This window comes from Leucopleurus acutus (genome assembly GCF_964270905.1).
Source record: "Leucopleurus acutus genome assembly, chromosome: 17".
NCBI lineage: Eukaryota > Metazoa > Chordata > Mammalia > Artiodactyla > Delphinidae > Leucopleurus > Leucopleurus acutus.
The window spans coordinates 68638548-68765487 of NC_139159.1; the positions used below are offsets into that span (position 1 = coordinate 68638548).

At 45.4% G+C, this 126940-nt stretch overlaps 2 protein-coding genes across 4 annotated transcripts; both read right to left on the reverse strand.

The window, feature by feature from the left end:
* Nucleotides 1-30157: 30157 nt before the first annotated feature.
* On the reverse strand, nucleotides 30158-38901 carry KLHL38 (kelch like family member 38; the record flags this gene model as incomplete). The annotated part of the gene is made up of 4 exons (XM_082858396.1): nucleotides 38870-38901; nucleotides 36805-38158; nucleotides 31783-31888; nucleotides 30158-30447 (listed from the first exon to the last, which is right to left on the reverse strand). The coding sequence occupies exons 2-4, from the start codon at nucleotides 38155-38157 to the stop codon at nucleotides 30158-30160; spliced, it is 1749 nt and encodes a 582-aa protein (XP_082714522.1). The 5' UTR covers nucleotide 38158; nucleotides 38870-38901.
* A 26292-nt stretch (nucleotides 38902-65193) lies between these two features.
* ANXA13 (annexin A13) lies at nucleotides 65194-120941 on the reverse strand (the record flags this gene model as incomplete). 3 transcript variants are annotated; one of them, XM_082858492.1, is made up of 12 exons in its annotated part: nucleotides 65194-65667; nucleotides 68592-68704; nucleotides 72633-72708; nucleotides 77099-77200; nucleotides 77610-77678; nucleotides 79295-79374; nucleotides 79473-79506; nucleotides 82435-82605; nucleotides 85682-85776; nucleotides 98144-98219; nucleotides 119411-119533; nucleotides 120891-120941. In XM_082858492.1, the coding sequence occupies 12 exons, from the start codon at nucleotides 120939-120941 to the stop codon at nucleotides 65548-65550; spliced, it is 1110 nt and encodes a 369-aa protein (XP_082714618.1). In that variant the 3' UTR covers nucleotides 65194-65547. The 3 variants fall into 3 exon arrangements, with proteins under 3 accessions (XP_082714618.1, XP_082714619.1, XP_082714620.1); XM_082858493.1 differs by having other exon boundaries at nucleotides 77099-77196; nucleotides 77606-77678; nucleotides 120891-120926; XM_082858494.1 differs by lacking the exon at nucleotides 119411-119533.
* Nucleotides 120942-126940: the final 5999 nt, after the last annotated feature.

A 126940-nucleotide genomic window follows, 5' to 3' on the forward strand; every position in this document is an offset into this window, starting at 1 on the left:
GGTCTGAGGTTCTCTGTTAGTCCAGGGTTTTGGACTCAGAGGTCCCACCACAGGAGCTCGGGCCCAATCTCCAGCCTGGGGACCAAGATCTTGCAAGGTTCGTGGCATGTGAAAAAAAAAAAAAGAAAGGAAAAAAGGAGCAGTAAAATATCAAAGAATAAAAAATAAAAGCTAAAAAATATATTAGGAAGAATAAAGTTATGATTGAAACAACTGCAACAAGGTAAAATAAAACCACAACAGAATAAAAGAAAAAAAAAGGGGGGGTGGGGAACAAGCCAAAAGGAGAGAACAATAACAAAGTATAAAGAATAAAATAAAATTAGAAAAATAAATGATTTATTAGGAAAAATAAAAATATAAAAGCATCAACAACAATGAACCAACAAGGTAAACAGAATCCCAATCTAAAAGAGGAAAAAAAAGGAAAAAAAAAAAGTCAGCTATGGGGGCGGGGTTTAGGCGGGGGTGGAACTTAGGCAGGGGCGGGACCTAGATGTCTGGGGGTGTGACGTTCAAACGTGGGGCAAGGCCTCTGCCTAGGACCTGCGCTGAAGGGGAGTGGCCCACGTGGAAAGGAAGTCCTGGAGTGTGGAGTTCCGGAGTTTGGAGGTAGGGCCCTGAGTGAGGGTGTGTGGGCAGGGTTTAGGCCCAGCACGTTGGGGGGTGCCTCGAAGGGGGTCTCCGAGTGTAGAGGTGGGGCCCTGGGTGGGGATGTAGGGGCGGGGCTTGGGCTCTGTGCGGCAGGAGGGGGGCTCCGAGGGCAGAGGATTAGCCCGCCAGCCCAACAGGCTCCCCGGTGCCTAAGTGGACAGGGAAAGTGCTGGGTTCCCTTCCGTTCCTTCGCGCCCCTCCCCCACCGTCTCCCCCGTCTCCGCTGGACCCCTAACCGTGGGTGGATCCCGCTGGGTGTAGAAACTCCTCCCCTCCCCCAGCCGCCCCTCAGGGGTGCCGTCGCGGAGGTCCGGCCTTTACCTTTGCTCCCCCTTCCCTCCCTCCCACTCCCTCAGGACCCGCACGGCTGGAGGGCACCTCGGTGGGCAGAGGATCAGGCCGGGGATCTTAGCAGGCTCCCGGGGGCCCATGTGGGCAGGGGAGACCTGGCCACGCTCCCTTTTGATCCTCTGCCCTCCCAGCGGTTCCCCAATTTCCCCTTTCCGGCGTGGGATCCCATGCCCTCCCTCAGCCGCCCCTCAGGGGCGTGGTAGGTGCCCTAGTTGTGAGGAGACGCGAGTTCCGCGTCCTCCTCGTACCTAGGAGCTTTCTTGTGTGTTTTATGGTGCGTGTGTGCTAGAGTTCCTGCATGGTAGGTACGAGAAATAGAATTGCTGGGTTACGTGAGTCTACAATTTGCTAGTAATGCAGATTTTTTCCACTTTTTCTGACTTGAAACTGCTCCAATATTTTAAGAGTATATTTGATCTTAAAACACTCTCTTCAAGGTCACCAGCTGCCTCCATGTTGCCAAAATCCTTGGTCTTCATCTTGCCCTATGAGCAGCTTTTGACACAGCTGTTCCCTCTCTGTTCAAGACACATCCTTCACCTGGATTCTGGCTGATATTTTTGTCTGTTTGCTGGACTGGCTTCCTCTTCCCATCCTATAAATTCCCATGTTGGAATGCCAGGCATTTGACCCTCATAATAATCCTGTGAGATGGGTATTATTACTCTTATTTTACAAATGAGGAAACTAAGACTCACAGATTAGGTAACTGATTCAAACTTATAATGAATATGTCTGACATCAGAAGCCACATTCCTTCCCGACCCCCTTAGTGATTTCTGTCTTGATAACCGTACAAGATCAACCTTTCTTCAGGAGTGGTCTGAACGACCTGCCCCAGAATCACCTGGACTGCTGTTTGCAAGAATCACAGAGTCCAGACCCGTGGAAGCAGAGTTTCTGGCAGTGGAGCCCACCCCTTGTCTATGCAGCAAGTGATTCTGACGTCATTCGTGCTTCAGATCCTCTCCCACAGCCCCGCTCCCCACGGCTGGTGGGCATCTCTGAGACTGGTCCGATTTCCAGGGGAAGAATGAAACAGACGAGGCATGGATTGACACTTTCTGGGTGGCTCTTTTAAACTGAGAACAGTCCGAACAGGAGCTGCACGGTCACCCAGACAGGACATTGGCACATCAGTAGGGTGATGGGCACTGTACCATCTGGAGACCACTTTTGCTAACCATTGTCACTGCTTAGAGAAGATATTACACAGTTCAGGTTGGGCTTTGAGGATCATTTTAGAGCAAACTTTGGTCCGTAGATGTGGCTATTGAAATCATTCACTGAAACATTCACTGAGAGTTTTCTATCTGCCAGACACTATGTAGTTGCAAAGTGCTTTGCGTGTAGTATCATCTAACAACGCTATGAGGTGGGTAGTAATATTATCTTCATTTGGTTGCTACAGAAGCTGAGGCCGTTGCTCAAGGTCACAGAGTTCCTAAGTGTTGGAGCCAAAACTCAAATCCAGGCCATGGTATGGAATATTCAGTAGCTGTCTGACGGAGCTTCACGATGCCAAGTCTTGGGCTCAGTGAGGTGAATTGCCTTCTGATAGTTCTGGCTGAATGGATCAATGGACCCTTCAGCCATTCAGCACTTACACGTTATTGAGACCCATCTAGCGGAATCCCAGGGTGAGACGAGATAGTTGCTTCCAGAAACTTACAGCATAATTAGGGAAGCAACTCACATGCAAGAAACTGTAATAACACACAGAATTGCTGGGCATTTCACTCTGTGGGTTCGTGTGTGAGAGTATGTGTTAGTGTGAGTGTTCATGGGTGTGTGTGTGTGTATAACAGGAGCAGGGGTGTGGGAAGAGAAGGCAGTGCTTAAGGGGGTGGGGGTAGGAGAAGGGATGTGGCTCCAGAACCCGGTTCAGGGGGCCTGGGACTCGGGGTCCTCCCTGACTGGTGAGACAAGAGGATTCTGCGTGGAGGTGACACTCAAAGTCGTGACAGCACCTTAGACTATCTGGGGAGCCTTTAAAAATACCAGTGCCTGGGCCCTACCCACAAAAATTCATTTCATTGGGCCAAGCAGGAGATAGGAGAGAGAGACGAGTCATTTTTAGAAGCCCCCTTCATAAGTCTGAATATCTGGACTGAAAACTGCACAAGGGCATGCCTTCCCAGCCTCTTCCAGGCCCCCCTGTTTGGAAGCCAAGCCACAGACCTTTCAACAGACTGCTTGGTGCAGGACCTTCTTGTTCTCTCTTTCCTGTGACTGAGAGGTTGGATGACCATGTACACGCCTGCTAGGGCAGGCCACCACCTGTTGCTGTAAATCTGGTGCAGTTTCATCATCGCTCTGCCCGATGTATTCTCGGTATCTTATATCTACATCTGGATGGATGGTCTGTTGTTTTCTGCCTTGTAGACCTTGTGCAGTCACAAGGGGATGTGTGCTGTGTGCTGTGATGCCGCTGGGGTTTTTGCCCTGTAAATACAGGCTGGGTGAGTTTATTTATAGGAAATGAGGATGGTTACCTTCGATTGTTATTAACTGGAGCAGGTTTTCGCGTGTCTCATCTTCTTTTAATTCATTGCTGGGGAAGGATTTTCAAATAAATCACTCTTGTGAAGTGAATTCTAAGCACTTCAGGGAAATTCCCCCTATGTGGGAGCTTCGTTGAGGTTTGAGCAAATGATCGGAAATCTCCCCAGAGTAATTAGAAACATGGGAAACCTGGGAGAGAAGAGCTTTGTAGATGTACTTGACAGTGCCTTAGACAGTGGTTGTTCTCAATTTTGGCTGCAACGTTAGAATCTTCCAGGGAACTTAAAAATCAAAACAAACACAACAAAACTCCCCAATCCCAGGCTGCACCTTGGAACAATTGAATAAGAGTCTCCTGGACATGGGACCCAGCATCAGTACTTTTTAAAGCTCCTTAGATGAATCCATTGTGTAGCCAAGGTTAGGAACCATTGGGTGAAGGGATAAGAGAGTCTTAATAAAGAAGAGGGAGCCCCAATAATTTGCAAGAAAGAAAAGGAAGGAGGCAAGATTAGGGAACAGTCATATACAGCAGCTTTGGAATGTAATAGTTAAGTCCTGCCAGTTCCAAGAACTCAGCTTAGCCTTAAGAAACTGATGGCCAATCTCCAAACATCCTTGCAATCTTCAGTTCACAAGCCATTTGCATCACGAGGCCCAGGGTACATGTGAGGGCTGATAATGAGAGGAGCATCCTGTGCCCCTTCTGTGCCCCTTGGCCCAGGGAAGAAGGGAGAAGGGACTTCAAGATCACTCTGATTCTCTACGCAGCCAGGGATCCGAAAAGATCACTGCCAAAGAGGGTTAGGAAAGTGTGAATGTGGGGAATGTGTGATCGCTCTTCAGGGGTCGGGGTCAAGAGAGCCCTGGCTTCTGCCTTTGTGGTTCTGCAAGGGGAGCAGGTGGATAAAGTGACACAGACAAGACACGAGTCCATCTTCTGAGACCTTAGCTGAATAGGTGTGGTCTGTCTGGTCAGGATGTAAGCAGTCAGCTGGGGACACTTTATTTTTTTATTTTATTTTTTGGGGGGACACTTTAAAAAAACGTTTCATTTGGAGATAATTTCAAACTTACAAAAGAGTTGCAAGACGAGTACAAAGAACTTCCTCACCATTCGCCCAGATTCATTAATTGTTAACTTGTAACCACATTTGCTTTATCTCTCCCTCTCTGTCTCCCGATGTATATATATATTTCTGAACCACTGAGGTTCAGAAAACCCTTTACTTCTAAACACTTCAGCGTATATTTCCCATGAATAAGAACAGTCTCTCACATAACCGCAAAACTGTGGAAATAAACAAAGACCCACCAAATGAAAAAAGCAAAGGTTATTTATTCTGAGCTTACTATAGCAAGGGAGTCGGCCACCATCCCTTGAATTTTGAAAGAGATGCAAAGAAAGGCAGAGGAGTTGAGAAAGCTGTATAGTGGAGAAAAGGGAAAGCTTAAGGTATGCACTGATTGGAGGCTGTTGGCGTGGGGATGCTGGAGGCAGGCTAACTAGAAGCGCGGGATCCACATGGTTGGTAAGGGGTGCATGATTGACTTTCTCTGGTTGGTCCTAAGTTGGAAACAGGAACAAAATTTTGGGAAGTTGTCAGTTATTAATCAAGTCCTGGCCATTTGGGGCCAGTTGTCACAGAACTATTGTTTAGCTTCTCGCATTGTCACTAGAGAGAGCAATCTGACTTCCTGCAAATCTGACTTATAGCAGGCCGGGTACCTGGGCTGTTTATTGTAGGTAAGGGGTTGGTTTCCTGGGCAGGTGGCTACAGGTCGTGGGTCAAAGTTTTTTTAATATATGGTCTGACCATTGTCTATTTGCATTTTGCAGTATAACCGTCAAGTTCAGATTTAACTTTAGGGTAAAACACTGTTAGCTAACTCCATATTCAAATTTTGCCAGTTGTCCCAATTATATCCCTTATGGCAATATCCACCCCCAGTCCAAGATGCAGTGGAGGATCGTTCATTGCATTTAGTCATCAAGCCTCTTTAATCTCCTCTAATCTGGAACAGTTCCTCAGCTTTTTTTTTTTTTTTTTTTTTTGTCTTTCATGACACCGACTTTTCTGAAGCATACAGGTTAGTTGTTTGTGGTGGGAAAACTCTTGAAGACACACGTATCTCAGCTGACCGTGAACGTGTGTCAACAGCCAGTGCCCCTCCAGGCCTTGCTCCTTGACTCCTGTCCTAGAGACTCCGGGAATTGTTGGGTTTAGGCAGCTCAGGTAAGGAGATAATTAGCCCTTCAGCGAGGACACAGAAAGTCACATCTCCATGCAGCATGGAGGAGAAGCTTGTAAACAGAGAGTGGTACCCACGGTCATGTCCTTTAGCAGCTAATCCTTTGTAAGGCCGAGAGAGTTTGTGAGACATGTTTTGGTTCCATTTGTGGAAATATGTTCTTTCATTAGCTCAGCTTCCCTCTGCCTTTTACGTACGTGGACACTGGTTTTTGTTTTGCTTTCTCCACACTTTACCTCTCCTCCCTGTCTCCTCCTCACTCCGGTTTCCCATCTTTGCAAAGATGCCAGAACCATTTTCCAGGAGAGGGTCAGGGTGCTGTTCTGCAGGCTGTGGTACGGCGGCAGCCATTTGTCCGGGATTGTTGAAATTGGCCTGTGTTCTTTAAGAACATCAGGGACACAGAGAAGGTTTTGTTTGGGGCCTGAATAGCTTTGGGGGCAGGGCTGTCACTCTGAAAACATCCACCCCTCAGTCACTCCAAGCTGCTGTCAAAGAGCGATTTCTGGATCTGTCAACAGCCTGGATCGTAGTTAAAATCCCCTCTATCTTTATCCCTCTTAATACACTGAGCAGTAACACGTTTTTATTTATGGGGGGATTGGACTAAAATAAGTTTGCTCTGTGCAGTGGTTAAGATTATGGTCTTCGGTGTCCAATTGTCTGGCTTCAATCTTTGCTATCTAATCATGTGTCCTTGGGCAAATTGCTTAACCTCGGCTTCCACAGCAGTGAAATGGGCAAATATTCGCTGTTTTATCGGGTCAGAGTGAGGATTAAATGTCATGATAAATGATGGCATTTAGCACAGTGGTTGGCAAATAATGGGCCCTCACTGGATGTTAATCATTAGTACTACTTTGCTTATCACTTAAGTGGAAAGTTAAAACTCACTTGCTAAAACTCATTGTCCGTGGTCATTGTAGAAAGAGTAGAGGTTTTGGTGTCACCCAGGTGTGGGTTTAACTCCTGGCTGTGCCCATCACAGCTGGATGATGTTGGGCAAGGGGACCTCTTCTGAGCCTCCGTGGCCCCCATGTGTAGAATGGGGATGATAAATCTCGTCTTGGCAGATTTGTCACGTCCAGCGAGAGACCCTAGCACGGCGCCTAGTGCAGAGTGGATGCTTGATAAAGGCAACTGCTGATTATTTTCTTCTTTTCTCCCCCTCCTAACGCCTGCTGACCTCACATCAGCTGAGTCTCATTTCTCGAAAAGGAGAGAAAGCACTTATTTTGACTTGGGTCAGGGCAGTGATGGGACTAGCGTTCCTGGGGATCATTATTTATGGAGTTATTTACCATTTAATAAGCATCCACAAGGGTCTAAAAAACTCTCACTGTGATGGACTTTTTGCAGTTTTTCTTTAGCCCCAGCCAAGGGAAAAAATGTGAAATGGAAAAAATTCGTTTTTCTGTGCCTTGTCCGTGGCCTCCCTTTCCCTTCGGTGCCTCCACAGTGGGGGTCCAGAGCCTTATGCTTTCCCCTGCTCCAGCAGGGTCTCCCACCACATTCCTTTCCTCCCTTGAGAAGCCTCCATATTCTAGAACTTTCCCTTCTCATCATCCTATTTAAATTGCTCATCTTCTGTGGCTTCCTTTAGGACCTGTGAGAAGAAGATGAATAAGCTAAGCTGGGAAGTTCGTTCGAGCTTAGGGGCAGTGGGTAGTAGATGATTAATATATCACTCTTTTCAGGGAATTAATGTGTATTTTAAACAAAGACCTTCAATCTTGGAATCCTAGATTTTTTAGGGTGAAGAGAATTTCCCAGGTTTGTACTCTTCATTTTTCTCTTAAGTTCAAGACCCCATATTTAGCAGCAGAACCTGGGTTACAAGACAGGTCTTCTGATTTCTAGTTTGGATTTTTTTTCATGTGAAAATAGAGTTATGTTGGAAATCTTGGGATCCAAGGTAGACAAGCTGGGAAATTAGCTTTGGTCAGACAGACTGATCAGTGCCCCCTTCTCCATGCTGAGCCAGGGCCAAGGGCAGTGACGTGCCTTGAATGTAAACTGCCCACAAAAATGTGCCACAGAGTCAGCCAGTAGAACCTTGGGAGGGTGAGTTTCAGATTTCCATTTTTTCTTTAATTTAATTTTTGAGTTGGTTTTATTTTCCAGATTTTAAAAATAAGCTTTGTTAATTTGCACAGGGAAGAATAAATAGATTCTAAGTTACAGGAGAGGTCATTTTCATTCCAAAAATCCAAATGTATTCAGTTAAACCCTCATTTAAGAATGAACTCTTCTTTCCTCATTGCCCAGGACCCTACAACTCCCCTGAGCCTCTAAGTTTGCCTGGTACAAACAAGGAGCCATGCATTGCTTTTTTTTTCTCCTTCAGTGCTTTTTTAAAAGAATTCACATATACACTGCTCATTATGTCTGAGATTCACTGACATTGTAGCCTGGAGCAGTTGTTTGTTTCTTCCTTAATGTGGCTAGAACTTCATGATATATGTATATTGTGCTTTATCCATTCTGTTGATGAACATTTGGGTTATTTGTAGTTTTAGGCAACGATGAATAAAGCTGCTATAAACATTTTAAAAAATGATAATATAGTTGCTGTAAAATATTATGTAAGTATTTATATACTAGATATAATATAATGATTTACAGTTTTAAAAGTTATACCCCATTTATAGTTATTATAAAATATTGGTCCTCTTCCCAGTGTTGTACAATGTATCCTTGTAGCTTATTTTATACCTAGTAGTTTGTACCTTTTATTCCCCTACCCCTATCTTGCCCCTTCCCCCTCCCCTTTCCCCACTTGTAACTACTGGTCTGTTCTCTGTATCTGTGGGTCTGCTTCTTTTTTGTCATATTCACTAGTTGTCTTTTTTAGATTCCACAGATAAGTGATATCATACAGTATTTGTCTTTCTCTGTTTGATTTATTTCACTTAGCGTAACGCCCTCCAAGTCTATCCATGTTGCTGCAAATGGCAAAATTTCGTTCTTTTTAATGACTGAGTAGTATTCCAGTGTGTGTGTGCGCACGCGCGCGCACGCACATATCGTATGTTCTTTAGCCATGCATTGCTTTAAACCCTGTCATCTCACTGCTATGAGCCTGAAGCTTTAACTACTAGTTACCCCAAGGGATTGCTTCTTCCAGTTTCCTATAAATTGCAAAGCTGAAACATGAAGGATAATAATAAAAATTCTCCCCTATTTAGTGCTGCCAGAAGGATGAATCATGATGAGATGTGAGGAGGGTCCAGAGGACATGGATATTGGGAAGGGTGTGTTTTGATGGAGGGCTGGGCAGATTGAAGAAAGAGGAGGAAAACACTTCTGGAGCTTAAGGTACTTCCTAAAGAAGCTACTTCTCGGTGGGGAACCTTAGTGTGGGGAAGACTGAGGAACAGAAGGGCAGTATGAAGACAGAGGGTAAAGCAAGGAGAGGTCTTATGAAGCACAGAGTTGGGAGAAGTTTGCTGAAGTAAATGTCACCTGCTTTCCAAGTTTGCTAGCATTGACCCCATATTTGAAAACTCCAGGCTTGTCACTCTGAGTCCTATCAAATACTCATTTATATAGTGTTTGCCTCTTTGGACTGGCTGTGGGAAAAAGTGAAGAGTCCACCAACTTAACTTACAGAGATTTTTTTTTCTCTCTTTTTCTTGTTCCCAATAAACCTTCAAGCAGGAAAGAACGCACAGACCTTGACCCGATTCATGTCTAACTAGAGCAGGTCTGTGGGAGTCCAGTGCATGTAAATCAGCTTTCCTATCTGAACTCCTCAAAGGAAATCTTCCCCCCGAAGCAGTCGCCTCACTAGAGTTCACACATACTGACCAGCCCTTTGAAATTCCGTCTGCAGACATTGGCAGTCACAGCCAGCTTGTCTTACTGAGAGAATCCTGTTGTCTGTGATATAATCCAGAAGAATCCCCAAGGTGGCTGATGAGATTTGCCTTTTGGAGAAAAAAATATAGCAAGGACCAGAACACATTTCACATTGCAGTTTAAAGAGGTCTTTAATCTCGCAATCCTAGATATTTCAGGATTCTAAAGTTAGGGAGATGATTAAGTCTTCAATTTAGAGAGAACTGTGGGTTCATGAGGATTCAAGCACCACCATTCCTCTACTGAGTTTTTTAATGATGTGGGCTTTTCTTCACCTTGAGATCCAGCCAGTTTTTAGGCTACAAATAGCTAACACTGGATTGTCAGGGGCTCAAGTCAAGGCCAGTTTGGCAACACAAGGGGAGGGAAAATCTAAGTGGATGTGTGTGTGTTGTTTCTCTAGGTTGTGTATCCAAATCATGGTTTTAGTCCATGATATCAGAAGCACCTGGGATGCTTGCTTACAATGTTTGCTTAAAATATCCCTAAGCTCTACCCAGTCTGACTGGATCAGAACTTTAGGGGAAGGGTTGTAGCCCAGAACTTTACATTTGACACAGTTTCTCCATGTGATTCTAATGCACACCAAGGGTTGCTTTTTTTTTTTTTTTTTTCTTTGCGATAATGCGGGCCTCTCACTGTTGTGGCCTCTCCCGCCGCGGAGCACGGGCTCCAGACGCGCAGGCTCAGCGGCCACAGCTCACGGTCCGAGCCGCTCCGCCGGCATGTGGGACCTTCCGGACCGGGGCACGAACCCGCGTCCCCTGCATCGGCAGGCGGACCCTCAACCACTGCGCCACCAGGGAAGCCCCCAAGGGTTGCTTTTAATGAGACTCAGCTCCTAAAATTTCCAATATTTTGTTTATCTCCAACCGAAATTTCAAATTGTTGGGAGAGAAAGACTGTGGTTGGCTCATGTTCCAATGATCTGTTGCTGAATAACAAAGTACCTCAAAGCTTAGTGACTTCAAACAATGATTTTTTTTTTTTCTTTCGGTACGCGGGCCTCTCACTGCCGTGGCCTCTCCCGTTGCGGAGCACAGGCTCCGGACGCGCAGGCTCAGCGGCCATGGCTCACGGGCCCAGCCGCTTGGCGGCACGTGGGATCTTCCCGGACCGGGGCACGAACCCGTGTCCCCTGCATCGGCGGGTGGACTCTCAACCACTGCGCCACCAGGGAAGCCCCCAAGCAATGATTTTATTTCATCTCATGATTTACGAGTCAGGAATTTGGGCAGGGCTCAGCGACGTAGCTCATGCAGCATCAGCTGGTGCTGCTGAAAGATCCACTTCCAAGATGGCATATTCACATGATTAGTAGGTGGTTCCTGGTTGTCAGCTGGGATCTCAGCCAGACCATCAATGGGGAGACCTCAGTTTCTCGCCATGTGAGCCTCTTCATCGGCTGCTTGACTTCCTCACAGCACAGCAGCTGAGTTCCAAGGGCAGATGTTACAAAGGACTAAGGACTAGGTCTTCTGACGTAGCCTTTGATGTCAGACAACATCACTTTTGCCATTACCTTTGGTCAAAAAATTCACTCAGATCAACCCAGATTCAAGCATAGGCGAAATAGACTTCCCTTCTGGGTGTGAGGAGTAGCATGTGCACAGAGCGAGGAAAGGAGTCAATGGTGGCCATCTTTGGAGACTTTCTACTGTACCCTACTTGGGTCAGTTGTCAACCCCTGGATCAATCAATCATGAACACAGGCATCAGAACATAGTATAGATTCAGCTGCTGGGAGCTCAACATGACATATGGAGGAGGACACCCACTGAAGGGGGAATTCTTATAAATCTTGCGGGCACTCCAAGGGATATCTGGTGATTGTAGAATCTTACAGAGCTATACAGTCTGAGATTTACCCAGATTAGGAATTGGCCTTGGGCATTGGTTATCCCGAAAAGCTGGAGTTCTTCCGACCTGTCCATGAGGCACCCTGTTCCATTTTCAGACAGTTAGAGCTCTTCAAACCTGATTCCAGTTCTCTGTAACACCCATCCATTATCCACTAGAGTAGCACTCAGCAACTATGGATTATTTTTCTAGACTGTAATTTTCTCCAGAAGGCTTAAACTCTTTAAGGCTTGGGCCTGTATATTTTGTGTATCTAGCCTCAGTCCCCGGCACATAATATGTGCTGAGTAAATGCATGTTGAATGTTCTTGAATGAATAAACACATCTGCTTGTCCCCATCTACATGGATAGCGAAGTTGATTTTGAGGTGGATATTGAGTCCCTACCAAATAGTTCATTATTGCTCTCATGTTTTCTCCAAGCCAAAATCACCTGAAGTAATTTATAGTTAAAATGCAGGTGATAAACCAAGTGAACACTGTCCTAAATATTGGCATCTGAAGGTAAATTCCTTAAAACCACAGGAGAAATGTTACACTTTTGGAGCCAGGATTAAAATAACCACAAACAGAAGCATTTATACATTTTGTTGTTGTTTGGTTTAAAGACAAGGTCAGGAAAGTATCCCCCCCCTCCCCAAGACTAAATCCTGCTTGCCACCTGTTTTTGTCAGTAAAGTTTTGTTGGAATACAACCAGGTCCATTTGTTTCCTTATTGTCTCTGAGTACGTTTGTGCTACAAGAGCAGAATTGGGTAGTTGTAGAGAATGTTATCCCCTCAAACCTTAAAATATTTACTGTCTGGTTCTTCACAGAAAACGTTTGCCAACCCCTGGTAAAGGGCTTATCTCAGTCTAACAAAATACCATAAACTGGGTGACTAATAAACAATTGAAATTTACTTCTCACAGCTCTGGAGGCTGGAAGTCCAAGATTAGGGTGCCAGCATGGTCAGGTGACGGCCCTCTTCTACATTGCAGACTTCTCGTCGCATCAGTTTTCATGTGATGGAAATTGGGCTGGGAAGCAATCTGGGGTCTCTTCTATAAAACCATTAATCCCATTCATGAGGGCTCCACCCTCAGTATTTAATCACCTCCCAAAGGCCCCACCTTCTAATACCATCACATAGGGCATTAAGATTTCAACATATGAATTTGGGCAGGATCGGGGTGGGGGTGGGGGTGGGGGTCACAAACATTCAGACCAGAGCCGGTCTAATCCCTTTGTTCTTGATTATTTTACTTGGCAAAGTTGAAGGCGTCGTATCTCCACATTTCTACATTTTTAGACTTTTCTCCCAACCAAAGAGAACTCTTCCCTGGCTTGTCCATGGTGGGGACTCCAATGATGCTGAACTTCTTAGGTTAAAAACAAAGTAAAGTTATTTTACTTGACCAGTGAATAAAAATAGACGATGAGCCAGCATAAGGAGCAGAGAATTTTTAACTTAACAGCATGGGTTTGGGATCCATCAAATTGAACCCTGTAGTAGACATTTATTGCTCTTCAGCTGTAAAGGATCCATCTCTTCTTTTGGTAACAGCAATTTACCTACTTCTGGGTAATTACCTCTCCCCCACTAAGTGCTGTCTTGGTTGAATCAAGGCAACTTGCCCTGCCCTACCTAAGGTGAGATACATGATTCAGGCTTGGGCTCTTTGACCCAAGGATGGATAGAATGTTGAAACCGACTCATTCCAGTGATTGTGGCCTTTAAGGCCATCCATGCCTTCCTGTTGCCTAGAGCCCTCGGCATGCTCTGGTCTCCTTTTCTTTACAAGCCATATTTTCCAACCTTCCCTTTAATTCCCTGAGCCACCTGTATTCTTTGGATACAAAAAACTTTAAATTAGTCAAATTCTATTGCTTACAACCAAAACTCCTAAATGTGCAGATAAATAATAATAACTATATGAAGAAATGCAAATCAATATAAGTATTTATAGCCTATAAAATTAACATATTTAAACAATAATGATATTCATTTGTATCAAGGACGTAGCGAGACAGGCATTCACAGGAACATTCACTGAGTTTGTTAATTGGTGTTTCCTTTCTGGAGATTATTTTTTGTAATATATGTCAAGAGGATTAAAAAAGTTCATACCTTTTGACTTGGCAATTTTGCCTCTAGGCATTTGTCCTAACAAAAGAACAGGAGCTGGAGATATAGATTTATGTGGAAAGTGTTCAGTATGATTTATAGTAACAAGAAACTAGAATTTACTTAAATGTCCACTATATTAGAGGACAGTCAAGTAAATTGAAGGAGGTATTATCATGTCGCAGTTAAAAGTATGGACTCTGGAACTGGTCAGCCTGGCTTCAAGTCCTATTCTGCATCTGACGAGCTATGCAACCTTGGACCAGTTGCTTAGACTTCATCTGTAAAACATAAACAAAATATTATATAATTGCGGTGGCATTTATGTCCTTATGTAGTTCTTCCTCATATTTGAAAGGCTGACCTTTGTAACCAGTCGAATATTATGAAAATGATGGAATGTGACTTGTGAGTCTAGGTCATAAGAGACATTGTGGCTTCCATCCTGCTCTGTTTTGGGTTACTTGCTCTGGCGGAATCTGGTTGCCATATTGGGAGGGTACTGAAGCAGACCTAGGGAAAGATTCATGTGACAAGAAACCAAAGCCTCCTGCCAACAGCCATGTGAGTGAGCCATCTTGGAAGTGGATCCTTCAGCCTCAGTCAAACCTGCAGATAAAACACGCTGGATAACTGGTCAACATCTTGACTACAATTTCATGCGAGGCCTGTAACCAGAACCACTCAACTAAGCCACTCTCAAATCCCTGATCCACGGAAACTGTGTGAAGCGATAAATGTTTATTTTTGTCTTAAACCATTAAGTGTTGGAGTAATTTGTTATGCAGTGATAGATAGCAGGTCATATAACTTCTCTGAGCCTCAGTTTATTCATTTGTTAAATGAGGACAATACTGTCTGCCCTAGTTTTTTGTGCAGAACAAATAAGGTAAGTGAAAAATTACAGGTCTGCCATGCTTACCTAAAATCTTAGGAGCAAGATGTGTTTTGGTATTAAGAATTCTTCAGTTTTCATTAAAGTAATAAGATGTACAATATACTGTATATTCTGATCACTCCATTGGGGTCTGACTCAGCACCTCAAAATCAAACGGTAATATTTCTACATCAAAATGTATGAGTATGCACCCGAAGTAGGATAAATAAAGGCTAAAAATAGTCTCATGTCAGTTTTCGCTCTCAGGATTTGCTGCCAGATGAATTTGCCACAAATATACAAAACAATCAAGCAAAAACCCCAATTTTCAGGGACTTCCCTGGTGGCGCAGTGGTTAGGAATCCGCCTGTCAATGCAGGGGACACAGGTTTGAGCCCTGGTCCGGGAAGATCCCACATGCCGCGGAGCAACTAAGCCTGTGCACCACAACTACTGAGCCTGCGCTCTGGAGCCCGCGAGCCACAACTACTGAAGCCCGCATGCCTAGAGCCTGTGCTCTGCAACAAGAGAAGCCACCGCAATGAGAAGCCAGCGCACCGCAACAAAGAGTAGCCACAACTAGAGAAAGCCCGCGTGCAGCAACGAAGACCCAATGCAGCCAAAAATAAATAAATTTGTAAAAAAAAGAAAAAAAAACAGTTTTCAGTGGTTTTTGGATTTTAGAATTATGATAAGAGGTTGTGGTTTTGTAAGTTTTTGTTTTTTAATCATTCCTGGTTGATTTCTTCCCAAATGGTAGCTCCCTATCTTATCTAGTTGGTCTCTGGTTATCTTCCGTTTATTTGGATTGATAAGGAAGAGACCAACATGACCTCCATCACTGCTTGGAAACCCAAGGAGCAGTAGGTTGAAGCACTGGAAAAACCAGAGTTCCAACTAGTGGATCTTTCCCCTTATGAATTTAGTTGTAATTCCTGGGTCAGCACCTGATAGTCATGACCCCAGAGGAGACCAGTGAATCATCCAGTCATGGGGTTTGGAGTTGATTCAGCAAGATCGAAGTGGTGTCAGGAGTGTTTTTGGCTGAAGTTCTTGAAGGTACTGATTACATATCCAATTATGCAACTGACCGTGAGGCTCGTGTTGTGGTACAACCTGATTCTCACCCAAACTAAGCATGTGAGACAGGGCCCTCTCCCGGTAGGCCATGATCTCCTGGTAGATCTCAGGCCCTTGGAGCCCAGGGAAATTATTCCTGCCAAGATGGTTCACTTTCCTTTCTTGAGAGAATGGGAGGTAGACTCAGAGCCACCCTCGTCCATATTTACCCTCTCAGTGTCATCCTCTTCCTCTGAACCAAGGTCAGAGATGATTTGGGGGGAAACCAGAAGTGATTCCTGTGTCATATTCTCTTGATGTGTTGTCTACCTTCATGGTATGAGAGGGGACTTCTCCAGGTTGAATCAGTTCCTAATGTCCAATATTCAGTAATTAGAGACTCATTCAAATGGGATTAGACTTTGTCCCCTGTTCTTGTAGGCAGAATAGTATACTAGAACTAGAAATCATGAGCTTGGATTCAAACTCCATTTCTGCTGCTGGCTTGACCAATTCACTTTATCTTTCTGAGCTTCATTTTTATCAGTCAAGTGGGATGGGGGTGGGGAGTAAGATAGAAAAACATAGAAGGGGCTCCATTAGCTTTAATATTCTATGGTTAACTTTGAGAAGGCTATGTGAATTCCTTCCCTTTCATTCTCTGTTCATCCCATAAATATTTATTGTATACTTACTGTGTGCACTGTTCTAGTTGAAGACACACTGACTGTCTCTGCTCTTAGTTTATATCCTAATGTGATAAGGCAGAAATCTTAAAAGAGGAAATGGGAGGTAGTGATAATTACTAAACAGGAAAATAAAGCAAGATAAGGGGCTAGAGAGTGAACGTGTGGTGGTGGTAGTGGTAATGGAGTAATCTTGACTACATTTGATGGTAATCAGGGAAAGATCCTTGGAGGGAGGTGACATTTGAGAAGGAACCTGATAATCACTCAGTAATATTTTTTGAATGTATGAGTGAGCCAGAAGTAGTTATTCATGGGATGATCTGGAGGAAAACTTCCTAGACAGAGGAAACAGCAAATATAAGGAACCTGAGTTGGGAATGACCTTGGCATATCTGAAGATTGGAAAGGTGGTGGAGTGGAGGAATAGTGAGTAGAGTGAGTGGTCAGAGAGAAGGTCAGAGGTAACCAAGGCCTTATAGGTCAGGTTGAAGAGTTGGGTTTTATTCTGCTTGCAGAAAGAAACCATTGTCAGAGAAACATAATCTGGTTTACACTTTAAAAATATCATTCTGCAATGTGATGCCACTTCCAACCCACCAGAATGGCTAAAATGAAAAAGACAGACAGTATCAAGTGTTGTTGAGATGTGGAGCAACTGGAACTCTCATACACTGCTGGTGGGAGTAGAGGTTGGTACAACAAGTTTGGGAAACTGATTGGCTGTATCAGTTTTTTATAAAGCTGAACTTATGCACACCCCGTGACCCAGCGATTTCACTAGTAGATATACACTCAACAGATAAGCACACAAATGTTCACCAAATGATATGCACATGAATGTTCATAACAGCCCCAAATGGGAAGCTACACAAATGCTCATCAAGAGTAAAACAGATACGTGAATTGTGATATTGTCATGTAGTTACATACTATAGGCAACAAGTATGAACAAGTTATAATTACACATAACAATGTGAATGAATTTCACAAACTTAATGTTGAGCAGAAGTCATGTAGACGAGTTCAACCTATCTAGTTCCATTTACATGAAATTCATAAATAGGTACAACTAATATGAGGTTTGGAAGTCAGGATAGTGGTTCCCCCTGGAAAGTCTAATGACTGGAACAAGGTGTGAAGGGGCCTTCTAGGGTGCTATAATATCCTGTTTCTTGATCCAGATGCTGGTTACGCATGTGTGTTCCATGGCTTTCTCTAATTATCCCTTTACTCTTGTTTCCCCAGGCCAAATGGGCCTTGAGTCCAGAGAGGTAGAGTGAAGAGTGTGGGAGAATATTTATCCCTGGTCACTATAGAGCACTTTCAGCTTTTCCATTTACTATCACAATTTTCTCAAGCATGCTGGGCAGATGAGATTCATCTGTTTTACAGGCCAGGACTTGGTTGTTTAGTGACCTGCCCAAGGTCCTGTGCCTAGTGCAGGGAGGACTGAACCTCAAATCCAGGTCCTTGGATGCTTCTCATGGGACCCAGCGTTGTTTCCATTTCTCCATGTTGCCTCTCTGGATTGGACCAGCTGGTCTGTCAGGTCTACTTCTGGGTCCATGACTTGGAAATGTTACATTTGCATTTGAGAATTTGAATCTTGAAACTAATCTAAGAAAATACAGTGCTTTGACCATTGTCTTTATTTATAGAACCTTATATCTAGTTATGATTTTTTAAAAGCAATGTTTTTAAGGGAATAAAGTATTATAAGAAAAAAAAAAGAGGCTGGAGGCCTTTAAACTCTAGGGGAAGAAACGGTGGTTTTCACTGTCAGATTTTCTCAGCCCCACTGCATGGACATATGGAATCATGTGTGACGTTTTTGCTCTAACCACAAAATTTCATGAATTTTCAGTCACTGAATAACAAAATAAATCATCATTCTAGATAAAAAGAAGGAGGCAATTTTGAGGGCAAAAATATTTCCTTGAAAACTTCTTGAGACTCTAAGGCTTTGACCACATTCACTGGGACTGAGCCCTTGTAGGAAGCATGTCCTGTGCCTTTGGCATGAAAGAGCAGGTCATTGTGTCCCTATAGGATGGGGAGCCAGTGGCCAAGAATCTGAGATCTATTTAGTCTCTGTTTCTATGTATCTGCAGCTACAGCTAACAGCTAAGCATTGTTTGTTAATAGGAAATAAGAGAGTTCTCTTTCTGGCCAGTTGAAGAGAGCAGGGAGTGGAGGCAGCAAGGAAATTAGCATTCACTGAGTACCTTTTGGGTGGGACCTCCGCTACCATGTTACATGTTACCTAATCAAGCGGAGGCTGTTTATTCTTTTTCTTTTCTTTAATTAATTTATTTTATTTTATTTATTTTTGGCTGTGTTGGGTCTTTGTTGCTGCATGTGGGCTTTCTCTAGTTGCGATGAGCTGGGGCCACTCTTCGTTGTGGCGCGCGTGCTTCTCATTGCGGTGGCTTCTCTTGTTGCGGAGCACGGGCTCTAGGCGCGTGGGCTTCAGTAGTTGTGGCTCATGGCTCTAGAGCGCAGGCTCAGTAGTTGTGGCGCATGGGCTTAGTTGCTCCACGGCATGTGGGATCTTCCTGGACCAGGGCTCGAGCCCATGTGCCCTGCATTGACAGGCGGATTCCTAACCACTGCGCCACCAGGGAAGCCCCGAGGCTGTTTATTCTTATACATACAAAGGACTTCATGGGTATGGAAGTGGAGTTTGAATTCCTCGAAGGGACTTAAGAAAGGGAGGGATCTGGCCAGATTTATTCTTTAGAAAGATAAATGGATCTATTGCTCCCGCCCTTCTGCTAGGAGTGTCCCTCCAGTCCTGACTGAGTGGCAGGGCAAGAGTGAGAAGAGGAGAGAATGGAGCCAGGGAGAGTAGTTAAAAGGCCTCTTTGCATAGTCTGGTGAGAGGTCCCCGTCCAGTACACCCATGAAGCATCGCCATCTCCTTCCTCCCATCCTTTCTGCTGTCGTTGTCATTTACAAGGTCATTGTAAATTTTAAACGTCACTGACATTCTTACTGTCATTGCACATTTTACTTTTATGTCTGTTAGCACTTCCACCATTCGTGGTTGCTGTTTTTGCTTTAGACATTGATGTGGTCGTTTGAAGTGCTTCCTTCTCATCAAGCCCTGAGAAGGGGGAGAATATTATCATTCCTAAAATATACTCTGGGCAGTCATGTCCTAGTGGGGTTGAGTGACGTGCCCAGGATCTTCTTTCATGTTGGAAGATTTGGAGGGTGACTGCTCAGGATTCTGTGGTCTCATCATCACGTCCAGTTTGAAGATGAGGATAAGTGCCCACCATCCTCCGTGATGGACACAGAGATGTAAAGACCCGTCATTTGGGGACATTGTCTGTCATGGACCCCTGGAATGAGAGACAGAAGGGAGACGAGAAATTAACATGGTCCCAACCTCCCTTGTGAGGGAGTTGAGGGGTGAAGGAGCCGGCACAAGGTAGCAAAAACTTGGACATTTTTATCCCATCTAAATTCTGACTTTACAGGTGGGGAGATGAAGGTCCAGAGAAAGGAGGTAAATTATAACAATAATTGTTGTGAATTGTTGATTGCCAGCTACGTTATGGATGTTACCTCTTTTAATTCTTGCAGCAATCCTGTGAGGGAGTGTATTAGTTTCCTCTGGCTGCTGAAACAACTTGATGGCCTAAAACAACAGAAGTGTATTCTCTCAAGTTCTGGAGGCCAGAAGTGCAAAATCAGATTGTTGCCAGGGCTGCCCTCCCTCCGGAGGCTCTGGCGAGGACGCTTCCTTGTCTCCTCCAGTTTCTGATGGCTTCAGGCATCCTTGGCTTGTGGGCTGCGTAGCTGCAGTCTCTTGCCTTCGTCTTCACGCAGCCTTCTCCTCTGTGTCTCAGATCTCCCTCAGCCTTTCTCGTATAAGGACACTTGGCCACTGGATTTATGATTCACCCAGTTAATCCAGGATTATCTCATCCTGAGATGCTTTATGTAACTACATTTGCAAAGACCCTTTTTCCAGATAAGGTTTTATCTTTTGGGGCCATGATTCAACCCACTACAGAGTGATAGCATCATCATCTCCATTTTGCCAAAGGGGATACTGATGCTCAGAGAGGTTGAGACCTCCCCAAGGCCACATAGTTACAGATAGCTCTTTGCAGTGCATTATATTTAAGGACAGAAACGGTAATAATGGCTAACCTACACACAGCACTTATGTATATTAATTCAGTTAATTCTCTCAAAAACTCTATGAGGAGGCAGGTGTATTATCATAATACCCAATTTAGAGATGAGGAAACTGAGAAACAGAGAGGTTGGTTAATTTTCTCAGGGCCACACAGCCAGGCACGTTGGCCCCATCTGTGCTCTCGTCCGCTCAGAAACTGCCTTATAGGCTCCTCTGCAGATGCGAAAGGTCACCACACAAGCCATTGTCAGAGGTGTTTTCAGTGGTGACTGGGTAGTTTCAAAAGGGGTTCTGAAAGATAGGCCCCTAAGATCTAGTGGGGGAGACATACTATAGGCAAGATTACAGATCCATGGAGCTTGTGCAAACCCCTGGGCACGGGACACTGCTCTGGACATGGGATGCCTCTGTGCCTGTCTCGGGGCTTTCACCCCCTGGCTGGCAGCCCCATGGCGTACTTCCCCTTCTCTGCTGATGGCACAGGCGTCCTGTGGGTCAGCCAGGCTGGCAACTGTGCGCTCTCTCTTCCTTGCTTCCCACCTCTTCCCCTTTCTGCATCCAATTAGTGTCCAGTTCCCCGTGGATTCTGCCATCTTGTTTCACATGTCCTCCCCTCCCTTTATTCCTCACTGTCATGTTAGTGGCCAGAACTCATCATCCCTCCCAGGGACTGGCAATAGCAGCCCATCTAAACTCTCTGGGAACTTCCCTGGTGGTGCAGTGGTTGAGAATCTGCCTGCCAGTTCAGGGGACACGGGTTTGAGCCCTGGTCCAGGAAGATGCCACATGCCACGGAGCAACTAAGCCCGTGCGCCACAACTACCGAGCCTGCGCTCTAGAGCCCACAAGCCACAGCTGCTGAGCCCGCGTGCCACAGCTACTGAAGCCCACATGCCTAGAGCCCGTGCTCCGCAACAAGAGAAGCCACCGCAGTGAGAAGCCCGCGCACCGCAAGGAAGAATAGCCCCCGCTCGCCGCAACTAGAGAAAGCCCACGTGCAGCAACAAAGACCTAACACAGCCAAAAATAAAATATATAAAATAAATCAATAAACTCTCTGGATTTCTCCATCCTTCCCCTGGCTGCCTGCAGAGTGACCTTCCTGTAGTCCTCACCTGGACAAGGAACACGCCTTCCCCAGGGCCAGTTCACTCCTTCCTCATACTGGGCCCCCCCCACCATGCTATTCTAAAAATTTACCTTCTCTCTCCTTTGCGCTGCATCCTAATGCCCAGCTGCCATTCGTCCATTCATTCATTCATTCAGCAAACCTGTTTTGATTGCTCTGTGTCGGGAACCAGGGAAACAGATGTGACCAAGGCAGCCCTGTTCTCCGTCCTCATGGAACCTCCATTTGGGTGAGGGCGTCAACTAAGTAAGCTCAGGAAAGCAAATAAAACAATAAATAATTATGATAAAAGGTATGAAGGGAAGATACAAGGGGTGAGCAAGAATAATGCAGTGGGTGGGCTGGAGGCTGTTTTGGATATAGGTTTCAGGAAGGGTGCTGAGGAGATGCCGGAAGATTCTTGTGATACCTGAGCCAGGTATTGTGGGTACGGTGCTTAGCAATTGGGCAATAAACATTAGTCATCATCACTCATGGCTTCCTTCACTCAGCAAACATTTCCTGAGGGCTAATCATTGCACCCATGGGCACAGACCCCGGTAGTCTCAGTCTCAAGTGGAGAATTATCTGGGCTCTTTCAAATCCATTAGCATTCTCAGTTTTGCCCTTCAGATAAGTCCAATAAACCTATAGCCAAAGTGGGGATTAATTCTGTTTTCTTCTCCAATACTCCACAAAAGAGAAGTGTCTCAGAGGCTCTGCTAATGAATTCTACCATTTTCTCCTCCGTCTTATCTTGAGTATAGATGTCTCCACATTGCCTCCCTTCCAGCCCCTTTCAGAGGGTTTTGATTTTGCAGTTGCCCTGACGTGGCCTCTTGTCTCTGAATGTGAGTAGAGCCAGTGGGTCCTTTGGGGAAACTGCAGAGATAGCCTCTTGATTTCGAATAGGGCCTACCTCTGTGCTTGTGTCTCTCAGACCCCTGGAATCCTTGCATCTCTGTCCTCAAAGCACCATTTTCTGGACCACCAGCTTCTTCTGGGAGCGTTACTGGAGATTTCTGGACCGCAGGGCCTGGAATCTTAATTAAACAAGTGAAATGAAGAGGAAAAGAGACTTGTGCCTATCTTTAGGGAAAACAAAACCCCAGTTCCCCACATGAAGAGAATGACGTGGTGTTTGAATGGGAGCCTAGAATTCCTATAAGACTGCACGAGAGCTGACATTTCAGAACCCAGACCCCCTCCCTCAGCACCCACAGCATTGGCTTCTGCTTTAAGGTGCAGCCTCTCACGACGTCACCGCAAAGGCTTATGTTGGCAAGACTGAGAATGAGACATTGTGGTAACATTATGCTAACAGATTAGTTCTCTTAGGTCATTTCTCATGCCTGCCCCTGGACTTCTCCTTATGGACCCTTAACTCCTTCTTGATTGGCATTTGGCAGACGTTGCTTACCTTGGACTTTGGGGAAGCTACTCGGAAGCTGTTTCTCATATACGTTGACCTTGGAATCCATTAAAGAGTTGCTAGTCCCTGTGATATGGTTTAGTTCAGCTCAGCACACATTTACTGAGTATCTTCTCAGACATGGTCCCTGCCACGAGATGCCCCTGATGAAATGGGGAGACGAGGAGGTGTCGGTGTCATGGTGGCCCAGCCTGGGACAGAGGGCGATGAGGGCTCATCAGGATGCCTTCTTGGGGGAGATGTCTATAGTGGGATGGATAGTGCCTCCTCCCCAAGTTCATGTCAACTCAGAACCTCAGAATGGGACCTTATTTGGAAACAGGGTCTTTGCAGATGTGATAAGGTCAGGATCCAGATGAGATCACACTAGATTAGGGTGGGCCCAAAGTCCAATAAGAGACAGAGAAGGACACACAGAGAAGAAGGTCCTGTGATGACAGAGGCAGAGATTGGAGTGATGCAGCCACCAGCCAAGGCATGGCAGCGTTTTCCAGGAGCCAGCCGATCTGTAAGAGATGAGGAAAGATACCTCCTTAGAGCCTTCAGAGGGAGCCCAGCCCTGCCGATACCTTGATTTTGAATTTCTAGCCTCCAGAACTGTGGGAGAACAAATTTCTGTTGTTTGAAGCCACCAGGTTTGTGGTAGTTTGTTATGGCAGGCTTGGGAACCAACACAGTGTCTGAGCTGAGTCCTAAAGGAAGTGTCGGAGTCTTGCCCTCATTCTCCCATCCTTTCCCTATTTGAACACATCTGGTTGGGAAAACTCCATCGGTCTGTGAGGTTGGTGACAGCAGGAGCCTCATTCACCCACTTGTTCACTCCATGACCCCCATATTTACCACTGTGCTTGGCATGTAGGGGTCTCTGGTCAGTATTTGTTGCATGCATAACAGTCTATGAGTGAATGAATGAAGAAGACAAGAGTGCTCTCAGAGGAGGACCAGTTAGCAAGATGCAGGAATCAGATCCTCAGGTGTGAGAAGCCATGGCAGCCAGAGGGGAGAGGCTGTTCAGGGTTGTCTGAGTCATTTGCTCTTCCTTGGTCAAAGTGGGCTCTTAGGGAAGTTTTTCATCGGGGTCGTGCAGACTAGCCAGTTATGAGGACAGGAGCAGGACCAAATAGGGAAGAAGAGAAAGGAACTTGGCCGTGTTCACTGCCCACTCAATGTCAGACACGGTACTGTTAACGGTCTTCATCTTTCTTGTCATTCTCCAAGTAATCCTTCAGGTAGGTAAAAATGCACCCATTTTCCAGATGTGGAAACTGAAGCTCAGAGAGTCGAAGTAACCTGTCAAAAGTTGCACTGCCAGTGAGGGGGCAGAACCCGAATCCAAGCCCAGGTCTCATTTGCTCCCACGTTTGTGTTCTCTGCAGCACAACATGCTGCTTCCACTAATAAACAATTGTTGGCAAGGGAAGGTCATCGGGGGTCCCTGAAGCTGGGAAAGGATTTAATGCTTTCCAAGTCCAGATGACTGGAGAGGGGGGATTCTCTGAAAAATGATCCAAGAGGAAAGAAGGCATGCAGAGAGTTCTGGGGACCTGGATCATCTGAAGGCCATCAGCTGTGCCCTTTTGAATAGTGTTCTTGGGTAAAAATCAGTGTCATTTTCTTCCCCACCATATTACATACTACTCTAGTCTATGTTTTTCATCCTGCAATAATAATGTTTAAAGCTTAGACACCATCGGGGGTCCTCCCTGACTTAAAGCTCAGTGCGTTTGATAATTAAGCCCTTGTTCTCACCCAGAGCAGCATGGACACCCCAGTGGTGTTTAGGACCCGTTCGTTTGTGCAGCCGCTCATTCATTCCACAACTATGTCAGCATTGTCTGTGTGCCAAGTGCTGATTGAATTTGGCCCGGGGTTTCTAGGGCACTGAGAGTCTGTCTTTGCCTCCATGAAGAGCTCCCCTTTCAGTTCCATTTGCCAGGTCTCTATGGTGCTGCAACGTGAAAGGAGCTGGAATAAAGGGGGGGAAGGGAGGAGGGTAGAAAGGTTGGAAAGGGCTCCATGGAGGAGATGGAGGCCAAGTAAGAGTTCAGTAGGTGGCGCTGGGGAAGGCATCATAGCAGGAGAAGTAGCATGTGCAAAGGCATGGGGCATGTTGGAGCTGGGTGGAGAGGGTGGTGTCAGACATCCTGAGAACGTGTTCGAATAAAGCTAGTTACAGCCCTTGCCTCTGGGACATTACAGATTTTTGTTGTAGGTGGCAAAGGTAAATTCAGTCTACCTCGGGACTTTGGTTTTAAGATGTGGATACTTGGGACTTGCTCTTGTTTACCAGACACAATGGATGCAGAAGAGGATGAAGCAGGATCTTAAGGAGACCTGGAGGGGAGACTGGAGGCTCCAGGTCGGCGTTCACCTTCGAAGCCACCACTGCTCCTGGGGCGAGAGTCAGGGAGGGTTTGCATGGGGCCAGGATGCCAGCAACTCTCTCCCGCTGGAGCCATGTAGCTCTGCCAGGGGACAGCCAGTGCAGCGTCTGCTGACCATGTCCTGGTCAGTGCATGGCTGGGTGCACTGTGGCCTCAGCACAGCAGACCTTCTTCCAAGATACCTGCTGGGAGTTGGGGCTGGGAGGGGCATGTTTCAGTGCTGAAGCTAGCAGCCCCTCCAGCGCTCCACTTACCACTCCCCTGCTGCAGTTCCTTTCCTCTGATGCTGTTTTCTCTGCTGGCCCCCCTCCTGCTCACTGGGTTGTGTTGGGACAGGGTGTTTGATATTTTTGTTAATGTTTTCTTGCTTAGCACTCAGCTCTGCTTCATTTTCCCCCCTTCCCTTGTTGCCTGTTGAGATGATCAGTCAGGCTAGTTGACATTTTTCTACTTAAAATGTTTCAATTTAACTGCTGCTGGCTAAATATATTTTGGCCTCAGCTCTGGACTGTGACTCTCCCCTCAGCCAGTGAGACCGAGGAAACTTTGTGCCAAACCCTTCTCTCTCTTTCGTTGGACTGAGATTATCCTCAGCAGATTGGAAAGGATCCCTCGTGTCCTGAGGGTCGTCGTGCAGCCCAGTTCAGATATGGGCTTTGGCCCTCAGGATGCCCAGGTGTGTGAATGCACCTGTCACAGATGCATCTGATTCGATGCACGAGCTGGCCTGCCGTGTGTGTCCGAATGTGTTTGGCTCTGGTGCCATCTTTCTTTCTAAATCCCAGCAGACAATTTACATAGCTCTTCTGCGCCCCAGGGAGACTTGGACAGGTTCTGAGTAGCCACAAACTCTGGCAGCTTACTGAGACGAAGGGAAAAGAAAGTCAAGGCATTAGCAAGTCTCTGTGACAGAAGGACTATTGGAGGCCACAGGAGGGGTTTATAGATGGCAAGACTCCCAGGCAAATAGTGCCCTCTGGACAAAGCCCTTTACCCTGCAGGCTTGACCGAGGTAGGCCGTGCCAACCAGACTCGCCAGACTCAGTTCAAGAGGGGAAAAGGGAGGGAAAGAGGGAAGGACGGACTGCCCTCCTTAGCAGAGGGCCTGAGGGGGCGTAAACTAGTGCCTACACGGACCTACCCCTGAGTTTGAGATGGAGGTCCCAGAGACAGCGTTGATTCAGCTTCCACGTTCATTTACTAATTCTTTCATCCACTCATCATATGTTTATTGAGGATCTGCGATCCACGTGGCTGACACTGAGCCCAGCTCCGACTCTGGGAATGCAGAGGAAAACAGGACAGATGTAAGACTCTAGAGGGGAAAACGATGATCAAGTCGTCACAAATAGGGTGAGGGTCTCAAAGGGGACATATAGGAGAGCTGACCCAGGCTGGGGTGGCAGGGGGCATGGAGGGCCTCCTTGATGCAGTGACTTTTAAAATCTGGAGTGTCAGGTATAAATTGAAATTACGTTAGGTGAAGAGGTGAGAGAGGTGTGTATCAGGCAGGGGCAAGAGCAAGTGCAAAGGCCCTGTGGCAAGAGAGAGGAGGGGGACTAATAAAGGATGACTGAAGCAGAGATGGCTGCGGGTGTGGGAGAGTGGGGAAGAGGAGTAGCAACAGGTAAGGGCAGAGAGATAGGCAGGTGCTGGGTCATGGAAGGCCCTAGAGGCTAGACGGAGGATTGGGGGCTTCGGGCAAATGTCTCTGGAAGACTCAACATTATTTTAAGCAGGAAAGTAACACGATCAGGTCTGTGTTTTAAAAAGAATACCTGTTATTTAAGGAAGGATCAGAGGGACAGGAGTGGAAGTGGCGAGTCTATTAGGAGGCTGGTAGGAGGCGAGGATGGCTGCCCTCAGAGAAGCAGCAATGAAGACAGAGGCACTGGAGGTGTTCGTGGTCTATTTCAGGGGTGTCGTGGACAGGACCTGTTGATGGATCAGATGAGGGCCATCAGCAGGCCTTGAGGGAGTGAGCCACGTGGTTTTGAACTGGAGCCAGCGTTTTCAGGTGGAGGGCACAGCAAGGGTGGAAACAGAAAGTGGAGACTTGCTGGGAATTGTGAGCTGGAGGCTAATGCTGAGGGAGGGGGGTACACGGTGGGAGATGAGGCCAGCAGCCGAGAGCGGAGAGGTGGCAGGGCCGGTGGGTGAGCGAGCTTGCAGTTCCCTGCAGGTGGTCTGAGGCAGCTGGGAAGGCTTTGGAGGGAACAGGGGAATGACCTATGCTGACTTACTTTTTATATGTGTGAAAGATCACACAGGCTGCCACGTTGAGAAGAGGTTCAGGGGCAAAGGTGGAAGCGGATGGACCAGCGAAGAAATGATGGTGATAAGTCCAGCTGAGTCAAGATGGCAGCTGGGACCAGAGACAGAGCTACGGGTGGTGAGACGCGGTCGGCCTCTGCATGTTCTTGGAACAAATGGACTGAGGTGTGAGAGAAAGAGCCAAGAGTAGTGTCCGAGGCTTTGGGCCTGAGGAGCTGGGAGAAGGTCTTGTTGTGTCCCAGAGTGGAGAAGCCTGTGGGAGGCGTTGTCTTGGAGAGGAAAGAGTGAACTTGAACATGTTTAGTTCGAGGTGTCTGCTTAACACTGACGTGGAGACGTAGGGCGAGCAGTGGAGTCCAGGCTTAGAGAAAGCTGGAAGGTCAGCAGCGTTGGGACAGTATGGAGAGCCGCGCACTGGGAGAGCTCACGCACCCCGGGAGTGAGAGTAGATACGAAAACGGTCTGAGGGCTGAGCACTGGGGTGAGTCAGCCACCACGTATTTGCCAAGGAAACAAGGAGAGAGAATGAACTGCAGGGAGGAGGAAGAGAAGCAAGAGCAAGTGGGTGTCCCAGAGGCCGAGAGGAGGGTATTTCAAGTTGGAGGGAGCGTCCGTGGGTCATATGCTGCTGACTGGTCAAGTCCGACAAGAAGTGAAAATGGGCTGCCGTGTAGGCACTGTCGGAGTCACTGGTCACTTTCACAAGTACAGTTTGAGGGAGAGGTGGGATCGAGAGCCTGAACAAAGAGGTTCGAAGAGAAGAGGCTGGGCTTCCCTGGTGGCGCAGTGGTTGGGAGTCCGCCTGCCGATGCAGGGGATGCGGGTTCGTGCCCCGGTCCGGGAAGATCCCATATGCCGCGGAGCGGCTGGGCCCGTGAGCCATGGCCACTGAGCCTGCGCGTCCGGAGCCTGTGCTCCGCAACAGGAGAGGCCCGCGTACCGCAAAAAAAAAAAAAAAAAAAAAAAAAAATTGAAAAAAAAAGAGAAGAGGCTGAAATAAGGCCAGCCAACAGCTCAGGTGACAGCGTCCAGGATGACCATCTGGGGAGGGTGTCTGGACCACAACCAAGTGGTCTGGGGAGCAGGGCAGAGCTTCAGACCCCAGCAGGAGAAAGAGCAAAAGAAATACAGACTAGGAAAAAAGGAAAAGTCCATGGAAAAGAACATGGACGTGGAGAGCTGGACGGGGAGGAAGGCGTCAGCTCGGGGGCACCGTGGTGCCAGGCTCAGGGCGGCAAGACTCATCCCGGGTGGGGAGAGGACTTCGCGTCCCTTGCTGGGCTGGTGCGGGGGGCAGGCCAGGATGGAGATGGGACCAGCAGGTGAAGGTCTTCTGTGCCTGCAGCTAAGCGGGCGGTGGTTCTCGACCTCACTGCACGCACATTACAATGATCTGGGCTGCTTTTCAAAAATACAGAGCTCTGGTCCCACCTGTGAGAATCCCTGTCTGTCCATCCCGAATGGGACGTGGCCCCATTTTCAAACATCTTCCCAGGTGATTGTAATGTGCTAGCAGCTTCAGCTAATTCCTGAGTTTGGGACTGAGCCAGTGTGGGAGGCTCTTTGAGGCAAAGAGGGCCATAGGGAAAGTCAGCCCTGGCATTGGAAGGGCCGTAATTGCGGTAATCTCTCAAGGAATTTGTTGGCTTTCCTCAGAACAGCAATTCTCATAACATTTACCAAATTGAAAATCCTGCTTAATTCTGTAGGTTTACAGCTCCACAGAGGCTAGAAGAAAAACATCATTTGGCACCAGAAACACACTTTATTCTGCTGGTGCAGATAATTTTGCAAACGCTGGGTACCGAGTTTCACATACTCTCCTGGAATTCCAATGTACTACGTCCTAGAATGCAGAGAGACACAGTCACGGCAATTGCTCTTGCTGCCACCTGGACCAGGTGCTTCCAGAGACCGTCTTGGGTGTCTTTGCCCTCTCATTGTGAACTTCTGTGATGTTCTGGGAAGATGTGTTTTTTAATCAGCTCAGCATTTATTTCTTGCTTTGGGGAACCATTTCTATCCCATTATGTGCAGTTCAAATAGTTTGTCAATGACAACCGTTAACCCCACCTCTGCCCGTAGAGACATGATCCAGGACAAGCCAACTCTAGTAGCACAACCTGGAAGCAGTGATTGGCTCAAGAGGGAGGCATGGAGTTCAAAAAGGGCCAATCAGCATCGTTTTGGGAGGCAGTTACTATATGGATAATGGTGAAGTTCTTCCCGAAGATGCCAAGCTAGAGAGTGTGGGTCTGGATTTATCAGTTGCCATTGTTCTCATACTGTGTGGATGAAGAAGCTTATTTGTAGAGTAGAGCCTAACAGAGATGAGGTAGAGAAGGAGGGAGGGAGAGAGGGAAAGGGAGAGAGGAAAGATAGAGGGGCAGAGACAGAGATAGAGACAGAGACAGAGAGACAGTGTTCTGTCAACAGTATGCTTGGTCCCAGGCCTCCAGGCTCTGGAACTTTCAGTTCTGTGAGCTCTCCCTACACCCTTCCAGGGTTAAGCTTTTTGGAGCTGTGTTCTGTCTCTTGCAACAAGAGCATCTTGACTAGGACAGATGACTTCTCAGTTTCTCGTGGGCCTCAGGGGGTGGTGGAGGGGTGAGGGATGCACCGGAGAGTGAGGCAGGCGTGGTCAAAGAGCTTATGAGGCAGCTGCCCCTGGGACGTCCAGGTGTCGGTCTCAGGGTCGTAGCAGTCGAAGGAGGCCGAGTCCTCGATGCTACAGTCCGTGGTCAGATGCCGCCCACCCGTCACGTAGAGCTTGTTCCCCATCACCGTGGCCCCGTGGTGCATCCTCCGGTCTTTCATGTCTGCGCATTTGACAAATTTGTTGGACTGAGGGTCATAAGCAAGGATCCTCCTTGTGTAACCTGAAAAACAAATGGCATATTGACAGAGTCAGCGATGCTTATTTGGGACTGGAGGTCAGCGGTCCAGGGACCTGTCTGATCTCTGTCATCGCCTAACCCTGAGGCTGGACTCTGAGCTAAAGCGTGGAATGTTTCCATAACCTGCCCAAGGTCTTGTGTGTGGCAGAGCTGGGATTTGGACCCAGATCCGTCTGACTTCAGTCTCTGCATCTTAACTCGAAGTGAGGGCAACACTTACGTCGTTTGTTCTTAGATTGAGAGCAGAGATTCCAGTGGCCTTCTCAGCCTCGTTAGCTTTTTCATCTTTCTCATATGCTCATCCAAGAGCTTTAACAATCCCAAGACGGAGCCTTTGGGAACTCAGAAGTGGGTCCCCACGACAGCCCTATCTGGTGGGTACTCTTCTGATCCCCATTTTACAGATCAGCACACAGAGGCACAAAGAGATGAATAACTTGCCTAAGAGTGTACAGCCAGTTAGTGGCAGAGTCGGGATTTGAACCCAGGTCTATCTGACCCCCAAACCAGCCCTCTTAACCATAGTATTATACTACAATTACAGAGAAATGATCCCTTAGCAGCTAATCTTATTTACAACAGCAAATGTTTTTCTGAGTATTTGCCCCAGGTCTGGGATAGTGCTAAGTGGTTTAGATAGATGAGCACATTTTATGATCACAACTCTGTGAAATAGGTTCATTATTTCATTCCTTGTTTGACAGGGAGAAACTTCTGGAAGATAAAAGAGCTTTGTCAAGTCATCCACACTCCCCTAGTTGGATGGGTGTACTTTTATTTTATTTTTTTTTAATTTTATATGGGGGAATTGTTGATTTACAATGTTGTGTTAGTTTCAGGTGTAGAGCAAAGTGGTTCAGTTATGTGCTTTAAAAAAGACTGTCTTGGGACATCCCTGGTGGCGCAGTGGTTAAGAATCCACCTGCCAATGCAGTGGACATGGGTTGAATCCCTGGTCCAAGAAGATCTCACATGCCACAGAGCAACTAAGCCCGTGCGCCACAACTACTGAGCCTGCGCTCCAGAGCCCGTGAGCCACAACTACCAAAGCCCGTGTGCCTAGAGCCCATGCTCCGCAACAAGAGAAGCCACCGCAATGAGAAGCCCGTGCACATCAACGAAGAGCAGCCCCCGCTCGCCACAACTAGAGAAAACCCACGTGCAGCAACGAAGACCCAACGCAGCCAAAAATAAATAAATAAATAAATAAATTTATAAGAAAAAGAAAGACTGTCTCGTAGAAAAACATCAGTGACCGTTTTCCCATGGGAGATGCCAAGTTCGTGTCCAGCCTCTCGATCTTCTGTTAAAACTCACCTCCCACGATGACAATCCGCTCCCCAAGTACCACGGCAGGGGCACACACATTCTTGATCATTCTCGTCTCCATTTTGAACCACGTGTTTCTGGAAATGTGATAAACCTGACAGAGAAATATAATCACGGCACTGCATTTTAAAGTGATAACGTTTTTAAAAGATAGAAATAGTAATTAAGAGGGTGAAGGAGCGGTGATTTCTCTTTCTTTTCCCTTTTTTCCCCAGTTCTTAAAATGTAGTTATCTTACTATCAGTAAACAAAGTATAATTAAATAACAGAAAGAGTTAAGTGTTTGTAGTATGTGTTTGCTTACCTTGCTTGGCTCATTTCTTTCCTTTCAATGAGAAATGGAGCAACTTGGACATGCGTAAAACCAGTGATTTTTCAATCATTTTTATTTCTGGCTCATGTTTAAATTTCTAAATGTTCCAGCGTATCCGAGAGCCTCTTAAGGCCAAGAATAAATTTAGGACTAAAAGAGGAAGGCTTTTGAACAACAGGTCATGCCTGAAAGTCATTAGAATCCTAGAAAAAAGTAAGCATGAGAAAAGGAAGAAAGAGCAAAGAGGTAGAGGCAGGAGTCCTTGGCCTTCGTCTGAAATGGAGTAGCAAATCATGATTCCCAGAACACGTGCTCCTGTTAGATCCCGCAGTTTAAAGTTTAAATGTCAAATGCCAATTAGTTCATTACTGGCAGAATTTAGCACAAGAGATACAGGCTGAAACGAAGGAACAAAATATTCCAATATTCTTGACTAGAAATTCTTTCTGTACAAAATATTTTTGCCACCATATTAAAGGCCTTATACTTTATCATTTTACCAAATTTGATCTTCACAACCATCCTATGATGTAGGTACCATTACTTCTCTCTATTTTCCAGATTAGACCATTGAGGCTGAGAGAGGTGAAATGACATGCTCAAGGTCACACAGCTAGAGTAGTAAAAGAGCTGGTCTGATTGAACCCAGAATCTGTGCCTTTATCCACCACACTCATGGCTCTGCTTGGGGCCATGGAGATGCGGCTTTTCTTCCTTTTTTTCTTTAAATTTAAAAAAAGCATTTACTATTTTAATTTGCCTTTATTTCAGTATTAGTAGTGTTTAAAGATATTTGGTGATGGTTTGTATTTTTCGCCGTGCCCCGCAGCATGTGGGATCTTAATTCCCTGACCAGGGAGCAAACCCGTGTCCCCTGCAGTGGAAGTGCAGAGTCTTAACCACTGGACCGCCAGGGAAGTCCCTTTTATAGATTTTTTAAATTGAAGTATAGTTGATTTACAATGTTGTGTTAGTTTCAGGTGAACAGCACAGTGATTCAGTTATATATATATATAACTGAATTCAGATTCTTTTCCCATATAGATTATTACAAAATATTGAGTATAGTTCCCTGTGCTATACAGTAGGTCCTGGTTGGTTACCTATTTTATATACGTGTGTGTATATGTTAATCCCAATCTCCTAATTTATCCCCCTGCCACCCCAGCTTTCCCCTTTGATAACTATAAGTTTGTTTTCTATATCTGTGGGTCTGTTTTTGTTTTGTAAGTCAGTTTATTTGTATCTTTTTTTTGGTTTTTTTTTTTTTAGATTCCACAGATAAGCAATGTCGTATGAGATTTGTCTTCCTCTGTCTGGCTTACTTAACTTAGTATGATAATCTCTATGTCCATCCATGTTGTGTGAATGACATTAGTTTATTCTTTTTTATGGCTGAATAATATTCCATTGTATATATATACCACATCTTCTTTATTCATTCATCTATTGATGGACATTTAGGTTGCTTCCGTGTCTTGGCTAGTGTTAAGTAGTGCTGCAATGAGCACTGGGGTCATGTATCTTTTTGAATTATGGTTTTCTCCAGATGTATGCCCAGGAGTGGGATTGCTGGATCATTTGGTAACTCTATTTTAAATTTTTTAAGGAACCTCCATACTGTTCTCCCTAGTGGCTGTACCAGTTTACATTCCCACCAACAGTGTAGGACGGTTCCTTTTTCTTCGGTGTGGCTTTCTTGATGGAGGCTTTCAAGACTGAAGCCCTCTTGAAGTCTCTGTCAGTCCTTAAAGTTGGTGAAGCATAGAGGAGGCCACAGCTAGAGACAGGGGCAACCACAATGGCTGTCAAGCCTCATGGTTTCGTCTGCAAATATGTAGGAAACACTCTTTGGAAACATGAGATCCTTGGAGGAAAAGCAAACACTGGTTGCATTTTACTTGAGTAAATGGCTCCTGGCTTTCTGTTCTCTATTAGCTTTGGGGATGGTTTCAAAAATAGATTAAACATTTGTTCACAATCCTCACCATACCACCAGAGAGGATGAGGCAAGGACAACAAAGGATGGTCTTTGACCCATGGAGGAAGTGATACTTTGTTATGGTAAAGGATTTGCTTAACGCCATCCAGCAATAGGGGTAGAAAGAAGGCCGGGTAGAAAGGTACGCGTACACACACAATTTGCACAGTAACGCCATGGCAGCCTCGTCCTTAAAAAGAATGCTTGCGTGCAGATAAACCATCCGATGAAGAAATCTTTGAACCTATACTTGAAAATCTAACCTACCCCATCAAGTAACCCCAAGCATTCATCTTGAACGATATCTGAATGAGTACAATTTCCATTACAAAGCTAATGCTAAGTAGATAAGAGCTTCCAAATTAATACTTTCCCCATTTTCCCCTTCTCATGACTGCGGTGTAAAAGGATCACTCACATGTTAGTGTTTTGGTTTTTGCTTTTTGGCTATTTAAGCTTCTTGTTTAATCGTCCTAAGCATTTCTTGATGAGGTAGCTTAAAAGCTTTTTTGAGCTTTGTATTTATTCTTAGGAATCGGTAACAATTTTGTAATGTGAAATCATCAACATAGTTGTTGACTTTATTTTGAAAAATAGTTTTAAAGAAATGTAGGAGGGGCTCTAGCTTTACACAGAAGCTCTTTATTACACCTGTGTTGTGTGGCCAGAGCTTGGAGGGGATCAGAACATGTCTCCCTTGGCTCAAGTAGATGAGTGGGATTTGGAACAGACTTAGAATCTGCCTAGATGGTCAGGGAAGAGTCGACAATATGGGCTGGCGAAGTGAAGGAGAGAGAAAAACAAGAAAAGGATTGCATTGAAATGATCACTTTTCTCTGTTTCCACTGGCACCAACTTAGTCTGAGCCGCCATCATCCCTTGCCTGGACCTCTAGAAGAATCTCCCAACCCTCCTTCCTTTGTTCACTCAGGCCTCTTGCAGTGCCTTCTCCACAAAGCGTCCAGAAGGAGATTCTAAAAATGCAAATTTGACAACTTCGCCGACCCTGCTGCTCTTAGGCGTGAACCCAATTCCTTGACAAGGCCTGGAAAGCCCTGCCAGATCAGCCTCATCTCCACCCTCATCCCCCCAGGAATGTTCTGGAATTTCTGTAGGGGGGTCTCAGGGGCAGCAGTCTGGTGGAGGGGGTTGCTTGCGTGGCTTGGGAAGGGGGCTGAGAGAGATTATGGGGGGACTGACCATCCCCAGCTCCGCCTTGGTGCACAGACTTGCTGCAACCTGGTCATGCTTTCGGCACCTCCAGGCGAAGGGCCGTGCCCCTTTCTGCTTCAGGGCCTTCTTGCCAGCTGTTCCCTTACCCGGGAATGCCACCCCTCCCTCAGCAGATGAGTGTGACTCCTGGTCCAGACGCAGGCTCATCTGCTCAGAGAAACTGCCTTCCCATCTCTGTCCACGTCAGAGCCCTCTGTCCACCCTGTGCGTCCTCCTCCTCCTTTTTTTTTTTTTTTTTTTTTGGTGGTACGTGGGCCTCTCACTGCTGTGGCCTCTCCCGCTGTGGAGCACAGGCTCCAGACGCGCAGGCTCAGCGGCCATGGCTCACGGGCCCAGCCGCTCCGCGGCATGTGGGATCTTCCCGGATCAGGGCACGAACCCATGTCCCCTGCATCGGCAGGTGGACTCTCAACCACTGCGCCACCAGGGAAGCCCTCTCCTCCTCTTTTACTCTTCATCCTCACCTATCTTCTCTCTTCCTCTGCCTCTCTGCTCAAGTCAGCTTAAACCAACCTCACAGAGTTCCCTCCAAAGTTCCCTGAACCCTCACACCCTCCCTGATTCCCTCGAGACACCCATAAGACACATAAGGGGCACCCCTTATGCTCTTAGAGCACCCCTCTATTCAGCATCTGAATTGCAGTTGTCTCATAAGCTCCTGGAGGGTAAGTGGGATTTACTGCTCATGTCCATGTCCCCAGGGCGTTGTCTGTGGTTGGCACCCAATGTAACTCCTAAATGAACACAGCAGATCTCAGGGGCCTCCTTGATTATCTTTATATATCACGTAGAGGCTTGAAGTTTTTCATATCTAGGTGAACTGCAGAGATTAGAACTTGTGTCAAGGTGGAAAACACCCAGTATTCTGACATTCTGATCTTTATTAATCACACTTCTCAGAGAGCTTGTTAGTGAAATTAGCATCTACCTATCATTTAAGGCAGGGGTTCCACAACCTGGCTGTGCCTTAGAATCTCCTGTGAACGTTTGTAAACAGTAAATGTCAAGACCCCATACATAGAGATTTTGATTCAGCAGATCTGAGGTCAGGTTCCTGGGGATTTGGTAACAGACTGTGGACCAGTGCTTGGGAGTCTTCTTTTAAGGCCTTACTGATTTTGGTTAGAAGCCTCTGCAATGTTCCTATAGGACTTCACTACCTGGCATTCGATGTGTTCTAGGTAGAACCTTTAGATGTATCTGATGTACCTTTGTATGTATTAATCTTATACAAAAAGAATTCATAAATGGATAAAATCTGGCTGAAATTAACCTAACTTCCTTCCTTCCTTCCTTCTCTCCCTCTCTCCTTTCTCCTTCCCCTGCAACTGACAAGCATGTATGTATATATATGTATGTGTTTGTGTATGCAGTGTACATGTACATATGTGTATATGTGTGTATATGCATGTATTTGTGTATGTGTGTGTGTGTGTGTGTGTGCATGTGTGTATGTGTAGCCATGGTGGGAGGGACCATTTACCTGGATAAGGCGCACAGGGTTCTGCATGATGTCCTCTCCCCCAAAAAGGTAGAGTCTTTGGTCTTTCACGGCGACTGCAGGGTGGAGGACCCCCAGTGGCATGCTGGCCATCCTCTCCCAGACGTTGCAGATGCTGTCATATCTCTCCATGGAGCCCATGACCCCGTGTCCTTCTCCAATCCCCCCGATGGAGAAGATGAAGTTCTTGTGGGCAGTGCTTCTGTGGGAGTAGCGGGCTGCCAGCATGGGCTGCCCCAACCTCCACTGATTGAATTTCAGGGAGAAGATGTAGACCTTGGGACTGGGCACACTGTTCCCTGCGTCCACTGCCATGCCTCCCAGCAGGTAGATGCTGTGGTGCAAGGTGACGGCCGAGGCCTTATACAGCCGGGCCGGGAGTTTGGCAAGGCTCTGCCATTGGCCGGTCTGTCTGTCGTACAGCAGGACGTCCCTGGTGGTCTGCTGGTTGTCCTTCCTTCCACCCAAGAGGATGAGGAAGTCTTGGTAAGAGTTTCTTGGGGGGACATGCCACAGAGGTTGGAGGCCCGGGGCACTGGTGGTGCTGTACGGAGAAAATATCTGCCTCTTGGCTGTCTCCAAGATGGTCTGGCAGGGGGGCGAGGACTGCAGGAGGGCGTCGTTGGCGATGAAGTGGTAGAAGAAGGCTGGGTGGACGTACTGCAGCCTGACCTGCTTGAACAGTTCCTGCATGTATTGCTTCCGGGTCTGGAGGTCATGCTTGATCCAAACCATGAGGGCCTCGAACACCTTCTCCTCCTCCGCACAGAGCCCGTCATCTCCCAGGTAGTCTATCAGTTCCAAGGCCCAGAGCTCCTTCAAATCAGCCGATGCGGCCACCTCTGGGAAGTACGTCAGGGCCACCTCCCTGGCTTTCTTCCTGAGGGTCTCACAGCTGAAGATTTCAGAGAGTCTGATCATGCCCAGGCAGTTGCTGGGGGCCAGCTGGCTCTGGAGGAAGGAGGAGCAGGCCTCAAGCAGCCTGGGGTACTGCAGCATGGAGGCGGCCTCCATCAGGGGCAGGACGCCTTCCACTGTGATGTGTGCCTCGCCCGTGTACACATACAGGATGATCCGCTCCAGAGTTGTGGAGTCGAGGCCTTTCAGCTGGACTTTGGGCTCGCTGCTCTCCCGGAAGTTGCTGCAGAACATGGCCCGGAAGTAGGGGCTGCTGGAGGCCAGCACGCTGCGGTGGCAGGGGATCTCCCAGGCCCCCGTGCAGATGCTCACGTCAGTCAGGATCCTGCTTTGCCTCAAGCCATTGAGCTGCCTCAACAAGTCAGAGGAGAAGTCATGGTCTTTGAAGAGCAGCCCATCTGGCGATTCCTCGTCCATCCTACAGAGATGGGGAGAAGTCCCGAGAGGGAGCACGTGCTGGAGGGTTTAGCTGCGGCGGTTCCAAGACTTAGAGCACCTATGTCCGTTCACCAAGACGCCTGTGGGTATTGCCAAGAATATGGCTCAGTGAAGACCAGAAAGGGAGACCACCTGTGGCGTGGGCCTCACAGCTGACACCTCTCTTTTAGGTTACGATTACTCTCAAAGGTAACAGGCAAATAGCATCTGCGGACAATCCGAGAAAAACAGAACAAAACAAAACAAGAAAAACCAAAAAAAAAAGAAAAGGTGGTTGGATAAGTTGGGCAAGTTGAAGGTGGCAAATGGTCACGTGGTCTGAAATGTTAACCTGAAGCAAGATGACAGTCTGTGCATTTGACCAGCAGAAGTCTGTGAACCTCTCTCCAGCTTCTCAGCATGTCTGTTATCTAGTAAACTCATCTAAACATCTTTCTGGGTGTTAGTCACTCCCCACAGATGTCATTCTGGGGGTGTGGCCTCTGTAACAAGACAGAAATGAGGGATGAAAGTGGACCTTTGAGATTTTTTTTTTCTCTTTTAAAGCATGACTTCACAGAGTCCTGTGGGTTTTGTTTTTAAAATGAGGTAAATAGAAAGCAGAGACCAAACAATACCCTGGACAGGGTTTATTGGATGACATCTGGCTGCCCGTCTACCTGCAGAAGAATTAAACATTCGAGCTATTTACCTTGTTTTGCTGCAGTGACATCCACTGATACCTGGTCCGGCTGGTCCCTCCGGAGAGTTTCCACCTCTCGCTCCAAATGAAACCATAAACCCAGGCCTTTCCTTCAGTTGGCAAATGATTTGTCCTGGGAGAATTCTGGATTTGTTTATGCCGAAGGCACTTTCACAGTTTTCTAGACCTTTGTGAAAGAACTGCTGGGCAGGGAGACAGTGTATACATTCCAGGGCTAAGAATAGTTGCATATGTACTTTCCACTGTTATGACATGTGACTTTCCAGTTGCCTTTTGCAGCAACCCGAGGGCCTGCAGCGCCGGTGCATGCCCACATGCCTTGTTTCTTTGGCAAGTGTTTACATCGGCAGAAATAGATCTGGAGGAACGGCTTCTCTTAGAGAAGACTTTGCTGCCCACTTGGACACATCCCGAGTCCCTTGTCCTAAAAGTGCCTGGGAATTCTAGATGTCTGTAAACAGGTTGCTGTGACCTGGGGAAAGTCGCTGAAGATAGTCCTGGGCAAGTTGAAGGTGGCAGATGGTCACAGGGAAGCCAGAACATGGGCCCAAGGGTGTTGTTTAGTGGGTCTCTATTTCCTACTGTCTGCGGGCAGGATCGTTGCAGAGGGCTGAGAGTTCCTCCTCCAGGCTCCAAGGTGATGGTGTCTGTGATGAAACTTGTTTTAAATATTTGTGGAGCATCCCAGAGTTTCTAGACGTGGGAAAGACCAAACCTTTATTGATCCTCCTTATGACGGGGGCTCCTGTTTTAAAGTGGCAAGGGCAGTAGTCTTGTGGGTCATACCTGCTTCTCACAAGACCCCTGCTGACTATTCTTCAGTTAGTTTGTTGTAGTTCAGATTTGCTTTTCTGTTTTATTTTTCCATTTTCTCCCTTCAGGGAGGCTTGTGCTAGAGGAAGGAGGCAAAATATGTTGCTCCAGGAGAGGGGGGTGGGTGGGAGAGAGAGAGAGAGAATGAAAGGAAGAAGGAGGAGGAGGAGGAGGGGGAGGGGGAGAAGGGGAGGAAGAAGAGGATGGGGAGGATGGGGAGGGGAGGGGAGGGGTGGGGGAGGGGAGGGGGAGGGGAGGGGGAGGACAGGAAGGAAGAGGAGGGGAGGAGGAGGGGGAGGAGGGGGAGGGGGAGAGGAGAGGGGGGAGGGGAGGGGGAGGGAAGGAGGGGGAGGAGGGGGAGGAGGAGAGGAGAGCAATGATGGTGACGGAGTAGGATGCAGCCTTCAAATGTAAGAGTTAGAACCATGATGGAGGGTTATAGAACAACCAGGATGAGTTAAAGGGACCCCAGGTCTGTTCTGCCCCTGCCTCCGGGGAGGTCCCGATTGAGGGTACCAGCAGTGAATGGCAGGGAAGCCCAGCTTTCTCTCCTGCTCAAGTCTTGCTTGGACTATTGCAACAGCCTCCTGCGCTGATTTTCCCCTTGCTCCTGTCTCTCCCTCTGGTACATCCACCCCGTCACCACCAGAGTCACCCTGAAGAAGACAAATCAGAATCTGCCAGTCTCCACGTTCCCCCCACCACTGCATCATGCCCTTCAGTGGCTCCCCTGTCTGTAGGATAAAGTCCATACTCTTTCGCAGGAACCATATTGGTCTCCTGCCACTTCCCTGTCCCACTTATATTTTTCACTCTAGCTCCTTCAGACAACTTGCAGATCCTTGTATGTGTCTGGTCCCTGTTGGGAAGGCTGGGCTGGGCTGGCCTTTAGGGCACCACAGAGCATGGTGGGAGGAGGGGGAGTGTCTCTCATAGTGGTAGATCACAGAGTAGATCACGCCCAGAAGAAAATCAAGGTCAGGAAAACATCCATCCCATGTCGTTGGGGCCAGGCGCCTGGAGGCCGGAATTAGGAGCAAAAGATCTGAGCCAAGTGGGTCAGAGACCCTTGGAGGTGCAAGCAAGGAGCGGGAGAGAGCAGCTGCTTTGTACAGCTATCAGAACTGGGACTGTTCTTGCACTTCTGAGCCGTGCTCGGGACATACGAGCAAGGAGCCAAACTCCTGAAAGGGCCTGAGGTCCCTCTGTTTGCGTTTCTGGGCCTTTGTATGTACTCTTCCCTTTGCTGTCCTTTCCATTTTCACTTCTGAACTACTATTCATCCTTCAAAACGTTGTTTGTATATCAGCATCTCTGAAAGTCTTCCTCGACCCTCTCAGTACTCAGTACTCCTCCGTACTGTTTCCACACCCTCTGCACACTTCCAATAGTACATGCCTCATACCCTCATTGCAATTATGTTTGCCTGTTTGCGTCCCTCTTGTTAGAATGGAAGTGTCTGGACAGCAAAAACTTTGTGTTAATTGTCTCTCTGTCCCCAGCACCTAGCACAGTGCCTGACACATAGTGGGTGAATTATATATAGTTCCTGAATTGAGCGTAACAGAATGGAGACTAGGGAAAGAGAGGGAGCTCTGCTGGGTGGCCTTCATGCCCCACCTGCTGTGTAAGTTTATCAGGGCTGCCGTGTACAGCTTGGTGCATGTCCCTTAGACTGCAGTGCAAACCGTGCTCTGGAGCAGCCCTGGATGTCCCTCATTTTGATCAAATCCAATAACATGATGAAGTGAAAAGTAAAATAATTGCTTTATACCACAGAGCAAGAGTTGAGTTCAAGGTTGGGAACTGAGCTGAGGTCTTCTCAACTCCAAAGCTAGTGCTTTAGCCCATGGCCTCAGAGTCAGCACAAGGAAAAAATAACTTCCTTATTGTTCTGAAATGACTATATTATTTCTCTTCCAGCCGGTGGGCAAGCCAAGAGTTTGTTGTGAGGGCAACTAACATGGCTCCACCCATTGGCAGGAATCTTGAAGTTTCCCCTACGTTTTCTAACTAATTAGACCTTCTGGAATCCAGCCCTGTCAAGTCTTCAGACGAGCCCTGGTGTGCAGCCTCAATGTCTGACCAACTTTAATAAATCCTTTGGATTCTAAAGTTTAAAAAAAACAGGCCCCATTCCATTGGCCTGGCCTACTAGGAGAATTCTGGCTCTATATTAAACGTAAGGAAAAGACACAAATAATCTTGGTGTTTACCTCCTATCAAACACACACATATAACACTAAGCCCAATCCAAAAAACGTATCTATCACCCACCACGTGTAACCCCAGCCAGCTACTTTCAATTCATGAATCTATTTGTCTCCCAAAGTTTTATGTTCTTTGTCTTAATTTTATGTCCTGACCTTCTCTGGGAGATGTCTTAGTTTAGGGTCTGAACATATGGGAACTTAAGATAAATGAGGACATTCAGCTCCTTACCTCTCCTTGTGATGAAAGTTGTTGTCATAAGGAGTCAAGAGTCAGGCTTCGAGGGCATGAAGACTTGGGAGAATCTTGACACTTCCCCTCAGCATCTGTGTGGTCTTGGGCAGGTAGCTTATTTTTTTTGTTGAAGTATAATTGGTTTACAATGTCATATTAGTTTACCGCATGGTGATTCAGTATTTTTACAGATTATACTCCGTTTAAAGTTATTACAAGATAATGGCTATAATTCCTTGTTCCATACAATATATCCTTGTTGCTTATCTATTTTATAATAGCAGTTTGTATCTCTTAATCCCATACCCCAAATCTGTCCCACTCCCCTTCCCCTTTGGTAACCACTTTTGCAGCCTCAGTTTCTCCATCTATTAAATGGGGATAACCTTGTCACAGGGAAATAATGTATGAGAAACATCTAGTAAAGTGCTGGCACAATGTAGGTTCACAGTAAATTTTGGTTAGTATTATACCATTACTCTGAAAATAATCTCATGAGATTCCAGTAGGTCCTGGTGCCCAGTTTTCAGCATCTAATTTAGTCTCCTACTCACTCTACCTGTTTCCTTTGCCCTGAGCAATTGCTATGTTCCTCATTACCTATTCAGCTTTTGGGAGTCCTGGATTCCAGTCCAGGCTCTGTCATGGACAGGCTGTGTGTCTTTAGACCAGTCACCTAACCTTTCTGTACTTTCTCACCTGGCCACGAAGATATGGGCAGGTGACTTCTGAGCTGTGCCTCTCTCAGCTCACCCTGTGGTTTGTGCCCTGAAAAGGCCAGAGAAGGGAATGCTAGGGGCTGAGCCTCAGCAAAGGGGCCTCCTCAGAGATTCTGCACATCTCTGGCCTGAAGCCAGCGGCTCTGGTCTGAACACCAGTCAAGCTGCCAGCTGGTATTCTTATTATTTTGCCCTTTTAAGTAAATTCAGAAAGACTTCAGTTTCCCCATAGAGTTTTGCATTGATATTACAGACTGCTTGGACTTGGGAGGCCTCGGTTTCTTTCCTGTCTGGGTGAGCTGGGCCTGGGTTCCCATGGAAGGGCAGTGCTGCTGGCTCAGGTCAGCCTCACGTCTGACAACTACAGACAAGGAAGCCACAAAATGTGCTATATTACACATGTCCAGTCCTCCTAAGACCCTTCAAGGCAAGGTGTTATTTCACACTAACCAGTGAACCATGGCTGGGACAGTTCCTAGGACCTGTGTTTCAAGAAGGGACATATGTACACTTAAAGGCTTTGGGACAGCTCCTTGAGACCTGGAAGACTGTCCTCTGATGGCATCAGAGTATCTCCACTTCCCACAGTCTGCAGGTGCAGGACAAAACTGAGGAGCAGACAAATACGGTTTCAGTGATCTGGGTCATCAAAAGCTGTAGGAAGGAACTTGCCCCTTGCTATGTGATTTTAAAACTTTTCTGTGTCTTTGAGTGCCTGTCTATCGGCGTCTGTACCTATCTGTCTGGGTATGTTTGTTTAACCAGCTTGTGGAAAGCTGAATAAGGACTTTGTGCTCCAGACAATGGCCAAAAGGCGTCCTGCTCCTTGATTCTGGGGTTGCCATGACGACTGTCCTCTGAGAGCTAAAAGCCTAGCTAATTTTACTAGGCCAGTCGTGCAAATGACTGCATTCCCAACTCTTCCTCCATGCTGTCCCACTGCCAGAAAATATCTTCATATTTTCTTTCCCCCAGGGAGGGCAAGGGGGAAAAAAGGCCGACAGAGATGATGTCAGGACTGCTAGGGGATGGTTGGTACATAACCCGGCTGTCTGGTCGCACTTCTCCCCACAAACTAAAGTCTGACTTCATACATCATTTATGCCACAAATCAGCTTTCTGAGCTCTAAATCAAATCAGGAATAAAGAAATAATATGATCAAGGATACATTCTTATTCTCCTGTTTTAGCACTGTGAGTCACAAAGAATAATACACTGCCTTGGCGTCTCTGCTCCCCCGGGCAGGCACTCCCTGATGGGGAGATAGGAATTTAGACAGGAACATGACTCTCCCTAGGTCACTGAGGCATAGTTTGGCAATTTGCTGCTGTGGTATAGAAAGTGGATGACCTACAGAGGAAGGTCTGTTGGGAGGATGAACTTTAATCCTTTAGAAGTAGGATTAATTAGAATCCCTAGGGGAAACGTGAATTGAGCAAGACCAATTGAATTGGTCTGATTAACTAAGGGTCCATCCATCTGTCTGTCCAACCATCCATTATCCATTTATCCATTCATCATCCATCCATCTATCCATTCATCCATTGAGTAAGACAAGGTCCCTGCTCTTCCGGTGCTCGCAGTCTGGTAGACAGACAAGTTAATAATTTAAGTGTTTTGAAGGGAAGCCTTCCTCAACCTTTCTCCTTCCCACCTCACTCCCCTCCCACCGTGAATTCTGGGTCACCCCCAAAGGGGAATTTTATACACACATCTTTGAAAAGCTCTCACATCAGGCTGAATTTTAGTAATGTGTTTTCACCTCTCTTCTGTATTGTAGCTCCTTGAGGGCAGGGATAAGTCTTATTCCCCTGCCCTTATCAGGAAAGGCAGAGAAGAAGAAGAATGGAATTTCCTGACAGAGGCTGACACTGGAGACTGTTTGCCTTTTCCAGACTGTTTATTTCATTTTATTTTTTTTTAACTGAGAAAAGAATGTTATCTTTTTTTTAATACAGCAGGTTCTTATTAGTCATCAATTTAATATACATCAGTGTATACATGTCAATCATAATCACCCAATTCATCCCACCACCATCACCACCCCCGCCACTTTCCCCCCTTGGTGTCCATACGTTTGTTCTCTACATCTGTGTCTCGATTTCTGCGCTGAAAACCAGTTCATGTGTACCATTTTTCTAGGTTCCACATACATGCGTTAATATACGATATTTGTTTTTCTCTTTCTGACTTACTTCACTCTGTATGACAGTCTCTAGATCCATCCACGTCTCAAAAAATGACCCAATTTCGTTCCTTTTTATGGCTGAGTAATATTCCATTGTATATATGTACCACATCTTCTTTATCCATTCGTCTGTTGATGGGCATTTAGGTTGCTTCCATGACCTGGCTATTGTAAGTAGTGCTGCAATGAACATTGGGGTGCATGTGTCTTTTTGAATTGTGGTTTTCTCTGGGTATATGCCCAGTAGTGGGATTGCTGGATCATATGGTAATTCTATTTTTAATTTTTTAAGGAAGCTCCATACTGTTCTCCATAGTGGCTGTATCAGTTTACATTCCCAGCAACAGTGCAAGAGGGTTCCCTTTTCTCCACACCCTCTCCAGCATTTGTTGTTTGTAGATTTTCTGATGAAGCCCATTCTAACTGGTGTGAGGTGATACCTCATTGTAGTTTTGATTTGCATTTCTGTAATAATGAGTGATGTTGAGCAGCATTTCATGTACTTCTTGGCCATCTGTATGTCTTCTTTGGAGAAATGTCTACTTAGGTCTTCTGCCCATTTTTGGATTGGGTTGTTTGTTTTTTTAATATTGAGCTGCATGAGCTGTTTATATATTTTGGAGATTAATCCTTTGTCCATTGATTTGTTTGCAAATATTTTCTCCCATTCTGAGGGTTGTCTTTTCGTCTTGTTTATGATTTCCTTTGCTGTGCAAAAGCTTTGAAGTTTCATTAGGTCCCATTTGTTTATTTTTGTTTTTATTTCTATTACGAGGTGGATCAAAAAAATCTTGCTGTGATTTATGTCAAAGTGTGTTCTTCCTGTGTTTTCCTCTAAGAGTTTTATAGTGTCCAGTCTTATATTTAGGTCTCTAATCCATTTTGAGCTTATTTTTGTGTATGATGTTAGGGAGTGTTCTAATTTCATTCTTTTACGTGTAGCTGTCCAGTTTTCCCAACACCACTTATTGGAGAGACTGTCTTTTCTCCATTGTATATCCTTGCCTCCTTTGTCATAGATTAGTTGACTATAGGTGCGTGGGTTTATCTCTGGGCTTTCTATCTTGTTCCATTGATCTATGTTTCTGTTTTTGTGCCAGTACCATATTGTCTTGATTACCGTAGCTTTGTAGTATAGTCTGAAGTCAGGGAGTCTGAATCCTCCAGCTCCGTTTTTTTCCCTCAAGACTGCTTTGGCTATTCGGGGTCTTTTGTGTCTCCATACAGATTTTAAGATTTTTTTGTTCTAGTTCCGTAAAAAATGCCATTGGTAATTTGATAGGGATTGCATTAAATCTGTAGATTGCTTTGGGTAGTATAGTCATTTTCACAATATTGATTCTTCCAATCCAAGAACGTGGTATATCTCTACATCTGTTGGTATCATCTTTAATTTCTTTCACCAGTGTCTTATAGTTTTCTGCATACAGGTCTTTTGTCTCCCTAGGTAGGTTTATTCCTAGGTATTTTATTCTTTTTGTTGCAACAGTAAATGGGAGTGTTTCCCTAATTTCTCATTCAGATATTTCATCATTAGTGTATAGGAATGCAAGAGATTTCTGTGCATTAATTTTGTATCCTGCAACTTTACCAGATGCATTGATCAGCTCTAGTTGTTTTCTGGTGGCATCTTTAGGATTTTCTATGTATAGTATCATACCATCTGCAAACAGTGACAGTTTTACTTCTTCTTTTCCGATTTGTATTCCTTTTATTTCTTTTTCTTCTCTGATTGCTGAGGCTAGGACTTCCAAAACTGTGTTGAATAATAGCAGTGAGAGTGGACATCCTTGTCTCATTCCTGATCTTAGACGAAATGCTTTCAGTTTTTCACCATTGAGAATGATGTTTGCTGTGGGTTTGTCATATATGGCCTTTATTATGTTGAGGTAGGTTCCCTCTATGCCCACTTTCTGGAGAGTTTTTATCATAAATGGGTGTTGAATTTTGTCAGAAGCTTTTTCTGCATCCATTGAGATCATCATATGGTTTTTATTCTTCAATTTGTTAATATGGTGTATCACATTAATTGACTTGCATATATTGAAGAATCCTTGCATCCCTGGGATAAATCCCACTTGATCACAGTGTATGATCCTTTTAATTGTGTTGTTGGATTCTGTTTGCTAGTATTTTGTTGAGGATTTTTGCATCTATATTCATCAGTGATATTGGTCTGTAATTTTCTTTTTTTGTAGTATCTTTGTCTGGTTTAGGTATCAGGGTGATGTGGCCTCATAGAATGAGTTTGGGAGTGTTCCTCTGCAATTTTTGGGAAGAGTTTGAGAAGGATGTGTGTTAGCTCTTCTCTAAATGTTTGATAGAATTTACCTGTGAAGCCATCTGGTCCTGGACTTTTGTTTGTTGGAAGATTTTTAATCACAGCTTCAATTTCATTACTTGTGATTGGTCTGTTCATATTTTCTATTTCTTCCTGGTTCAGTCTTGGAAGGTTATACCTTTCTAAGAATTTGTCCATTTCTTCCAGCTTGTCCATTTTATTGGCATAGAGTTGCTTGTAGTAGTCTCTTAGGATGCTTTGTATTTCTGCGGTGTCTGTTGTAACTTCTCCTTTTTCATTTCTAATTTTATTGATTTGAGTCCTCTCCCTCTTTTTCTTTATGAGTCTGGCTAATGGTTTATCAATTTTGTATATCTTCTCAAAGAACCAGCTTTTAGTTTTATTGATCTTTGCTATTGTTTTCTTTGTTTCTGTGTCATTTATTTCTGCTCTGATCTTTATGATTTCTTTCCTTCTACTAACTTTGGGTTTTGTTTGTTCTTCTTTCTCTAGTTTTTTTAGGTGTAAAGTTAGATTATTTATTTGAGATTTTTCTTGTTTCTTGAGGTAGGCTTGTATAGCTATAAAATTCCCTCTTAGAACTGCTTTTGCTGCATCCCATAGGTTTTGGATTGTCGTGTTTTCATTGTCATTTGTCTCTAGGTATTTCTTGATTTCCTCTTTTATTTCTTCAGAGACATCTTGGTTAGTAACATAGTGTTTAGCCTCCATGTGTTTGTGTTTTTTACTTTTTTTGCCCTATAATTCATTTCTAATCTCATAGTGTTGTGGTCAGAAAAGATGCTTGATATGATTTCAATTTTCTTAAATTTACTGAGGCTTTGTTTGTGACCCAAGATGTGATCTGTGCTGGAGAATGTTCTGTACACACTTGAGAAGAAAGTGCAATCTGCTGTTTTTGGAAGGAATGCCCTATAAATATCAATTAAATCTATTTGGTCTATTGTGTCATTTAAAGCTTGTGTTTCCTTATTTATTTTCATTTTGGATGATCTGTCCATTGGTGTAAGTGAGGTGTTAAAGTCCCCCACTCTTATTGTGTTACTGTCAATTTCCTCTTTTACAGCTGTTAACAGTTGCCTTATGTCTTGAGGTGCTCCTATGTTGGGTGCATATATATTTATAATTGTTATATCTTCTTCTTGGATTGATCCCTTGATCGTTATGTAGTGTCCTTCCTTGTCTCTTGTAACATTCTTTATTTTAAAGTCTATTTTATCTGATTTGAGTATTGCTACTCCAGCTTTCTTTTTTTTTTTTTTTTTTTTTTTTTGCCGTACGTGGGCCTCTCACTGTTGTGGCCTCTCCCGTTGCAGAGCACAGGCTCCGGACGCGCAGGCTCAGCAGCCATGGCTTATGGGCGCAGCCGCTCCATGGCATGTGGGATCTTCCCAGACCGGGGCACGAACCCGTGTCCCCTGCATTGGCAGGTGGACTCTCAACCACTGCGCCACCAGGGAAGCCCTCCATCTTTCTTTTGATTTCCATTTGCATAGAATATCTTTTTCCATCCCCTCACTTTCAGGCTGTATGTGTCCCTAGGTCTGAAGTGGGTCTCTTGTAGACAGCATATACATGGGTCTTGTTTTTGTATCCATTCATGGAGCCTGTGTCTTTTGGTTGGAGCATTTAATCCATTCACGTTTAAAGTAATTATCGATATTTATGTTCCTATGACCATTTTCTTAGTTGTTTTGTGTTTGTTTTTGTAGGCCCTTTTCTTCTCTTGTGTTTCCCACTTAGAGAAGTTCCTTTAGCATTTGTTGTAGAGCTGGTTTGGTGGTGCTGAATTCTCTTAGCTTTTGCTTGTCTGTAAAGCTTTTGATTTCTTCATCGAATCTGAATGAGATCCTTGCTGGGTAGAGTAATCTTGGTTGTAGGTTCTTACCTTTCATCACTTAAAGTATATCATGCCACTCCCTTCTGGCTTATAAGTTTCTGCTGAGAAATCAGCTGTTAACCTTATGGGAGTTCCCTTGTATGTTATTTGTCATTTTTCCCTTGCTGCTTTCAATAATTTTTCTTTGTCTTTAATTTTTGCCAATTTGATTACTATGTGTCTCGGTGTGTTTCTCGCGTTTATCCTGTATGGGACTTGCTGCGCTTCCTGGACTTGGGTGGCTATTTCCTTTCCCATGTTAGGGAAGTTTTCGACTATAATCTCTTCAAATATTTTCTCGGGTCCTTTCTCTCTCTCTTCTCCTTCGGGACCCCTATAACGCGAATGTTGTTGCATTTAATGTTGTCCCAGAGGTCTCTTAGGCTGTCTTCATTTCTTTTCATTCTTTTTTCTTTATTCTGTTCTGCAGCAGTGAATTCCACCATTCTGTCTTCCAAGTCACTTATCTGTTCTTCTGCCTCAGTTATTCTGCTATTGATTCCTTCTAGTGTAGTTTTCATTTCAGTTATTGTATTGTTCATCTCTGTTTGTTTGTTCTTTAATTCTTCTAGGTCTTTGTTAAATATTTCTTGTATCTTCTCGATCTTTGCCTCCATTGTTTTTCCGAGGTCCTGGATCATCTTCACTATCATCATTCTGATTTCTTTTTCTGGAAGGTTGCCTATCTCCACTTCATTTAGTTGTTTTTCTGGGATTTTATCTTGTTCCTTCATCTGGTACATAGCCCTCTGTCTTTTCATCTTGTCTGTCTTTCTGTGAATGTGGTTTTTGTTACACAGGCTGCAGGATTGTAGTTTTTCTAGCTTCTGCTGCCTATCCTCTGGTGGATGAGGCTATCTAAGAGACTTGTGCAGGTTTCCTGATGAGAGGGACTGGTGGTGGGTAGAGCTGACTGTTGCTCTCCTGGTCAGAGCTCAGTAAAACTTTAATCTGCTTGACTGCTGATGGGTGGGGCTGGGTTCCCTCTCTGTTAGTTGTTTGGCCTGAGGCAACCCAACACTGGAGCCTACCTGGGCTCTTTGCTGGGGCTAATGGCAGACTCTGGGAAGGCTGACTCCAAGGAGTACTTCCAAGAGCTTCTGCTGCCAGTGTCCCCATCCCCATGGTGAGCCACAGCCACCCCCCGCCTCCACAGGAGACCCTCTAACACTAGCAGGTAGGTCTGGTTCAGTCTCCCCTGGGTTCACTGCTCCTTCCCCTGGGTCCCGATGCGCACACTACTTTGTGTGTGCCGTCCAAGAGTGGAGTCTCTGTTTCCCCCAATCCTGTCAAAGTCCTGCCATCAAATCCCACTAGCCTTCAAAGTCTGATTCTCTAGGACTTCCTCCTCCCATTGCTGGATCCCCAGGTTGGGAAGCCTTACGTGGGGCTCAGAACCTTCATTCCAGTGGGTGGACTTCTGTGGTATAAGTGTTCTCCAGTTTGTGAGTCACCCACTGAGCAGTTATGGGATTTGATTTTATTGTGGTTGTGCCCCTCCTACCGTTTCATTGTGGCTTCTCCTTTGTCTTTGATTGTGGAATATCTTTTTTGGTGATTTCCAGTGTCTTCCTGTTGATGATTGTCCAGCAGCTAGTTGTGATTCTGGTGTTCTCCCAAGAGGGAGTGAAAGCACGTCCTTCTACTCTGCCGTCTTGGTTCAGCAAAGCCCAGACTGTTTATATTTTTACTGGTGGCTTTCTTTTAAGTTTTCCAAAACATTTTTTAATCTGTGTTTTTCTAATGATCAAAAATAAAAGAATATTTTTGACTTCCTGCTAGATAAGAAAAGGAATTGGAAACATTTTACTTATATCTCCCTGGTTTTTGTAAAGGTAACCTGGAATTTAAGGCCCAGCTTATTGTCATCAAATTATTTCATATAGTATAGCTTGTCTTTTAAGAATGGCTTTATTATTTGCTTTTAAATCATATTTACAAAAATTATTTAAACTTAGCTCCATACTTAGCTGATTTACATTTTCACTGCCAGTTCTTTTGTGGCACAACTTCCCCATTCTCAAATGCTTAATTCTGACTCATCCTTCTATTAACTTGGGTTCATTGATTTGAATTTTTTTAGGTAGAATATGGGGGAGGTGCATTTTTCTGAATCCTTCCTTGTCTAAGATTCTCTTTTTGTTTCCTACCATCTACGGACAACATTCTGGCTAGGTGTAATAGTTTAGGTCAAGAATTTTTTTCTTCATAACAAAGTTCCAGTTATAAAATAAATGTCATGGGGATGTAATGTACAGCATGATGACTATAGTTAGTAATACTGTACTGCATATTTGAAAGTTGCTAAAAGAATAGATCTTGAAAGTTCTCATCACAAGAAAATAAAATTGTGACTGTGTGTGGTGATGGATGTTAACTAGACTTATTGTGGTGATCATTTCACAATACATACAAATATCAGATCATTATGTTGTACACCTGAAACTAATATAAAGTTATATGTCAATTATATATTAACTAAAAATAAATAAATAAAAAATTATTTTCTTCAAAAATTTCTGAAAACCACTCATTTTATCCTGGAAAACGTTCAGTGCTGCAGAGTAGAAATTTGAGAATTGACTGATTTATATCCTTTTTTGTTTGTTAAAATTTTTTCTCTATTCTTTTAATTAAAAGCATTGCCAGGATATGTCCAGGCGTATGTTCTTTTTATAAATTTTGCCTATAAAACATGGCTGTTGATTTGTATATTCCAGACTTTATTCAGCCCAGGAAATTTTTCTTCAATTATATCTTTATTACTTCTGTTGCAGTTTTGTTCCTACATGAACAACACAGATATATTCTTTTAACTTGGCCTCCTTATTTAAATTATTATCTCTTTTAAAATATTTACTTGCTTGTCCCTGCATTCTATAATACTCACCCAAATTTACCCTTTATACCACTGGTGTACTTTTCCATATGGTTAATTTTCCTCTTTGCTGCTTCTAATGCAGTATTGAAATATGTTATTGCATCTTTATCCCTCCAAAATAATCCCATAGCTCTTCTAACTCTCTTTCTGTCTCAGTATGATCATAATGGATTTCTGCCAATTTTACAGAAGGAATGTCATTTTTCTTTCTGTTGACGCTGAAGTTTTTGAAAAAGTTTCTTCTGAACATACTCTTGAGTCTTCAGAATGGTGTTCTCTTTTCATGTCCTGCAGTATACTTTCAGTCTGTCTCTTTTCTTTATGTATTCATCTTTGAATGAGAAGATTAATCCAGACCCAGGTATGGGCAAATAACAGACTATATAGCTTGCCTTTGGAACGGTTAACTATTCCCTTGGGTGCTACTTGAATATCCTTCTGACATCTGTAGTTGGAGGGATGGCTGATTATTCTTCCCACTTCCTAGCTCCATTCCCAGGGTTAGTGACATACACAAAGTTTGGCCCTGTTGGGTTGAGGTGTGATTTTCTTCTATCTGCAATGCAAAAAAACCTATAACCCCCAACTGTCCAAAAAATGCCCCAACAGGCTCTTCTTGTCTTCCCCACATCTTTCAAAATTTGATGTTTACCAACTCTCTTCCACCTTCAGGATGCAGAGGGTCCCTGGCAGGGACTCTCCCCACCGTCTTCCACATCTTGTACTATTGGTTGCTTGAAAGTTGTAGTCTCTAAAAGGATACAGAAAGATTTTGGGGGGTGCATGTGTGTGTGCATAAAGCTGTACTCTGGCTGCCTCAAAAGATGTCACTTGTGTAGTAGAGGATAGCTGGTCAGTTTTAAGGTTAGTCTAGTCTCTGAGTCAAGGAGCAGGAGTGTAGAAATAAAGAACTCTCCTTTATTGACTTTCAAAGAATTGAATCTCCTCTCTTTCGTGAGATAAAGCATGAATAGATCACTCACTGTTTCTCACAAGCCAATCGTGTCTGCTTCTGATATTGAGTTGATTCTGATATTGGGCTGTAATCAGTCCTATCTTTCTGAGGTTGTGGTGAGTGTTCACCATTCCTTGTAAATCATTTTTGGTGGGAAATAGATGCTACCAGAGAGACACTGTTTTGTATTAGCTTCACACATTGTTCTTGAGGTTCAGTCCTCAGAACCTACCAGGGATTCCAGGAGCCCTTTGGATAAAGGCTTCCGTCATCAGCACTTTACTTTCTCCTACACCTGAATAATCAAAAGATAGAAAAAAAGAGTGAGCAAAGACAGCACAGTTGATCTGGTAACCCCCATTGCTAGGAAAGCTTGCCCAACTCCCCAGGGCTTTGGGTAAGGAAGTAGGAAGTATCTTCTTGTGTTTTCCATTCCAATGGGCAGGCCAGAACAGACCATGGAGTTTCAGACATGACCTGGAGGTCAGGGAGTCTGCTATTTAAACTTTTCATAACACCTAGTGCGTTGTCAGTCGCCCAAAGGCATTGCAGAATATTGGTGGTAGTAATAGCAATCAGAAACCTGCCATTCTACCTGGAAGATGTGCACATCATTCCCACTGTCATCTCCAGAACTTTCTTCAACACACATGCCTGAAGGGAAACTTTCTCTGTTCCAAAGTAGAACGTTATAGAGACGGGGGATGGGCAACTGATGACACGACTGAGATTCCCAATTGTTAGTGGATCTTCCTCCAGAAATGATTGCATAAGAACAGTAATGAGGATGATCTTTTCTGAAATTAGGAGAGTCACCAGCCCACACTAATTGATTAAATCATCCCAACACAAAATTATTGAACACCTACTGCATACCTACTGTCTTCACTGCTCATGGAATGTATTTGGAGAGACACACAAAGATCTCATTTTTACCAGGCCACACGGTAACCCTCTCTTCTCCCTAAAAAGCACTCCTTCTGCCAATTAGAGAAGGTAATGAATTAGACAACAATGAGGAGGAAAGTGCAGGGGAGAAGGGAAAAAGATCATTCTAGAAGATGTTACCAAATGTGAATTATCCCTGGAAAGAATGTTCCAGCCCTGTGGTTAGTTTGTCACATAAGGGTTGGGGTCTTAGAAGGAGGACTTTGGACAAGTAAACAGAACAGTGCCAAACCTGGGAGGGAGTGGGGGATGAAGGTGGTGCTTTTCTTAGAACAATGTTTCTGAGATGTGAGGGGATCGCTGGGCAGAGGGCTGGCTGGACCTGGAGTTCCTGCTCAAAGGGCGGAGCAAAGGGTGTTGAAGACAAACTCGTTTGCCTCACAGCTGTGCCTGAGGTTGTCTGAGGACCTTTGAGAAACATTCCCATCCTCCCCATGCCTCATACAAGGCACCCAGATGTTCTGATTTAGGCGCAACAGGCCTTTCCCACTTGACATTCTCCCACAAATTTTCTTCACGTGTTCTCCCCAGGCCCTGTTCCCCACCTACACCCCTCCCCTTACCATCTGCCCACCTCATTTTCTCCTTTGCTTAGCCAAGTTATTTCTGTTTGCAAAACTGCTAACCCTTTATCTCTTCTATTATTGTTTCTCATGAGGAACTTTTCTGAACTTACCAGGTTTGGCCACTGGATTCTACCCTTTCACCCTGTTTTCCCTGGGGGCAAAGCAGAGCAAGACAGCCTCACCTACTGAAAGGAGCAGTGTCTTCTCTAGGTGAATTTGCTTATTAAACTGTGAGTCGATAATGCATGGTGGCCATTTTTCTCTTTTGCATGAGGGTCCAGGGCAGGGTGTGTTGCCAGCTGTTATATAAAGGACAAAAAGCAGTCTTTGAACAGACCTAGTGCCGCCCCTTCGCCGTAGTCAGGTACCTATGAGCACTTTATGTCCTGTGTGTTCTTTAATCCTCACCATAATCCTGGGAGGCAGGTTTCGTTAAGTAGGGTCCCAGATATTGAGCAAGACATACTTATGCTAAAATATGTTCTCACTGCCTGGAATGCAAATTTAAGTGTGTATCCTGTCTTCATTTGCTAACTCTGGCAACCGTTCATTGAGCCCAAACTGCAGATGAGGTCATGTGACTTGGCTCGGGGTGCTGGATAATGTTAGCTTCTTACTCCTGTCCTTCCCCAACTCCACCATTCCAGCAGTCCAAACAGAGGAAAAAACGAAAGAAAATATTATTTAAAGTGAATGAATATTCTCTGGCCCTCTGCCCACGGACCATTTCATTATTTCATCTATTGTCAGCAGCAACCTGACAGCACTGAAATTCAGTAGAGGGCACAGTGATGATCTGATACTTCGGCTGAATCCCAACCAGAATTTTGACTTTTCTGAAGGGATGTGGCAAAGCAGAAGCCCAGAGGCCTTGGCATCCACAGCCATGAATAACTGCCCTGGCTTTGGCACCAACTCAATCTATGAACCAGGCTACCTCTGTTAATTCTTTTATGAGTTTTAGTTTCTTTGTTGAAAAGTTGAGACTGGGACTACTGACCTGCATTCTTCTCAGGACGAGGTCATGCAGTGTGGTCCAGCATCTGGTACCAGGTAGACCTGGGTTTGAATCGCAGCTCTGCCACTTACCAACTGTGTGACCTGTGGCAAGTTACTTAACCTCTCTGTGCCTTGGCTTTCTCACCTATAAAATGGAGATAATGCTAGTACAGAAGAGAATGAAGGCTGTGGTTTGGAGGCAAGGCTTACTAATTAATTCTTGTATTCAAACAAGCACTGAATTGCCAACCTAGTCAAATCCTCCTATAAAGAGCTCTGGTCAGGGGCTATGAACGAATGCCTAGCTCTGTTTGAGGAGCAACTAGGAATACCAAAGGAGCAGAAAACCTGACTTATGCCCAGAAGGACCAACAATCCAATGGAAGGAGACCAGTTGTACCCAGGTGAAACAACAAGACCACAAAATCAAGGGTGTGATGATTCAAGGCAAATCAGGCAGGAGGCTGAGGAGGTATGAATAGTAAGACTTAATAGTACGTCTTACGCTTTTATACCCATTGCGATTTATCAAAGGCTTTTCCACACATTTCAGGTGAGGTAATGAGCAGTCAGAATGAGGAAGGGACTGGATCCGGGAAGCTTCTAGAGGGGAGGGGATTCTTTGAGCAGTCATAGGTTTGGATTGGAAGATGGCATTTCTGGTAGGACAAGGCCAAAATGCAAAGGTGGGGGAGTTGGTGACACCCCATGGGACAGCAGAGGAGTTGAAGTGGGCCTGCAAGGAGACTGAAGCTGGGCCTTGGAACTTGCTTTGCCCTCAGGTAGCCGTACGGCTGGCCTCTCAATGTTCAGGACTTGGCTTACGTTACTCCATCACAAGTACCTTTCCTGGCCACCTGAAGCGGCTTGTGTCCCCCCACCTGTCTCTCTATGTCATATCACCCTGTTTTATTTTTTATTACATTTTTTTGTTTAATGAAATTATTCCATTTGTAACATCTTACTGTTTATTCTGGCTCCCCTAATCGAATGCAATCTTCATGCAAGCAAGAACATTGAGTCCATAGCAGATACTCAAAGAGTATTTGTTGGAGGAATGCATGAGCAGGTAGATAGATGGCTCAGAATTCTAGTTTAAGGAATTAGGTTTTATAGGAAATTATGAGGACTTCAATATAAGCTGTATAGAGGTACACTGTATGTCCCCAGAAAGGCCCTTTTGTGACAGGGGTCAGTGAGTGGTCCTTCCCTTTCCTCTTTGCTTAAAATGAGTCTGGAGGGTAATGGGAGTTTGGGGGAGTGTCCGTGGGTGAAGGCAGGGGCTGGGTTTCAGAGCCTCTCAATCTGCAGCTATGTTAGGGCAGTGGCTCTCATCCTGGCTTCCCATTCAAGCCCTGGGGAAATTAAAAAATTCCCAATTCCCAGGCTGCACCCCTAAGTCCAATAAAATCCAAATCTTTGAGGTGAGGCCCCCGCTCAGCATTCTGTAAGCTTCCCTGGCGATTCCACTGTGCAGCCGAGGGTGGAAAGCACTGTGCTAGGTACCACTCACGTCTCTCACAAACTTCAGGCATGATGAACTGGCCTATCTTATTCATAATAAGACATAAAGTAGAAACCAATAACTCTTCTTTTGATCTTCCTTACAGACACCGTGCCCAGAGGTAAAGTGCAGCCAGCTAGGTTCTTGGGTCCATTTGTATGTTTGATAACGTGTTTGGAATTAGCCATACATTTCCATCCACTGGGGTAGACCAGTTCTAGCCAGGTCTCACATGTCATCCTGACGAAACATTATTTTGGGTGCTGGTGGCTGGCAGTCCTGAGCTGGCCTCTGTTCTGCTGGCCCCATCAGCTGGCTCAGCTCCAGCCTCCACTTCCGCTGCCCTTGTGGTGGCGGCATGGCCCAACTTCTGTTTATCGCATCTTCAGCAATGCTGGGGACCTAGAGTGACTTAATATGGTTGATATTCGTTACATGTCACATGGAGGACGCCAAGCCGATGTCACCAGCAAGTCTCATGTCCCTGCTCCCCAGCTGGCCCAGGTTGAGGGGCCTGGAGAAGGCAGGCGGCCTGAGGTCTCCCTCTTGGAAAGGGGCTGTTGAAACTGCCTTAAGTCTTCTTAGAACTTGCCTTTGAGACCTGTTTTGCTGAGTGTCATCCCTTTCCTCCATCCTCTGTGTGCCAAGATCTATGTGAATCTTCTTGGGCTGTGTATGCCATGTGACCTCTGATGGAATCAAACATCTGGGCGATTAATCTATAGACCTGCTTCTAACTGGACTAATTGGCATAGAATTAATAGAGCTGCAGAGAGACCTGCTGCTCCTGTCTCAATGCCAAACAAAAGAAGCAACCAGTCAGTCATTCAGGCAGTAGATGCCCTGGAGCAGTTTGGGACCCATTTTGCTCATTAGCCAAATGTCTGCTTGCCCCGTTCCCCTCTCCTCACAAACATTTGCTTCAGAATGTGATTTTCATGGATCGTGTCCCTGTGTCTTGTTTTGGAAACCATGAGTAACTGCTGTAAACATAGCATCGAATCTCCCTGTTCTTTGGGTGTCCTGAGATTTATAGTGGTCATGGTGGCTAATTGATTAATTAGTCCTTCATTTAACAAACACATTGAATGAGCCCTTTATAAACGGATCTTTATTGAGCACCTACTATGTGTCAGTCACTGTTCTAGTCACTAGGGATACAGTTTGGAAGGCAGGCAATAGATAAGCAGAACAAATAAATGAATAACTAGAGATGAGATGATTTGGGGCGATGATAAGTGCTATAAAGGCAGCACTGTGATAGAGAAGAGGATGGAGGAAAAGATTAGATATGAAATAATCTAGCGGTCAGGGCTGGCAGGGTGGTGAGAGATATAGAGAATTGCTGTGTGTGTTGGGGCTGGAAGGCTGAGGAAGACGTGGCCCTTCATCTCACAGAGCTCCTGGTCTAGTTGGGGATATGGACAAAGAATGATGAAGAATAATACACTAAGTGCTCTGATGGAACCGTGTAAAAGGGAGTGCTTAGAGGGGGAGACTAGCTACATGAAGGTGGGGCAGGCAAGGCAAGATTGTGATGCTGCAACAGAAAGGAAACTTGGAAGTCAAAGGATAAAGTTGGCTGGAAAAGGGGAAGAATAAAATTGTGTTAGGTGTTCATTTGTTCAACCACATTTTATTGAGCACCTACAATGCACCAGACATTGTTCTAGGTGCTGGGGTTACAGTGGTGAATAATAGAGAAAAAGTCCCTGCCCTCCTTGAACCTATATTCTAATGGGGGGTGTAGACAGTGAATATGTAAGATAACTATGGATGGTGACAACGGTTATGAAGACAATACAAGATAATGTTTAAGGGAAAGTTTGGGTGTGATTTGAGGGCAGTGATGGGAATGGGACTAGTTAGGATGGCCGGCGTAAGCCTCTGGAGGGGGAGACATACACTGCGATCGGATCACGGGGCAGTCTGGGAGAAGGGGAGTCCTAGGTGGAGAGAACTACAGGTACAGAAGTCCTGAGGCAGGAAGAAGCATGACAAGTTTGAGGAGTAGATAAAAGGTCAGTGTGGCCGGGGCCTGGTGAATGAGGGGGGAGAGTGGAGGTTCCAGAAGGAGTCAGAGATGAAGCAACCAGGGAAGCAGGAGACCCACATATGAAGCCATTGTAGGGATTCAGGATAGAGAGGATGGAGGCTTGACCTGGAGTGAGAGCTTTGGAGGTGGTAAAACATGGAAAGTCGAAGCTATTTTGAGTAACAGAACTAATAGGACCCTGCTACATGGTCCTGGGTACTTTTCCTTGGGTACTTTTTCTTTGCAGATGAGCCATTGATGGGCATCAATGTTGTCGTTCAGTCATTTTTTTTTTTTTTTTTTTATTTTGGGCTGTGTTGGGTCTTTGTTTCTGTGCGAGGGCTTTCTCTAGTTGTAGCAAGTGGGGGGCACTCCTTATTGCAGTGCGCGGGCCTCTCACTATCGCAACTTCTCTTGTTGCGGAGCACAGGCTCCAGACGCGCAGGCTCAGTAGTTGTGGCTCACGGGCCTAGTTGTTCCGTGGCATGTGGGATCTTCCCAGACCAGGGCTCGAACCCGTGTCCCCTGCATTAGCAGGCAGATTCTCAACCACTGCGCCCCCAGGGAAGCCCCCGTTCAGTCTTTTTATTTTAAATGCAACACACCTTTATCTTGTCTTTCCAAACATTTGATTTAGCTTTCATAGAAACAAGAAGTCTTTCCTTTTGTACTTATAGTTGATCGGCTTATTTAATATTGAATTAAATTATGTAATTACAGTACTGAGTACAACAGGTAGAGACAGGTTAGGGAACAAGTGCAACGCACTCTTGCAAAATGCGCGATCCACCAGAAGGGAGGGCTTCCTACCCAGTGCCCCACAAGCCATCAGCCTCCAGAGCATCCAGGACCTCCACCAGTAGACTTTATAGAGAGTAGGGGGCATGTTCCTTAATCTGGCTAATAGGTTAAGTGAGATTCATTTAAAAGAGCTCCTACTGATAGAAATACATAGACAGTGCATATTTGTATGTGCCAGACACTTGAATGAAATACTTGTATGGAAATGATTTTGCTTTTCTAATTCTTTTTTTCTTCTGGCTCTACCATTTCCAAAGACTGGTTCTAATTTGAACTGGTTTGGTAGGATTTTAAAAACAACAACTTTGATTTTGTTTTCAGTGTAGTTAAAAAAAAATTAATACTTGGGTTGGGTTCAGAGTTCAGCCAATTAGTGTGTCCATTTTGGTTTGTGAGTCATGTCATCCTGGCCCACATTACTCACAGTGAGGAGTGATTCAAAACCAGTGCTTCTTTTCTTCTAGCCCAGAGTCTAAAAATGCTTCAGGCCTCTTTTGTTCTGAGACATCCTTGTTCTAAGGAATCCTAAAGTTACACTTATAGGGGAAAAAAAAAAATCATTTTCAGGAAGAGACTGACGTAAGAACCCACTGTCTCTTCATTCTAGTGCTGAAGATGGTCTTTATTTCCCTTTCCTTTGCATGGTATCAGTGTTGGCTGAACACATTTTGAACTCATTGGAAGTTGGTTACCTTAGGAACAGAAGACTTTAGTATTTCTGGTTTGGTCACAAAGGAGCCATGGAGCATCCTCTTCAGAACCTAAGGATATTTCCTTGGGTACCTGGTAGTGGAGGACCATTCAGACATGGACTACCCTTTCTCCCCAGATCTGGGCACAAACTCTGCCATTCAAAATGGAAATACAGTCAATCAGTGGCACATGCAGGGCACTGTGTGGTTTTCTTTGCTTCTTCCCCCATGGCTCCTTTTTCTAGGAGCTTCCCTCCCACTCTCTTGTCTCATTGTGGTGTTTTCAAGATGTCAAATATCCTACTAGCATGAACTGTGTGGTACTGAATGAAAGCTGAAGACGTTGTATGAACTCATGTCTAACTTAATATAGATACAGGTGGATTTATGTCTATGTCTACATCTATACCTATACAGCTATATCTGTATCATCTACCTACGTATATGTATAAATACAGATACGTGTGTATACATGGGTTAGTATATACACTTATATTTCCTAGCTCTGTCCACTGAGTGGGCCTAGAAGCAATTAGCACACCCAGTGCCCAGATTTTGTTTTCTAATATCATTCTTCCGTAAAAGGACCAGGGCTTCTTGGAGAAATGGAAGATTCTAGGGCTGGGGAAGGGAATATGCAAAATGAGCCTGGAGCATCTTACAGTGCCAGAAACAAAAGAAGTACTCAAGAAGCAAAGTGAGGGGGTATGTCAGAGGGACACAGGAGCCAACTGGAAAAGCTCCCAATAGACAAAGCTGGAACAATTTGAGCAACAAAATGAATAGTATAGTCTTGGATTATAACCCAAAGTACAAAATAAGTATTCATAAGTCTATAGTGATATAAATGAATTATTGAATAAATAAATAAATGGGGGAGAACAGACAAACCTGAACAGAAGAATCCCAAATAATGTAGCTACTGCTCCCTCCAGGAGGTAGAACGTAACTCTCTGCCCCTGAAGTATGGGACATGCACAGTGACTTCCTTTTCATGAGTACAGTGGAGAAACCTGACAGTCACTACCTGAGCCAGAAGATCAACGTCAGCAGTGTTAAGTCACCTTGATGGCATGTACCGTTGTACCCTTGTATTCTTGATAATGCTGTGATGGGAATAGCACCTTACCTTTGTGATCTTCCAGACAAACCCATAACCCCAGTCTAGCCGTGAGAAAAATATCAGACAAACCCAAATGGAAGGACATTCTACAAAATACCTGCCCAGAACTCTCCTCAACATTGTCAAGGTCAACAGCAACAAGGAAAGTCTGAGGAACTGTCACAGTCTAGAGGAGCCTAAAGACACATAACAACTAAATGTAGTGTGGTATTCTCATGGGACCCTGGCACAGAGAAATGACATTGGGTAAAAACTAAGGAAATGTGAATCAAGTATTGACTTTACTCAATTATAATGTATCCATATTATTTCATAAGTTGTGACAAATGTACAATATTCATGCTACATTTGGGAAACTGGGCGTGGGATATATGGGAACTCTCTGTAGTATAATTACAACTTTTCTGTAAACCTAAAATTTACAGAAATAAAAAAGTTTCTTTTGAAACCCTCTCTCCCTGCCCCCACCCCACCCACTTTTCTTTCTCTTGACCCTCTCTTAACATAGTGGTCACCGCTCTATGCCCTGGTCATGCAAGGACTTGTAGTGGCACAAGCAGGCAGCCTTGACGTCTCTCTGAATACAATGTGGCAGCTCTCGCTTGTTGGTATGGAGAGCCGAATACCACTTCTGGTTTCCCGGCACCCTTATTTCTTGACTTAACTAGTTTCTGGGGGCTTATCTGAGGCATTTTTATGGGCTGTAGTGCGGTCTGAGAAATAGCTAGTTTGCAGCCTGGAGGAGTCCTGTGCGTCGGTCTTTTGCTGCTGCAGGAGCCAGACTCTGCACTGCTGGGGCAGGGACCCAGTGCCCTCTGGGTGAGGACAGTGGGGTGTTCTGAGGACTGACACATCTAACTCTGATTGGGCTGACGTCTTCCTGAAGGCAGCCTGGATATCCCTCTTCTGCTCCACCATCTATCTCTGTATATGTGATGTAACCTCTGTCTCCTCTTCTGGACCGTTATTCTAGTCTCCTTTTTCTTTTTAGTCTTCGCCTTTAAACACTCTCCTTAGATTTACAGGGATCGATTATATGGCTATATTGATTATATGCCAAGAGGGGCAGAATTTCATGGGGAAGTCGATGGTGAGTTACCATGTGCACCCACGGGACCTGCTCTCCCCATGCAGCCCTGGAGGAGGGATTCAGACTCCCTCCCCACCTACCCGAACACCTGGGTGGCAGGAGCTAGGATTTCTCCAGTGGCCCTGGGGGAAGTAGGTGGGTGGACTGGGGGACAGGGCTGTGCAGCGGGAGGGTGACAAGGCAGGGTTGCTCTCCCCCCTTCCTTCTACCTTTGTCCTCTCCTCCTTCCCCATCCCCAGGCAGGCCCTGCCCTCTGAGAGTAGGGGCCTGGGGAGAGGGGAGGGGAGCCTGGGCCGGGCAGGGGTGTATGGAAGGGAAAAGGAGGAAATTCCTGGCCATGACAGGGAGGGTGGGACACTCTGGGGACAGACCAGACGGGGGAGTTGTCTTGTGAGGCAGTCCCCAGGTCAAGCGTGGAAACTGACTCCTGTCTGTGAGTGGCGAGAAACAGGCAGAGAGGTGCCTCGTGCCTGGAGCAGCAAGGTCTGGAGAACGCGCGCATGGACGTGAGCTAATTGGCTAAGAGCTCAGACATCAGGGTCAGAAGGACTTGCGTTTGAATTCTGGCCCTGATTCTTCCTGTGTGTGACCTTGAGCAAATGACTTTGCTTCTCCATCTTACTCAGCCTCTTTCCTCCCCTGTGAAATCCCTTTCCTCTCTTCTCCATGTCAATCATGGCCTTCAGCGCTCTCAAAGGATGGCTGTTTTTAGTAGATCTCTTTTCAGTCCACTGGTTTGTTTTTCTGTCCTTACTGTAAGCTCAGATCCCAAGAACTGGTTGTTTTCGTTTGCTTTTTAAGACAAGTGAACATGAGTGTGTTTTGTCACTGAACCATTTTACGTGTTAAAGCTCATAATGACAGCAGTGTCTGTTAGGTAGATAAACCGGTGTGTCGAGGATACAGATGTTAACATAACTTCTTAATTTGTTGATCACGCTTTTACAGCTGCTAGAAAGACACAGCACAGCGTGTGTCTGGTATGCTCTGTGTTGATTACACCACCAAAGTGATTTCCCAAGACCCAAATCTGATCATGTTCTCACTCATTTAAACATCTCCAATGACCACCATTGCCCAGAAGACCAAGCTCACACTTGGAAGGCAAAACCACGGCTGATGTGACCCAAACATACTCTTCATCACCCGCCTCCCCGACCCTCTCCTTCCTTTCACCACATCTATGCCCCAGGAGAATGGATTTCAACGCCTCCTGAACACATCCTGCTCTCTCATGTTTCCGAGTCTCTACCCATATGCTTCTTTCTTTGTTTTTCTGGAAGGTTTCTATGTATTCAAAACCCAGCACAACTGCATCTCTGTAAAGCATTCCCCAGTTCCCCCAGGCAGAGCTCTGTGTTCACTCTTCTTACTCATGGGTAGAGAGCTTTACATGCCTGTATCAATGCACTGACAGCGTCTGATGAATATTGGAGGCATCCGTCTACACTACTGGTCTGGGAATGAACTGCCCAAGGTGTGGCCAGTGTTCTCTTTGTCTTTGTATCCCCAGAGCCCAGCACAGTGATTGGCAAATAGTAGGAACTTAAGCAGGTGAATGAATACAGACCCATTTCCATGTACTTTGTATGTGTTATTTTTCCAAGAAAAGCGGTTATTAAGATGGATTCTGGAGTCCACCAGCCCTGAATTCAAATCTCGGTTCTGTCATTTGTGAATGAGTTTAGCCAGATTACTTAATGTCTCAGTTGCTTCAGCTCATACATGGGAGTAATATTAATCTTATAGGGATGTTGGGAAAATTAAGTATGAAAGTAAGCTACTTAGCAGTGCCGGGCACAAATAATCATCCAGTGAACGATAACTATAATTATTGGACCAAAGTGTCCATGTTCTCATGACAGAGACCCCTTTATGTGTAGCAGCACGTGGCTATGAGACAAACACCTTGGAACAGAGATGCTATTGGTGCAGGATCAATCCATTTGAGAGTCAGACCATTAACCTTGATCCTGTTGGCAGTGTGCCCAGCCTAGTTGTATTTGAAGATCTGAGGGAAAACTCAAATGGCTCAAATGTCTAGAGAAGCAAGAAAACCCATTTAAACCAGGTAGCAGATCAGGGAATTTTACCTCTCGTTACGTTTCATATAGGCAAGTCAGTTGTTTCCTTGCCGCTGGCCTTGGTGACTGTCCTTGGTCATTATTAATAAATGTAACTGTTTGCATTTTCTAAATATGTTGAAATTTCACAAGTCATTTATTTACAGGACAAACACCAAAGCAAATCAACCCAGTTTTTGGAAAAGCAGCTGATGTAGGCGTAATCCACATCTTACATTAACATGGAGGATTTGAAATTGAGCACTTTGGTCTTTCTTGTACTTCAACCATTTGCTCTTTACCCAGAACATACATATCCCTGTGTGATACGTATTCTTTTAAATGTTTTATTACGAAGGCATAGTTTTTCATCAACTGCAGATTTCATCTGTGCTCAGAAAGCATTCAGTGACTGCCCTCAAGGAAAATTAAGAGGCAGCCCAGATACTCGCTAAACCAGCATTCAGGGTGACCTAGTCAAGCGTCTTGAGGCTGCTGCCCTTAACTTAAACAGTTTGCCCCGGCCGCATGGCTCAGGCTGCCAAGGAAATAAACCCGGACCCTCGAGGGTGTTTCGTGCTAGAGTGGCATTTGCAAATCTGGTTTGGGGGGGCTCTTGACAAAGGTGGTTCCTTCCTGTGCTCCTGCTGTGCTGACTCGGTTCAGTGCAGGAGGGCCACCAGCAGTTTCTGGAAGTCCCCAGAGGTGTCTGAGCGAACCATGTCAGAGAGAGACTTCTGATACTTTTCTTGGAACTTGGCTTTTATCCCCTGAAGGTCCACCTGTAGGAGAGATAACAACAGCGACTGGGACATTTAGAGCATTTTCACCGTAAACATAGGCAGCCACTGTTCTGAGCACGTCATTCTCACTTGCTCATTAATGCCTCAAAGCAGCCCTTAAAGTCGGAGTTATTATTCTTCCTATTTCGTGGCTGAGAATAGGAAAGCTGAGTTCAGTGTCTGTGTGTCTGTTCCAGTAGAACTTTGTTTATGGACACTAAAACTTGAATTTCATATGATTTTATGTGTTACAAAAATATTATTTTTCCTTTGAGTTATTTACAGTTACTTTAAAATAATCATTTTCAGGTAACAGGACTGTACAAAAGCAGGCGGTGGGCCTGATTTGGCTTGCAGGCCACAGTTTGCTGACTCTTAGTATAAGGTTAAGAAAATTGTCAACACAGTTTGAAATGACACCTTTTTTTTTTTTCTCTTGTACCCTGATCAGCAAGGATATTAGTGCCAAACAACAAAATTCAATTCATTATCAATTTTTAGGACTTATTTTGAATCTACGGTTGACCCTTGAGCAATACAGGAATTAGGAACGCAGACACCCCCCCGTGCAGTCTAGAATCTGTGTATTGCTATCTCTGCCTCAAAAACAAAGGAATTTGATCAATGACTCACCCAAGGGCAGGAAGCTGAAACAGTTTGGATAGAATCAGGCCTCAAACCGTAGTTCTTTTGATTCTACATATTGTGATCTCTAATGGAGCACAAACTTCTCCCCACGCTTAGTTAATGTAAGGATCCATAAAATGAAAATACAGGTGCTGTTATTTACTGAAAAACTCTGCATATGGGCGCACCCACACCATTCAAATCCACGTTGTTCAGGGATCAACTGTAACTCATTGAAAAGCTTGAAAAACCTCGGTGCTGGAGGTGGGGAAAGGACTCAGAAGAAACAAATATAAAAAGATTGTTCTGCTCGGAAGATTCTGACCACCTAGTAAAGGAGATAATACTTGCACCATGGAAGATATAATTCCAGAAAGAACACAGCAAGTCTCATAAAAGAAGCACAGAGCTCTCTTTAACCAGGAGTTTTTTGTTTGTTTTTTGTTGTTAGCTTTGTTGTTATCGTTGTTTTTAATTTAGACTCTATCTTGCTTTCTTGAGAGACTCACAAACCATTGCTCAAGCTTCTGGTTCTTTTCTTCTCCTGCCCCAATTAGAGGGCCCAACAGGAGAGAGAAAGGTGAGAGCAGGAGAGGGTAGGAGAGGGAGGAATTGTTGGAAGTGGATGCTGCGCAAGAGAGAGACTGCATCAGGCAGGTGGGCTGTGATCCCTGCTCCCCTGGCTGGTAGGCTGCTCAGCTGGGGGAGGGGCAGGAAGTGGTGGGAGGGGTGGGTCAGTGCAGGGATGGGGTGGGGCTCACGGGGCTCTGTTCTAGTACCTGGTGGCTTTGGGGGATTAGGGGATCTGGCCAATATATCTGGCTGGGCCGGAAGCATTCCGAGGGGATGGTCCCCATGTGGAGATGGCCCAGGACCTGTGGTCAGTACTGAGATAGGACAGAGCATCTTGGAATAAACAGGCTACAGCTCATGCATGCTGGAGTGAATATGGCACCCTGAGGAGCCCTCGGAGTGGTCCGACCCCCTGGGGTCTTTAGAATCCTTGCTGGGCTTTGTCACCAACCTGCTCCTTGGAGTGTCTTAGGATCTCCAGAGACTCTGGCTGGGGGAGGTGAGTTACTAAGAGACAGAGAGACAGAGAAGGCTGAGACCTGGAGAGATAAGGGAAAGAGAGAATCAGAGCAACCAAAATAAAACAAAGAGAGTGGCAGAGAGACTGGAGGAGGGAGAGGGGAGGAGGGAAAAGAAAGGGGCTTAAGAGAGAGAGGGAAATATGAATTGTGGAGGAGGGAGGAGAGGAGAAAGGGGGGGGGGAAATTCCAGGAATAGAAATAAAAACGAAAGAATAGTTGTGTTGCTAAGTTATATTTCAAAACAGTGTCAGATATTAAGTATTATTTGTCAAAAAGCTGGGGGCCAGAATTTGGGTTGGTATCTTTTCCCCCTCATTTAACACGTTTTTGAGGGAAGATGTCTGTGGTTTTCAAGTGCCCAGTTCCACCTCACTCTCCAAGGCCTCTCTGCTGTGGATGAAATGCCATTTCCCATTTATTCTGCAGTTCCTCCTCTCTGTGGCCCTGTATTCTGAATATGAGTCTTGACAGCTGCTCCCAAGCTTCTGGCCACTCCTCTCCCTGTGCCTTTGTTGTACTCATGCACTCTCAAAGGGGGGTGATATTGTTCCCAACGGGGGCAAAAACTGGTTCTTAGAGGGTGAAAAAACATCTTAATCTTTTTATGTAAAATTAATTACGTATGTGCATAGGGAACATAAACAGATTCACACAGTGTATGCCATGTTAACATTTCTTGGAGGGGAGTGACAGTTAGGAGAAAACTGGGTCTAAGAAGGCTCCCTGGGGGGGGAGGGTGGGCAATCGCTAATTTAAAAAAGGTTGAGAAACATTGTCTTGTACTGATGTGGTTTTTTGTGCAAAATTGCGCTTCTGGGATGTGTTTAAGGAAATAAAGGCCTAGCTCAGGAGTCGGGAAATTACTTGCTCGGGTGATCTAGTCCATTGTTCACCTTTCAGAGTGTCTGTTTTACCTTCCTTAAAATGGAGCTGCCCTATCCGGAACAGCCCCTCCAGGTTCCCTCCACACACTACCCCGAGCTCTCCGGAGCCACAGATGACAGACACAGAAGCCGCTAACGTTACTGCATTTGTATAAAAAGAAACAGACTGAAGCACAGCACACTGTCCTCTACAAAGTCTGGGAAGGCAAGGGCCCTCTCTGTTTTACTCTTTCTGTAAATAGGCTCTTACTAAAAACGACCTGTAGATGACATCAGTGGTGGCAAAACAAGAAGGTGGAGCCCAACGAGTGCGTCTTACCTCCGCCTGGGTCACAATGATGTCAATGAGGGTCTCCTCGTCGGTCCCCGCACCCTTCATGGCCTTGTACAGACAGTCAGCAAAGTAGCCCTCGAGGTCCCGGGCACTCCTCACTGGGCAGGGCAAAGGGAGAGAGAACGTGATGTGTTCATGTTTTGTGGAATAACACAGAGACCCTGGGAAGGAACAGAGCTGGCTCAGAGTGTCACCTGGCTGCCCTTGGAGCTGATGGAATTGTGAGGCCGGTGTTTGAAAGGAGCAGACTTCACACTGTTGATAATGGGATCTGGAAGAGTCCCCTGGGGTCAGGGCATCTGGACTCTTCGACCAAAACCCCTTCAGACACCTAAGAACCTCTCCTGTTCCCTGAAGACCCTTGGGAGGAGGCGGAGGGCTGTGACCATCCTCAGGTCCTCCCTGTAAAGTTCATGATTCTCACCAGCAGGAATACCTTCTCATCTCTAAGAGAAATCTCTGATGTCAGAGTTGGGTTTGGAGGGGAAACACGGACTGGCTGGCAACCTTGCCGTACAAAACTTCATAATCTTGAAGATACGCTCAGTTGGACCGTGGCCCTCCTCTGCCCATGCTAAACAACCTTCCTTTCTTTTGTTTTTCCTCACTAGGTTTTATTTTTTTATTTTTTAAAAATATTTATTTATTTATGTTGGCTGCCCCGGGTCTTAGTTGCGGCACATGGGATCTTAGCTGAGGCATCATGCGGGATCTAGTTCCCCGAGCAGGGTTGGAGTCCAGGCCCCCTGCACTGGGAGCACAGAGTCGTACCCACTGGACCACAGGGAAGTCCCTCACGGGGTATTATTTGTGAGCCTCATCTCTGAATCTTCTCCAAGGTCCCCACAATCATCTTAGTTCTCCTGGGATGTGGGCTTGATGCAGTGTTTGATCCTGTCTACAGAGCACCTGCCTCTGATGCTGCTAGTTGCTCTTTTCTGGCCCTGCCCCAGCCAGAAATGAATAAAGTATGATCTAATCCGCAGATTAACAAAGTATGGTTTCTATTCACCCATCAGGGGATGGGGTGCATCTCTGCTCCTGGGGATAAATCATGATTGCTCTCCCCTCCTCCAAGGCTCGTATGGGTCCACCAGGACTAACACTTTGGGAGAATGAACCCTTTACTGTTTATGTTGCTGACATTTACCTAGAACACTTAACGTTTTTGATGTTAGTGATAAATAATAAGTAATACATTCAGCATAAGTGTGGAATGCACATCCTTAATGTGTCCTGCAGTGAGAACTCTTGTCTTCTAGGTAATTGCCGATAGAATGCTTACCAGGAAGGGGGAGGAACAGAATTAGGAAAGCAGAGTCTAGGTTGTGGGGGGGGGGGGTCTGTCTCCTTATTTTATAGGTCATGTGGCAGCCACCAGCATGTCAGTGGAGAAGCCCAGACCCAGGAGTCTGAATCCACAAGCTGCTAGATTGGTGGTGGTGGGGGGGGGGGGGTAAACCTGGCAATTTGGGGAGCAGCGTGTTTGAGACTCACTGTGACACCCCCCCCCCAGACGTTCTGAGCTACTGGCCTCACAGGGTTTTCCCGAGGACCCCGTCCTGTGCGCTCGTACTAACTGATGCTTTAGTGATAGTCCGCCTAACTTCAGTGCGTTCTGTCCCCACACCAGTGACTTCCCCCCTGACACTCCTTCTTCCTGATATTTTGGGGAGAAAACTCTCAACTTTTCTACCGTATACAGTCTATGCCTGGTGAACAACCTTTGTTGTTCGCAGTGGCAGGAATACCCCGAAAGTTTGGGTGGGGCCAGCTTGGGAGGATGCGGGAATAAAGATCTTCGTGCGTGTGAGAGGAAGGGCAGCCAGCCAGCCCGCAGTGCCTCTTGCCCCTCCTGGCCTGCAGAGCAGGGGCTCTCAAACTCCAGGGGGCGTAAGATGATCACGGGAGGAGCTTGTCAATGTGTGGCTTTGGGCTGCATTCCAGGAAGTCCTAAGTGGGTAACCTGGAGTGGGCCTCCAGAAACTTCACTTTCACACGCCTCCCCACGTGAGTCTGATGCAGGGGGTCCATGGACCCCACTTTGAGAAGTGCTGTTCCAAAGGCTGCAATCGGTGGGAACCGTTTGGTCTCATAACACCTCCTCAGTTTTAGGGGCAAACTGGCATCTTTATGAGTTAGGCGGGAGTAGGGTGGGGAGTGTGTAGAGAATTTAGTCATGAAGTCATGTTCCACTCTTTGTGTGGTTCCTTTTCAAGGTCTTTTCTAATCTCTTTTATATTTGCTACCAGTGGAGTCCACCCAACTCCTGCATTTCATGGTCCCCCGACTGCAGGGATGGGTCCTTTCCTTCCTCTGTACCTGCCTTGCTCTGATTGGTTTTGGTTTTATCTTTACTGTAGCTCAGTCTGTTGATTTGTGTGTATCTGCCATGAGTTTGAAGCTTCTTAAGAACAGGAACTGGACCTATTTACCTCTGATCCCCACGCCTGGCTCAACTGCTGGCCCAGGCAGGTGCTAAGTAAATGTTAAAGGGTTGAATGGTTTTATTACCATTAATACTTAATACTAATAAGAATTAGTATTAATCTTCTGACTGAACTCTGGCGTTCTCCTGCTTCTTTTTTTTTTTTTTTTTTTCGGTACGCGGGCCTCTCACTGTTGTGGCCTCTCCCGCTGCGGAGCCCAGGCTCCGGACGCGCAGGATCAGCGGCCATGGCTCACGGGCCCAGCCGCTCCGCGGCATGTGGGATCTTCCCAGACCGGGGCACGAACCCGTATCCCCTGCATCGGCAGGCGGACTCTCAATCACTGCGCCACCAGGGAAGCCCTCTCCTGCTTCTTTACCCTGCAGGTACAGAAAGGCTTTGGAGCCTTGTAGCTGGGCCATGAGTAGATCTCTCCGTTTACTTAACACACTCATCCTTATAGCCCTAAGGACAGTCATCTGTGTGTATCCATCGTGGGACAGGAGTGACATTAAGGATGTTCAGGCCTCTATAACAATAGCAGACCTGCTAATCTGAATGCAAAATGAGGGTGGAAAAAAAAAAAATCAATTGCTGACATTGCCCCCCAAATCCCATCAGAAAAACAAAACAAAAGGGTTTGGCAGCGAGAGCACATTTTGTAGCTTCCAGGGGCTGCTTTTTTGGTTCTTCCTCTTCTTCTGGGGATATTCTCTCCATTTCTCGTGCCATTTGGGTTGCTGCCCTGGCCTCCTCACCACCGGAGTGTGGACAATGGACAATGCCTTCATTCCGGGGCTTGCAAAAATGAGAAAGGAGCCTGCCAGCCACAGCCCAGTACCCACCTCTCTGCTATTTCCTGCCTACGGGCAACACCTGGAGAGAAATGCCTGGCGTTTGCTTGGCACGGCCTTGATCTAGTCTCCCCCGCCTTGCTTTCTACACAGACCTCATTCATTCCAGTGTTGAAGGGAACCAAATGGAAAAGGTCACCCTTGGGCCATCAGGCACCCGCAGAAACTTGTTCCTGGATCCGAACCTGGGTGCTTTTGAGTGTGTGTCACATGAACCGCATGCTGCCCCGCGAGACTAGACAATGGTCCCAGGCTGTTGATGGAGGCTCTCGGGGCTCCATGATCTTAGTGGGACTGTCGTGGATGCTGTGGTAGCTCCCCCAGCTGCTGTCTTCAGGACAGCAGGCACTCATGCCAAGTGTTACCTGCTGGCTGCTCAGGGTTGAGTCCCTTCTCAGGAGGGAGGGACTGACTGGGGTCATATCCGTTAGGAGTCAAAAGAGGCAGCTATCTTCCCCAAGGTTGCAGATGCTCCCTGGGTGCAGCCTGACAGCTGCTTGATGTGGGGTGTGAAGACCTGGTCCCCTTGCCTCCACTTTGGACATCCTGACTCCAGGGCTCCTTGGGGGACCAGCACAGCTCCTGTTGCAGCTGCATCACATTCATTCTCTCCCTTCGCAATGCTGCTTAGATGTGTGGTTCCCAAGCTATTCCCTGAAAGCTTCCTGCACACAAACCTCTGTCTCCAAGTCTGGTTCCAGGGAGCCCAACCCAAATCAGGGGCTTTCCTAGCTTTACTTTACCGAGAGTTAAGTAGGCCTTCTGCAGATCTCCTGACGTTTCTGCTTCAATGGCCTCTTCGATGTCTTTGCCAATGAGCTGGAGAAAGAAAGTGCAGCTGTTAGTCTAGGTTTTGCTTTTGGCCTTGGTGCACTTGAGGCTCGTTCTTCTACAAAAAGCAATAGACTCTTCCAGATTTGGTCACGCGAGGACCAGAGGAACTCTGGGATTCCTCTCTGGCCTCAGCCCTTGCAGGGCTGGGGATGGTTGCCCGCCATTCGAGTGGGGACTCTCATGGCCTAGGAGTTAGTCCCGATTTGACCCCTGATGGATGTGACCCCAGTCAGGACCACTCCCTCAGCCTCAGTTTCCTCCTCTGTGAAATCAGGGAGTGGAAAAACAATGAATAAATACTGCAACAATATTCTTTATGTTTCTATCGTACTTGAGTTTCCTATGTGTTTATAAAAATTCTTTCCATTTCCAATTTTCCAGGAGGCTATGGTTATAATCATCTCCCACACCTTCCTCCATTGTGGACTGAGACTGGGAGCTCGGGCATCTACACTTTGGGTGACATGAATAGAGGTTGTGAAGTTCATGGTAAGGACTTGGTCTAATGTTTCTGATACTGTGGGGCTACTTGGGCTGGGAGCCAGGGGCTGACCACGTCAAATGCTGCTTTCTTTCCCTCTGGGGAGACTCCAGATGATCTTATATTCACCACCAGCTTGTTCTGCACAGCATTACACATTAGGTTTCCTTCCAAATATTTATAGAAGCTGAAGTTCAGAGTAAATTGTGACCACGCTTAACACAAGTACCGCCTGGGCCAAGCTCAGGGCAGGCATATAAAGAGAAAGGAGAACTTTTGGTTGGGTTTGGGAAATGCAATTAAGCATTAGAAATACTGAAACTTCTTTCTTAGAAATTATCTCTTGAGGATATGACACAATTGTGAGTCTATAAATAATTGGGACCTTTGAGGACATGCCAGTGGAGTTTATGTAGTTTATTCTGAAAACACTGGTAAACAACATATTCTTTGTGATACGAGCACAATAGATATGGGGGGAAGGAGGGTCCAGATTTAATGAAACCCGTAGCTTGATGTCCTCATCATAGTTGGCCCATCTAGAGGTCTGGTGTGGAATCGACCTAGATAAGAAGGGGATTGGATTGGGGGGCTTTCAGTCCCTTCCTTAGCTGTTCTGAGGTGTTGGGGGTTGGATGTGGGAGCTGGTATTTCAGAAGAAACTGCTATCACTTTTCCCATGAACAGGGTTCTTGTTGTGTAGACTGAGATTGTGTTTCAAGAGGACATTGTCCTCACACAGGTCTGTGCTTAGTAAAAAAAAAAAAAAAAATCCTCACATTAAACCACTTTCCATTATTATTGTTAGTACTGGGCTAGAACAGTGTTTTTAAATTTTCTGTAGCATCTCAGCCTACACAACAGATAAAAGCAGGAAAGCAGAGCTGTTCTGGGGAGGCGGGAGATGGGCTCCTTACCGCAGCCCTAGACGGTAATGCCAGGTTCCTGGCCTCTCAGTCTCTTTGCTGCCCAACTCCGGGGGCACTATTCATGAGATACAGTGAGACGGCATTGCCCTTTCTTCTCTACCTACCTCCTCCCCCCCATTCCCTCCTGGTAGCTACCAAGCCACCTCCAGGGACTCCATTGAGCACAAATGGAAAACAATCCACTGGCCCAAGCTACTGAGATGCTCCTTTGCAAATGGAATGCTTCTCACTTATCGGAACACTTAATTCTTAGGGGGCTCTTTGGACAAAACCAGGTTTTCTGATCTCAGTACAAAAACCCATTGCCAGGGTGGATTCCAGACAAGCCTCAAAGGCTTCTAGTTTACCAGGTAGCATTGCCTGTGGGGAGATTATTAGAAGAATAGGAGACACGTTTCTTTCTTTTAAAACCAATGCCCCAAACTGACAGCGTGCCCACGGCAGAGCCCTGTGTACTCTGACTTTGGTTATAGCAGTTAAAGGGCTAAAGGTTCTGGAATGGGCTTAGGAACACTTTAGGGAAGGGGAGAACTTTATGGTGAGGGGTGTGGTGGTGAGGCAGTGACCTGGGGCTATGGGTATGTGTACCTACAATTTATACTGAGCCATGTTTTGGGAACTTTATAACTCTACAAGCCTTTCCTATTTGGTAGATTTGGGGACGGTGATAATCTTTCATGGTGCTGCAGGGCTGGGGAAGCTTTGTTGCTTGGGCTGGGATCTCTGAGAGTGTCAACAGTCAAGACTCAGGTTTAGAGGGCAGATTAAGGGCAAAAACCTGAGTTTTTGCGCCAAAAATTAAAATTCGACTCTATGCCAGGACAACCTATGCCGTATGACACACTTCACTGATCTGACCTTAGCATCTTAGTGCTTTTAGCCAGAGACCATGAGAAAATTTATGGAGCCAGGTTCCCAAGATCAGGATGAACTCAGAAGATCAATGATAAAGATCAAGATGAACAATGTTCCAACAAGGCTTTCGGAATGATGAATAGGTAGCATTTTAGAGCTGGTTTCATGTAAAGAAGTATCAGATCAATTGATTCTCTTACTGACCATTTGAGTTTTAGCTCTGCTTTTTGACACTGTCGGTTCACATAAGGCGACTCATAACAACTGCTAATGTTAATTGAGCACCTACTTCATGCCAGGCAATAAATGCTTTAAATCTGTTAATTCATTTAATCCTAACTAACCCTGTGAAGTAGGTACTATTATTATCCCTATTATACGGTTGGGGGAACTGAGGCACAGAACCCTTAATAACTTGCCCAGGGTCATACAGCTAGTAGCCTAGAGCAGACTTGTTAAACCTTAACATGTATCAGAATCTGGAAGATTTGTTAAAACACAGACTACAGGACCCTAACTCCAAGGAAGCTGATTCAGTAGGTCCAGGGCCGGCACTAAGAATTCTCATTTTAAACATTGTGTCAAGTGATACGGATTCTGCTGTTTGGGGATTAATTTTGAGAACAATCGGCCTAGGGAGTATCCTTAGATAGTCAGTAGCTCATGTACACACACACACACACACACACACACACACACACACACACACCTTCACACATATGTGTGTTTCTATAGTGATCTCCAATGACAGCCACCCCAGAAACTCCATCCATGGCCCCAGTCTTATGGGAAGAGGGTCTAGGTCATGGAGAAGGCTTCCAGCTCAGTCTACACAGCTCCAGGCCCAGGGGCCAGGGGAGTACAGGGTCAGCTGCCTTTGATCACGGCTCTGGGCAGGATTTGAAAGCAGAGGGCCCTAAGGGCTTATATACAGTGATGATAAAATTCCAAAGCTTTGTTGTCTTTTCATCTGCTGGCAACACATAGGAAATGCTATTTTGAGTGAGGAGCGGCCAGCTCTAGCTGAGGTAGGAGCTCAGGCTGGGGAATCTTGGAATTCTCATCCACTTTCTGCTACTGACTTGCTGTGTGGTCCTGATAAGTTACAGATGGTTCCTTACTTGTAACAGATTTTCCTCCACCAGCAGTTGTGGGTAACAATGGCTCTTCAGCCTACTTTTGAGTTACAGTATTCTTGTGAAATTGAAATGAGACACAGGGTACAGATGTCCTTTAAAACCATTCCACAAATATAAAATAGGAGACCAAAACAAAATCTGCTATTCCACAAAGGTCTTCTTGCAATTAAAGACTGATTTTCAGGGAAGGATTAACCACTAAGTGCCTTGAAATAGCTAACTCACCTCGTTGACTTAAAATTATCATTAGATTAAAAAAAATAATTGTATAAAAGTAACTGATACACATCTTTCCAAGAGTGTATCTCTGAGGTATTATCACATCTGTTTTGGGAGCAGTAGGCACTGTTAGCCCAACTGTCAATTGGAATAATAGTAACAGCAAACATAAGTAAGCTTACCACATGCCAGATACTGTCCTGAGCCTTTTATATTCATCTTATTTAACACCTAAAATAACCCCGTGAGGGTGGGGTGTTGATGTTCACGGTCCCTGTTTTACAGATGAGGATGGTGACATCAGGTCACTTGTTAGTGATAGAACCGGGACTTGAACCTGTACCCTGTGACTCTAGGGCTTTGCTCCTAAACTTGACACTCCCCTGCTTCCCTAGCCTCTGTTGCAAAGCAGGGTTTCCCAGACTCAGCAGTGCTCTGGGGGCCGAATGACTGTTTGTTGTGGGAGGCGCCCTGTGCACTGTGGGCTGTTCAGCAGCATCCCTGGCCTCGACGCTCTAGATGCCAGTAGTGCCGCTTGCCCCAGTGCACCTTGTTGTGACAACCCCACATGTTTCCAGACATTATCCAATATCCCTTGGGGGGTGCAGAATCACCCCGATTGAGAACCACTATTGTAAAAGACACCCCACCCCCTGCCGCCCAGTTCCACATCCCAGAACTCGGCTTCTTTGGGAAATAACTTGAGACTCAGTTTCCGTGCGAACTCCTTGCCTTAGTACTGGATCACTTACAACTTGGTAGGCTTGAAAGGTGGCTCGTAACTGTTTGTGATTCCTCTTGGCCAGGACTTCATTGAAGGTAAGCTCGTCTGTGCCCCAGCGGCCTTCCCCTGCCTAGAGGGCCGGGTGCAAACATTTTGAAAAAGCCTTTGGCAAAAAGACTGAATAAACAGAGCTGTGACCAGGCCTCCCTTACAGGAAACAATAAAATATGCACTGAATCTAAGCCACATTGATCGATCTAGCACTTGAAACTTCTAACCCACAAGTACACCTCACATATTTATATTATTTATACCTTCCCTTGTTCCAAAATGGATCTAAGGTGGTTAACCCCAGAATATAAGAAAAGAAAAAGCAATTCTTTCAGGTTCATGAAGACCATATATATGAAAAATATTTTAAAGATCATACTTATTTCCCAGGTAATTCCAATTCACATAAAATAAAGTAACAGTTGTTGAAAATAATGTTAATTAAAAAAAAAAAGGATTTGCAGAGACTGGCACATCTGCATACTTACATCGTACAGATCTTTGGCATCCTGACCAGCTAGATCTTTGTCTACATTATCTCCTTCATCGCGATTAGCCTAGAAAAATCAACACATTGTTATTAACTTGAGTTCCTGCTTGACCACAGAAAACAAAAAGGGAAAGTCCTAGAAAAGGGGGTGATTTCAGAGGGGTGGCCTGAAGCGAGACAAAACCTGGCAAAGTGGCAGTGCTGCTCTTTGCTGCCATCTTTTGGGCACAACTGATAAACAGAGTAGCTTCTGTGACAACACATTTTTCCTTTTATTTTGTAGAAACCAGGGTCACTCACAAACCCCACTGACCTCTAAGAAACCTCATGATGCCCCCTAGAATGAGTCTGTTGGGAAGCTATTAGTCTTCCTTCCAAAATATCAAATTTTACTTCTCAGGGTCCCAGCCCTGAAAAGCCCTGAATGTTGGTCATGGAAAGTTTTGGAGGTCTAACCTAAGCCCTTAGTGGAATTCTAAGATGACCCAGGTGGCCCACACTCTTGTATAATCCCCTTCTTTTGAGTGTGGGTAAGACCTGTGAATATGGTGAGATACCACTCCTGTGATCATATTATGTTTATATGGCCAAGGGGATGTTTATAGATGTAATTAAAATCCCTAATCAGTTATCCTGGGTAGGTCTGACCCAATCAGGTGAGCTCGTTAAGGTCAGAGATGGAAGAAGTCAGAGACATGAACTCCTGCTGGCCTGGAAGAAACCAAATAGCCATGCTCTGAACTGTCTATGGGGCTACGACAGGGAACTGCAGATGGCTTCTAGGAGCTGAGTGGTCTCTGGTTGACAGCTAGCAGGAACACAGGGACATCAGTCGTACAACCACAGGGAACCGAAATCTACCAACAGCCAGTGAGCTTGGAAGAGGACCCCAGGCCTCAGATGAGATGGCAGCCCTGGCCGACACCTTGATTTCAGCCTGGCGAGACCCTGGCTAACCCGCAACAGGACCCCTGCCCCATGGAAACCGCTAGATCATGGGTCTGCATAGTTTAGGTTGCTGACTTTGCAGCAATTTGTTATACAGCAGGAGAACACTTATATACTCTTCGTGCTATGGGTGAAGCCTACTCTGTGTATTCTCTGCTATCAGTCTCTCCACATCGAGAGTAATGAAGCAGAGAAACACACAAAGCTCATAAAGGTGGGTGCGTCAATGAGAGTGCAGATGCGATCTGGCTGGGGGCCGTGGGGGCTGTGTCCTAGCAGGGCCAATTCTTAAAGCCCTGCTTTCCAGGCCAAGCTCCCTGCAGCAGTTCTTACAGGCCTAGACTTGGGGTGAATCCTGGAAGTAAGTTGTGTCATGAAAAGGGCCCTACTTGGGGTCAGATGGGCTGGTTCTTGCTCCTGAGCTGTGTCTTACTGTGTGTACACCTAGAGGTTCCTCACTGGCAAAGTGAGGTGGTGATGCTTAATGAGATAACTCACTAACAAAGAGGGATTATAAACTGCAAATGACTAGGTGGATTGCTATGATGGGAAAAATACCCATTGAATAATTTCACATGAGCTGGGCTGACAGAACACAGGTTGATGATCCCTCAGTAACATTTTTAATAAAAGAAGGAAATGTTTATCATCGAAATTGCCTTTTTCACCATGGTCCCATGCTGCCAAGGGCTGTTTCCCAAGATCATAAGGCAGGTTAGACCTTTTTACTTTTACCTGTAGCAGGGAGACCAGAATTTTTTTTAGGCTTCCACTTGTGTCACCTTTGACATCTGATTCAAGGCTCCTGTCAAATACTTTTGGGGAAGAAGAAAGGAGGAGAGAATGCAGATTTAGTCTCCCAGAGGTATTTTGGAAGGAACATTCTTTAAAGTCAGAACAAACGGTCACTTACATCTTTGGTAGGCCTCTTTAATGGCGATGATTTCCTAGGAGAGGTAATAAAAGAAATCAATACTCCAAGGTGGGGTTAATCAATAATATAGGCAGAGACAAGCAAAGGGAAGAGGCAGGAGCTTGTCTCTGGGCACAGGATGCCTTTGTGACTTCCTCCAAAGGGGGTTGTCCCTACAGGTCAAGGTCTAGGCCTAGAGCAAGTCCCCAGCTGTGTGGAGTCCTTTAGCATATGTCATCCTTAGTTAAAAGTGAAAACATTACAGCTAAGCTAACATCTTCTTTCACTACCCCCTCACCCCATCTCACTCTCCCTTCCCTACCCAGGTAGCCACTGTTAGAAGTTCAGTGCATATTTTCCCTTTACATTTGTATACATATGTTTGTGCTACTGCAGATATATAGAACTGTTTTGTGTATGTGTTTAAAAAGTGGAATACTGTTCATATTGTTTGTTCTTTGACTTATTTTTTCACTCAGTAATAGGTTTGGGAGGTCCAGCTAGGCTTGTACATTAGTTAGTCACCTAGTGTTTTTCTTAAATGGATACAAAAGGTTCCATCCTACAGTAGGCCCCTGTTTATTTAGCCAGCCTCTGATTGATGGACATTTAGGCTGTGTTCAATTTTTCTCTACTTCAAACAAGGCTGCACTCAGTAAACAATTTGCTGTGTACGGGAGTGCAAGCCTCTCTCCAGGGTGTGTGCCGGGAAGAACTGCTTTACAGGCACACCTTGGAGATACTGTGGGTTTGGTTCCAGACCACCCCTATAAAATGAGTGTCATAATAAAGCGAGTCACACGAATCTTTCGGTTTCCCAGTACACACAAAAGTTATGATTATACTCTACTGTGGTCTGTTAAGTGTGCGATAGCATTATATCTAAAAAAACAATGCACATAACTTAATTTAAAAATACTTTATTGCGGGCTTCCCTGGTGGCGCAGTGGTTGAGAATCCGCCTGCCGATGCAGGGGACACGGGTTCGTGCCCCGGTCCAGCAGGATCCCACATGCCGCACAGCGGCTGGGCCCGTGAGCCATGGCCGCTGAGCCTGCGCGTCCGGAGCCTGTGCTCCGCAACGGGAGAGGCCACAGCAGTGAGAGGCCCGTGTACCGCAAAAAAAAAACACCAAAACTTTATTGCTAAAAATTCTAACCATCGCCTGAGCCTTCAGCAAGTCGTCATCTTTCTGCCAGTGGAGGGTCTGAAATATTGTGGAAATACCAAAATATGACACAGAGACAGGAAGTGAGCAAATGCTTTTGGAGAAATGGTGCTGATAGGCTTGCTTGATGAGGGGTTGCCACAAACATGCTATTTGCAAAATCGCGGTAAAACGAAGCGCAATGAAACAGTATGGCTGTATATTGCAATGGCTTGACCCACTTGGGAGCTGCCTCCGTTTACACTTGAACCAGCGGCGTATAAGAGCAGGCATTTCCCTACAGCATCGCTCATAAACTGTTTAAAATGAAAGTCATGGGGCAGTGATGGGGAGAAGGGAGAGGGAGCGATAGAAGATGAGGGCCAGGCCGATGTTGCTTCAGTGGGTGGGAGAGAGGAGGAAGCAGGTGGGGGCCGAACACCTGTGACTCTGCAGCCCCCTCCCCTTTCTCCTCCTTCCAGCCCACTCTCAGGATCTGCCTGAACCCAGGGCCTGCTCTCTCCCTGCTTTTCTTCTTTTTACTGTCAGATCTATTTGATTGAAGAAAAAAAAAAAGAACCTGTTCATTGTTTGAGACCAGGACCTGAAAGAAATTAGGCTGAGGGTGAACCACGTGTAGGCAAGTGTGATTAGAAAAGTAACGACCAAATTAACCTTCTTGCCAAGGCAGGCTGCCCAAATATTGGCTGCCTGGTCGCTAGGACTTTGGTGCTTCTGGAAAGGATGGGAATATTGAGTAAGGAGAGTTGTGTGGTTGTTGGACTGAATTGATACCGCCCAACTGTGCTAACCTTCCCTTAAGGCACAATCCTAACCTGAAACTCCCCAAATGGAGGGGTTTTATTATCCTTTGGGAAGAAGAGAAGTCCAGAGATGTTCAGGAAAGGGGTTTGCAGCTGTAGCGTGGAGGCTGGTGGTGCTTCAGGAGACGTGGGTGGATGGCACAGGCTGGGCAGCAGGAACCAGCCCAGGTGGTAGGCACTCAGGGGCTCAAACGGCACTGCAGTGTCAGAGCGCTGGGGCATCTTTCCTCGCCATCTGCTCCAAGTGCTGTTTCTGCTTCCTACCCGGAGGCCTCAAGAGTGTTGGATTTTCCTGGCATTTCCTCGCTGGACCTCCCCATTCTATGTGATGGGTGTTGTGGAAGAGGCAGGGGCTCCCCAGATAATGCCCTGTGGGCCCTCTCTTCTGATGAAGTCCTTGGCCCTTATGGGTTCTGGAACCAAAGATGAATGGGCTTCTGCGAGGGCCTTAACGAACATCCTTTTCAGCTCCTGAGATGGTGGCATGTGCCCAAGGGACCAGGGGAGGACAGGATAGAGGACATGGAAACCTCTGGGGAAGTGGTGGCAGCCCCGGGGGTGTTCACTGGGACCCCCCTGGCACCCCCCACCCCCCTGCCTTCTCTTGTGCTCTCCGCTAGATGCAGCCATGCTTGGACTGTTGTATTATTTGTGCCAGGAGACCCGCAAAGTCAGGCTGGGAGGGTAAAGTAGAACTTTCCTCCTTCGTGTAAAACTGTGCATCTCTTGAGAAAAATGAAAGCTGGATTGACACTGTGCTTCTGGAGGGATCTATCCTGTCAAGCCAGGAGCAGCGACACCAAGAATGCCCATCAGAAGATCGGAAGAGGGGCCTCTCCAGTGTGAGCCAAGTGGGCGCCTTTCTGCCCAGACACTAGCTCACCCGCGGGTGGAATGCAGGGAGGACTTTCCCTTCTGGCTGCTGTAGCCATCTCTGGTGGGCATATGGACGCTCCCTTGGGAGTTGGTCCAGGGCTCGGCTGGGACTCACCTTATTGGTTTTCGTGCACAGGACCTCGATGAGCACCGCCTCATTCGTGCCCAGGCCCTTCATGGCCTTCTGCAGCTGCCGGGCGGCATACTCGCTGGGGTGTTCCAGGAGGGCCAAGGCTGTCTTCTCGAAGTATCCACTCAGCTCCTTCTTGAGCACCTCCTCCAGGTCCTGTGGGAAGACAGCGAGAGTCTTGTCTGGGAACGTGCTGAGAGCAGAGGGACAGGTGTCGGCTCTCCCCACCGCAGGACACCTGCTGTGGACACACGGGGCACAGTCTAGACTGGAGCGCTACAGGCATGAGTGACCTGCTGGAGGACAGTTGTCTCCCAAGTGCCCATCCATCTTCTGCCAAGGCTGGCAGAGAGGCAGAGGGAAGATCCCCTGCTCAGGGCTGGGGACCCCAAAGATGAATCAAAGTAACAACCAGCATTTGCAGAATATTTTGGGGTTCAGAGAGCTTCCTCACTGATCCCTAAAACAGCCCTGGCAGGAGAGGTATTGCATTATCCCCATGGACTGAACCTCAATAAGATAAAGGACTCATCTCCAAATACTTGGCTAGAGAAGACTGAAATACAGGTTTGTCATCTCTAGGAGACCAGATCATTCATTGTCCAAGTTGAGATGCTTTTGACAGTGAAAGGGGGGGCACTATTAATAATTGCAGGGGGACAACAGGAATTAACGAGGGACTGTCCTGGGCAAACCTGATATACAGTCACTTTGGCATTTTGTTAAATTCTGAAAGGGACACACGTGGGAAAGAACTCAGGTGGGGGAAGGGAAGTGCATGAAATTCTCACTGGCACCCTGTTTGGGGCAAGCCCCTCCAATCACAGGTGAACCGCCTGCTCCTACTGTCTCCCTCCGACCTGATGGTTTAATGAGAAAAGCGTCAAGAATGGGCGTTCAGTCCAACTAGAGTCATCAGTGTCCCAAGTTAAATGCAGGACCTCAGAGCAGGACCTTCACACAGAGACAGCCCCGTGTGGGTCAGACTGGAAGCCGATAGACCAAATTACAGCATGGGGTGGGCCTGGCTACTCAGCACCATGGCATGATGTCTAACAACACAGTCACGTAGCTCTGCGACCTGGGAAATGTGCTTAATTTCACCAACTGTCAGTTTCCTTCTCTGAAAAATGGGAAGAATAATAAGACTTACTTCTTAAGGTTGTTGGGAGAATTAAATAAGACAGTCCTTGTAAACACTGAACACAGTGCCTGGCACATTTTCAATGTTCAATAAGTGATGATGATGATTATTTCATGTTGAAAGGAACTTTCAGAGAGAAGGCAAATCAACTATTTCTCAAATGAACCTCTGAGCTCCGGACCTGGGAGGAAAATCCCAGAAGATTTTTGTCCAAGGTCCTGGGATCTGCAGTCTTAATAGCAGGTTGTGATATTACTGGCTCCATCCCATGGCAGTTGCTGCATCTAACCTGATCTTGTGAAGACAGGCCTTTGGTCAGTACTCTGGTGTGGATCAACCTGAAGACTGGAAATATTTTTCCAAGTCAGATGGGCATTATGTAGAACCGTAGAGAAGAGAAATCCCAGCTGGCTGCTCTCGTACGTCACAAGGTTGAAAACAAATCCTTGTGTGTTTACATTCTGTTTGGACCTACGAGCCAGCTCAGGATTCTTCGGCTCTAATCCTGGTTTCCTGCTAACTAGCTGTGTCACCTTGGGATACTTATTGTCTTTGGAGCTCAGCTGACTTTAGATTTGATTGTCTCTAATGTCTTCTAGCTTTGTGATATGATTCTCGATCACCTCTTTGGCAGTTCCAGCTGTTTGAAACACAGCTGAGAATTGGAAAGTAAGCAAATGATTGGCAGATGTAGGTGTTGCAGAGTTTTGTGCTAGAGATGCTCACTTTCACAGAGCCCCTGAGTCCTCACTTTGAACCCATTTACACTTATTTTACACCAAAGCTTAAGACGCCTGTATCTGACTTTCCATATCGGTAGGATATAAGTAGACACAGCACTTGAGAGGATGCTATAGTCAGCCGCGCTGACAAGGATGAAAGTTCAGTGTCATTCAATTCAATTAAATGCAGCTGAACTGAAGCTGCACTTATTTTCATCAAGGTCATCAATGAGTGACATTGACAAGCCTGATTGTGAAGAGGGAAGCAGAAGAACTACAAAAGCACAGCTGTCTGGACTGTTTAATGTATAAATAAACAGCTCCTCTCATGGCAATGGATTCTTCAGGAGTGGAGGCTGGCCCTGGAGATGGAAGACTTAGATTTGAATGCTGGTTCTTTTTCCTACTAAGTGTGTGGTTTTGCATGAGTCATTTAAACAGATGCGCTCCACTTTTTCTCTCTGTAAGGTGGAGACAATCACACCTATCACAGCCTCCCTTTACTGGTAGGTGCCAGCATTACCCTGCTTGATTCTCACAGCAGCCTGAGAAGGGAGGCAAATTACCATTTTCATTTTGTGAGGAGACCAAGGCCTAGAGAGATTGTTGCTTCCCCAGTGACAAATAAGTAAGAAAATCCACCTCTATCTCTATATCTATTTATACATAGAGTTACTGAAACTGTAAAGGAAGTATAAATTTGGATTAGAATGCAGCATAATAATTCATATTTATTTGGAAAACTGATAATTCTAATGACATTAAGAAAATGTTAAATCGTGTTCATGCTATATTAATAAAGAAAACAGAAAGCCTAATGCATTCTTAAAGATTTCTAAATGTAACACCATCAACAAGAAGAATGAAAGAAAAGATATGCAAAGAAAGAAAAAGGCGTTGATGCTTAACAAAATGGAGGGTTTTTTGGTTTTGGTTTTGGGTTTTTTAGTTTTTGTAACAATCACTTATGAAGAATATATCATTCTTGAAGACACCTGAATAAATGAAGAATTCTTACATAAAGACCCACCTGTGAAAACTGGTTTTCAAATCCCTGGCCTATCTATAAGTTAATATGTGGAATTAATCCAAATGAGTGGGGAAAAAAGACTGAGGAATCAACTTAAAAAGAAGTCAATTGGAAAAATAATGAGTTAACCAGTATTGATTTTACAGGCTGTTAACAAGGCCATTTCAGTTTTTCTGAAGTCAATTAAAGTTTTAAATGGTGGTTTCATTTTGTTTCTCTTGGGCTAATTCAATAAAGCTTTAAGGGTAGTCCTCACTGTCTTGGGAACATAAAAGAAGCAGAAGAGCCAGTCAAGACCAAGGCCGTGCGCGCACGGCCGAGGACCCTCGGCGTCACCTTGCCATACGTTGTCTTGTACTTTTGTTTTATTTGTTGCCTCTCATTCGATGTCCTGCTTGATAGGATTTGAATGATGGTGGCTTCATCAGTTCCTGAAGTGCAAGAGACAGAGGCAGAATCACAATGAGCAAGAAACAGCAAGAAACAAGATGGACGTTTATTTTAGTCAATCTGGGGAAGCCAGGGTGGTGGGCACAGGCTTTGGTGGAACCTCGGTGGACCCTTTGGCTTTAATATCTTATGCTGAGAACTGTATTCTTTTCACTCGCTTGACAAATATCCACTGAGGCCTCACACTGCCTGAAGCACAGCGCTAGGCATTGTAGTGGAAAGAGGAACGAATATGGTCTATTCCTTAATTTCACTCCTTGGCATAAATGCAAGAGAAATGAAAACTTATGTCTACACAAAACTTGTATTCAGATGTTCATAGCAGCATCATTCATAATAGTCAAAATGTGCAAACCACCTGAATGTCCATCAGTGGACAGTGGATAATGAAAAGGTGCTATATCCATACAGTGGAATGTTACTTGGCCAGAAAAAGGAATGGAGTACTGACACATTCTACAGTATGAATGCGATGGACCTTAAACACATTTTGCTAAGTGAAAGAAGCCAATCGCAGAAGGCCACATATTATGATTCCATTCATATGGAAGTCCGGAATAGGGAAATCTATAGAGACAGAAAGTAGAATAGTGGCTGGGGAGGGGGTGGGCAGAGGTGTGATAGCTAAAGTGTAGGAGGTTTCTTTTTAAAGTGATGAAAATGTTCTAAATTGTGGTGATGGTTTCATATTTCTGTGAATACATTAAAAACAACTGAATTGAACACTTTAAATGGGTGAATTGTATGGTGTGTGACTTATACCTCAAAAAAACTGTAAAAAAAAAAAAATATGGTATGTTCCTTGGTCTGCAGGTACTTAAAATGGAGTGGAAGAGATTAAGATATAGACCCAGGGCTTCCCTGGTGGCGCAGTGGTTGAGAGCCCGCCTGCCGATGCAGGGGACACGGGTTCGTGCCCCGGTCTGGGAAGATCCCACTTGCCGCGGAGTGGCTGGGCCCATGAGCCATGGCCGCTGAGCCTGCGCGTCCGGAGCCTGTGCTCCGCAGTGGGAGAGGCCGCAACAGTGAGAGGCCCGCGTACCGCAAAAAAAAAAAAAAAAAAGATACAGACCCAAATTGCTATAGTATCAAGCCCAACCATAAACTTGTTAATCTCAGGAGAGAAGTCCTAACTGGGAGCATGTGGGGCAGTTCCCCTTTAAACTCTTTTGAATCACACTCTTCCTAAAACGATTTTTTCCCTGATGTTCATAGTAATACTTGTTCATTGTAGGTATTTGATCAGCACTGAAATGATAATGACTAAGAAAGAAGGGGAGCGCTATCATTTTTTGAACGTGGAGACAGGATTGGAAAGATGACCCAGGTGTTGCAGGTGTGAGGGTGAGAAAGACTATTTGATCAGCGAACCCTGAATTCAATTTCTTCGGACTGGATTCAAATCCCTTAAAGCCTATGACATCAGGCAAATAATTAGCCTCACCAAGCCTCAGTTTTCCCACCTATACGATGGGGGTGATAATAGACAAGGCTATTGTGAGAATGAAATCCAAGTAGGGGTCCATGGTTGCCCTGAGGTGCACATGGGTACTGGGACACCGGGGAGCATACATGACCAAGTGCCCCAGGGCTGCCTCAGATCCAGGCAAGACTTGTGCTGAGGCCACTGTCCCTGGGCTGTCACCCCAGTGACTGAGCTGGAAGGAGCATCAGAAGCCTTCTGGCTCAAACTCGTATTTACAGAGGAGGAAACTGAGGCACAGCTCAGACCCTCTTCTTAGTTCCCGCATGTACGTTACTGTTCGACAGTATTGGAATTTGTCGACTGTTCTCTGCTTGAGTGCTTTGCCTCTGTCCTCCGTTCCTCCCTTCAGCCCCTCTCAGCATCCTTCATCAGCCCTTCTTCTACCTGCCCTCTACACTCAGCTGCCAGGTCTCCTTGCTAATTGCCATCACCCCCCCCCCACCCCAACCCGTGACCATTGCCCTTTGGCTGATGAATCCTACACTAGCACCTCCAGCCCTTACCCTTCCTGAGTTTAGATCTTATTTCCAGCTGCCTGTGGCCAGCTTCCCATGGAGATCCCAAGGCCTTTCAATTCCCCACGGAGCTAAAGCAGAGCTCATCCCGTCTATCCTTGAATCCACTCCCCACCCCGTTAATTTCATCTCAGTGTGTGGCATCACCTGAATTAGAAAATCCAAAGTCCCTTTTGAGGGCCCACCTTCCGTTTCTTTTATTTTCCGACACCGCCACGCCCATCTGTCTCAGCTACGAGATGACTCCGCCCTCTTCATTCCCCCTGCCCCTGCGTAACAGGCCTGCTGGTTTTCATCCTCCCTGACACCAGGCTCTGGTCTCTGCAGCCTACCTTCCACACTGCCGTCAGAATCATCATCTGGAAGTACGCCTGTGCTCATTTCACTCCCTAATTTTAAAACCTCCAGTGATGCTTCATGATTTCCAGAACTAAATCATTGTTCCTTAGTGTGACATTGAGACTTCCTGAAGCACGGTCTCAAACTGCTCTTCTAGACCCATCTCTGCACACAAACGCACCCAGCCTCACTCACCTCACCAGAGCCACATTTGTCGGTAGGTCAGGCACTTTCAGAAATCCTGAAACATTATGTTTCTGCTCCCGCCGTTCCTCTAAAGAGCATTGCTTATATATCTCTAGGGTCACTGCATGTTAGGTAAGCTTTCATCAGATTATATATGTATAATATATACATAAGATTGCATGTATGTGACATTCTAAGCTTGGTACCTAGGCCATAGGGAGTGGTCACTGAAAGGTAGTGTGTACTATTAGGTGCCACGTACTGCCGTCTTCCTTGGGTGAGTGGGGCTGTTGGGTCCGTCTTGCCTGTCAGATCTGCTCTTCTAGGGTGTGGTACTATGCATACCACTGAAGGAATGAAAGATAATTTTAGGACCGTTTAAGGTTTTAATAGTTATGTGTTTTTGTGAAATGCATACTGAATTTCAAAGACTTGGTGTAAAAAAAGGGTGTAGAATATCTCAATAATTTTTTTAAAATTTTTAAAAAATTATTTGTTTTATTGATTTATTTTTGGCTGCATTGGATCATTGTTGCGGTGCGCAGGCTTCTCATTGCGGTGGCTTCTCTTGTAGACCACGGGCTCTAGGCACGCGGGTTTCAGTAGTTGTGGCTGGAGGGCTCTAGAGCGTAGGATCGGTAGTTGTGGCGCACGGGCTTAGTTGCTCTGCGGCATGTGGGATCTTCCCGGACCAGGGCTTGAAGCCGTGTCCCCTGCATTGGCAGGCGGATTCTTAACCACTGTGCCACCAGGGAAGCACTATCTCAATAATTTTTATACTGATTACATGTTAGAATGTTAATGTCTTTAGTTAAACAAAATATATTATTAAAATTAATTTCACTTGTTTCTTTTTACTTTTAAAATATGTGGCTTCTGGAAATTTGGAAATTCCATGTGTGGCTTGCGTTATGTTTCTTTTGGGCAGTGCTGCTCCAAGTCTCACTTTTACTCTCTGGTAGAAGGAAGTCATGACAATCTGATCACATAGGGGCTGTGAGAGGATGAGACAGAGACTCTAAAAATTCGTATCTAGACAATAGTAAAGCTCTGTTCGAATATTATCACTTTGTCCATCCTGGCACTGGCAGACCTCCCATCTGACTCCTCTCTTGTAACCTGGCTGTTGCGGGACACCTACTATTATGTGTTAAATTGTGTCTCCCCCAAATACATTGAAGTCCTAACCCCCAGTACCTTAGAATGTGACCTCATTTGGAAATAGGTCACTTTCTAAGGTATGTAAGTAATCGAGTGAAAATGAAATCATTAGGGTGGGACCTAATCCAATATAACTGGTGTCTTTATAAAAAGTGGCAATTTGGGCACAGAGAGAGGCTCACACAGAGGGAGATGGTGTGAAGGGACACAGGAGAACTCCGTGTGAGTTCGGAGGATTGGAGTGATGCATCTACAAGCCCAGGAACGCCTGCGGCTACCAGAAGCTAGAAGAGAGGCATAGAATGGTCCTTCCATAGCACCTTGCGGGAGGATGGCCTGCTGACTTCTTGGTTTCAGACTCCTGGCCTCCGGAATTGAGAGACAATAAAAGTCTGTTTAAAGACACCCAGTGTGTGGTACTTTGTTATGGCAGCCCTAGGAAGCCAGTCCATCCACTGTCCTCAGCAGTATCTCAAGACTTCAAGAAAGGAATAAAGAAAACCCTCTTCACAGCCCAAAGTCTGGAGATTTCCTGCATTAGCCTGTTCCTGGCCCTCCTCTCAATGTCTGCTGCCTGTAAATAGCACACTTGGCAATTTTTCAGTGGAATTGAATTGGTTGGACTTGTACGTTAGCTCCTGTTCCGCTGAGAGATCAGGATCCTGAAGGAACAAAACACGGGGCAGATGCATTTTGATAGACGGGTTGGGAACAGGAGAAATCTGGGTCAAGGTTGCGGGAAGGGCTGAAGGGGGACCTGGCTGGAGATGGGGAAGGGAAGAAAAAGGGGTGTTGCCAAAGACTTCAAGCGTTTGACTCTGGCCCCAGCCCTCAATGCCATGTTTGGAAAGCCAGTGCTGGGACTTAGAAAGACTGCTCTGACCCAGGGGTGAGAGAGCTGTGCGCTGCTCCTAGGACAGCCACCAGCTCTGTGTCTGTGGACTGTTCACCTAGTCTCAAGGACTAGTTCCACCTTTACGGTTCTGGGAAGATCTAGCTCTCTGATTCCAGTTGGAGAAACAGAAAATTCTAGGATGAGTTCACTTGCAAAAATAGTCAGCGTTCGTTGCCTGCCTCATTCCGGCTCACTTCCAGCACTTATTTCTGTCCTTCCTCTTCATTTCCTCCTGTAGCCTCACCTGCGTACTGTGTATCCAGTTACTTCCTCTGTGACATTGTTTCTTTTTAACCAGGGGAGTGCCAGAAATCTCACCTCAAAAGGGATTCCTTTTTCTCATAAAAAATCTCTGGGGCTTCCCTGGTGGCGCAGTGGTTGGGAGTCCGCCTGCCGATGCGGGAGACGCGGGTTCGTGCCCCGGTCCAGGAGGATCCCACGTGCCGCAGAGCGGCTGGGCCCGTGGGGCCATGGCCGCTGAGCCTGCGTCCGGAGCCTGTGCTCCGCAACGGGAGAGGCCACAGCAGTGAGAGGCCCGCGTACCGCAAAAAAAAAAAAAAAAAAAAAAAAAAAAAAAAAAATCTCTGAATCCAGTCCCCCAACTTTTTTTTTTTTCTCACATGGGCTGCTCCAGCCCAGGTCTAGGGCCTCCGCATCTCAGACCTTTACCCTTACAGTTGTCATCTCCGGAAGGAGGCTTCCTGCCTCCCAGGTGGCCCATTCGCTGTATTATGCCAGCCAGGAATGGAGGGGTGCGGGTGCTCACCCCTGGCTCTCTCTTTCCCCTCGCCCCACATCTAATTTGTCACCACGAAGACCTCACCATTCACCTCCTTGGTAGCCCTGAGACCCACCCATCGCTCTCCATCCTCACCTCTGTCGTATCATTCACCAGAGCTGATCCCCAGATGGTGTTCCTGTCTTACTCTCACCTTTTCCAATCAGCATTCACAGTCTCCAGAGTGGCCTTTCTGTGGAGCAGATCAGCCTGAACCTTTCCACCTAGGCTCCTTCAAATCCAGAATAACAGCCTGGGCTCTTGCCTCTGCCTGCAACGTCTTTAGCTTCGGCCCTCACCTTTATTCCCATTCTTCTTTCAGGACTCAACTCGCTGGACTTTTCTGGGACACCTGCCGGTGTCCCTCACATTCCCTGTCCTCCTCCTCTGTCCTGACTCTGCCACCCGACACTGCAAGTCCCACGGGGGCAGGGGGCTTTGCTCATTGCAATATCCACAGAGAAGGCTCTCAGTATTCATCAGACTTGACCTGCTGAGTGAACGAATGTGGAGTTGCATGCATGGAGAAGTTTGCACTGCATTATGATGGAGCTGGTCTCTGCATGGTTGTAAGCTGTGTGTGCTACTCACGTGGCCTGTACGTAGCAGGGACCAATAGGAAATCCTCTACTCTGTCGCTATAGTCAACCCATATCTGCATAATTCAGGAAAATTGAGCTCAAATTTTTAAAATAAGGTTTTTCAGACTTTCCTTCCTGAGTGTTTTTTTTTAAAGGAGAGCAGAAAGCAAAGCAGTCTGGGGATGTCCCAGCAGCAGCCTGGAGGTGGGGGAGAGCCTGGAAATGACTAGATTTCTCTTGAGCCCTTTGAGTCCGGGTATCAGGTTTATCCAGGGAGCTGTTCCCACTACCCGACCGAGAAGCGATTTACGGAACAGTGACCTCATTTTACATTTCACAGTATGTGTGTCATATAAGCAGTCTGTGCAGTGGAACGATTTCCTGTAAACATTTACAATGATTTGAGGCACTAGGGCCAGTCCCCAGTGGTTCTGGGAAAGACTTTTTAAAAAAAATGAGAAAAGAAGGAACCTCAGCTCTGACTGTTCATCTGACGCAGTAATTACACAGTAGAGGTCAGAACTGGGTGACCGTCAACCCCGGGAGTGCTGCAGGGCCTCCTGGCTTTGGCTCGTCCAGCCATTTTCTGGGAACACCCCGAGCTGAGTTTCAGCAGGGTGGGGACCTCTGGGTTTGAAGTTCCCTCCCCGATACCCCTGGGACTCTGGTGCCTAATGAGTGAGCCTCTTCCCAGCAGGCCCCAAAGCCAGCCACAGCCGTCTCTGCCCATAGCAGCTCCATAGCAGCTTTTCCCTCTAAGCCCCTGTTTCTGTGTTTCTCGGAGGGAGAAGGACAAACATCCTCTTACATTTCAGAGAGGATAATAGGGGCTTCCCTGGTGGCGCAGTGGTTGAGAGTCTGCCTGCCGATGCAGGGGACACGGGTTCGTGGCCCGGTCCGGGAAGATCCCACATGCCGCGGAGCGGCTGGGCCCGTGAGCCATGGCCGCTGAGCCTGCGCGTCTGGAGCCTGTGCTCCGCAACGGGAGAGGCCACAACAGTGAGAGGCCCGCGTACTAAGAAAAAAAAAGAGAGAGGATAATGAATGTTGGGGTCCACACACTATCCACACGTCATCTTCAGAAGGGCCTTGCTGGGATGGGGGCAACAGGGTGGGCATGGAGCCCTGAGAGGAACGCCTGACAGTGTCAGCGTCGGGGGTTCTGGGTTAACCAAGACCCAGACCAAGCAGGTACTTAGGAGCCAGGAAAGCAGGGGCACCAAAGAAACCACAAACAAGGAAATTGTCAGTTTTATGATATTTGTAAGAATCAAATGTTATTTTATGGTACAGCATTCTTATTACTTTGACTTGCACAGGTGGGTGAACGGCTGAGGAGTGCACACAAACTTTTTGAGGCCTAGGACCTCTGACCTCACTCTACCTGATACAGTGGATGCATGTGGCTGTTGAGGACTCAGAGCGTGGCTGGTCAGGTTGAAATGCTCTGCAAGTGTAGAATACATACGGTCTTTTGGAGACTTAATTCAAAAAACGGGACGTCAAGTATCTCATGAATAACTTTGATATTGACTATCTGTTGAAATGATATTTTTGATACAGTATTGAGTTAGCTAAAGTATAATTAATTTCACCAGCATTTTTAAAAAAATTTGGCTTCTCAAAAATTAAAAATAGGGACTTCCCTGGCAGTCCAGTGGTTAAGACTCTGAGCTTCCAATGCAGGGGGTGTGGGTATGATCCCTGGTCGGGGAACAAAGATCCCACGTGCCTCGTGGCCAAAAATAAAAAGCGGTTTGAGAGAGGTCTGTTTAAAAAAATATTAAAAGTGACCTGTATGCCTCACCTTGGTGGCTGTTGGACAGCATGGCCCTAGACATTTAAAGCCAGACCTTGCAGGGCTGGTATAGCGACAAGATCTTGCAGACGAATTTTGCCAATGGTACGATTCTGCTTGGGCTTGCTCTTATTAGTAGAGGTGGGAATTCTAGACCTTCATCCAAATGATATCTTTTCGAGATGGCCCTAGGTTGCAACCACCCTACCCTCATCTCATATCTTTCTGACCTTGGGCAAGTATTTAACCGCTGAGCCTCGGCATTCTCATCTGTTGTCATTATAGTACAACTTTACAGGGTTGTTGGTAGGGTTACACAAGGTGATGTGCGTGTGGTACCCAGCACAGAGCTTGGCACCTAGAAGGGGCTCTTCAACAGTCACCAGCACAAGAATGGCCTCGCCTTGTGGCCGCACCCACAGGAGGGGGTGGAGTGCACGGCATGGCTGGCATTCAGTAGGTGCTCCATCTGTGCCTGGCGAACTAAACTAGTGTGGTGGCTAAGAGCTCGGGGATTCATCATAAACCACAGCTGACTCATTCCCACACCCACTGCAGCTCCTGTCTCCAGCCCACATCCAGATGCCAGGCCGTCACTCGAGAGGCAGCAGGGAGACACCTGTGAGGCTGGCTCAGCCGCTCAGCACAGCCCAGAACTATAAACATCCTGACACTTGCAGGCAAACGTACCTCCCAACAGCTGTTGTCCGAATACAGGATTAGCCAGGATGTGAGCAAGGACCAGCTCCTCTCTGCTGAGCTTTCCTCTGATGCCCCCAAACCAAGCAACCTGCTTGTCATCCTTCATTTCCAGCCCCACCCCACCCATTTATTCAACAATACTTACTCTGTAGAAATCCCTTCTACCACTTTCCTACCAGATTGTCTCCCACCCCAGCTCCTTTGGGACTTCAGCATTTCTTGGGCAAGGCAGACTGTTCTATAGTTAGATAGTTCCTTATACAGAAGCAAAAGATGTCTTCCTAGAACTTCCGCTGTGGATCCCAGTTCTTTTCTCTGGAGTCACACAAAGAGTTTATGGCCATCTTTATTCTACCACAGTACCCATTCCTAGGAAAGTAAATCTGCACTAACGTACCTCTAAGTAAAAATCTGGCACTTGTCTTCATAAAACATTACGCCAAGTGAAAGAAGCCAGACGCAAGAGGCCACCTATTGTATAATTCCAGGTGCATGAAATGCCCAGAATAGGCAACTCCATAGAGACAGAAAGTGGACCAATGATTGACTGGACCTGAAGGGAGGATAAAGCAGGAGTGGCTGTGAATCTATGTGGGGTTTCTCTTAGGTGATGAAATTGTTCTGGAATTAGAGGTGATGATTACACAATCCTGTGAATATACTAAACGCCACTAAATTATATGCTGTCAGAGGGTGGACTTTATGCTAGGTGAATTACAGCACGATAAGGAAAAGGAAAATTTAATAAAACAGCCTGTGGACTGAGATGGCTCCTCCCAGCCATGTCTTCTCAGCCCTGTCCCACCCGCTGCCTCTGTGCTTCAGGCAATGATAGGAATTGGTTCCATCCCAGTGTTCACCACTTACGGGGTTGTGGCTTTGGGCTACTTAACTTGTCACAGCCTCTTTCCTCATCTGAAAAGTGGATTTTTGTGAGAATAACTTAATGAGATTTTGTATATAAAGTGCTTGGCTCAATGCCTAGAATATTAAAAGTTCCCCAGTAGATGTAAGAAAATAAAGTTGAGGAAATTAATCAACCTTGCCCCTTGGTCCCTCTATCTTTTTTCTCCCAAGGTAATGCCCCCCTCAAATGCCCTCACTTTCTTGTTCTTCTGGAACCCCTGATCAGCAAACCCGGGGTCAACCTAACATCCATTTCCCCTGTCCTCCCTTCAGGCTGCAGGAGAAAATCACAGAGCCGTGTGGGCTGAGCCAACGTGAAATCGTGGTCTCTCTAGGCAACGGAGACCTCACAGGGGACCAGCAGTCATTTCCTGGTCATCTCTACTCAACGTCTATGCCAAAGCACCACTCACACCTCATACCACATCGTCAAACCCAACACTTTGAGCAGATAACCTCGCCTCCCACCTGACTGAGCAATGTCACATTGCCAGGCCAGAGCTCCTTCAACATTCTTCCCCTGTTACCCCCATGAATGTATCAATTCCAGCTCTCAGTCGCACCTCCTCTTTCCACTCAAGGTCAATCCTGATGTCTGTGTTTTGAATTTCCCCCTCCTCCAGGCTTTCTAAAATCTTGTTTTTGTCAGCAACCCCCTTTCCCTCCTGTATTTACAAGCTCTCCCTTTCAGTGGACTCCCTCTTTATGTGTCTAGTCTCCCGTCACCTCAACATTCTGTCAGCTGTGAGCCTCTCTCTTCTCTGATGGGATAGAACCTCATCCCCATTCTCACCCCAGTGAAGGGCAATGAGCCTTCTACTTCCAGCTGTCTGCTGAGAACCACTCTGGCAGAGATGGTCAATTTATTCTTAGCTGTAAAATCCAGCTCTCACTCTTCATCTTACTTGACCTCAGCGTGGATAAGGTTTTATACTGGTTCCTACTCCTTTCTTCTGGGAACTCTCTTTTCCCTTTGGAGACTTCTGGAGAACACATTCTCTCCTGTTTCCCATCTTGTCTCTTTGGCCACTCCTTCCCGGTCTTACTTCTACATTTGCTTTAAATGCTGGGATTTCCTGCATCTCTCCTCTCTTTACACAGACTTCCTGGGTGAGCGCATCCTCACCCATAGCTTCAACCACCACCCACGTGTTGGTGTCCCCCAAGTCGACCGTCTCTGTCCACATCTCTCTCCCGGGTTCTAGACATATTTCTACTAACATGGATCATTCCATTGGATTTTCTCAGACACTTGAATTCAACATGTCTAAAGTAAGCCCTACACTTTCACCAGCACACTGGAGGCTCCTTTTATACTCCTTTTCTTGATGAATGATAACACCTATCTCGTTCCCTGAGACAGAAACCTGGGGGTTCTTTCTGACTTCTCACTTTACCTCGCACGCCGACTGGTCTGTGACCAACCCCTGTGGTGTCTGACCATTAATGCCTCAAATCTTTTCCTTCTTGTCTGTACTCACTGCCCAGCAGCCTCATCATCTGTCCCCTGGTCACCTCCGAACTTGTCCCCCTATCTCCCTTCCCACCGTCCTCCCATCAACTCTCTATGTTGCTTTCCAGATGAATTCTTGCTTGATTCCACCTTGTTTCAGAATAAAGTGCAGGTCCCTAAACATGTCACACGTGACCCTCCAGAAGGTGCTTAATAAGTGTTTGTTGCTTTGTTGAGTGAATGTGAGATGTGTGTTAAAGAGCTCTGAAGGCCCCCATGGAGATGAAAGCTGCCCTAAGCTAGGAAGGTCATCCGCTGGTGGTCAAGAGCAGGAAATTAACTCCTGCCTGGGCTTAATGCTGGCCTGAGCACTTACTCACTAGATGTGTGAGTCTGGACAAGTCATTTAGCCCCTCTGAGCCTCACTTTAACCATCTGGAAAATTAGGATTAAATGAGGTTTGCTATTGTCAAATGAAGTAATGCATGCAAAATGTATGGCAAAAGAGTTCAATAAACATTACCTATTATTGTAAAGCTGCCTTTTCTGTACAGTTCCAGAACTTAAGATACCATTGAAGGCAGGTAAGTTTGTTCTTTGGCCTCCTCCTTTTTCTTCTCTTATTCAGTAGGGCTCTCAGCATGAGAAGTGGATACTGGCCACCTCCGCCTTCTTTTCCACTCAAGAGCTAGTATTCCAAATTATCACCCAAACTCCATACTCCATTGTCAAACCCAAGTCTTTAGCAGATAACTTTGCCTCACACTCATGGAGCCATGTCCCATTACTAGGTATGACTGCCTTCAGCCTTCTCCTCTTAAAACACCCATGAATGTATCTATTTCTGCACTCAGTCTTCCCTCCCTCCCCTCTGCCCTCCCACTCAAGGTAAATCCTTCTATCTGAGCTTCAAATTCCACCTTCTTCCAAGCTTCTGGGACTAGAACCTTGTTTTATCAGTGACTTCCTTGGGTTCCAGAGCCTCTTTTCATGGCCCTAGCCCTAGACGCTCCCTCCCTCATCTCGCCTTGTTCCTGGGTTTACCTTACTCCTGATCTCTTGCTTAGTCTCCCATCCTTGGCCATGCACTTAGGCCTGGATGTAAATAGTTGCTCCAGTGTTGCCTCTTGATTGTCAACCTTGGCCACAGTTTCATCTCCACTTGCTCTGCTCGTAGATACAGCTTCCAGGTCCCTAATCCAGTTCTCATCAGCCCTGATTCCCTACCGACTCCCATAAAAGGCATCAGAGGGTTTAGATGACATTAGAATTGTATGAATGACATTTCTCATGAAGTTTCCCCCATCTCAAGTTCAAATTAAATGTCATAATATTAAATTTCTAGCTATTATGTTGAATCCTGACAAGTAATAGGACCTGCTTATAACTTTGGGAACTTTTATAAAGGGAACCTTAAAAGTGATCAACTTAGCTTGGAAGATACGAGCTAAGTGGGAGGTCATCTTCCTAAGATCGTGGGAAAGTTGGACATGAGATCAAGTTTAATCAACTTCAGTAGTAAATTAGCAAACAAAGTATCTTTCATACCCATTCCTTTGCAGGCTTTGTTCAGCTTTTTGGCATCTCGATCAGCATCAAAACCCTGAAGAACTTTCGCTTTGGCCTAGAAAAAAATAATTGAAAAGGTTGAGTGGACAATATAGGCATTTAATAATTATCTCTGGCTGAAGTTGGCAGCTAACGGGAAGACCAAGCAGTCATCCAAACGAGGGACCAGCCGCCGCTTTACACATGGGTACATGTGGAAATCAGCTGGGGAAACTCTGGCCCCAGAGAGATGGCTGGTGCTCCCTGGAGCCAGCTGGACTTGGATGACCACGGAGAATGGCCCCCTCTGTTCTCAAGGACAATCAGCCCGGCCAGCTCGGGGAGAAGTGATTTTCATATTAACCCCACCTTTGTGTGTCTATCTCTGAAACAGAGAGTAATACAGTGGACCAATGTCCTGGAATGCTGGTTTTCAACCTTCGCCACGAGACACAATATGTCTAGAGAATAGGTGTTCTTGGCCAGAAGCTGAGGATTCTAGGATCTTATTACAGATCCATTTGACAATCTGGGCTAAAAGCTTTACCATTCACACAATGAGAGACATAATATTTAGTTTGCCAGAGATAAACCTATGGACCAGCAATAGCAGAGTTATTGGTTTTTACCGCTCCTTGGGGAGAAAAAGTTCTGTATATATACTAATGTTTCCCATACTTCAGTCATTGGCATAATACATGCACTGAATGTCCACAGCTATCTATGTCTACATTATTATTATTTGCTTATTATTTTTCTTTCAATTGACCTACTTTGCAGTAAACCACATAAAGCACAGAGGACGAGTGGCGTTTATCTGCCTGGTATCCCTACGTCCTTTGGGGGACTTCCCCTCTCCCATTTCATGTGGTCTCACGGGGGGATGTCAGTCATGAAGCTTGAGCCCCGTCGTCCTGCCCTTGGGTGGACACACACCCTGTCACTCTGGCACTAGTGACTGGTTCAGGAGTGGGGATGTAATCCAAGCAGGGTCAATTAGAGTTTTCCCTGGGTTGATATATAGATATTGAGAGAGAGAGATGTCTCTCCCTGCTGGGTTTGCTAAGCCAACAGAGTGTGAGTCTAGGGCTGTTGGCAGCCATGCTGTCCACTACATGAAGGAAACATGGGTTCAGAATGAAGCAAAGCAAAGGCAAGAAGGGTGGAAATGGAGAGAGAGAGAGAGAGAGAGAGAGAAAGATTGAGGTTGAATAACTATGGACTGGAGGAAGGCTGGCTTCTAGGTTTTGGTTAATGGAGAATCATATAATCTTAAGAGCCAAAGGGATCTCAGGGCCCCCATCACCCCACTGCCTTTTGGAACGTAGTCCATTGGCCCATCTTGAAGTATCCATTCCTGAAACAAGCTGGGAGAGGGGCTCACATTTGTTGAGCGCCCGCCATGTGCTAGATAACTTCTTCGTTGACAGACCTTTCTTCATTATTCACAGGGAAGAGTAGGCATTTGTTGTCTGCTTTACAGAGGGGGGGCCCAGATTCAGGCAGGTTAGGGAATTTGTCTGTGGTCTTGCAGGATGCAGCTTTGCACCAGCTCAGTCTACCTCCTAAAGCTCATGCTCTTGGGTCCCGTGCACCATCCTGCCTCACACTCTAATTATGACTGGGGCCTTCACGTTCGGCAGAGCGATGGCGTGTCCCATGTTCCTTTCCCAATCTTTTGTGGGCTGTAAGAAGGCTATCTGGTGCTTCTGAAGGCTTGTTGGGAGGACCAGAGACGTAATTTGTGGGGCTCAGTGGAAAATGAAAGTGTCGGGCTCCTTGTTCAAAAATAATTAAGAATTTCAAGATGGTGACATCAGAGCATTAAACGAAGAGCAAGGCCTTTCTGAGCGTGGGGCCCGGTGCAGCTGCACAGGCTGCACACTGACCAAGCCCACCCTGCCTTTTGATCACATTCTAAAAGGGCTGGTTCTCTGGGTGTGGGAGTGTGGGAAGTAGCAATCTCAAAGAAGAAAATTGTGTCTTTGCTTTTCATCAGGAGTATTAGGTGCGACCTAGGAAGTGAGGTAGAGTTAAACCGGAGCTGCAGAAATCTCGTGACAGGCTTCATAAACTATTCTGTGTGTCATTTTAGCCTCATCGGTACAAGAGTTTGGTGGACTTATTATCTATCCCACTTCACAACTGACAAGTTGGAAAAGAGAATGGCTGTGAACTTGTGAATGGCTGTTCAGGTTATGCCCGGCCTGAGGGCAGTGGGAGCTGGGTCCTGCTGGGGACACACTTGCCGAGCTCTGTGCTGGCAGGGCTGCTTCTCCCCCAGAGGAATACTTTTTCCTCATTTGCTCAAAGATGCTGTCAGGGCTTGCAGAAGCCATGAGGAGACTTGGTTAAGATCACCTGGCTGGGTAACGGCTGAATCGGAGCCAGGGCTAAAACCAGGACTGTCTGACTGTCAGGTATGAAATGACATTCCCTCTCTGTTTTAGCAAGATGGTTCCATGATACAAATATCATAGAGTTATAAGAGTGGAGGGATGGGAAAAGTACCCTCCGAACATGTCCAGTTTGTTTATCCAAGGCCAAAAAATGAGTAAAAATAAATGTCTTTTAGTCCAAAATAATAGTAATGTCTGGTGGGGTGGCGTGGGGTGCAGTGGGAGAGTGTTGAACCCCATGTTAGGAATAAAGATGATATTGAGACTTAATTTTTTCCTTTTTTTTGCTTTACAAATAATGCAGCGTAGAAGTCTATATCAGATGCATGACCCTCAGCGGGGCAGGTTGAAGTCACCGTCCCCTTCTAGGAATGAATGACTCTTAGCCATGTTGGTTAGCTTTCCTTATCAGAAGAGGATTCCAGCTTGTTCCTAGTAACAGCAGGATATTTGATGTCAGAGGGAAGGAACCATGTGACATGATTTAAAAAGGAAAGAAAGAAAGAAAACAGTCTGTGTGGAAGGAATCTTCCCCTCAGCCTGGCTGGGACTGTGTCTACAATGGCTGCATTCATCAGCGATGGCCAGTGTTGATGCAAGGGGTGTCCTTGGCTTGTTCCAATGATCTGGGAAACAAATTTCTCGGGAATATACACGGAGAGGACATTCCACCTCCATTGTTCATTGTTAGTGGGCCAGGCAGCTGACTTGGGGCCTCGGGCCTGTTTGCCCATCAGGAGATTTTGTGTTTGAAACCTGAGGCCGCTGAACAGAACTTCCATATAAAGCAGGTTTGCGGGAACGTGAGTCAGACACAAAACGGGGGTGCAGGGGACTCCAGGATGGGGACAGAGGGTTGAGTTTGTGTGGGTTGAGACAAATAAATGGATAGCTCGCCTGCTCTCAACTACAAGGTGTAGAAGAGAGGGGGCAACATTCCTTCTTTTGGTTTTGTTTTGGTTTGATTTGGGTTTTTTTCAAACAGCATTTTCATTGACACTCAGAAGACACATTAAAAAAGACATGTTAGATGTTAATAAAAATGATTACAGGGCTTCTCTGGTGGCGCAGTGGTTGAGAGTCCGCCTGCCGATGCAGGGGACATGGGTTCGTGCCCCGGTCCGGGAAGATCCCACGTGCCGCGGAGCGGCTGGGCCCGTGAGCCATGGCCGCTGAGCCTGCACGTCCGGAGCCTGTGCTCCGCAATGGGAGAGGCCACGGCAGTGAGAGGCCCGCGTACCGCAAAAAAAAAAAAAAAAAAAAATGATTACAGAGTCTGGGTTTGAGCCCACGTGGATCTAAATTTGAATGTGGTCCTGCCCCTCAGCAGTCATGTAAAGTTGGGCCATTTAAACTCTAGGCCACCATTTCCTCATCTGTAAAATGGGGGCAGTGTCTGCCTTCTGAGATCTGAGGCTTATGTGAGATAACATTTCCAGTGCCAGATATTTAGAGGAACCACAGGCAAGCTTGTCCTGCCTCTGCTCCTTTGGGCCAACTCTTGGGTTTTGTCTTGTAGTGATATTAAGGGTTTTGATTCTGCGTATTTTGACTTGACAAATTTGGAAGGTATACATATAGAAATAAACAGACATCTTCCAAACTTGATATTGTGAGATTCTATCATCTATCTATTTATCTATCTATCTATCCATCTATCCATCTGTTATCTATCTCGCAATGCCCCAGACACCATGTTTATAATAGGTAGCCACCGAGGATATAATAGTCAACTTTAAGAACATAGGTTTCTAGTCAGACTAGATTTGAATCCCAGCGGTACTGCTTATTGCTTCTGTGACCTCGGGCAAGTTTGGGAACATTTCTGTACTGTGGTTGCCTCATGGCAAAATGCGGATAATAATACCCCCTATCTCATAGGTCTCTTGTGAGAGTTTCAATGAAGTCATTCATGCAAAACATCTAAAATGAGGCCTAGCAGAGGGCACGTGCTCAATAAATGTAAACAATATTTGTTGAAGGCAGATCAGTAAGGGCCTTTCCAGAATATTGCCTGAGGGGTTTTCACCACGTAAATGGCACTCTGAGGATCAGTTTTTCATTCACCGCCTGCAGTTGGGATCCAGGCATGCATTTCACCCAGGGCAGTAAAATGGTTAAAAATTCAGGCTCTGTGGAGTCCAGGTGATCTGGGCTGACACGGCAACACCATATTCTGGCCAGTGTGCTAATTTGCACCCCTGGGTGTGAGGGTCCCATTGAGATACAAGGTGGGTGCAGCGCTGGCCATCAAGCTGGTGTGTCAGGCTCAAAATGAAACCAATACTCTAACTCTACAAAGGGCACTGCCTGGTGCATGACTACGCTGGGAGCTTTTCTGGTTTTTTCTTCCTTCTAGTGCGTCTACATGTTACTTTTCTGTGTTTTCATGTTCTTGCGTTTAAAACAAGGAAACGAATGAACAATTTTTTTCTGGAGGGAGGATGCAGAGAAAATAAACTGAAATTTTAGGAGCCTAGGAAGCAGTGTCACCGGGGCAGAAAGAATGTTGAAAACACCCGGAATGACTCAGGGATGTGTCAGCTTCAGCACATCAACAGCCCAGGAAGAGGCGCGGCTCCACATCTGATACCCCCAGGCAGACACCTGCCCAAAGGCTTCTGACCCAGCACAGTTCAAGGGAGGCTTAACTCTTAAGATCGAAAGGGGGTTTCAAGAAATCTGCCTCCAACTCACAGCAAACTCTGGGGAAGGGGTGTGTGAAAAAGTTAGCTGAGGGATGTGTTTGCAAACTCACTGCTCTATACATTATATAGTAACCAAAATTTTCCAGGTGGGTCATCCAACCTGAGTACACCTATATTTAAATACACTCCTGCCCATCAGTAGGAATGACCTGATCAGGTGACCTCATCTTCTATTTGGATAACATCAAGACTGGAAAATAAGAATATACTGTCCCACGAGAGACACGTGAATTCATTAAAAAGCAATACACAGCAGGCAAATTAGACCATCCTCTGAACAGTTCCTCTCTTTTCCCCTGCTTCCTCTCCTCCCTTCTCTTTTCCCTTTTCCTTCTTCCTTTTCTCCTTCCACCTCCTTTTTTTCTTCCCTCCTCTTCCTTCAACAAACAAGTACTGAACATCTCTTGCGTGGCAAGCACTACCCCAGGTGAGGGGGGCACTCAATGTCTATGAGTCGTAGCCCCTGTCCTCAGAGAAATCAACATGGAAATAGATCAATGACAATTGCGTTATGATATGGTAAGCACTTTGGCTGCCAATAGCTGAGAGGAGAAAGAGGAATTTTTATGGAGAAGTTGACATGTGTGCTGGTTTTTGAAAGATGAGTAGGAGTTAGGCAAGCAGAAAAAAAGGGGGAAGAGGAGGGGTGGAGGTGGGGGAAAGGATATTCCAGGGAGAGACTACAGCACGATGCTTTCTGGGTCTGTGTACATGTGTGCTTACTATGACCTGTCACAGCGCCGCTGCAGAACAAACATGATTGATCTAAATGTGACATAAAGACACAGTGTGGACTTGGGAGTCAGACCTACTGTGTCCAATTACGCTTTGCCTCTTGCTGGTCGTAGGACCTAGGGCAAGCTGACCCACCTCCCCGAGCCTTTGTCGTCTCCTCTTCACAGTGGAGGTGCACCAGCTCACGGGTAGTGTGAAGTTTGGATGCAGTCGTGTCCGGGATGCAGTAGCACAGTGCCGGATGACAGTAAGCACATGGTGGGTGGCACGTAGGAGGTGGGATGCTGGATGACATAAGGATGTAAGGGTCATTTGTAAACTCTGAAATAATATCAAAATGTAATGGGAGTGGCATTTGGATTGTTTGCTCCCCAGAAGGCTTGTCTGACTGCAGTCTCCTCGGTAAATATTTAAAAGTGGTTGCTTGGTGTCCAGACTCTGAGACGGGAAGTCTCCGAGGAAATGCTGGGGAGCAGAGGGCAGAGGGCTCTCTGTACGCTGATCTAAAGAGGGCTACTGTTTGAGCTGACATGGAATCAGGAGGGGGGCTGGGGAGACTAGAAAGAGGGCCAGGATTAGAACTAAGTGATGGCCTGCTCTTATTAAACAGGAGCAAAATGAAGGCCGTGCTGGGGAGAGGCTCAGACATGCCTGTATTCTCCTCAGCGTTAGCAATGACCATCCCCATGCTAGTTACTGGTACGTCAGTTAACATTGGCCGTTTGGGCTAAACTCGCCTTGTATAGAGTTGGGGATACTGAGGTTCATTTTGGGAGAGAGACTTCTTTCTGATCACACAGGTAACCCCCCTGTTCCAAGATATCTACCCTTGAATCTGGCGTGATGCTATTTCTCTCCTTATCGTTTCTAAGTCTCTGTTTTCCCATCTGAAAGATGGTAATAATAGTATCTATCTCTTGTGGGTTGTTATAAGGATATGGATCAAAAGTGCTGAGCAGGATGCTGGCATGTGGGGAGGGCTCAGCGTTATTTTTATTACTTCCTTCCCTTTTGACCTGATTCCTGCTGAGTGTCGAATGAGCGCCTGACATGGTGCCTTGTGTGGCAACTTTAAAATAGCTGATTACATAATTCTCTCCTAAATCAGAAACGATTTTGTACTTGTAGAGAAGTAGTAGCAGGAGCTAAGAGTTTAAGAGAAATTTATGGGAGAAACTTCAAATTGAGAATGACAGCTGACTATTACAAACTTACTAAGTGCCAGGCACTGGTCCAAGCAATTTACGTATAGTCACTCAGTCCTCACAGCAACCCTATGAAGTAGGTATTGTGACCTCCTATTTTGCAGATGAGGAAATCAAAGCACAGAGAGGTTAATTAATTGCCTGAGGTCACACAGCTAGTAAGTAATGGAATTCAAACCTACACAGTCTGGATACAGAAACTCTACTATTGACTTCTCATCAACCATTTTTTTGTTCCTGTCAAAATTATTTATTAAAAAAATTTAATGATAGAAAGCTCATTTCAACTATTAGAATGCTGTACTTTTAGTAGAAACACCAGTTGAGACCAGTGACTTGTCTGCTGACCAGAGAAGCTGAGGACCACTTGCATGACCATGGGATCAATAAATATTCTTGATGATGAGAAAATAGGAAGTGAAATGAAAAATGAAGGCCAGTTATCACTATTTGCAAGGCAAAAGGGACAGCCTCTCTCAGGGCAAAGTGTGCGTGCAGGAGAGGCGTCATTGTCAAACTCTGCTCCCAATATTCCTTCTGAGTCAAATAGAATCATATTTTCTGCTTCTTTTCTGTAAACTGGGACTAATACCTGCTGTACCCAGCAGCATCTTAGGAAGATGAAATAAGGCAGTGTGACTCACTGCAGCATCATTCACAATAGCCAAGATATGGAAACAACGTATGTGTCTGTCAATGGATGAATATATAAAGAGGATGTGGTAGAAAGAAAGAAAGAAAGAAAGAAAGAAAGAAAGAAAGAAAGGAAGAAAGGAAGGAAGGAAGGAAGGAAGGAAGGAATGAAGGAAGGAAGGAAGGAAGGAAGAAACGAAGGAAGGAAGGAAAGAAGGAAGAAAAGGAATATATATATATATATATATTTTTTTTTATTTTCATTTTTTTTTGCGGTACATGGGCCTCTCACTGTTGTGGCCTCTCCCGTTACGGAGCACAGGCTCCGGACGTGCAGGCCCAGCGGCCATGGCCCACGGGCCCAGCCGCTCAGCGGCATGTGGGATCTTCCTGGACTGGGGCACGAACCCACGTGCCCTGCATCGGCAGGCGGATTCCCAACCACTGCGCCACCAGGGAAGCCCGAAAAGGAATATTATATATAAAGGAATATTACTCAGCCACGAGAAAGAAGGAAATCCTGTTATTTGTGACAACATGGATGGACCTTGAGGACATTCTGCTAGGTGAAATAAGTCAGAGAAAGACAAATACTGTATGATATCATTTATATGTGGAATCTAAAAAAGCTGAACTCATAGAGGCAGAGACTAGGATGGTGGTTACCAGGGACTAGGGGAAAGGGGGAGAGGTTGGCCAGAGGGTACGAACTTGCAGTTATAAGATGAATAAGTTCTGGTGATCTAATGTACAGCATAGTGATGATAGTTAAATAATACAGAAACTATATATATATAAATGGTATTATATATAAATGTATATTATATATATATATAAATGGTATTATATGCTTGAAAGTTGCTAAGAAAGCATCTTAGATGTTCTCACCACAAAAAAGAAACGGTAGCTAAGTGCCAGGCTGCAGGTGTTAGCTAATGCCATGCTGGTAATCATTTTGCAATATGTAAGTGTATTAAATCGACACAGTGTGCACCTTAAACTTATGTAATGTTATACGTCAATTGTATATTTCAATAAAGCTGGGGAAAAAAAGACAACGAGAGTACTGGGCAGAGAGATCTCATAATGGTAATCAGAGCTGGCCAGGGAGGGACTGGCTTCTCTGACCGTCTCCAACAGGCTCTCAGGACTCTTCCTCCTTCTCTCCCCATCTCACCCCAAATCTTCCACTTCCCCCTTTCCTAAAGCATCTTGCCCTTAGCTCACAGGGATCGTCGTTCGAGGACCACGGTGTGCCAGGGAGTTGCATTTTAGCAGAGGCATTTTGAAGACTGAAAAGGCATGAGGCCAGCAGGATGGCCAGTTTCTGATGTTTGCTCCTTTCGGGTGACTGCTTTCCAACCTGATAAACTGTCAAACATTTTCACAGGTAAAAGGCCACTTCTCGGGCTTCCCAGGTGGCGCAGTGGTTGAGAGTCCGCCTGCTGATTCAGGGGACGCGGGTTCGTGCCCCGGTCCAGGAGGATCCCACATGCCGCAGAGCGGCTGGGCCCGTGAGCCATGGTCGCTGGGCCTGCGCGTCCAGAGCCTATGCTCCGCAGTGGGAGAGTCCACAACAGTGAGAGGCCCGCGTACCGCAAAAAAAAAAAAAAAAAAAGAAAATAAAAAAGGTCACTTCTCCCTACTGACAGAATCTATGCAAAATGACTGCCGGTTTGTCTTATTAGCAAGGGGCCTATCAGTGTGAGGTAGGGGAGGCAGAGGACAGATGCTGTGATGGATTCCTCACTGTCTTACCTGAGTCCTCAGAGGGCCGAAGAAGCTTGGGGACTGACAGCACGGATCCTCGTGCCCATCCACTTTTTAAACACCTGGTTGCCCACCATTCATTCTAGGGGCAACAGTGGAGAATGGATCTACATAAGGAAATTTGCTGAAGCCTCATTTCCTCTCTGAAACTGTTCCTGACCCTCTTGGAGACAGTCGAGAATTTTCTGCCAGTGGTGGCTGGCACTAAGGTGAACAACTGTCTGACTGCCGAAGGTTGAGGATTTCCCAGGAAATCCTGGATTTTCAGTGCTAACACTGGGCCAGTTCCAGGGAAACCGGGATAGTTGGTCACCCTGGATGGGGCTGACTTTGCAAGTTTGCCACAGCCAGTTGTGAGCATACACAAATGACTGAGTCACATCCTGGGCCTATTAGATCAGAATCATTAAGATATAGGTATATACTAGGTATAGGAATTTTAAAAACTCTCCAGATAATTCTAATGTGCAACCAAGGTTGGTCTGATAAAAATTAGGAACTTTCCCATTGACATCCCAGTGAATGAGGAAGACAACTGAAAAAATATATACACTGAGGGCTGTACAAGGAAGAAATCCTAGACTTTATCCAAGGAGCAAAAGATAAAGGGAAGAGGTTTATCATAGATTCTTAGGGTAGAAATTCAACCAAGCATTTTTCAAAGTGAGTGACATAGAACACTGAAGGTATTAAAGCCCATTAGTTTCCAACTGGGAAAGGAGTTCCTTTTAATGGATAAAGAAGATGTGGCACATATATACAATGGAATGTTAGCCATAAAAACAAATGAAATTGAGTTATTTGTAGTGAGATGGACGGACCTAGAGTCTGTCGTACAGCGTGAAGTAAGTCAGAAAGAGAAAAACAAATACTGTGTGCTAACACATATATATGGAATAAAAAAAAAAAAAAAAGATGGTTCTGAAGAACCTAGGGGCAAGACAGGAATAAAGATGCAGACCTACTAGAGAATGGACTTGAGGACATGGGGAGGGGGAAGGGTAAGCTGGGACAAAGTGAGAGAGTGGCATGGACATATATACACTACCAAACATAAAATAGATAGCTAGTGGGAAGCAGCCACATAGCACAGGGAGATCAGCTCGGTGCTTTGTGACCACCTAGAGGGGTGGGATATGGAGGGTGGGAGGGAGACGCAAGAGGGAGGAGGTATGGGGATATATGTATATGTATAGCTGATTCACTTTGTTATAAAGCAGAAACTAACACACCATTGTAAAGCAATTATACTCCAATAAAGATGTTAAAAAAATAAAATTCTCTCTAGATTCTTCTGAGTAGTCAGTCTTTGCCAGGTAATAGTATGTCTTTCACACTCCTCCAGTCTAGGGGTTGACAAACTGTAGGCTGGGGCCAAATCCAGCCCATCACCTGTTTTTGTAAGTAAAGTTTTATTGGAACATAGCCAACCCACTCATATACATTTGGTCAGTGGTTGCTTCCACACTACCGTGTAGAACTGAGTAGTTGCAACAAAGGTTGTGTGGTCCAGAAAGCCTCAAATAGTTACTTTGCAAACACCTTCTCTATTTCATGCAAAAGGTCTTTTTATCAGAAAACAGGTGACAGGATCTGAGCCTTTGGCTGGCAGTAGTATTTAGTTCGAATGTAATACACTCACTTTCTGTATTAACATCAACTGATATTGGTTTTCCATTTATGGTACAAATACAAAGTTTCTTTTTAAGATAAATTTGTGTCAAAAAGATGAGTGGATTTAAAGAAAATAGTTACTAGAATTATTAGTACAACATGTGGCACATGTATCTGGCAATGTTCAAGAAGGTCACACTTAAGTCTGAAGTCTGGGAAACATTATTCAATGTATCCAATTCCCTCATTTTACAGATAAACTGAGGCTTGGTGGTTAAGTCATCTGCGCAGGGTCACTTACTTGCTTATGGAAAAAACTGGACTCCTCTCTCTCAGGACAATGTTCTTTCACCTCTAACTGGTCACTCATTTGTACTTTGAAACCAGTTAGCACGAATGCAAAGTATTGCACTATTTAAAGTCAATAAACTGAATTCAGCCGGAAAATATCCCGGTGACATTTCCACAGATACGTTTAGTAGTCACTGATGGGCAATTTGAAACACAATAGAGGGGTCATTCGTATCTTTAAACATGAATCTTGGGTAACTAGTGGCATATTGTTTAATTAAGTTGATTGCTTCTTGGGCATGGTTTCCTTGAAACAATAAATTTGATTAAAAGTCTTGTTTTTTTTGGTTTTAAATCAAAATCTATGTAAATGCTTGTCTGAGCAAAAAGTTAATGGTCACCATGGTCTCACTGATGACAAAGCTGAATCTGCTGTTCTTAGATCCTATGCTCACCTGGATCAGCTTTTGAAGTCTGTTAGCCAAGGATGTAGACAAGATAGCTAGGAAAGCGTGTTAGGAAACCTTTGAAAGGCGCTGAGAATACAGGGAGCTCTTCGCTGCTGTTTATTCACCCTTTCAGAGATGCAGTTATAAAGTGACAGGTATGACTATTAGTAGTTTGGCCATCATTCTAGATGGGTACAAATATTTGCATCATTCGTCAAATAAGGCTGAAAATAGACAAAACATCCCCTTGGATCAGGTCTCAATATGATATATGCTTACGTATGCTGTGTGTTCTGAAAAATAAGTGAAACTTTTTAGATTAAAAAAGTGATCTTTCTCCTAAGTTTGGGGTTATTTTTATGTTGGCATTTTAAAAACACCTTTTAATGAAGATTGGTATAGTTAGGTCATTTTCCAGAGAGACAAGTTTCCTCAGGCTATGCTGTCTGGGTTATACATGTCAATGTGATATTTACCATCAAAGGTGACTATGGGGTTGAGACCTGACCTTAAGGACATGTGGACTTAAGACTCTTCAAGGTGGTGGGTACCGTTGTTTCCAAAGTTACTGGCAGTACACTCAGAAACGCAAACAATGTGATGGGCCTACCACGCCCTGAGCTCTGGTAGAGGGCGATTTATTGGGGCAGCCCTTTTGGGGGCTACACCCAGAGGAGAGGTGAGCAAATTGACTCCTGATTATTTCACTCATGATTATGTCTTTCCAGATGAGCACTGTTCATCTAGGCAGGAAAACCAGTAGCTTAGCAGCCCTGTTACTGGGTATTTCTGCAGGGAGGCCCTTTGCATTCTGGCCATCAGAACTTATGAGCTAACAGCCTTTTGGGGGAAAACCACCACCTCTCAGCTGCTGTTGTCGTCAACAGGAGGACGAGGGTCAAGCTTCAAGATGCGTTGGCTCTTACCCTGTGACAAGAGAGGCAAATCAGTGTGAGGGAGAGCCTAGACCAGAGGGGCAGGAATGCATCATCGCTGGTGGAAATTCAGCCGGATAAAGACATTATGGGGACATCTGCTCTCTAGCCCCGCTTTCCCATTTAAGGTCTGTGTCTCATGAAGTGGTTCTCAACCAACCAGGAGCTATTGGCCTCCCTGAGGACATTTGGCAATGTCCAGAGACATTTTTGCTTGTCACAAATAAGGGAGTGTTAGTGGTGTCTAGTCATAGAGGCCAAAGATTCTGCTAAACATCCCACAGGGCACAGAACAGCCCCTTACAGCAAAGAATTATCTGGTTGCAAGTGCCAATAGTGCTAAAATCTGATATGTGAAGGGTCTACAGCCCTGATCTAATGGCTATAACAGTTCTGTCAACATGTTACTTTAAGGTGTTGAGAAGGCTGAGCTTCTAGTGGTAAATGGTACATAGGTACTGACTAAAGCAAGGTCCCCAGTCACAAAGAACGCATCGCTGTGGTTACCTAAAAGGGAGGATTAGAAGTGGACCATGGTGTCTTTCTCTCTTTGATTTGATTTCAAAGGAACCCAGATGACAAATCTGAAAGATGAGTAGTGGGATAAGGTAACTAGGAGGAAGAATTTGAGTTAAAGTGGGTCCAAAGGGAGAAGTCTGTCATCACCCCCTGCCTCTTTGTCTGCATCACATCCTCACTGGCAGCCCCAGTTGGCTCATTCTTGGCGGCCCTTCAGTACTGTGTTGGGCTGGACAACTCAGAATTTCTTCTAGAGGCAGAATAACATGCATTGTCTTGAAACCAGACTTTGTGTCCTGGGGAAAATGTCTGCTTTGAGGTTGTCCACTGATTGTTTGGGGCGTTAGAGACCTCTGAAGAGGGTTACACCTCTAGATATCCAATGACTGCTGTACTGCCTCAACAAAAGTTGAGGGAAAGGTGGTGATGGGGAGGTGATGACTATTTCTCAACTGTGAAAGGAACCATGCCTTCAAGAGTTATGAAAAATGAAGCACTTTTCTCATTGGAAAAGAATTATCCATTTCCTTCTTCTATTGCCAAAGGCTGGTGTTTTTTTTTCTTTTCTTTTCTTTTGTTTTTTGCCAGTTCGCTGAGAGTATGAACTTGGGATTCATCGCTTACAGGAAGAAAGGAAGCTAGTGTACTCTGGCATCCTCCAGAGTCAATGATAACTGGGCAGATGGAATTGAAAAGTGAAAATATTGGGGGCTGAGCTGAGCCGTTACAGCATGGAATAGTGCCGTGTAGTAGGACATAACCAACAGTATGTGAACAAGTTCAGATTTGCTGAAAAGGAAACAAGGTGAAAGAGCTAAATTTGCTTTGAGCAAGTTTTTGTCTCCTCCAGAATCAAAACAATGAATGTTATTCTTCCCCTGGTAAGAGAGTTGCAATATGCATTGGATCCAAACTTATTAATTGTTTCTTTAAAATTCTTCTTAACATTTTTATCTTCCTTTTCATTCCCACCATAATCCAAACCTCCATCACTGAAAGGGTGAATTAGTTTACTGCCTTCCCATCTGATCTTCAAATCTTCATTCTCTTTCTATTTCAGTCCATCCAATAGTAGTCATAGTCATTGAAGTAGTAACATTAATAAAAACAATAGTTATAAGAAAGCAATACTGATAAAGCAATGTTGCCCATCCCTAACGATAGGTAAGGTCAACCTTGGCCACAGTGATATTCAAAGAGGTAGGCATATACCTCAGCCAATCAGAATTTTCCCTGGCATTGTATGTATAGATGCTTAGAGAAAACTCATTTCCTTGGGGTAGTTAATCTGGAGTTACGTGAGGCCATGGGACTCTCTGTGGTGCCTGAACTACCTGTGGCCAGGCCTCCCTCTCATCAACTCCTTTTGCCTCCCCCATCACTGAAAAGAAAAAGTTCATTTTCAGTAGGAGAGAATAAGGCTAGGACATGGAAAGAAACAGAGTGTGAGAGAGAGAGGGGAAGAGAGGAAAGAACACTAGCTGACAAGATGATTTCCCAGCCCTGGAGATGAATCCTGATCCATCACTATCCCCTTCACTTTTGCCAGTGATTGGTCGAGGATGGGCTTTTGACCAATTCTGGCCCATGAGATAGAAAGGGATGTCTGCCTGGGCGTTCCCAAAAGATTTTCCTTACTGATCAGGGACTGGTACAGGAGGAGAAAGACATTTTTTTTCTCCATCCCCTTCCTTCCTCCTTGTGACCCTATCATGTGAGATTACTAACTTGAACACACACATGGCCATTATCTTGCATCCAGGAGGGGAGATGTTGCCAGTACCTCAAGGGTGGCAGAATGGAAAGGCAGACATAGCCTGAGTCCTTAATGACGTGACTGAACTGCTGAACCAGCCCTAGAGTGCCCTCCTTTCAGATTCCTGTTAGGGTTAATCATTAAGGGGTGGGATAGGGAGGGTGGGAGGGAGGGAGACGCAAGAGGGAAGAGATATGGGAACATATGCATATGTATAACTGATTCACTTTGTTATAAAGCAGAAACTAACACACCATTGTAAAGCAATTATACCCCAATAAAGATGTTAAAAAAAAAAGTCTTTGTTATTTAAGCCACTGTGAGTCCCGTAGTCTGTGAACAAATACATACGAACTTAAAGACAAAACAGACAAAAACCAGAATTTATACACACAAATTACCTCCATCCCAGACTTCTCTCTTGAGTTCCAGATCCAGCTACCTGCGAGGCATTAAACCCAGGTGGAACACAGAAATCTCAGACTCAACAGATCCCCAAACCAAACTCATCCTCTCACCTTGCAAACTTTGCCTCATCCCCCGGGTGCGTCACCATCATCCACTTGCGTGCACAAGCCAGTTACCTTGGAGCCCCTCTGTAGTCTTTCTTGTCCCTCACCTCCCATATCCTGTCAGTCAGCCAGTTATGTCGATTTGACCCTCCGATCTGTCCTCGTCTCTCCAATCCCATCGTCACTGTTTTAGTTGGGGGCAGGGGTTCATCATCTTTCTCCAGGCTTTCAAGTGCTTTACTTGGAAGTGCTGACTTTCAAGCGCTTTACTTGCCTTTGGTCGTGGTTCTCTCCAGACCTTTCTCCACCAGCTTCCAGCATGGTCCATCCAAAGGGCAGTGCTTACCTTGTCATCCCCTTGTCTGAGATCGATTAGGGCTTCTCTACTGCCTAAGGTAGTGGTTCTCAAAATGTGGTGCCTAGACCGGCAGCATCAGCATCACCAGGGAACTTGTCAGAGATACAGATTCTCAGGCCCCACCATAGAGTGTCTACTGAATCAGACGCTCTGCTGATGGGGCCCAGCTCTCTGTTTAAATAAGCCTTCCAAAGGAATCTGTTGTGCAAAGTTTAAAAACCACTACTAGCTTAAGGCAATAAAGCGCAATTTCCTTGGTGTAATGGGTTGAATAGTGTCCCCTATTCATGTCTACTCAGAACCTCAGAATGTGACTTTATTTGGAAGTAGAGCCTTTGCAGATATAGTTAGTTAAGGATCTCAAGATGAGCTCAGGACTTCCCTGGTGGCACAGTGGTTAAGAATCCACCGGCCAATGCAGGGGTCACGGGTTCGAGCCCTGGTCCAGGAAGATCTCACATGCCGCGGAGCAACTAAGCCCGTGCACCACAACTACTGAGCCTCCGAGCCACAACTATTGAGCCCATGTGCCACAACTACTGAAGCCCATGCGCCTAGAGCCTGTGCTCCGCAACAAGAGAAGCCACTGCAATGAGAAGCCCATGCACTGCAACGAAGAGTAGCCCCCGCTAGAGGCAACTAGAGAAAGCCCACGCGCAGCAACAAAGACCCAATGCAGCCAAAGATAAATAAATAAATAAGGAAAGAATGCCAAACCTCTACAGGTGGTTTAAAACAAAAGAAAGATGAGCTCATTCTGGACTTAGGGAGGGTCCTAATGCCAATGACTGGTGTCCTTAGAAGAAGAGGAGAAAGCATAGAGACACATAGGGAAGAAGGCCCTGTGAAGATGGAGGCAGAAATTAGGGTTATCCTGCCAGGAGCCAAGGAATGCAGTGCCCCAGGGCCACCAGAGTCTGAAAGAGGCAAGAAAGGATTCTTCCCTAGAGCCTTCAGAGGGAGTGTGGCCCTGCTAACAGGCTGATTTCAAAGTCCCTAGACTCTAGAACTTTGAGAGAATAAATTTCCATTGTTTGAAGCCCCCCAGTTTGTGGTAGTTTGCACAGCAGCCCTAGGAAACCAATATACATTGCATGGCATGCAAGGGACCTCGGGTCTCAACCCTGTGCTCCTGTCTAGTCTTGTCTCCTGTCTCTGTCCCTGCTCATCGATCTTTCTATCAAAAATACGTATGGAACGCCTGTTATGTGTCAAGCCCCAGAGCTACAGCAGTGAGTAAGACACAGTGTCTGCCCCCAGAAGCTCACAGCCTGGGGGACAGGGTAGCAGCTGCCCAGGCAATTGCTGTATGATGTGCTGAGTGCTTTGGCAGGGCTAGAGCTCAACTCACCAGCGGCACCAGCCTTCCTGGACCTCTCTGTGCTCCTGCATTACAAAAAATGCCTTTCTCCACTCTAGAGACCCTATTCTACTCTCACTTCTCCCACAGGGCATCATTCCCTCCTCTGTCCAACTTTTGAACCTTGTTACCATGGACATGTTTCTATTAGTGTGTCCACCACACGTCATTATAAGTATTTATTTGTGTGCCTCCTGACCAGACTGTGAGCTATTTTGAGGACATGGACTGTGGTCATTTATCTTATTCCTCTTTTTATCTCCAGAGCCTCAAACAGCACCTGGATTCTGGTAGTTTCTCTAAAAGAATATGTCGAGCTGGCTGAGAGGACGGAGAGTGGCTCCCTGCCTTTCTGCCGCCAGTTCACTGTGCAGCTCTGAGATGGGAGGCAGGAGAGTGTGCGGCCTGGTCTGGGGTGGAGGAAGGAGCAGGAAGGGGTAGTTCTCTGGGTTGCATTTGGTGTAAGAAGCCCAGGAGGAGGGCATGGTGCTAAGAAGGCTTGAAATGCCATGGTCAGGGCATGTGGGCAGGCTGAGGGCTGGGCATGGTTCGTGGTCAGAGCGAGGGCACAGCTCTAGCGAGGCCTGTGGGAGGCTTTTGCTTCAACGCTGGTTCTCAAACACTAACGAACATCAGAATCTCCTGGAGGGCTTTTTCAGCGGCAATTGCTGGGCACTACCCCCAGAGTTTCTGATTCAGTAGATCTGGGGGTGGGGAGCTGATCATTTGCAATCCTAACAAAAGCCTAGGCGATACTAAATGATGCTGGTCTGGGGGCCACATTTGGGACTATTGCACTGAGGAATACCTGATAGTAGACCCATGCTTCTACATTAGGACCACAGCTCTCAGAACTGCGCACAGTCTAGCAAGCACTTGAAAAATGTCTGTTATTACCATCATCTTCATCATTTCAAAAGGCCCCTTTAAACCTACAGTGGTGCCCATCTTTGCTGGGCCTTTGGATTCATGTTGCCGAGCTGTAGAGCAGAGTTGCCCAGGTGCGCTGGGATACGCTGGAATCCATCCCCTACACGAAGTGACCCTGGGTTCCTATAACTAGAGTTCTTGGGTCAAGTTTTCAGTTTGCATGTTCTTCCTTCTGTCAGTGGTTTTGTCCTTGCCAGCCTTTTCCCCCCACCTCTTTAAAATGACTGCTTTTAATCTATTATAGCCAAGAAATCTCCACAGCCCAGGTCGTGTAATTGTGCCAAAAAATGTAGCTAGACTTTAAGTGGGTGCGCTGTCATTAAATAGAGAAGGTGTGCTTTAGTGCACGTCATGTTTTCACATCAGAGGCCATTTTTGTTTCCTCTTATGGATAGTGGTAATATGAAGGACTAACTTTCTGGGACAAAAGGTTTCCTGATAGGAGAGATATTACTGCATGGTCTAGGCTGGTTTCTGCTTGGGGTTCACTGTGATTCTTTGAGTTTGAGGATCACGGTTGAGTGTACACTCTTGGTTAAAGCTGTGCTTACTTCTTTTTTTTTTTTTTTTTTTTTGCAATACGTGGGCCTCTCACTGCTGTGGCCTCTTCCACCGCGGAGCACAGGCTCCGGACGTGCAGGCTCAGCGGCCACGGCTCACGGGCCCAGCCGCTCCGCGGCACGTGGGATCCTCCTGGACCGGGGCACGAACCTGTGTCCCCTGCATCGGCAGGCGGACCCCCAACCACTGCGCCAGGGAAGCCCCAAGCCGTGCTTACTTTTGTCTCAAATTCCCAAACGCATTCTCACCTGTCTCTAGAGCCTCCCTTCTTTTCTCAGGAATCTGGACCTGGTCCCCACCTGTCATGTAGCTCCTAGGTATTCCCGATCCACCTTCTTCTGAACTTGCTGGTTCGGAACTCCTGCTACAAGTCCCAAACTAGTCTCCATTTCAGACAATATTTGTGTTGGCTAAATATTACCACAAGTGAGTCATAAACGTGGCATGTTGACAAACACTGTGGCAGATCGCTGAGCAGATGTTCTAACATTTACAAGTTGGTTTTCATTTACCGACCCTCAGAATGACATCAGCGGTGTGCTGAGCTAGTCTTGTCCGGATCGTGGTGTGCAGTTCACTGTTTCTCAAACTCTGTGCTCGTTAGCATCACCTGGGGAGCATTTAGAAATCCCAGCGCCCAGGCCAACGACCAGACTAATTAATTCAGACTCTCTAGGGGTGGGACTCAGGCATCAGTGGTTTTTAGAACTCCCCAGGTGACTCCAACACCCAGCCAAGTTTAAGAACTTGTTCCCCAGTCCATTGCTTCTCAGACTTTAACGTGCATGGGAATCACTTGAGGATCTTGTTAAAAATGTAGATTCTGATTCAGTAGGTCTGAGTGGGCCTGAGATTCTGCATTTCTAAAAGCACCCAGGCCACGTGGATGTTGCTGCTAGCCCAGGGTCCATACTATGAGTAACAAAGCAGCAGTCCTTTCTAGCACCTGTGCAGTAGTCTGGAAAACAATTTCCAGAAATCAACAGTCCTCTTGAGTTTGTGATTATTTCCACATTTATCCATGGCACCCCTAGATCTTGCTTCCTGTCTATGACTCTGTTACCTATAGCCACACTCTTATGGCAAAGTCATCTCACTCTTTGTGTCAATATTCTATTTTCCTCTAGATGGTGATTCTCTTGAAAACAATTCACACAGTAGAATAGAAGAGTCATCTGGCTGAACCTAAGCTTTTTTCCTGTGGATCTATTTTTCTGTCTCTGCACAGAGCTCACTGAGCACAGGGACATGGCCTCCAGGCTAAGCAAACTCTGAACACTGTGTTTCAGCAAATGATAATATCCAAGTATCCGTTATTACTGCTCCAAATAGGTTAGGCACAAACACTATGTCTTGAGTTCAAAAAATGATGGCAAAAGGATTGGAGGAAAGCGAAAAAAAAGTAATTTTTCAGTTTTCAGAATTGGCTAGGATTCCGTATCAGAGTACCTTGGAAAATGTAATTTCCTGGCCAACATTCTATTGGCTTTAGAGCAGTATCTGTCAAACAGTTATCTGTGGACTCTGGTTTGTGGACATATTTTTGGGAATTCAACCTTCCTAGTAGGCTTTTTATATAGTGTCTTTAGTGCTGATAATAACTAATATATAAAAACAAATATAAAGCATACCTGTATCATGAGGATGAGCAGGGGCTAGCACGTGGCTTCAATGCCTGCATTTGTGTTTCTATTTAAAAAGCATGCCAAATAGCCGTACTTTAATTGTTACAAGCTCATGGTGAAAGAACAGAGAACAGAGGGAGGTTTAATACAAAAAGCCTGCATTTTAGCCAAGAGAAGGCCCAATTGTCTTACAGGGAGTCATACAAACAAAAGTTTCTCAGTAGTTTGGATAGAGAAACGTGACAGGAGAGCTAAGAAGTCACACACTGCATCATATTTTAGACACGCTGCAACTCAGAAAAACCACATTATAGCAATCTGCACCATTTTTACATTTAATCTCAGCAAAATAACATTATCTGTTACACTAAATCAATAACATACTTTTGCACATCATGGACTTGAATTTTACTAGCATTTAGTTTGCAAATTTGTTTTGGTTGTGTAGTTGCTTTAAAACTATAAGCATCGTAGTTTTAAGTTTGTACACATTCAAGTCATTGTCTGATGCAGTAATTTGTCCTTTAAAAAGGTTTTGCATTTACTCATCTAGAAACACAGTCTTAGAACATATTCATTCTTTATGCACATGTTAAATTCCACTAATATTTTCTACAGTGTCACAGGGGCATGGTGTAGGATCATGTACTCTGTTCCAGTACACCATTAAGCGGACACTGTTGGGAAGGGAAGCTGAGTTTCTAAATTACATTTTTACCTTAGCTGCAAATATTATAACAAACATTTTCTAGGGAAAAATTTCCCTGCCTGGAAGTAATGCCTGATGGTGACATTTTCAGACCAGAGGATTGTAGACGGTCCAGTATAACAAGTCACTGGTGAGTAATATGGGCCCATGAGAAAGCCTGGTCATACCTATGATTTGGAGGGAAAATAAAGTGCTTACAGGCTGATGGAACTCTGGCTCTCCACTCCCTGATGGGTGGCTGAGAGGCTGCACGGCTGCCAAGGGTTGGGCCTGCCCTTCGTACAACGGTTGCCTGCCTTCTGACAGGGAGTAAGATTGGCTCTGGGGATTCAAAAAAGAAATACATAAAATGCTAGACCACTCACACAAGCCAGCTGCCCCTTTCGAGGGGTGACTTTCAAGGGGTGAAAACATCCTCTTAAGCTGCTAAACCAGGAGCCAATGATTTTTCCTGAGGTCCTCTGCATGGTTCACAAGTATTTTATTTTATTCATTAAAAAAAAATTCTTTTTCTTTTGGCTGCGCTGCATGGCTTGCAGAATCTTAGTTCCCTGACCAGGGATCAAACCCATGACCCCTGCCCTGGAAGCTTGGAGTCCAAACCACTGGACCACCAGGGAGCCCAGGCAGGATCAGAAGTATTTTATTTTATTATTTAAAAAAATTTTTCCAGGGTCAGAAGTATTTTAAAAGTAGGTTTCAGTTTCTCTGAAAGATAATCTAAATGGAAGCTTCGTAACCTTGGCTGGTATGAAAATGCTACTTACAGATGATTTTAAAAATAATGCCTCTTTGAAGAAAACGCTTGTAGGTTTGCCACCATCTGAGCACAAGTTTGATTTAGAGCAAAGGAGAAAATCTTATTAACAAAGTTCTAGTTTACAGAAGATTTTGGAGTTTTATTCTCTTTGCTCCTAGTGTACACACAATAAATCCGTCTTCCTGTGGGAAGCCACATTAGGTGCAACAAAACCTTATTAAAATTCTTATTGCCATAGCTTTAAATATACCTTTTTCACTGTAAAAAAAAAAAAAAAATCAAGATTTAACTCTGACCTGCCTTATGCATAGTTAGCTCCAAATGGTAGTATTTTTGTCAGTTTTTAGCCATTAATAGTTTATAGACATGCTATTCACATGAGCCTAGACATTTCAGAAGAAAAGTAAAATATTAAATCCATTCCGTGAGTATTTGCAAATATCTGGTCATTTGGTGCTGTTTAGAAAAAATACTGGGATATTTTCACCTTACAATCCAAGTTGTATAGGTTTATGAGAATACTTGTATCTTTATCTACTGATATTTGCAACATGAGCCTGTATTCCCAAAACACCGATGGGCACAGTCTATGAAACTGTGCAGCTTTGCTGCAAACTAACATCTTTAGTCATATATTCCTTAAATACTATTTTAACTGCTTGCTCTCTGCAAGCACCGTTTACCACCTCGTTTTAAATACTTCTCTTTCACGCCTCCAAAGAGATTTCTGACTAATGGAGAAAAAATATATTCCAAATGCATTTTGAAAGCATGGTTTGCCGTTGTGAAAACCAACAATTAGGAGTGATCACAATGATAAAGTATAAAAGTATCAATCATGATTTCATAGTTTAAATTTCTCCACATGCTAACCAAAATTAGAACTTGGTTTGATTCCCGAAAGCAATAAATACTTACATGGCGATTGCCCATTTTCTTGTTTTCAGAGATAGTTGTTCTGTATTTCATTAAGAGATCAGTTCTCCTACAGGCCAAGTTTATAATGGTTTTCCCAGGGCATAATATCTCTTGAGTTTAATAAGTAACCGTTGGCATTGCATTTGAATACATTGTTGGGGATGGGTAGGGAGTGGCAGCAGCTACAAATGATCTTAACCTGCCCACGCTGCCTTGGTTGGCCATCTTTTAAAACTAAAATATTTATTAATAAATCGAGTGTTGGCTTTGCAAGTTGAATATCTTATTCACAGCTAAAGGGCTAAAGCTTTCTCACTCCTGGATTATTGAAAGTTATTATTTTTTATTTTAGGTGTTCATTTAAAATTTTATACCTTTAGGAGCTTCCCTGGTGGTCCAGTGGTTAAGACTCTGCACTCCCAAAGCAGGAGATTTGGGTTCGATCCCTGGCCGGGGAACTAAGATCCCGCAAGCCGCATGGTGCGGCCAAAAAAAAAAAAAAGTGTACGTTTTCACTAAGATTTTATACCTTGGAGTGATAAAAGCATTAACCAAACAAGACTGAAAAATCTTCTTATTTTACTAACATCACCCTTATTATTACAAAGGATCTTTTTGAAGGCTACATTGAGTTATGCTAACATTTTTATAATTTAGCTAGTTTCTAAATTTAAAAAGTATTATGTGCAGATGGTACATTTTCCCCCCTAATAATATGAAGAGGTACCATGAAAAGTAAGCTTACTGACCACTCAGTCCATGCCCTCTGAGGTTTGAGTCCTTCCAGAAATGGTATGCATACACAGCCATGTTTATCTGTCTATCTGCCTAGCTATCTTTGGTATGCTTTTTTTCAACAAATGGGTTGGTACATTGCCTTCTATTCCATGCCTTCTGGGCTTCATATACTAAATAGATACAAGACATTGGCACATTTCTTTTTCGGTGGCTGCATGTTCGTCTACTATGGGTATGAACCAAAGCTTATTTAATCAAGGTCATTTAGGTTATTTTGGTCTTTTGAATGACTATCTTCGTTTATGCATCTTTGCATATGTGTGCATGTTTATCTGTAGAATAAAATCTAAGAATGCAATAGCTGGCCAAAATGTATATGCTGTAAAATTCTGAGAGATGTTGCCAAGTTGTCCTATACACAGACATAAAAATGCTGAACGACTTTCAAAGGCCAGCTGACCCACGAGGCTGACTTTCAAAAGACAAAGTGTATACCTTCCTACAGTAATATGCCAGTACTCCTTTCTCCACATAATGGCCAACACTGAAGATTTTCAAACTTTTTCATTTCTGCCAATTTCAAAGATAAAGAATGGTTATCGCACTGTTTAATTTACATTCCTTTCCTTTGATATTCTTAAAATTATATATCCTGATCCTTAAAAGCTATTTGCATGAATTCTACTGTGGTCTGCTTGTTTATGTCCTTTATTTTTGAGTTATTAGTTTTTTCATTATATACTTGTAATAATATATATAATAAAATCCAGGTCTTTGTCAAGCATAACAGTTATAATTCCCCAATTTATCTTTTGTCTCTGTTGATGTTTTCAGTGCATATATGTGTGTGAAGAAAGTGCTAGATATATTTAAATACATAAAAACTATCTCTTCTTCTTTGGCTTGCTTAGAAAAAGTCTCTGCATTAAGATGATTAAGACTTCTTGTACATTTTCTTCAAGTTTTTTTTTTTTAAAACGACATTTTTTAAGGTTTACATCTTTGATTCATTTGGAATTGATTTTGATGTAGAATAAGGAAGAAATAGGTTCAGCTTTAGTTTTGGTTATTCAATCGATCCTAGATAGTTATTAATTAATCCATCTTTCCTCTTCTGGTCTAAGATACCATGCTTATTTTGTGCTACCTTCCCATGTAACATAGTATGAAAATTCTTATAGGTTTATTACCTTCTGCTTATATATTCATTCTTTTGTTCTTTAACCTTTATCTGGTGCGTCTCTTGGATGGGCTAATTGCTGGGACTACAACAGTGAACAAAAGGGATATGAATTTTCTCTTTTTGGAATGTACAGCCAAGTGGAGGAGATATACAAAGAACAAATCATTACGAATTGTTGTATGGGATACGGAGAAACCAAACAGGATGCTGTGATGGAAGCTAAAGTGTGTGTGCACAAGCACCCTCGTGTGCATGAGAGTATGTATAATTTACTTTAAATAGAGATAGAACTCTTCAAGGAGCTAACATTTAGGCTGTGAACCAAGGGATGAGAAGAAGGGCATCATTTGAAAGGAGAAAGTGTTCCAGATCAGGTGTTTTAGTTTGTGCTACACCTCAGAAATAGGGCAGGGCTTTGCAAATGACAGGAAATGAAAGATGGCCAAAGAGATTGGAGTCCATTGTGTGCCAGGTGGGATGCTGGGTGCTGGAGATGCAGTGGTAAACAAGACACAGCTGTCCTCTGGGTACTGACAGTGGAATGGGGCGGAAGGAAAGGAGATATAAGTTAACAACGAACGCTTTGACTATTCATGAGTACTTTGCCTTTAGTGTCTAGTTTGCGTTCTATAGTTCACTACCTCCTTTTCCCAGCCCCAGAATTCTCAGGGCCTAGTCTTCCCTGCCCTATCTCCGTGCTGGCTCTGTGTCACTGACCCCTCCTAGAACCCTTGATCAGTGACAGTTTTCCTCCCTCCCTTCCTCTCCCACCCCAGGCTGTTGAAGCTCAAAGTTCAGGAGGAACAAGGGCAATTTGACGTGCGGTGCTCAGTGTGGAGATAAGTTCTGCCCAGTTATGGAACACCAGCAATTCATCAAGAAGAGATATGGTTTATGGCTCCAGGGAGGTGAGAGATAGAAAGCTTAGAGGCCAGGGAAGAAGCTGACACACCTTATTTTTCTAGATCACCACCACTACAGCCACCTCTCAATAATTTAAATGTACCCACAGTCAAGTTTGGATTTGACTGAAACAGAACTATTTCTGGTATCATCTCATCCTTTTCTCCTTCCCCGTGGGAGTGTGAGGAGGTGGCTGGGATAATTCCAAGCAACAGCAGCAAGGGGGAATTCCTATGATCCCAGGCCATTACTGGAAGGATGTCATAGCTGGAGGTCTGGAGGGCAGAAAAAGAACTGCCTAGGAAAGAAGAGCGAGCAGACTTGATGGAGGAAAAGAGGGCACAGGAGGGGTGATGGGAAGGGTTTAGGGATTTTATTTTTTTGATATCTTTATAAATATTTAGTGATTCTAAATTATTACAGGTGCTGCATCTTTCTTTATTAGACTGGGCCTGTTTATTTACATCTCTTGGATTTTGGTGGTTCTCAAAGTGGTGATGCCAGCCAAAGTTCTAATCTCCTAACTTTATGTGTCTCAATAGCAAGTCAGAAATCAATCTTGCCAGAGAGTCTTTCCTTCTTAGCCCACCAAGGTTAAGTTTCTAAGTTTTAAAAATGTTACTTATATATCTGTTGTGGGTTAAATTGTATCTCACCCCCACCCCCCAAAAAAAGACACACTGAGGTCCTAACCCTCAGTACCTCTGAATGTGACTTTATTTGGAAATAGGGTCTTTGCAGATGTAACCAAGCTAAGAGGATATACTTAGGATGGGCCAGAACCCACTATAACTGGTGTTTTTATAAGAAGAGGAAAATGCCATACGAAGACTCCATCACACAGGGGAAGGCCTTGCAATGACAGAGACAGAGATTGGAGTGATTTAGCTGCAAGCCAAGGAACACCAGGGACTGATAGCCACCATCGGAAGCCAGGAAGAGGCAGGGCAGGATTCTCCCCTACAGATTTCAGAAGGAGAACAGCCCTGCCAACATGTTGACTTTGAACTTCTAGCCTCCAGAACCATGAGAGAATAAATTTCTGTTGTTTCAAGCTGCTCAGTTTGTGGCATTTTGTCATGGCAGCCCTAGGAAACTAATGCAACATTTCAAAAAACAAACAAAACAATCTCATCAGTTGCTATGATTCTCAGAGCAAATACATTATGCTGGATAATTTGTATTTAATAAAACATCCATTTAGAAATACCCTGGTGAAAGCTCATATGATAATACAAACAAGTATTTCAGATTATATTGTAGCCATACAGTGTTCAAAATAACAAAACTACACAGATGCTGATTTTCTAAATATAACCGTCAAGTTGAACACTTGCCTAATATCTATTTCTGCAGGGAGGATTAATAGTATTTTCTTTATTTAGTGTAATTTAATTAGAACCCAAAAATTATAGTTGATTTTTGGACTGATTTTTTTTTTTTTTTTGGCTGCATTGGGTCTTTGCTTCTGCGTGAGGGCTTTCTCTAGTTGTGGTAAGCAGGGGCTTCTTTTTGTTGCGGTGTATGGACTTCTCATTGTCGTGGCTTCTCTTGTTGTGGAGCATGGACTCTAGGCACAAGGGCTTCAGTAGTTGTGGCTCGTGGGCTCTAGAGCACAGGCTCAGTAGTTGTGGCGCATGGGCTTAGTTGCTCCGTGGCATGTGGGATCTTCCCAGACCAGGATTGAACCCGTGTCCCCTGCATTGGCAGGAGGATTCTCAACCACTGTGCCACCAGGGAAGTCCCTGGACTGCTATTTTCTTCCACATAAACAAAAGCAAAAAAGTTAATATTTTGTCATGTTTGTTTATACTTTTTTCTCTACATTAAATAATAAATGTAGATGCTAATAAATCTTGCTTAAGACAAAAAGACTAAAATCTGCAGGAAGTGATTATAGTTTCTGAAAACAACTGTATTTTCATACTACAAATTTTTTTCAGTAGTAAAAACCCTGAAAGCAACACATTTCATCTTGTAAGCATAAAAGCAAAACTCTCACAGATCAAAATACCTTCTTAACTCACTGATTGGTTAACAAGGACTTATTGCGTATTTGCCACATGTAAGACATCATGCTAAGCTGCAGGGCGTGTGAAAAATTTAGGACACAGTTCCCACAGCCAGATGCTTATGTTCTGGTTGGAGAAATAAAGCATCTACATAAGAGACAACACCTTGATTTAATGTAGCATTTCGTGGCAAAAAAAAACCCCAAACCAAAAAATAAACCGTAGCTCTGGGAGGCTGGTCTCTGGTACAACTATCAGAGTCACAGTCTCCAGTTCTTGGGTTTCAACTAAGTAAATGTAAGAGTTGGACTTCCTCTCTACATTTACTTCCAGACCTAAAATACTACGAACAGTTGGATTTAGGAAGGTATGTTGGGACTGTTTTGGTTGCAAGTGACTAAAAGTCTGATTAACAATAACTTAAACAAGGAATTTAATGGCTCGTATAACTGGAAAAAGTAGTTAGCTTCAGGCATAGCTGGATCCAGCTACTCAAACTATATCCCCAGGATCCACTGTCCCTCTCCATTTCTCAGTTCTTCTTTCTCCCCGTTTAAAGGGATCCCCCTCTCACAGGCAAAATGGCTGCCAGCGGATTCATATTTTCATCCTCCCAATTCCAAAGCCGTAGAAAAGAACACGAGAGCTTTTCCTTTCCTGTAAGTTTCACTGTATGTCCTGGTCCGATTCTCTGGCCCAAATTGGGACTCAGCACGCATCAGTGAATTGGCCACCGTAGCTGGAGGGAGGTTGTGAGGACTGGGTTTCCTGTCACCTCTGGAGGTGAGCGTGGAGCCAACCCCCCCAAACCACGAGGTCTGAGAGTGGGGGGGGCTGGTCACCCAGAGAAAACTGGGGTGCTCTTAGTAAAAAAAGGGTGGGGCTTCCCTGGTGGCGCAGTGGTTGAGAGTCCGCCTGCCGATGCAGGAGACACGGGTTCGTGCCCCGGTCCGGGAAGATCCCACATGCCGCAGACCGGCTGGGCCCGTGAGCCATGGCCGCTGAACATGCGCGTCCGGAGCCTGGGCTCCGCAACGGGAGAGGCCGCAGCGGTGAGAGGCCTGCGTACCGCAAAAAAGTAAATAAATAAATAAAAATAAAAAGAGGGTGAATGGATGGTAGGCTGGCCAAAGCAAGAGATGTCCACTGCAGAAGGGCAAAAGGGAAGGCATAATGGGAGTAAGAGAAGAGAAAGGAAAGGGAAAAAGGAGAAA